Below are 144179 nucleotides of genomic sequence, written 5' to 3' on the forward strand. Positions count from 1 at the left end.
CTTTTTTGGATTGTTTGTTTGTTTGTTTTTGGAGAGAGAAGAGAGGGGCATCGCTGTGTGGTTGCCTCTCGCTCGTGCCCCCAGTTGGGGACCTGGCGTGTGGCCTGGTCGTGTGCCCTGGTCGTGTGCCCTGACTGGGAGTTGAACCAGTGACACTTGGTTCGCGGGCTGGCACTCGGTCCACTGGGCCACAACAGCCAGGGCCAGGCATCAGCCTTTAAGGAAGAGAGGGAATATGCTCTCTGCTGATCACCACCTACCAGCAGATCCGCAGGTCCCTTCCCTGTAAAAAAGAAAAAGATAAGGCCTGGGACCCTCTGTCCTGTCTCCCACTGCCTTATAGCCCTGGCCTGCCGGCGACCAACTGGGCAGAGGCACCGTGGACGGACAGTACAGACGGAAGAGGCCAGGAACACCTAGCAGATACCCCACCAGTATCCACCCCCATGACACCTACGGTGCTGGTGGCAACTTATCTAAATTAAGAAAGGAATTGAAACAATGTAAGCAAGACCTGAAGAACTTCCCCATTCCCTCAGAGCAGCCGGTTTCCCCTTAGGGAGGTCTCCATGGGCCCAGGACATATTGGATGTGTGAAATGCTCCTTCAACAAGCACTGAAGTTAGAAACTTCAAGCGCAATATGAAGCTCTTGGTAGAGGACCCCTTTGAATTGGCAGAATAATTAGATCAGTTCCCCGGACCCAGCATATACATGTGGACAGAATTAATGTCTATACTAGACATCTTCAGTGGGGAAGAGAAGGGAGTGATCAGACGGGCTGCTATGAGGATATGGGAAAGGGAACATCCTCCCGGTCAGGAAATTGTCCCGGCCTAACAAAAGTTTCCCAGTATAGACCCTGAATGGAATAACAGGCCGGAAGATAGGGCTCAGATGAGAGACCTTAGGAGCCTCGTCATCAGGGGAATCAAGGAGTCCGTTCCCCATGCACAGAATGTCTCCAAGGCATTCGAAATACAGCTCCATCAGATCCCTGCAGAAGCTCAGGGACAAAATGAGGAAGTATTCTGGTCTAAATCCAAAGAATGCTGTAGGACAGGGACTCTTAAAAGTCACCATTGTTACAGAAACTGGCTAAATATTTGTAAGAAATTGCAAAAAGTAAATGAATGGGCCAAATAAAGCAACTGAAAAACTCCTCAGGAAAGCTCAGAAAGTGTATGTTAGAAGAGAGGAGGAGAAGCAGGAACCTCAAAAAGCTGCAGAATATCTCTGCAAATCTAGGAACTTTTAGCTGCCAGATACTGAGTTTGAGTACAGTCCTTCACTGTGTGGAAAAGAACAAGGATTGGAAGCATGTTATGGTTAAATCTAAAGCAGTAAAGGGTATTTAGAAAGTTTGTGAATGCTGCAGAAGGTCTAAGAAAAGTTGTAATAATAAAAGGGAAAGTTATGGAAGCTTTAAACTTGGGAAAAGGAAACCTCAGCTGCTTGTGTTCTGTTTATGCCCTGAAAGGAAAAATTGAGGTTTCCCAGGGAAATGTTAAAACTTCACATAAAAGAAAGGGAACCAGGAAAGGTGTAAGGCATGTAAATGAAAAGGTTTGTTAGAAATTTATAAAGGTTTTGAGAAGAAATTGTATGGTTTTAGTAATAGAAGGTATAATGCATGGAAATGCAGTTTTGAAGGACAAGGATTTTCCTTCACGCCTTTATATTTTTCTCCCTACGGGAACCCTCCAGTGTTTGGCATTGTAAAGAAGTAAGAAGTGACATAAGGTTCCTTTGCATAAAACTAATAAGACCAGTTGCTAATGGTAGTTATGTCAGCCGAGGCTTTGACTGGAATGTCATGCGTGAAGGAGGCATGCCTAGGCTAATGAAAGCCCATAAGGGAAAGGCCTAGCATCTTGGTTGGTTGTGCGGTCCACGGCAACCTTTCTAGGGAAGAAACGAAGGTTGCTTCCCTGATAAATGGCTAGGAGGAAACTTAAGGCACAATGGAAAGCTTGAAGAACTTGTAAAAAACATGGGTTTTACAGGCAAGGCCAGATGGCAGGTGTGTGGCTCAGCTTCTGTGCCCAGAGGGCAGACTAAAGGTAATCCTGAAGGTTCCTTGTGTGAGTTCCAGCAAAGCAGACTTAAAAGATTTATGCTATCAATGGCTGCTTTTGTTGTATTTATGCAAATGAACAGGCTAAATTAAAACTGGACTTAATGCAGTCCCTTTAATAACAAGGAGGGTAATCTTGAGAAAAATCATGATTTGAGGAAAATCACAATGCTCAGTGGTAGACTATAAACTAGTGCAGCTGTGTCTATAAAGTTTATTTTAATTAAAAGTTTGTTTTCATTCGAAAGTTAAACTACGTCTGTGACATTATCAATAATGCTTAATTTACAGGCAAGAATATCAAATGCCTTGCAACTGGATGTCTTCCCAATAAGACAGTCTTGCAAATTTAAAGACTGGTTTGTGAATTGTGTTGTGTGAATTAACATGTGTGTGTCTTTCTGTTTTCATAGGGCATAAACCTATGATCTCATTTCCTGAGTGGTTGTCTGTACATACAAGCCTCACTTAAGAAGCCCATCTGCATTGCTGCCTCCTGAGACTCAACAGTTTGGCTGAACTAAGTGGTTGGGTTGGCGAAGTATGGGTTGGTCAATGGGCTTCATTTTAAAACTGGTCTCTTTTGCCTAAAATAACTTTAAGCAAAGAAGCTCCTCCCCCAAACTGCCAGCCTCTCCAGTGCAACCCTCTTCTAACACTTAACCAGCCACAGGCCTTAAGTCAGGAACCCCATGTGGCTACCAGAGTTTATGGCTTAGGATCGGATGTATCTGGCATAGATCCAGTAGGGTGGCTAGGTCTTCACTTAGTGACAACTCCTCCTTCCCTAGAAAATCTAACTTCTTCCAGCTAGACCTCAGAAACTCCTCAGAAAATACTCCAGAATAATCCAGCCAAGGTAAAAGTTTTTGAGGTATTAGATCTCAGACAAACCTTAGAGATAGAGACTGGGTACGGGGACGCAAATGCTTGGGTAGAATGGGTCAAATTTACCGTTAAATCCCTGAATAAAAGCAACTGTTATGCTTGTACCACAGGGAGACCCCAGGCACAGGTCGTACCATTTCCACTAGGCTGGGACTCTGACCCCTCGGGAATGGCCTGTATGCTCGCTCTCTACCAGGATGAGAATGCATGGGGAAATGAGACTTGCAGAAGCTTGTCTCTCCTCTTTCCCTCTATAAGGAGTAATGGGACTCAATCCCTCCCTTTATACTCAGTGGGGCCCATGAACTACTCTTCTTGTCTCTCTAGGTGGGAAGCGAATTCGGGTACCCCTGCGGAAGAACTCCTAACATGCACTCATACCAGAAATGCGAGCCACCTTCACAGTGGGGCCGGCAACTATATTCCCCTCCGAATCCCCAGAACAGATGTCTGGTGGCATTGTGGGCAGAGGAGTCTCTGGAAAATCCTACCTAACAGGTGGAGTGGAACCTGTGCCCTGGTTCAATTGGCTATCCCATTTACCCTAGCATTTCCAAAACCGATCCAGACTGCCCGTTAGGAAAAAAAAAAAGGTCAGTGGTGCCTGGTGAATCCTATAATCCTCATATCTATAGTGATGCCATTGAAGTCCCCAGAGGAGCTCCAGATGAGTTTAAAGCTAGAAATCAGAGAGCAGCAGGGTTTGAGTCAGTGCTCTTCTGTTCATTAGATAAACTATATTTATTATAACCAATAGAGGTTTATCAATTATACTAGGAATACTATAGAAGGAATCACTCAACAATTAGATGCCACCAGTTGAGTGGCTTGGGAGAACAGGATGGCACTGGATATGATGCTGGCAGAAAAGGGAGGTGTATGCGTAATGCTCGGGGGCAGTGTTGCACCTTTATCCCTAATAATACAGCCCCTGATGGATCTATCACCAAGGCCCTGCAGGGACTAACTACCTTAGCAAATGAGCTGGTGGAAAACTCAGGTATTGACAATCCGATAACAGGATGGTTAGAAAACTGGTTTGGCAACTGGAAAGGAATGATCTCATCAGCTCTGGTATCCCTCATAGTGGTAGCAGGTGTCCTAACAGCTTTAGGCTGCTGTATTATTCCATGCATCAGAGGTTTGGTTCAAAGGCTAATTGAGACTGCACTAACTAAACAGATGCCAGCAACTTTTCATAATCTCCTCCTCCGAGAGACCAAAGGGAATCCTAACTATGAGGAAGAAAGTCGAGAAATCCTCCTTAGATTTGAAGGGATAAATAGAATGGTTTGAGTAGTCAATTTTCCAAAAAAAGACAGGGGGGAATTGTTAGAAATAAGGACACAGTGACTCCCAAACCAGTAAAAAGTCATTAATAACAAAGGGCAAATGTAATTAGAGGGTCTCTGAGAAGGGAGCTGACAGCACTGGCATATCTACAAACCACAGAAGGGGCAATTAGATAACCGTGTTAGATTGTAACTCCGGAGTAACCAGTAATGGAGAAACGGGGAAGAAGGAGAGGGGAGGGGGAGCTAATTGCGTTAGGGCGGGGAAGCTAATCGCTCTCACTTTAGGGCAGAGAAGATAATCACTTTAGGGTGGCAATTTTAGGGTGGAAAAGATAATCACTTTAGGGTGGCAATTTCAGGGTGGGGAAGCTAAGACTGTAAAACCAGTTTCCTTTGTCTACTTGGCGCGCACATTCTCCTGGCTGTGAGGGTGCGCCCGGCTCTGCAGACTCGCAAATAAAGGCCTCGCTTTACTGCTCAAGTCCTGTGTCCCAGTTTTTATTGTGAGCGTTTCTCACACTAGTATCAATGGCTACCTGGTAAGACAGGAAGTTTAGTCACCCAGGCTCCCCTCAGGCAAGGGCAAGAAACCAGAGGTGGCAGGTGTAGGCTGTGCTGGGAGCAAATATGGGATGGGAGCACAGCTGGTGGAAGGGACCTGGGCAGGACACCAACAGCAGGTACCATACCCAGGTCCATAGGCTACATGAAGTAGCTACCAGTGAAAATGAGGTATCATGGGATTTTCTTTGGGAACACTTTCCTAATACAGAAAACTAGCTTAGAGCAATATTAGCATGAATGTAAATAATGCTAATAATTAATTTGTTATTATATAATTAAGACTATACCTAATTTCCACTATTTGTTAGGCATTTTAAAAGCAATTGATCAGGCAAAATTTGTTCCCTGGTCAATTGCTTTTTAAATAACTCATTTTCACTGGCAAATATTTCACAATAATGTTTAGCTGAATCTAGGTAAAATTCTGAAATTTCCATGAATATATAGAAATGTTTCTACTCAACTTTGTATGTGGACTTTTAAATGCATGCTGTCTGACAGATGTTTTGATAATTATTTAGCAATTGTATTTTATTTCTATTATTTTCACTGTATATCCTAATATCCCTAAATGTCTTTGGGGGAGTTTACATTAATATAAAACTAGATTAATGAGCATCTGATTTTATACAGTCTACTAGAATTGCCTGGAATACATACCTGTATGACATAACACAGGGAGAGCAATTGTATATAAAGTAAGTTTTGACCTTAAGATGATTTCAAACAAAACCTCTAGAACTTGTGTTTGCGTCTCCCTCCTGCTCCCCAAATCTGTGGAAATTTAGATAGGAATAGAAAACACTTAAATTGCATTTTTTACAAATAAAAGATTTGTGGCAATCCTGTATCCAGCAAGTCTATTGGTGCCATTTTTCCAGCAGTATTTGCTTACTTCATGTCTCTGTGTTATATTTCGGTAATTCTCTCAATTATTTCAAACTTTTCCATTATTATTATATTTGTTATCAGTCAGCAGCCATCATCATCAAGGCAAGACCCCCCACCAGCAAAAAAGATTATGATTCGCTGAAGGCTCAGATGATGGTCAGTAGTTTTTAGCAATAATGTATTTTTAAATTAAGGTATATACATTGTCTTTTTAGACCTAATGCTATCGTACACTTAATACAATATAGTATAAACATAACTTTTATATGCACTAGGAAACCAAAAACTTCGTGTGACTTGATTTTTTGTGATATTTGCTTTATTGTGGTGGTCTGGAACCAATCCTCAATATCTCTGAGGTATCGCTGTATTGGGATTGTATTTTTAAAAAGTCTTTCTGATATATATGAAATGTTAGGATGTCTTGGATTTGCTTCAAATTAAACCATGGTGAGTGGGAGAGGAATAGGTAGGGAAAATTGGTTGATTAATTCTTGAAGCTGGGTAATGTATTCATGGCAAGAACTTTCTGCAGGGCATGTAGCAATATGAATTAATGGTCTTTTTAAAAATGTGCACAAAACTTTGACTTGGGAATCGGTTTGGCTATTTATCTTGAGATAATCAGACCAGGACAGAAAGCTATATGTATAAGAATGTTCAACATAGCATTATTTTTCTAGACATTTGTCATCCACACAGCCTCTAAGAAAAACAATGTTACTTCAACAAAACAAAAGAGGAATCTAAGATAGATGAGGACATGAGATACAAACAAAACAAAACAGTGGCAGCTGAAGGGTGAAAAGAGCTCACAAGGCCACTTTCTTATTTGGGGTGCATTTCAGTGAAAAGGTTGGGAGTCACCCTGATTCCTGAATGGGGAATGAGAGAGTTCTCTCTAGGCCACCTGATCCAAATATAGCTGATACTCTTTCCTCCAGATGTAGTGCCTTAGTGAAATACCTTGATGATTCCCCAAGGATTACTCCTGTTTCCTGAATTTGGATTTTCTTCAGGCTCCCTTAGTAAGAGCTGCCATTTCTTTTGGTGTGTTTAATTTTTATTTTTAAAAAATTATTTCAACATTATAAAAAGTTGCAAGAATCATACAAAGAACTCCTGTATTTCTTCACCAAGATTCACCAACTTGTAACATTTTGCCTCATTTTCTTTATCTCTTTTTATATACACTTATTTTCTGAACCAGTTAAAATGCAGACATAACACCTTTAACTCCGAAACACTTTGGTATATATTTTCTAAGAACAAAGATATTCTCTTATATAACTACAATTATCATAACCAGATAATTACCATTGACACAATTTTATCATCTAATATGCAATCCAAATTTATATTTGGTTAAGAGTCTCCCACATGTCCTTCATAGCAAGAATTCTTTTTTTGCCTGAACCAGTATCCAATTCAGAAATGACCATTATTTTTAGTTGTCATGACTCTAGTTACCTTTAATCTGGAAGTTCTTCAGCCTTTTTTTTTTTTTTTTTTTTTTAATCTTCACCAGAGGACAAATTTTCATTGCTTTCAGAGAGGAAGGGAGAGAGAGAGAGAAACATCAATGCAAGAGAGAAGCATCTATTGGTTGCTGCCCATATGTGCCCAGACGGGGGGTCATACACACTGCACCCAGACAGAACCGGGATTGGGGAATGAACCGGCAACCTAGGCATGTACCCTGACCAGGAATCAAACCCGCACCCTTTGACTACGGGGTTGATGCTCAAACAAAGCCACACCAGCCAGGGCAGCTTTTCTTTGTTTTTTAAGACACTGACTTTTTTGAAGTTTACAGGCCAATTGTTTTGTGGAATAGTCTCCAATCTGGGGTTCTCTGCTCTTTCTTCATGATTAGAGCACAACTGTTTGCAATAACAAAATAATAGCAACAACAAATCCTGGAAATAGCTAACTGTCAAAAAATAGGGAAATGGTTAAAGAAACTATGGTACAGCCACAAAATGGACCATTATGCAACCGATAAGAATGATAGAGTATATTTACTGACTTGAAGAGAGTTCCAATTCTTACATGAAGAAAACAGGATACAATTTAGTCATATATGAGCCATTTTATATAATTTACATATATGCATAGACACCTTTGAAGAGTTTACAAAAAATATAATGGTGACCAACAGGATTACGGGAGATTAAACATTTTTATTTTTACTTATCTAGACTTTCTAATTTTGGTATTATGAGTATCAATTCTGTGAATAATAAAAATATAAAAACCTTTTAAAAGTGACAGTTTAGTTTTGTTTTTATATCCAAAGGATCCCTGTGTGGGAAAGGAAAGAGATACTGCTTTTCTGTTTTAAAAAAGGAATAAAAAGCAGTTATCTACCACAAACCAGATAATTTCACTTAAAACCACTTTATCACCCTGGCTGGTGTGGCTCAGAGGATTGAGCCCTGGCTTGTGAACCAAAGTGTCGCTGGCTCAATTCCCAGTCAGGGCACATGCCTGGGCTGCGGGCCAGGTCCCCAGTTGGGGGTGCACAAGAGGGAACCACACACTGATGTTTCTCTCCCTCTTTTTCATCCTCTCTTTCTCTCTCTCTTTTTCATCCTCCCTTTCCCTCTCTCTAAAAATAAAATCTTTAAAGAAACACTTTATCTCATTTGCTCTTTAAGAAAAACAGTGGTTTAAGAGATATTATCCTCATTTGACAAATGGGGTGGGGGCTGAGGCTAAGAGTTTTAGAGAAAGTTGCTCAGAATTACTATTTACTAGTGGCAAAACTAGGATCCAAACCCAGACCTTTCAGAGCACAAAGCCTTACTTTTCTCCATCTCACATTGCTCCCATGTGACCCTTATCCAACTGTCTGCTACCTGACTCCATTTGGAAATGGGGCTTGAAATTTCGGCTACATTTCCCCAGCTTTTGGTCTCACCATCGTACCTCTGGTGATTTTCATGGCTTTATAAATAGGCATCTACTTTATTTTTTTCTACTAAAGAATTATTTGTGTATATCTATGTATGTTAATGCATTTTGATTTCTGATGTACTTAAAGCTTTGAGTTGCATTTTTTCACAAGCAATTTGGTTAATCAACTGTTACCTCCCGATACCACTGGCCTCAACTTCCTACTTCTCCCCCTTCTCTTCTACCCATCTACCTCCCTGGTACCTACAGTTCACCCCACCCTTATATCTGAGGGTCTTTCCTTTGCCAAGGCAAGACCAAATTCTGCATAGATCCTTATTAAATCTCTGCTAGTAGGGAGGGGTTAGAGTTAGGAATAGGTCCATGTAGAGTCCCAGCTGCAGGAAGGACTTTTCAATCTTGGTCCTGTCATCTGATGTGTTACTCTTATTCTTGGGTCATTGCAAAAGCAGATTAGCAGAGGATCATGTAATAGTGCCTAGACTATTGGGGACATTAGAGTCTAGAAGGCAAGTAAAATAAGAACTGAAAAGCACCCATTGGCTTTAGCAACAGTCACTGATAAACTTTGCTGGAGGGGTTTTTATTTATTCATTTATTTTTAGAGAGGAAGGGAGGCAGAAAGAGAGGGAGAGAAACATCAATGTGTGGTTGCCCCTCACACAGCCCCATCTGGGGACCTGGCCCGCAACCCAGGCATGTGCCCTGACTGGGAATCGAACCAGTGACTCTGGTTCACAGACCGGAACTCAGTCCATTGAGCCACACCAGCCAGGATGCTGGAGGGGATTTAGAGCAGTTGAGAGAAGTAGAGGTGTAGCCGTAAGTGATTTGACATTTAAGAAAATTATGAGAGAAACAGGGTAAAGCTAGAAGAGAACACAAGAACAAGGTACAGTGTACATATCAGGGAATGGGAGAATATGAAGTCTGTTTCCTCCTTTAATCCTTACAAGTCTATGTGCAAGCATTATTTTAACCTGCACTTTAAATATGATGTAATGGAAGTGAAGAGATTCAGTAACTTAATCAAGGTTACATGGAATCTGAACCAAGGCCACCAAAATCTGGAATCCATATGTTTACATTTAAATTTTTTTTAATTCAATCTTTATTGTATTTTTCCCATTACCATTTAGTCCCCTTACACTCCCTCCTCCCATATACTTATGCGTTAATAGTTTTTAAGTACACTGGGAAGGACAAGTAAAAAGGATGGGAGATTATGTGGATAACTTGAGACTAAACATCAATGTATGTGGTGGCATCAGTCTGCACTGTTGTGGTTTCCTGTCTAGCAGGTCATCTTCCCCAGATTTAAGTGTGGGGTGAATTTTAGGCACAAGGGAGGTAAGAGGTGGAAGAGAATTAAGACAAGTGCGAAGTTGAAGCCAGTTGTGTCAAGAGGTAATGGAAGTGATTAACCATCTTATCTAAACTGAGTATTTAAAGAAAACAAGGCCAAGAACTGCCCACTAAAGAAAATGAAGGAACTAAGAGTCTGATAAACATGGGTACAATGAATCTGGGCAAAAAGTTAAAGAAAATCAAACAGTTGAATCCAAACTAGTTTATCAGTAGTAAGCAGAGAGATGATGAATCTAAAAGAATAATAGATTCTGAGGAACTCAGCAAGTAGATGTCAGGATTTAAGCAGTCCAATTGTAGCCCTATTGACTGATGGTGTCATTAACAAATAGATAAAATTCAGGTCAGGACAATTAAAAAAATTTTTTATTGTATTTTTTTCCATTACCATGTAGTTCTCTTATACCCTTGCCCCCCAGGTCAGGACAATTTAGTTTGAGACTCATGGTTGAGTATCCAGCAGTTCGAGTAAAAATGTCCAGGAGAAGAGTTTAGACTCAGTATGGAGTTTCACTGAGTAGAGAAGACTGTGAATAGGGATTGGGGCTCTCAGCAGAACACACATGTGACAGCTGTAGCAATGGATTGTAGTGACAAGTGAGAACAATCAAAGACGGCAGATGACTATCAGACTGATGGTCATTATAGTCATACATTTGTATACATCAATGCATATGGAATCATGGTTGTATAAATATGTTAACGCAGGTTTCATGTGAAACAGTAAACATTTAACTAGTAATGACTTACATACAAAAAATTAAATAAGAAAACTTAATGTATAGTCACTGATATTGGGAAACAAATTATTCTTTCCCCATTTTTTAGATACAAAAACAATTACTTCTATTTTAGATTTTTAAGGTGAATTAATAATTGCAATGAAAGTTTGGTTTCAAATGAAAAAATAAAAAAAGATGGCAAAGACTAGAACACAGTGGAATATTTATATCAGGGTAAGGAGAAGAGTCAGGAAAGGTGTGGTCTTGGAAAAAGTGGCACAGATAATGGAAATTAAGGTGAGAGTGTTTCGGGAAGGGGCATCAAAGGAAAAAAAAAAAGAATAAAGATGTGAATGCTTCATGTTTCGTGTCATTCTTTCCAGGAAGTGGCCTACAGTTGGTTGCATTTCCAAGTGTCATGGAATGGAGTGACCCCAGTTACTAAATGTTGTAAAGGCTGCCTAAATCTTCTCTCTCCTACCCTTATTCTCAAGGGAAAGAAAGTTTGTCAAGCCTTTCTCCTAAGCACCATATGTTTTCCTTAGTCCCTCTCCCTGTGCCCCAGCCCCACCCCCAGCATACTGGATAGCCTCCCTAAGCGGTGTGGGCAAATGGGATAAGTTGAAGTGCTTAAGAACAACTTCTATGGGAGGTCTGGAAAGATGTTTGTATCTTGAAGATAATGCCAAAATTCCAGCTCTCTGATCTGCGATCTTTTAAGAAATTGCTTATCTTTTGGGCTTGCTCTCTGAGAACATGAGATCAGGGTCCAAAGATTTATCGCTTCCTGGTAATACTAAATCAATACTAAATATAGAACATAAGCCTATTGGGCTTAAGGATCAGGAACATTTGAAAATAAGCCTTTGTTAAATAATCTGGCCAACCTCTGAAATGAAAATAGCAGCAGTCTCCACGACCCCTGTAGTTCGAAGTTACAAAAAGAAATTTAATGTAGTCATCCTGTTTTGTTGCTCTTCCTTAAAGACTTAATTTCATAAACACATAAAGAAAGTGAAAGGAAACACGAATAAAGGTTGACTTACTGATACGTTAAAAATTATTTTTGTAAAGTTATACATGTGACATATCTTTTACAATAAAAGTTATTTGGCTAATGTTATAAATACATAATTAGCACAAACTGTGACTTTGAGAATTAGAAAAAACTAATTTTCATGTGGCATGAATTCATCCTTGACTACATTCACTTTATCCTTTTAAGTATATTTTATTGATTATGCTGTTACAGTTGTCCCGATTTTTCCACCTTTGTCCCCCTCTGCTTGGTACCTCCCATCCCTCCAGCAATCTCACTCCTCTTAGTTCATGTCCATGGGTGATGCATATACATTCCTTGGCTTCTCCATTTCCTATACTATTTTGTACCTACCAGTTATGCTTCTTGATCCCTGCACCTTTTCCCCTTTCTCCCCCCTTCCCCCTCTCCACTGACAACCCTCCGTATGATCTTCATATCTATGGTTCTGTTCCTGTTCTACTTTGCTTAGTTTTTGTTTTTATTTAAAATTCATTTGTTGATAGTTGTGTTTGTTGTCACTTTACTGTTCATAGTTTTGATCTTTTTTCTTAAATGTGTCCCTTTAATATTTCATATAATAAGGGCTTGGTGATAATGAATTATTTTAGCTTTACCTTGCCTGAGAAGCACTTTATCTGCCGTTCCATTTTAAATGACAGCTTTGCTGGATAGAGTGATCTTGGTTGTGGGCCCTTGTTTTTCATCACTTTAAATACTTCTTGCCTGCAAAGTTTCTTTTGAGAAATCAGCTGATAGTGTTATAGGCACCCCTTTGTAGGTAACTCTCTGCTTTTCTCTTGCTGCTTTTAAGATTCTCTCTTTATCTTGAACCTTTGGCATTTTAATTCTGATGTGTCTTGGTGTGGTCCTCTTTGGGTCTAGCTTGATTGGGACTCTCTATGCTTCCTGGGCTTGTAGGTCTATTTCCTTAGCCAAATTAGGAAAGTTTTCCTTCGTTAATTTTTCAAATAATTTTTCAATTTCTTGCTCTTCCTCTTCTCCTTTGGCATCCCTGATTCAGATGTTGGCATGTTTGAAGTTGTCCCAGAGGTTCATACGCCTCTCCTTGTTTTGTTTTTCAATTCTTGTTTCTTCATTCTGTACTGGTTGACTTTATATTTCTTCCTTTTGTTCCAAATCGTTCATTTGAATCCCAGCTTCCTTCCCCTCACTATTGGTTTCATGTGTTTTTTTTTTTTTCTTCATTTCACCCAGTATAGCCTTCACTTCTTCCCTTTCCTGTTTCCTGTACTCAACCATGTCTGGCAAGTCTGTGAGGATATGTATCACCAGTGTCTTGAACTCTGCATGTATTAGGTTGGCTATCTTCTTGTCACTTAGTTCTACCATTGAAGCCTTAATCAGCTCCCTCTTTTGGGCCCTACTTCTCTATCTCCTCAACTTGACAGGCTCCTGTGTTTGCCTCTGTGTCTTAGGTAGAGCTGTCACACCTGTTACATTGTGCCTTAGGTATTCATCAGTACTGGGTGACCCATTCACCATGTTGTGGTGCTATATGTGGGAGAGGGGTCTGAGAGAGGACAATGCCGCTTGCTCAGCACTTACCCCTTTTCCAGGCACTTCTCCCACTTCCCGTATAGGACTGGCACCCTTCTAGCTGTTGCCTTGGTTGTGGTTCCCAGAGTGGATGGGTTTGTGGATGTTCTAGGACTGTAGGGTCCTTTAAACAAGTGGACTCTGCTGAGAAACCTGCAGTTTCTTCCGCCACCCCAACCCCCACTGGTTTTCACAGCCAAAAGCAATGAGGATTTATTTTCCCATGAGCTGCGCGGTCTGATCTGGTACTGTGATCGCTCCTCAGATGTCGCTCCTGGCTTTTATAATGTGTGACTGCTCTTTCCAATGGCTGGCCACAGCCACTGCCTTGCTGTCACTACTGCCACTGCCACCGCCACACTGGGCCCTTTCCGCCTCGGCTCCCCACCTCTGCCCCTCCTATCTGGATGAGTATTGCTTTTTTATATTTTGTTTGTTGGACTTCCATGCATTTGATTTTCTGGTAGTTCTGTTTGTTTCTTGTTTTGAGGTAGATGTAATCCTTCTTATGGTTGTGGAAGGAGTGAAGTGTGTCTACCTATGCCTCCATCTTGGCCAAATCTCTCTTTATTCTTTTATTTTTAAATATTTTATTTATTTATTTTTAGAGAGAGGGAAGTGAAGGAGAAAGAGAGGGAGAGAAACATCAACTGGTTGCCTTTTGCACACCCCCAACTGGGGACCTGGCCCTCAACCCAGGCATGTGTCCTGACTGGGAATCGAACCAGCAACTTTTCAGTTCATATGTGAACACTCAACTCCACTGAGCCACATCATCCAGGGCTCATTTTATTTTATTTTTTAATTTTATTTATTTTTAATATGCTTTATTGATTATGCCTGCAGAGTCTCCTTTGAGAAATCAGCTGATAGTCTAATTGGGACCCCTTTGTATGTAATTCTCTCCTCTCTTGCTGCTTTCAAGATTTTCTCTTTATCTTTAATTTTTGACATTTTGATCATAATGTGTCTTGGTGTGGTTCTCCCTGGGTCCAGTTTGTTTTGGAACTCTCTGTGTTCCCTGGACCTGTAAGTCTATTTCCTTCCCCAAGTTAGGGAAGTTCTGCTTCATTAATTTTTCACATAATTTTTCCATTTCTAGTTCTTTTTCACCTTCTGGCAACCCTATGATTTGGATGTTGGCCCGCTTATAGCTGTCCGATAAGTTTCTGAGCCTCTCCTCATTTTCCTCACTTTTTGTTTCCTCTTTCTGCACTGATTGACTGTTTGTTCCTTCCCTATGTTCTGATTTGTTGATTTGATCCCTGGTTTTCTTTCCCTCACCACCTGTTTCATATGTGTTTTCACTCATTTCAGCAGGACTAGCCTTCATTCCTTCCCTGTCTTGTTTAAGATCTGCTGTTAGGTCTGTAAGCATTTTTTTTCTCTCTCTTTTCTCCTTTTTTTCTTTTCTTTTCCTTTTTTCCTTCTTTTCTTTTTTCTTTTCTCTTTTTCTTTTTCCTTTTCTTTTTTTTCTCTTTTCTTCTTTTCATTTCTCTTCCCACCCCCCTTTTTTTTCTTATTGTCCTCTCGTGCCTTTAAGAGCCAGCCCTATACTCAGGACGGCCCTCCTAAACTGAGAGGGAGATTGCTGTGTGTCCTGCCAGACTCTCCTGTTACAAATGAGCACAGGGGAGCAGAGAAAGCACAGGCCAGGACAATGTAAGCATTTTTATAACCAAAGCTCTGAACTGTGCCTCAGAAAGATTTCCTATCTGCTGCTTTGTTGGATTAGAAATTTGCTGTCTGGTCAGCTGCGTCACTGGGATCTCTATCATGATCTGTGCCATCCTGAACAGTTTTGTGTTTACCTTTGCTTCCTGGGAGGGGCTGTCACACCTCCTATGCTATAGGGGGTGGAGCCCTTTGCACTTGTCACAACCGGGCATTTTCTGTGGGGGTGGGGGTCCAAGATGGATTTCTGCTGTTCAATCTCTGCTGACAGACCGGGAGCCTCCTCCTCCATCCCTACTCCCACCGGGCCTCACATTCCAAGGCAATGGGGGTCTGCCTTCCCTGGCTTTGGAATCGCAAGCTGATGAGTCTGGTCTGCAGCCGGGGTGCTCCCCAGGCGCTTCTTGCCTCCCCTTAAATACGGGTGTCTGTGCTTACCGCTGTCCTGCCACCATCACTGCTGCTGTCCTGCCACCATCATTGCTGCTGCCACAGACAGCACAGCTTGACCTGTCCTCCCTGGCTTCGCCCCTCCTACCTGTCCGGATGAGCACCATTTCTTTGTAACTTCATACGTTGGACTTCCATTTATTTTCTGGAACTTCTGGTTACTGCTGGTTTTGTGGTAGTTGTATTCCTTCTTAGTTGTGGAGGGAGATGGAACGTGTCAATCTAGGTCTCCATCTTGGGCAGAAGTCTCCTCTCATTTTATTCTTTATTTAGAAACTTTCATGTCCACTGGCCAGCATCATTTTATCAACAATCTATTTTCAGACATGCAGGTAATTTTTATTTGACATTCTTACATGAAAAAAAAATCATTTTCTAGCAAATGAGCTAAAACCATGAAGTGTACATCAACTCGATTTTTCTGGTTAGTCTTAGGTTTTATTCATATAATAATGAAACAATTAGTTGAAAAATGAACAGTTCAAAATATTTTCTGTTGTTTTCATGCAACTGACCAGTTGTTAGACAGAGTCATGACTTGGGAAGAACCATGTAACATGAAGAGTTCATAGGAACTCTTCAACAAAAACATTACATGACCCCTTCAAGTGTACTGAAATCAAGCCACCTATGATCTTGGACATTCAGAGCAGATCCATCTGGAAATAATGAACAGCTATGAGCAATCTGTTACCTTTCAGAAAGCAGAAGTAAGGGAAATGATTCACCATTACTACTGTTAATAATACATATGGAACAAAACCTTTTGACTTAACCTTTTCACACATGAAATATAATCTCTATTTTCTCAAAAATAATTCATATTCCACTATGACATATAGCCTATATGGTCTTTATAGCAAGATCAAAACCTTATTGAATTTTCTATAGAATGTGTACAATGTTTTTTGTTTTTTTTTAAATGCACCATACCTCTTTTCATTCAAAAGCACACCTTTGAAGTGGGGAAGCAGGGGAGCTTAATCCCTACAGATGGACTTTTAAATTGGTACAATTTTTTTGGATCAAAACTTTAAATGTACATACTCTTTACTCCTGGAACTTTAGCCTAAGAAATTATTCACCTAAGAACATGAAGATATATGTGAGACATAGAACAATTCCAGTTCATCCATACACTGTGATATCATGGAGCTGCTTAGCAGAATATAAGAAATCTACTTGTACTGACACTTTGTAGAGCTGTTCAAGTGAAAAAACAAAGTACAGGACTGTAGATACAGCATGATTCTATTTATGCTAAAAAAGTGTTTAAGTTATATATGTATATAGGCATTCAGAAGGGTACACATCAAATAATGTGGAGAAGGGGGAAATTTTCATATTTTGCTTTATTTATATCTTTGCATATTTTAATTTTGTGCAATGAACACATATTAATTTTTTATAAATTGAGGTAAAATTCACCATCTTAAAGTATATAATTTATGGGTTTTAGAATATTCATGAAATTGTATAACTATCACCACTATTTAACTCCACATGTTTTCATTATGTCAAAAAGAAACCCCATACCTGTTAACAGTCGCTTCTCATTCTCCACTCCGCAGCCCCTGGAAATGACTAATCTGCATTCTGTCATTATGGACTTGCCTATTCTGGACATTTTGTTTAAATGGAACCATACAATATGTGACTCTGCCTGGCTTCTTAGCCTAACATTTCCAAGGTTCATCCATATTGTAGCAGTAGCAGTACTTCATGTCTTTTTATGGGTATATATGAATTTTACAAATAAAAAAAAATCTATAAATAGCTCTGATTCTAAAGATACTTGCAAACAGAAAAAAACTTTACCCTTTTGTACAAATCACTTTATAAAAACTCATGGGTTCAAAATCCAGTGTCCATATTAAACTAGTTTAATTCTATTTCCACGTTCCTAACATTCCCTTGAATATCTACCCTCTCAGGTGCCATTTTAAAGTTTGCCCCTTCAAACAGTATTTTCGTTTGCACATGTCTATTTATTAGACTATTCTCATTCATAGAGCAGACCTAGTTAGCTCTTTGCCCAGCTGTATCTTCCCTGTCTCCTGGCCACTGCTTCCACCTCCAACATAAAAAGATATTTATATCCAAAGAGAGGTATAAACAAAGGTATATAATTTGGATGTTTATGGATCTCCTATATTTTGTCAAGGACGCAGGTCTGACTGACTGACTCAACTTCAAGTACACTAACCATATGAAGAACATTAACTTTCTTAGTAACTGGTATTTTATAGTTCTCATCTTCTGAATAAAAGTCAAGAATAAAAATTTTCCTTACATCCTTAATGTACAGTTCTGTCGTTACCTGAACAAGGCAAAATTATATAACATTGGTTGATAAAGCAGCACTGTGTATAAGTGAGGACTCTAATACATAAATATAACATGGACTAGGGTTTTCTCTTAGAAATATGGACCAACCATTTGCTGTACATAGATTTTCCTAGAAAATTCTACCAGGTTTATGTTTTGGAATAACCTCAGCAATTGCTGATGGCTGCAGCTGAAAAACAAAACAGAAACACCAAAAAAACAAAAACAAACAAAAGCTCCAGCTGTCAATAGTTTCAATTAGTTAAAGAAAACCACATAACTCCCTTCTCTATATTTTTATGGTGGTCATTAAAATGAAACTAAACAGCATATTTTACAAACACACCCCAAGCACTATTAGGTAACATTTACAGGAAAGGACACCATCCTATAGTTGTCGCATTAATCAGAACCTATTGCTTGATTTTTTTCCCTCTTGAGTAGGAAGTCAGGTTACAAATTATTAACATGTCAAACTCTGCCATCTAGTGAAGAAGGCTCATAAAACAAACAAGAGGTTTTAAGCAGTTCAATGAAGGATCTAAGAGTTGTGCAGTAAAAAGTTACAAACCCTTTTTGATTTCTGCTCTAGATATGGCCACCTCAATATATGAGCACTGTACTAGAAGCAAGCTGTCCATGGTAAACAGAGTAAATTTAAATCTATAAGGTGAAATACCTTTATGACAAAGATATTAATCCTACATCCTTATTACCAATCAGATTTACTGTACTGGGTGTTTTGGTTTATTTCAAGATCACTTTTAAACTAAGTTCTAGAGGATGCAATTTAGGCCACAGGTATCTGAGTCATATATTACTAAGAGAACCAAGATGTAATGCAGTTCTATTATACTTGAAAGATTGCTGTTTCTCTCCATGATAAAACCTTTTATGTCGTGAAACTTTTAAGTAAACTCAAATTCACATTTTTCTTTCTCTCATACTTGTTTAACAAGTTATTAAACAAAGTAGGCATTTCACCTTGAAATAAAGATTAAAAGGAGCACAATACTATTGCTGTTACAAATAAGCTTCATTATACCCTTTCACAAAAAGACATACATACAAACATGAAATTCATTAATGCATTTATTGAATGAATAATATATGCAATACCAATAAAAGGAAACTAATACTACAAACTACAATTTTGAAAATAAAGCCAATATAACAGGAACAAAATATACATAACATGAGAGGAATGTTTGATTTTGACCCATAATGCATTCCTTATCTTTACAATTAACCTAAATGTCTGTTAGAACAAAACTGTATACCTTGGTCTAACTTCAGCGCTTTTTTAAAAAAGCAACATTGTAGAAGAACACTTTTCTTTTGCTTTATTTAAGATTCACACATTTGTTCAAGTACATAGATTCTGATTCAACAGTAGATCTACATAGCTTGTTATTGTCTTAATATCTTGAGTAGCATGTACTCCTGAGAAAGTACTATCTGAAATTCTAAAATTGATGATTTTTGAAATAAAATGTATTTCATTTGTGGGTTTTTAATAAATTGAGATGAAAGTAAAATTCACCTCCCACCCCTCCCCCCAGGAACAAAGAGCTCTTATTAAAGTATAGAAACTCAAGTCTATCTTTCTACTCTAAAGAACATTTCTTACTAACATTTCTGGTAAGGCAATAAATGCTCCAGAATAATCTTCAATATACACTTGCAAAGATTACACTGTTTAATATCAATAACAAAAACAAAACAAAAATAGGAAAAAAGAAACAAGGAAAAAAAGAAAAGATGCTTCAAAACTTCAAGCTAAAATATGCATAAAACACAGTCATGGCAGTATTTTTTGAAATGATGTAAATGTTATATAGTTATCAAATAATTTCATGCTTATTAAAACTACAGTTAAGGACTTAAGAGATGAACAGTAAATATACTGCTGAGGTCCATTTTTCTAAATATTCATACCACAATGTAATTACTACCCAGAAGATGATGCTACTTGGGAACATAAGTACTGTACAATTTTTACATTGTAAGGCACTTTTACTCAGCATGTGACGAACATGAATAGAAAATCAAAATATTGGAGGTTTACAACCAAAGGTGATTTTTCATGTGACTTCAATTTACATTTCAATTTTTTAATGAAAGACTATTTAGCCAATCACACCACAGTGAGAAAAATAGGTAGCCAGCCACTTACCTAGCCAACCAAAAGGTAAAGTGCTATTCTGGTTGCTAGTGGCAGAGAAAGGGTTGAAGAAACCCATACAAAATCATACAGTTGATTACATAACAAACTCATCAACAGAAAGCTATAGTATTTGAAGTCTATTATGTGATTATTGACTGGCCATTATTACCCCTGGCACCTTCCATTTTTCCTAAAAACATCATTACAGTAGTTGTCCAAAATGAAGGTGCTCTATTGTTTCACGGGTAAATCAATGGCATATAAAGTAAAAATGATCTAGACACAGTGATTCAAAGATTTAAAATAACAGGTTTCAAGCTGTTGTAAGGAAATAAAGTACAGATCCTTTGGGAAAAGTCACGTAGCTTGGTAAACAAACATCTAGATCTGTCGTTGCACTTCAAGTCATGGTGAATTCTGAAAATTCATCACATACACACAAAGAAATCCAATGGCATATTTAGAGCAAGAAGAGAAAAACATACAGGGAGAGCAACCCACTACTAAAGCTAGTTTCCTTCTAAAAAAAAAGACGGTTAAAATAATCATCAAGTCCCTTGATTTAATTAAATGTATGAATACACACTTGACAAATGTGTCTTTAAGGGACTAGCAGTTAAAAAAAATGAGTCATTAAGCACAGTGTAATTTTCCATCTGTTACATTTTAAAAAATGCTTTTCCATAAGATACAAAATATCTTGATGTACAATCAAGTTAACATGATTACTTGTTTGCTAATTTGCTCTAATGTGGTAGGTGAACTAAAAATTCATATATCAGAATCCCTACCCTTAATAATGAGGTGCTATGGTAATATTAGGCAGACCACAACAGAAGGTTTTTTTTGTTTGTTTGTTTTTTGTTTTACCATAAAGAAATATATAAATGTGCTTCAGAAGATAAATGGAAGAAAACATCAGTAGCTAGAAATGCCAGTGAGAAAAATCCTTTCTAAAAAGCTGGATTCTTAGGCTTTGAGAAACAATTTTGGTGATCCATAAAACACCACTGAGCCCTACCAGAGGAAAAGCAGGACACAAAAGCCTACTTAATAGATAAGCAAAGCACTGCATGAAAACATTAAAAAAATTAAATAAAGTTTTTAAAATAGTGGTCACAAAATTAAAAATAAATACTGTTTTATGCAAAGACTTTACTCCTAGAGCACATGAGAGACCTCCTTACATATTTTGGGCCAATATATGAAGTGTTCCACACAACACGGCACTTGAGAGGAACGGGTTTCAGACATGGTGGCTAAAGTCCTTAGTGAGTGGTAATCCTTTAAATCTTAAAAAAGGTTTGATTTGCTGTTGCCAAATGTTAAACTTGAAAGGATCCAATCATTTTGCTAGAAGCTCTTCGTATAACATGGAAATAGAAGAGGTTTACTGTCAAGAGAATTTTGGCATAAGCACTAGAGCTCATAGCTTATAATCACCAGTTGCCCAAGTCCATGCTGGTCAGTGAGAACAACTTTTAACAGGAACTAAATGAAATGCTTTAGCACATTTCTTGGAAGAAATTTTTAGCATTTGCTCTCAAAGCCAAGAGAAAAATAAAGTTCTCTTCATTTCTAGCCTCCATTACTTGAGCGTGAAAAAAAAAAAAATTCACAAATTCCTATGTGTTGCAACCAGAGGCGTGTTTGCACTGTAAAGTAAAATTTGCTTATGCTTTCCCTTGAGTATGAATTCACTAAACAAACTTAGACACTCTAAACAGAACTTTGTTCAGTCCAAATGAAAAATGAAGCTTACTTCACTTCAATGTCTGCTTTAAATGTTGACACTATACACCGGGTTAATAGTGTTTCAATTGCTTCCCAGAAACTGCAAACTACAGCTACGAATTATCAACATGTCAAACTCTGCCATCTAGTGAAGAAGGCTCATAAAACAAACAAGACGTTTTTAAGCAGTTCAGTGAAGGATCTAAGAGTTGGGCAGTAAAAAGTTACAAACCCTTTTTGATTTTAGAAAACAGTGAAAAAAGAATAGTAGTTATGGATGTCTTATTCATTCCCAGTTTTCTAACTCTGTCCCATGAACCTGTTTAAAAGATGATAAAAAAATGTAAAATATGACGTTTGAGGGGAACACAATAAATATAATGTTACTGAGGAGTAAGCATATCTTACTGATTTGACATTACAACTACACTTATTGATAAAGTAGATAGCTTGTTTTTACTTTTACAAAATCAGCTAGTTTAAAAAACTATGCAAGCTTATACAATCCTCAGCATTCTAGTAACATGCTCAACTAAGCATAATAACATTTTAAAAATCATACTGCACACCATTACTTCAACATGTTTTTATCAGTGTGTATTGTATTCTGACAACAGATCCGATATAATTAACTTTCATACCTAGTTTCCATTAAGTTGCTGCTGAGTTAGTTGTTGCTGATCAATTTCTAATTTTCCCCGGCTTTTACTCTCCCGTTCCTCATCTTCTTCATCTCTCTCATCATTTCCACTATGATTTTTACAATATAGTCTACAATGATGAAAGATAAAAGTCTCAAAATGTTTTGCCACTGTTCATAAGAATATATTTATGTCTTAGCGGATGAGGTTGGTGCCCATTTAAAATATGGGTTTCCTCATTTACACTTAAAAACACTTCACAATTAGTTACAGGTCCACTTCTATCTAAAAGATAGAAAAGCACTCTGTTAATGAGATATTAAAAGTTCATCTGAAATAAAACCTTAGGTTTAGGACGAAAGTTATCACACTCACTCAAATATAAAGCAATTCCTAATTTTGCCCAATAAAATTAAAAACAAAGTTTTTAATATAAGATTATATTGAATGTCAACTGCAATTGAAAAGTATAATTTTAAAAATGTTTTAAGGCTAAAACAATAAAAACAAATTTTTAGGCCAACTTGAAAATGTCTATTTTAAGCTATATAAATGAAATCATAAAATTCTGTAATGTTTCATATACATTATTTAAAAGTACATTTCAGGAAATTTTATTATATATGTCTTATTGCTTTCTGTTCAGATTCCATGCAACGATTTATTCAAACTCCTCAAATGCCTTTTCATCATTAGTGTTCTGGTCTTCGTTAGAATAACTTAGTGATTGCCTGACAGTTTTCCAAGAACTGCATTTGGCTATGTCTCTTACTCTAGACTGGTTCCTACAAAATGTTTTCCCACAGGACACTGTTTTGAGAAGAGTTAGATTAGATACCTTATCAGTTATACCACATTCTGGAACTGAAAATACAGCCTAAGGGCTTGGTTAGCTTTAACTTTTTTTTGTTGTTATTAGTCCAGAGGCAATCCTGCATACTTTAGGAGACAAGTAATTTCACAATGCCAGATTTTAGTGATTCTCTTTGAGCACTTGGTTAAGGTGCTGACAGCCAGACTGATCAATTGTAAAGATAGGTTTTCCCCTTTAAAATAAGCAAATAATCTCTGCAGTGATACTTTGACAACATGTAGCTTGAACAACCTTTATTTGAGCATATACACCATATAATTGAAATCCATTGTCTTTAATAGAGAATTTTTTAAAATTAGGATACTTTTTAAAAGATTTTATTTATTTTTATAGAGGGGAAGGGAGGGAAAAAGAGAAGGAGAGAAACATCAACGTGTAGTTGCCTCTCACATACCCTGAACTGGGGACCTGGCCCACAACCCAGGCATATGCCCTGACTGGGGATCAAACCAGCGACCCTTTGTTTCATAGGCCGGCACTAAATCCACTGAGCCACATCAGCCAAGGCGAAATTTCTTTTTAATGAAAATAGCAATGCAGGCGATTTTGTACCAGGGTTTAGGCCACTTTAATGTATACGCACCAATAAATATTTTTATAGCTAACCATCCCCCACTGTAATCAAAGAGTGGGCTGATATGAGCTCAATTTTAGGTCAATTACAATCATGTGGCGCATACCAATGTCTAGGTCTATGACAGACCACGTATAGGAAGGTGTTCCCTTACGAGTATAATGGAGCTGAAAAATTCCTAATGCTTAGTGACAACATAGCCATCATATGAGATAATGCAACATATTCCTCACATGTTTGTGGTGATACTGGTGCTACCAGTTGCATAAAAACATAGCACATACAATTACATACAGTACATAATACTTGCTAATGATAATAATAAATGACTATGTTACTGGTTTTTGTGTTTACTATACTATACTTTTTATTGTTATTTTAGAGTGTACTCTTCCTACTTATTAAAATTTTTTAAAAGATTTTATTTATTTATTTTAGAGAGGGGGGAAGAGAGGAAGAGAGAGAAAGGGAAACATCAATGTGCAAGAGAAACATTGATCAGTTGCTTCTGCACGCTCCCAACTGGGGACCTGGCCAGCAACCCAGGTACGTGCCCTGACTGGGAATCAAATCAAACTAGTGATTTTTTGGTTTGCAGGACAATACCCAACCCACTGAGCCACAGCAGTCAGGGCTTATAAAATTTGTTTTTTTGCTGTAAAATAGTATGTTGTGTTATGCAGGTAGCAGCCTCGGACATCTCAGGTTCACAGTGTCTCTTGATTACATCATTTTCTCTTAGGCTTGTTTTAATATCATGTTGTTTTGTAGAGAAACACACTGTACAGGCTTGTAGCCTCAGAGCAATAGGAGATACCATATAGCCTATGGTATGGTAAGACTATTCCACCTAGGGTTGTGTAAGTGCACTCTCTGATGTTTGCACAAGATGAAATAGCCTAGCCACCCATTTCTCAGAATATATTCCCATCGTTAGGCAATGCATGACTGTTTCTGTACACAAGATGACAAGATAGAACAATTCTTAAAAATTGTTCAGTGGATACCGTCTTGTGGTCAGCAATCGATAAAAGATGCTGATATAGGTGTTCCATCTGCCACAAATGATCTAAAACTGAGTTTAACATTATAAACCTCTAACATGTGCATAGAATAAAAGGAAGAGGTAGGGTTGGGGGGGCAACAAAAACAAATGACTTCTGACTTAGTTTTGTTCATTACTTTTTTATTCTCAAAACATTTTCAATAATTTTCAAAGAACTGCAGAGAATTTGTACTCTTCAAACACTGCACACTGGGCATCATATCTTTTTAAAAATTATAAGTTCAAATATCAAGAGTGAGACTCCTGCCCTGGCTGGTGTGACTCAGTGGATTGAGTACCAGCTTGCAAAATGGAAGGCTGCCAGTTCAGTTCCCAGTCAGGGCACATGCCTGGGTTGTGGTCCAGGTCCCCAGTGAGGGCACACAAGAGGCAACCACACAGTGATGTTTCTCTCCCTCTCTTTCTCCCTCCCTTTCGTGCTCTCTAAAAACAAATAAATAAATAAATATTTTTAAAAATTAAAAAATAAAAAAGGAGTGAGACTCCTACTTCCCAAAAATATAAACTAAATATAATGAAGCCTCTGAACCTACTTATAGTTTATGGGAATTACGGAGGGGTAGAGAAATGAAGTGAATGGCCTCATGACAAAGCAAACAGATAAATCTAGAATGTAAGACTTTCACAGGACAACTTATTGAGGTTCTTTAACAAATAGCAGTAAAAGGCGGGATGAAGTAGAGATGGCTCTATATTAAGAGACTTGAGATATATCCATCACATGCAATGTAGAGACCTTCTATGTATTGAGATTTGAGCAAATTAAGTCTAAAAAGACATTTTCAAGACAGATGGGGAAATGTGAACTGAATATGAGATGCAAAGGACTTATTTTAAAAAGTGTAATAATGGCATAGTGATTAGATAAGGAACACCCATATTTTTCAGAGATGCATACTGAAGTATGTAGGGATAAAAGGACAAGAAATCTGGGGTTCTGTTTTAATATACCCCAGGAAGAATGTAAAATAGATGAAACAACTATGGCAATAACTTAGTACCCGCTGCGATGGGGAGTTGTTATACCATTTTATTTTTGTAACTTTTGAAATTTTTTAATAGAGTTTTATCTAAAAGAATAAGCCCTTTGTTATTAGAACAAATTTTAATCTTTTATGGGATTATTTTCCACTCAAGGACTATTTCCCATTACATGTCTTTCACAAGTCTAGACATCAAGGCCACAGGTGTTGACTGGCCAAACAAGACTGCTGCTGTCACAGCACTTACTTTTCTATGGTAGGAGACTGATATTTTTAAAATATACATTTAAGTAGCTTAAAATATAATAAAGATAATAAAACAGAATAAAAACAATCACTATATAATCTTTCCTTGCCCTTTTCATATGAATACATTCAGGATCCAGAAAGGCTGCTAAAAAAGCCACATATAGGAGGAAGCCACTTCATTCAGAAATATTCTTCCTTGCATTTCCTATTTGTCTATTCTTCTTTCTGTAAACTATTGCATGCATATGGACAATCATTTTAACTCAATGGTCTCTATGAAAAAATAATCTGGAATCTATATTATAAGCAGATTTTAGAAAAAGTTTAAATGTGAAAAAAAAATAAAAAGAACAATTCAAATCATCATGGATCCCAGTGCAAATATTTTTGTTTGGAGATGGCCACTGCAACATGGTCTGCTAATAGTTAAAAAGTAAAAATCACCACCTAAATGTCTAAGAAAGGAACCAACTAACCAATCTGATATGTCCATACAATGATTGAAAACTATGAAACCATTAAAATTGTGATGTAAAACTATCATCACAGAGAAAATGTCTTGGGGATAGTAAGTGGAAAACAGATTATAAAACAGTGTATATAATAAAATGTAGTTTTTATAAATATACTCATATATACAATCACATAAATGTCTGAAAAAAGTATTCCAAGATTTAGAGTTGTTATCTCTGGTGACAGAATTAAAGTTGACATTGTCTTTTTTCTTTATCTATATTTTCCATTTTCCCAAAATAAAAATGGATAATTATAATAAAAGTACTTTAATAAAATTAAAATTTAAATATACTAATTCTCCATGTATCTGATTTTAGATGTTTAAAACAGGACTGGTATTTTAAAATATTAATGGCTACTGTAAATAATAATGCTTTACTCATAAAAATATCCAAACACCACAGTATAAAGAATACAAAATTGGCTCTTCACCTCCATTTCTATGCAATGAAGGAGAGAGAGCAACTATTTACTGAATATACTCCTAAAAATTTTATGTGTACAAAAATGTACAAATATCTTATATACATGTACACATATGTAACTTATATTCCCCAACTGTATCATAGAAATACCTCTTCACCCCTCTACACATGGATCTAATTCATTTCTAACTGCTGCATAGTATTCCACCAAGTGCATGAACTAAAATTTATTAAGTCGCTTGATGAACATTCTGGTTTATTTTTATTTTGCTATTGTGGATAAATGGTTAACATAAACCTTTTCCCACTCTGCATGAGAATTTCACCTTTGGTTAACTCTGGCAATTTTGAAACATGAGTGTGTCGACTATTTTACTAAGCTATGTTACCCCTCAACTGGTACATTCTATCTTGACAGGGGGAATTATAAATATTCTGATAAGAAGCCACCTTTGGTCCTCTTTGTGGTATAACCTGAAAATGATCTTTGCCTATATAACATATAAGAGATGCTGGCTCTGATGAGGTACAAAGCTTTTAAGCCAGGGTGGATCTCATGCCGATTCCATACGGTTCATGTCTTATTGGACCTGAGCTATACTACAATATTGACTACTGCAAGGACTCCCACAGAAGAGGAATATTTGATGGCAAGTTGCAGTTCCTATCTTGAGTGATGCCATCTATGGTAATTTGGTCAGTCCTCATTATAGTTGCCCTAAGTGGATACAGCAATAATCATTAACAATACAATGATACTTCTTGCAGATACATCCTCGTGCTATTGTCTGCTTAGAACACCCAATGAGAATGCCTGTGTCTCTAGAACCTAGCTAACATTAAATATACATTCCATTAATCTTTACCCATCTGATAGATAAAAATTGCTAATATTTTGTTTTAATCTGCATTTCCTTCATTACTAATAAGGTTGAATAGTTTTTCACATGCTTATAACCAACCCATAGCTATTTCTTCTATTTATTGCCCGTTCATATACTTTGCCTATTTTTTAATTGGCTTGTATTTTCCTTAATGATTTGGAGTTTTCTTTATGTAGTCTAATTTTAATGCAGTCGAATAAAAATTTCGAGTTTCCTATCATACTTAGGACTTCTGTCCTTGATTACAGAAAAAAATTCTACTTTATTTCCTGCTGAGATTTTTTTATGATTAAGATTTTTAATCCATCTAGAATCTGTTTTGGGAGTAAGTCTGAGATAAGGATTCAAATTACATTATCTAAATGGAGAGCCAATTGTATAAATGTCAGATACTGAATAGTTCACCCAGTCTTCACAGATACAAATTGCTACCATAATTATTTATAAGTTGCCAACAAAGACATGGATCTGTTTCTTGTGATCTCTGTCACTATGCCAGTATCATACAGTTTTACTTACCGTATGACTGGTTTTGATATGTAATAGGAGATTTCTCCTCTCAATTACAATAAAAATTTTCTTGGTTTCTTATAATAAAGACAAGCTGACTACCACCATATCTCTTTTCTACCTCTCTCCCCATAGTATTAAACCAGATTTCATCTGGGTAGCCGTGTTCCCACTAAGAGTACATTTCCCAGCCTCCCTTGGACATGTGACTAAGTTCTGACAAATGAGATGCTGAGCAGAAGCGTGTGTGTGGAACTTACAAGAAGGCTGTTTAAGACAGATTTAGCTGGAGAAATAGCCACTTTGTCCTTGCATTTTCTTTTGCTCTTGCATCTTCCTATTTCCTATGGAAGGAGGCCCCAAAAAGGAGAGAGGTAGAAGGATGGTAATCTGGGTCCCCAATGACAATGAAAAGCTGCCTACTACATCTGAATGTGCACAGCTTTCCTCTGAATGTGCTTTAGAAGAGAAACAAACTCCTATCTTGTTCAAGTTTCTGGTTTCCTTGCTATATAAGGTAACAGTAATTACTAAAAAAAATAATACCACATTTACTCTTATAAACAAAATTGTCAAAGTCTGGATTTCATTAAAATTATGTTAAATATATACATTAATTTGGGAAGAGTAGATATCTCTCAATGTTGAGTCTTTCTATCAAGGAACGTAATATATTTTGCCTGTGTAAAATGCTAATTTTTTTAAAAAAGAGAAGTTTCACCTTTAGTATATGTGTGTGGGGTGGGAGGTAGACATTTTCTTTTACATTTCTAACTAGTTATTACTGGAATTGTTTTTTAAACATTCATCTCATATGTCTTTGCAGATAATGTTATCAATAACACCAACAGTTTTTTCCTTCACAATATTTATTACACATTTTTCTTGCTTTCCTTGTTGCACTGACTGAACCCTTCAAAAGAACATTGAAAGCAATGTTGGTAGTTGGCACTCTTATCTTGTTCTTGATCCGAATGAAAGTATATTAATATAATCGTTTGGTGGTTTTCAATTAGAGACAAACATGAGAATCACATGGAGAGTCATCAAAATACATGGTTTGGGCCTCAACCTACTGAATTTAAATCTCTGAGGGTTGGGAACAGGCAAAGAAAATTTCTAAAGAGGGCCCTATCCACTCCCAGGTGATTTGGGGGCTCAGCCCTGGTTAAGGACCATTGTCCCTTTAACACTAAAGAAACAATTTGCTATTGTTTTCTCATATACACTTTATTAAGAATCCTAACTTACTAAGAGCACTCTTTTTAGCTTACTTTAAAATTTGTGGATGCTGATGGTATCAAATGTCTTTTCACTATCCACCAGGAGGTGATAGGATTTTTCTTTATTAATTATCAATATATTGCCTAATTTTGAACAGCTTTTAAATTGTTAAAATATAGCACTGGATTTGATTTTATAATATTTTATTTAGGATTTTGGTATATATTTTTATAAAATAAGATTGGTCTATATTTTGTTTTGTTTTAAATGCTATCTTTGTCAATTTTGGTGCCACAGTTATGCAACTTTTATAGAATAAACAAAGAGATTTTCCATCTTTTGCTACATGCTGGATGGACCTCTTTAAATAACATTGAAATTATCTGTTCCTTAAAGGTCTGGTAGAACTGACTTGAAAATCATCTGTGCCATTATTATTAATTGAAGTTTTGCAAATTTTATAATATAGCATTAGCACCTCATGTAGACACCCAAATTATGAAGTGACTGCTTATGTAAACTGCTTTGTACACAAAAGAGTAGACCCTAAGTCACTGGTTCACTGCATACTGAGAATATGAGGGTAAGAAAGTACTTTACAATTTGCCCAGGCAAACCAAAAATTCAGAGATCCTTACCAACTTATTCTCCATTTGATTAAGTAAATGGAACCGTTATAAATGCACATTGATAACATTTTCTCAATGCAGCACAGTGGAAGACCCACAATAAAAGGGATAACATGTGCCCTGGCTAGTATGGCTCACTGGTATGGTTGGTATGGCTGGCACTTGCCAGCTTGAGAATCCAAAGGTCGCCAGTTTTTGATTCTTGGTCAGGGCACATGCCTGGGTTGCGGGCATGTGAGAGGCAGCGAATCAATGTTTCTTTCTCTCCCTCTCTTTCTCCCTCCCTTCCCCTCTCCCTAAAAATAAATAAAATCTTTAAAAAGGCAGTTGCGGGGGCATAACATGTAATCCTGAATCTCCAAAGTTTACTCTTTCATCATCCTTCCATGAGTATCTTTTGACTTCTATCTTCATCATAACCCTATTCTATTCTAAGCTTCCAACAATTCTGAGCTGGCCTCTCAGCAGTAGCTTCCTAACTCACCCCAACCCCAATTTGTACCTTTCTTTTTGTCCCATTCAGCTTAGAACACTTTCCCAAAACCCACACTCATCTTTGCCCTTTATATTTCATCTCAAGCACTATTTCCTTAAAGAAATTCCTAAACATCCTCCCATTATGGACAAGGTTAGGTCTTCCTTGTTATATGGCATCATAGTACTTGGTAATGGATCCTTTATAGCACTTATGTAGTCTGTAATTGTATACTTAGCTATGTGGTCACTTCATTAATATAACTCTCCCACTAGACTGTAAGCTTCATGAGGGCACAATCTATGTCTGTTCTGATAGCAACTGTATGCCTAGATACTGGTACAATGTCTGACATATAGTAAGCATAATAAATACTAGTTTAATGACTGATAACCCAGGGATATATAGTCAGAGGAAAACGCTAATGGTAGTACTCACTCTTGTATAGATTCCTTAGTATTTTATACTTCGCTAAATACCATCTAAAAATAGTGATCAAGTAAACTAATGTCATCTATAAGGCAGTTACTTACTAACAATTTCAGAAAAATGAACAATTGTTCTCTTACTTGTAAATTCCTCGTGACATATTTTCAATGTATTTAGCTTTGTCTTGTACTCCACAGTGGTAATGGTAAGTCTTAACACAGGCTTTTATTTCACATCCAATAGTAGCACCGGGCTGACTGCAAAGTGTACATTTCTGTTTAAGGGAAGAGAAAGAATAAACATAAGCAGTATTTCAAAGTTTGTGCAATCTCATCTTTTCTATTTTAGCCTTATTTCAGCCAAACATTCCAGTTTACAAAGAAAACAGCCAATTTTCTACTGAAAAAGAATGCACTGAACTTATTATATAGCAATATATTAAATTATGCAGCAATTTAAACCATACTGTGATACTTTCTAATATTAAGTTATCCCGATGTTCTATTATTTAACTGTACTAACCATTAGAAAGCTGACATCTAAACATAAGGCACTTCTTAATACTGCCAAACACAAAACGAATGATATTCTATATTTCCGTGGTTTGTTTCTTTTTCTCCCTGGAATCAGTTCCTTTCCTATTATGGAGTGAGAAGACAGGAAAGCAATTCCCCCAAGAGAGGGATTGCTACCAAATAAGCAAAACGGCACAGGGAGACTAAAGGGGCTGAAATCTTTTCAAGCCTTCTCAATCTGACCTAGATCAGCTTTGTCTCAAGAATGTTCTAAGTAAAAGGTGAATGTTGAGAAAAGGGTCTCATGATCAATTGAAGAAGTTTGGGAAATGCTAGTTTTAAAGATTTTTGCTTGATGGGAGAACTTCTCACAACCTTTTCTCTGGGAAGGTAGGTATAGTAAACAGTTCCCAGGTTTATTGAACTCCAGGTTCCCCTTTATTTTTGGAGGGCTGGTGGAGCATCTTGATGAACTAATGTCCTTCGGAGAACATTTGGGGAAATGCTAGGTTAGTGTGTATCCTAACACTCAACAATGCAGTGGTAAATAAGTTGATCAAAAGAAATGAATTGTTATCCCAGTCACCTATTTGGACCTTAGCTATATGATACAACACTGTTCTGTATGATATGATAATGACTTCCCCCCTTTTTTATGTCTATACATTCTGTTTTAAAGGAGTTTCATCTTTAAAATGCAACCAAAATATCAATAAACTGAACTGGATTTAAATGGAACAGAATATCAATAATCTTCATACCTTCAAAAGGGCAGTTACACAAAGAAATGGTCATTTCTAATGGATTCAGACAAAGATGATCAATGCCTGAACCCACTAGGTGAAAGATTGAAGGGGGATTTCACAACAGAGGTCAGACTCACCACCTGAATCCAAGGGTCAGACATCATGATTTGTCTGATGCGATAAAATTTGGATGATATACTCCCACCTGTGAAGTATTCTCACCCCCCAAAATGTTGAAACTGAATCTAATCAAGCCTTTAAATCTAATTTCACTTTAAAAGAAACTCTAGTGAATAGAGGAACAAGTTAAATGGCATCATGAAAAAGCAAACAGACAAAAACATGCGGGATAGTCTACAAGACAGTCAATCAATTTTCTTCAACAAGCCAATGGCATACAACAAAACAAAACCAGAAACAACAAAGATAGGGAGGAAGGCATGCCCTGGATCACTGAAGGTACAACAACCACATGTAATGTATGAGCCTCCTATGGGTTCTTATTCACACAAACCTACTTTGAAAAGGTAGTTTGAGACAACTGAGGAAATGCAAATACAAGCTGGGTATTAAATGACACTGAGGGCTCGTTGGTAATTTATAAAGTGTAATGACACTGTGGTTAGGTGAGAAATGTCCAAGTTTTAAGAGATACATACTGAAATACATAGAGGTGAAATGATATGAAGTCTCAGCTCTGCTTTAAAAAAACTCCAAGCAACAAGATTAAAATGCATAGATGAAACAAGTGCTGTAAATTCTTGATAACTGATGAGTCGGGATGATGGATAAACGTGTGTTACTAGTCTTTCTTATTTTGATATGTTTGAAAATTTTCTCAATAAAAATTTCAAAAGTTAAAGTCATTTGTAGAGATAATTGCTGTCTTAAAAGATTTTGCATTCCACTGACATCTTATAATATTCATAAACTGCAAAGGGGTAAGTGATCAATAAAGATGCCAATATTACTTAAAGCTATTTATTAGTAATTCAGTATGCTTAAAAACATGAGACTTAGGCACATTTTAAAGAAAACTTTAAAGCTATGATAAACATTTTAAGAAACATAACTGTGAATGCGAACTTTAAACAAGGCTCTGAAAAAAATCCTTTCCTTTTATTCAAAAAGAAGAGTGAATAACAACTCGGGGAAGTTATCGATGCTCTATTGGGGTTATGAAATTTTTCTTTAGGCAAGCTTAAATAACATTAACATTTTAAACTTAGTAAGTTGCAATACATTCATATCTTCATATTTTATTAAAAGACTCTCAAATACTCTAAAATATAAAGCTCAGTATAACTCTCTTAAGTAATGAAGTTACATAGAAAGAGGAATAAGTTTCAGTTACATCGGCATCCTTTATTATATTACAAATAATTAAATAGATACTGTGTTTTAATATATGAACTACTTTATATTAAATTTTTTGATGACTGGATAAATTTGAGAAGTGTTCTATATTAAAGCAGAAATCAGAAGAGAAACGATGCATAGCATAAATATAAAACCACAGACCATTCTTTTTCCTCGCTTAATCTCCTGAAGAACAGTTTTAATATCAAAATCTCCAAATTCTGCTCTTGATGTTGTTGTGAGCTGAACTGTGCCAGAAGAAAATAACTACAGAATAAAAAGTACAAGAACATTTAATATTTAGAATCCTTTTGAGAAAATCATTAAACATAATAACAAATGTGTTCTATTACTTCAATATCCTGAGAAAGACTTTCCTTAATAATCAAGTACCAATTCAAATATTTTCCCATGTCTGATTAAAATATAACCCAAAATAAAGAGAATGAAATAAAATTAATGTTGCCAGTGTTGAATCAAGATTAAATACTTTTTATTAAACAGTGATGATTTCAACAGTGTCATGCTGTCACCTCAAATGTTTTACATTTCCACGGTTAAAAAAACTAGTTCCAATTGGCAAATTTCATCCATAGATGCAGATCAGTATTACCTGGGGATTTCTTTCCCCCCCCAAAAAGACATGCTTGGGATCTACTCCAGCAGTACATTTTTTGGAAAAAGCTCCCCCATTAAACCTAATATGTATTACTGGTTAAGAATCTCTGGTATAAATAATATATTTTTTAAAACCTAATTATAAATGGGCTGAGTAATTCAGTACAATGTAATTCAAACAAGTTTATGTATACTATGTGCATACTATGTGGTAAGAATGTAAAAATAAGATACAATACTTTTCCTCAAGGAATTTAAGTCAATTAGGGAACAGAAGCTCATAACTGCTATACAGTGTGTGGCATACAATAAGAGACATTTAGTAGGTTATGGTGGATACCGAACATATCTTTTATGACAAGTTTATAAAGCTGAAATATTTACAGTTTTGAGTTAATTATGGGTTACCTAGAATATGGTGAGTACAATTAGGATTAATTTAAATCCTACCAAATTTTAAAGGCTTTATTTTTAAAAATCTAAAGTTTATGAAGCTTTGGGATTACAGGATATACTGTTCATAACTCTGAAACACTAATGCTGGGGAGGAAAGTACCAAACTTGGTTACTAGCTAAATGCTTCTCAAAACACTTGGGTTTAAAAGCACATAAAATGAACCATGCTTACCATACACTTATAATGTGCAGCTGCCTTCTTGGCATTAAATATATGCAGTTTTCCTCTTGCTTCATTTTCTTCCTCCCCTACATGACAAAATCCACATTTAGGCCTGGTGTCACTAGGGCTGCTTCTGTGTGGAGACCTATCTCTCTGCAAATGTAAATGAGAAAACAAGTTTTAAAAATCCATGAAAATAGGCTATTATACCAATCAAGCTTAATCAATATTTCAAATGATGAATTTTACCAATAAGCACAGTTTAAATTAAATATTCATAGTGCAACAGCAAGTAAGAATAGAATGTTTTTCTACTTACATAGGAACTACTTTCCATTTCATCTGTTCCATGGGAGGATGTGGACCTGGTATCTTCTGACAGCCCTTTAAAATTAGTCTTTCGTGGCCTTCCTTTGCGACTTTTCTTTTTACTTTTAGGTGATGAGGGCTCCAGTTCATGCTCATTAAAACTTTCTTCTAAATCAGCTGCTTAAAAATGAACAAAAGCTTTACATGGACCAACCTTAAAATGAGCATTAGTTCATGGGTCTTTAGACCGTTGGTTTCTCCTTAGAATGAAATTGCCTTCAGAAACGAGGAGAAACAGTCTGTGGTATGTTCAATATAGCAACCTAGCGTTTCTTACTAATGCAAAAAAAAAAAATCAAATAAAGTATTTTATTATAATCATTGAAAAATTATTTCCATTAAATTTGTCATCCTTTAGAAATGAGTTTTGTGATCTTGACTGTGCACATAATTCAGTAAACATTTCTAAGCTCTAATAAGTTGTTTAAGAATTAGCTCTTGTATTTTTTTTTTTACCACCAGCTTTAGAGCTTTACCTCACACTTTTGGTGAAGTCAGAACACTAACCTAGAAAATAAACTTAGAATAATCCAAAAAAACTCTATGAAAATAAAGTATATCTGCACTAATACAGCAGTCACTAGCAACATGAGGCTTTTAAAATTTTAAGTCATTTATAATTAAGTAAAATTAAACCTTCAGTTTCTCAGTTACCCTGACTACTTTTCAAGAGCTCATTCGTCACATGTGGCAAGATGTGTCTCTACTGGACATTACAGGCATAGAATGTTTCTATCACAGAAAAGTCTATTGGACAGCACTGCCCTAGACAGATAGCTCTGTAAATGATCATGAAAATCAAATGATCAAATTCAACAAGGAAGTCACCTACAAATGAACTAATTGATCAAGTAATTAAACAAGTATTAACTATAAAAGGAATTTCTAACGTAAGTGGTAGAAAATCTATGTTGCAGGTTTGCTGTACATACTTTAATGGATTAAACAAAATTTAAGTAGTAATTTTAGAACTGCATTTCCCAGCAATTTGACAATAATTTATATCGTTAATGGAAGGTGTTTCATTTGGTTATTCACTACCAATATTTTATTTATTAACAGTGTACTATATATAAGACCATGTATTTAGTGCTCAAAAAGTATAGAAAGCAAATGTTCACTTGACTAGGGCTAAACTATATAAAGTTTTTTGGCACTGCTCTAATACCTTCTTCATTTTGTTTTGTACTATAAGTTATTGGTTATAATTCTAGGGACTGATGCTTTAAATATCAACTCCAATGCTGAGCTTTCCTAATAAATACCTTGAAAGTTTTTTTAAGAAATAGAAACAGATTCATTAAGAAAAGTGTAATTTAGTTAGTACACTTAAATATATAAATTTCAGAAACTGAAAACCCTAAATTGTGTGCGAAACAGTTAATACAGCACTGGCTGGTGTGGCTCAGTGGATTGAGTGCTGGCCTGAGAACCAAAGTGTCGCAGGTTCGATTTCCAGTCAGGGCACATGCCTGGGTTGCAGGCCAGGCCCCCAATTGGAGATGTGCAAGAGACAACCACATATTGATATTTCTCTCCCCCTCTTTCTCCCTCCCTGCACCTCTTTCTAAAAATAAATAAATAAAATCTTTTTAAAAAACTAGTTAAGGAACTCCTGCCATTTGAGACAACATGGATGGAACTAAAGAGAATTATGCTTAGTGAAATAACCCAGGCAAAGAAAGAAAAATACCATATGATATCACCTAATACAGGAAACTAAAGAACAACATAAACAAATGAATAGGACAAGGAGCAGAATAGCAGTCAATAGGGGGGAGGGGAGAGGGAGAGAAGGGGGATAAGTAAGAGAAGGATTTAGTCAAAGAATGTGTATAAATGACTCATGGACATGGACAACGGGGAGGGATATGATTGTGGGAGAAAGTCTGGGCAGGGTGGGGGAAGAGAAATGGGGGAAAAATGGGACAACTGTAATTGAAAAACCAAAAAATAAAATTAAGAAAAAAATAAACCCTATCTCTTTGAGCTTAAAAAAAAAACTAGTTAATACAAACTCGTATCAATACAACTTAACATAACTATTAATAGGATTTGAGGGAGCAAACAAGGGGAAAAGATAAAAATTAAGAGGATAGTGTTTTATAGGCAATAAGAAAAACTCATGTGAATAAATCTTGTGAAGACACAATTAAAGATATATTTTAATCTTAACCTTATAGCAATTTCATATCAGAACACACTACCTATTTTACACATTCAAACTGACCATTTTAAATACACAGAATTTCATTAAAGCTGTTAGAACATTTCCCCAAAATTAAAAATTCTTAAAATGAAAAATCATAAACACATATTGTTATTTACAATGATGACAATCACTAACATTATAGTAACACTATATCATTTAACATCTACAGAGGAATTACTTAATTGATTCCATTATCAGATCAACATGATTTTCCACATGGCATATTTGCCTGTCTTAAATATGGAATCATTCAGTATGAAATTTTAGAGGACTTTGTAACAGCAATAGTAAAAAGATCACAAAAAAAATAACAGATTTAACTATATTAAACTTTCAAACTTCTGAAAGTAAAAGAAGTGATAAAATTACATGGGAACTGAAAAAATATCTGCTGTACCTATCACAAAGGATTAGTATCCCTAAGATATAAGCTCATAAGAGGAAATGAAAAGTGAGGAAAATGAGGAGAAGCTCAGAAACCTCTGGGACAACTATAAGAGAGCAAACATCCAAATTATAGGATTGCCAGAAGGTGAAGAAGGACTAGGAATTGAAAATTTATGTGAAAAAATAATGAAGCAGAACTTCCCAAACTTGGGGAAGGAAATAGACTTACAGGTCCAGGAAGCACAGAGAGTTCCAGATAAACTGGACCCAGGGAGAACCGCACCAAGATACATTATAATCAAAATGTCAAAAATTAAAGATAAAGAGAAAATCTTGAAAGCAGCAAGAGAGGAGAGAATTACATACAAAGGGGTCCCAATTAGACTATCAGCTGATTTCTCAAAGGAGACTCTGCAGGCAAGAAGGGACTGGCAAGAAATATTCAAAGTAATGAAAAGCAAAAACCTACAGCCATGATTACTCTATCCAGCGAAGCTGTCATTCAGAATAGAAGGGCAGAGAAAGTGCTTCCAGGACAAAGTAAAACTGAAGAAGTTCATCAGATCCAAACCACTGTTATATGAAATATTAAAGGGATTTGCTTAGGAGAAAGAGGATCAAAACTATGAACATTAAAATGAAAACTATATCACAACAACCAACAACAGAAGCTAGGGAATCAAAACAAAGGCAAACTAAGTAGGCAACGAGAGTGGAAAAAGAACTATAGGTATGGGGAACATATTGGGGGGAGGTCATCGGGGAGGGGGAAGGGGGGAAGGGAGGGAGATGATGCAGGAATTAAGAAGCATAGTAGGAGGGAGTGGAGTAGACAGGAAGATGTTGAGAAGAACTATATGCACAACCAATGGGCTTGGACTAAGGTGGGGGACAACTGGAGGGAGGGGGGTCACTGGGTGGAGGGGAGCAGAGGGAAAAGAAATTGGGACAACTGTAACAGCATAATCAATAAAACATATTTTTTTAAAAAACAGTGGCACAGGAACAGGCATATAAGGCCTGTCCGGAAAGTATCTACTACATAATATGAAAAATGAATTGAAGAAGATATAAGAAACATTGCATATAGGACAATGACGCCTCAGTCCCTTTAAAGTAGCCACCTTGGGACCTCACACAGTTCTCTTAATTGCCATCAGCTGCCCTGTTGTATTTTCCTGAATCTCATTGATGGTCTGAACTCTCCTTTCTTTCAAAGGTGACTTCAGTTTTGGGAAAAGCCAGAAGTCACAGGGTGCTAAATCTGGGCTATAGAAGGGATGAGTCACCTGGGTGACTTGATGTTTCACCAAAACACTGCACAAGACATAATGCATGAGCAGGGGTGTTATCATGATGAAGCTGCCAATCTACTTGCATGTGGCTGCGGCCTTCTGAATCACCCGAATAGTTTCCACAGAGGAATATTCAAGCTTATCACAAAATAGTATTCAGATTCATTGCTCTACTCACTCAGTCATTTTGAATGTGATGGCCACACAGTACACATGTCACTCAGCGGCATCTACTGCCCCCCACTGACTAGTACAGTGAAGTCATCATTGTTGGCACATGCTCATTCCAGTCCACTCTCCTTGGCTGCAAGGTTACACGGATGTTGCACAAACCATTCTTGTTATATTAACAATGGTTGGACTTTTTCTGGACAGACCTCATATATCAGCAGAAGAGAAAACAAGACTGAAAATAGATCCAGCCCTGGCTGGTGTGGCTCAGTGGGTTGAGCACCAGCCTGTGAACTGAAAGACTGCCCGTTCGATTCCTGGGCAGGGCACATGCCTGGGTTGTGGGCCAGGTCCCCAGTTGCAAGAGGTAACTGACTGATGTTTCTCTCTTTTTCTCCCTCCCTTTCCCTCTCTCTAAAGAAATAACTAAAATCTTTTAAAAAAAGAAACAGACCCATAGAAGTTACATTTGAACTAAAATCTAAATATAAACCTCATCTTTTCAAGCATTCTCTCCTTCCACTCTTATGGTCTTTTTAGACTCCAATAAGTCTTAACATATACTGAAGTAAAAGAAATTTCATAATAAAAAACAAAAAAAATAGACCCATATATACGTAAGGGGATCCACAGTGTGATAATGGTGGCATTCTCAAATGAGTAGGGGAAAGACTAATGGCAGTTGGCTACCCATTTAGAAAAAAATGAGATTTATTTCTCATACCATATGAAAAATTAGAGATGGATAAAAATAAAACCATAAAATAAACTATAAATGTAACAAAAGAAAATGAAGGAGTATATTTTTTTGTAATCTCAGGGTTGAGACACTAAGAAGGCATAAAGGGAAAGAATGAGAGATCTAACTAAACTTTTGTGTTGCATAAGCACCATAAACCAAATGAAAAGACAAATGATAAATTGGGAAATCATTTGCATTTAGTGACAGAGAATTAATATCTATATGACAGAGAGCACTACAAATCAACTTTAAAAAGACAAACTACAAGAGAATAATGTGCAAAGGATTAGGAACTGGCAATCTGCAGAAGAAATATAAATGACTAAAAACCCTGGCTGGTATGGCTCATTGGATTGAGCGTCAGCCTGCAAATCAAGTGTCGCTGGTTCGATTCCCAGTCAGGGCACATGACTAGGTTGTACCTCAGGTCCCCAGTTGGGGGCGCAAGTGAGAGGCAACCACACAGTGATGTTTCTCTCCCTCTCTTTCTCCTTTCCCCTCTCTCTAAAAACAAACAAATAAACAAACAAATTTTTTTTAACTAGCAGAAGCCCAAACTTACCAGCAATAGGAGAAATGGAAATTAAATAAGATAACCAGACAACCAAAAATTAAAGACTGATAATATCCAGCAGAGGTGTGGGGAACTGAACACTCTCATACACTGTTGGTGAGAGCATAAACTGGATATATGACAGTACTTATTCCCATTTTTAAATGCACAAACCCTTTCACCCGGCAACCTCATTTCTAAGACTCTGTCTTATAGTATTGCTTGTACATGTACATAAGCATATATGTCTAAGGAATATGAATGCAGTTTTTACATCTATTTGTGAAAAAGTAGATATAACTGATTTTTATTAATAGAGAAATCCTTAAATAAACTACGGTTCTATTTATTTTAGAGGACGTAATAGTTAAAAAGAATGAGTCCTATCTGTGTGCACTAACAGGAAAGGATGTCTGTGATATACCACAGAATTATAAAAGCAAAGTTGTCTAACATTACTATATATAAACTATGATTCCACTGTATTCTTTTAAAAGTATGCATATATATTTTTATATGTAAGATTGTACATATGTAAAAAAGTCTCTGGGAAGGTATACATCAAACTGTTATTACTAGATACTCTTAGAGAATATGATTTCAGGGTGAAGAGAGTGCTTTTTAAATGACTTTAATTTTAATAGTACTGTTTTAATTTTCTTATTTGCACATACAAGTTTATTGTTGAGTATACTTTATTACTTATGCTATTACAGTTGTCCTAAGTTTCCCCCATTGCCCCCTTCTGCCTGGCACCCCCTTCCATCCAGCAATACCCCCATTAGTTCATGTCCATGGATCATGCCTATAAGTTCTTTGGCTTCTCCATTTCCTTTAGTATTCTTAACATCTCCCAGTCTATTTTGTACCTACCAATTATGCTTCTGAGTCGCTGCACCTTTTCCACCATTCTCCCCTTCCCCCCTCCCAGCTGATAACCCTCCAAATGATCTCCATATCTATGATCCTGTTGTTTGCTTAGTTTGTTTTTGTTTTTAGATTCAGTTGTTGATAGTTCTGAGTTTGTTGTCACTTTAATGTTCATAGTTTTGATCCTCCTTTTCTTAAATAAGTCCCTTTAATATTTCATATAATAATGGCTTGATTGAGGACTTCTGGCCAAGATGGAGGCCTGGATAGATACACTGTGTCTCTCTCCAAACTAAGAAGGAATACAACTACCTTAAAACTAGAGACAACCAGAAGTTCCAGAAAATTGAGCTGCAAGGAAGTCCAACAAACAAAGATATAAAGGAGAAATACTCATCCAGACAGGTAGGAGGGGCGGAGCCGTGGCAGAGAGGACACGCTGTGGTGGCAAGCAGTGGTAGCAGCAGCAGTGGCAGGCTGTCAGAAGCGCAGTCACACATTTTAAAAAGTCGGGAGGGACACCGGGACACCTGGGAACCACTCCCAGCATCAGACCAGTCCGCACAGCTCACATTCCCAGCATGGGGGAAAAGAAAGCCTCATTGCTTCTGACTGCACAAACCAGTGGAGGTTGGGGCGGAGGCAGAAACTGCCAGTCTCTCAGTAGAGTCCACTTGTTTAAAGGGCCCCCACGGTCCTAGAACATCCACAGACCCACCCACTCTGGGAACAATAGCCAGGGCAATAGCTACAGAGGTGCCAGTCCCATACAGAAGTGGGAGAAGTGCCTGGAAAAGGGGTCAGTGCCAGGCAAGCGGCATTGTTCCCTCTCAGACCTTTTCCCCACATACAGTGCCACAACATGATGAAACAGGTTGCCCAAACTGTACAATACCTAAAGCTCTGCCCTTTAGAATGTAACAGGTGTGACAGCTCTACCTAAGGCACAGAGGCAAACAAACACAGCAGCCTGTCAAGATGAGGAGACAGAGAAGTATGGCCACAAAGAAGGAATGGATCAAGGTTCCAGTGGGAGAACTAAATAATGAACAGATAGCCAACCTCACAGCCAAGGAGATAGTCAACCTAACAGACCTAGAATTCAAAACACTGGTGATAAAGATGCTCACAGGCTTGACAGATATGCTTAAGTATGGCAAACACATAAGGGAAGAAGTGAAGGCTATGCTAAATGAAATGAAGGAAAATCTACACAAAACCAATGGTGAAGTGAAAGAAACTGGGGTTCAAATCAATGATTTGGAACATAAGGAAAATAAAACAGTCAGCCAGTACAGAATGAAGGAATAAGAATTGAAAAAACTGAGGACAGGCTTAGGAATCTCTGAGACAACTTTAAACATGCCAACATCCGAGTCATGGGGGGTGCCAGAAGTAGAAGAGGAAGAACAAGAAATTGAAAGGTTATATGAAAAAATAATGAAGGAAAACTTCCCAAATTTGGTGAAGGAAATAAACATACAAGTCCAGGCAGCACAGAGTCCCAAACAAGCTAGACCCAAGAGAACCACACCAAGTCACATCATCATTAAAATGCCAAAGCTGAAAGATAAAGAGAGAATCTTAAAAGCAGCAAGAGAAAAGCAGACAGTTACCTACAAAGGGGTGCCTATAAGACTATCAGCTGATGTCTCAAAAGAAACTTTGCAGGTAAGAAGGGACTGGCAAGAAGTATTCAAAGTGATGAAAAGCAAGGACCTACAACCAAGATTACTCTATCCAGCAAAGCTATCATTTAGAATGGAAGGGCAGATGAAGTGCTTCCTAGACAGGGTAAACCTAAAGGAGTTCATTATCACCAAGCCATTATTATATGAAGTGTCAAAGGGGCTTACTTAAGAAAAAGATCAAAATTATGAACATTAAAATGACAACTCACAACTATCAACTGAATCTAAAAAATAAAAAAATAAAAAAATTCACTAAGCAAACCAGAATGGGAAGCGAATCATAGGTATGGGGATTATCTGGAGGGTTATCAGATGGGAGGGGAAAGGGGGAGAAATGGGGAAATGGTGCAGGGAATAAGAAGCATAATTGGTTGGTACAAAATAGACTGGGATGTTAAGAAAAGTATAGGAAAGGGTGTAGCCAAAGAACTTATATGCATGATCCATGGACATGAACTAAGGGGGGAGAGTGGGATTGCTGGAGAGAAGGGGGTTATTGGGCAGAGGGGAGCCAAGGGGAAAAACTGGGAGTACTGTAACAACATAATCAATAAAATATACTTAAAAAATAATAATGTCTTGATGAAATAATAATGGCTTGATGATGATGAACTCCTTTAACTTTACCTTGTCTAGGAAGCACTTTATCTGTCCTTGCATTCTAAATGATAGCTTTGCTGGATAGAGTAATCTAGGTTGTAGGTCCTTGCTTTTCATCATTTTGAATCCTTTTTGCCAGCCCCTTCTTGCCTGCAAAGCTTCTTTTGAGAAATCAGTTGATAGTCTTATGGGAACTCCTTTGTAGGTAACTGCCTGCTTTTCTCCTGCTTCGTTTAAGATTATGATGTGGCTTGGTGTGGTTTTCTTTGGGTCTAGCTTGTTTGGGACTCTGTGCTTCCAGGACTTGTACGTCCATTTCCTTCACCAAATTTCAGAAGTTTGCTTTCACTTTTTTTAAAAATAAATTTTCATTTTCCTGCTCTTCCTCTTCTCCTGGCATCTCTATGGTTCGGATGTTGGTACTTTCAGAGATATCCCAGAGTCTTCTTATTCTCTCCTCATTTTTTTTCCATTCTTTCTTCATTCTGTTCTGGTTGAATGTTTATTTCTTTCTTATGTTCCAAGTCATTGATTTGAACCCCGGCTTCCTTCCCTTCACTGTCGGTTCCCTGTGGATTTTTTTTTTTTTTTTTTTTTTTTTTGCTAGTGTAGCTTTCATTTCTTCCCTTATGCTTGGGCTATACTCAATGAGTTCTCTGAACATCTTTATCACCAGTGTTTTGAACTCTGCATCTGGTAGGTTGGCTATCTCCATTTTGTTTAGTTCTTTTTCTAGGGTTTTGTTCTGTTTTTTATTTGGGCCATATGTTTGTCTCCTCAATTTGGAAGCCTCCTTATGTTTATTTCTGTGTATTAGGTAGAGCTGCTTTATTCCCTGTCTTAGCACACCTGCTAAGTTGTATGGGGTGGAGTTTTAGGTATTCACCAGGGTGGGGCAGCCTGCTTCACTGCTTTGTGGCTCTGTATTTGGAGGAAGGATCAGAGAGGGGTCAATGTTGCTGCCTTGCTGCTGGAGGCTTGCTTGGTTATTGCCCCATTTCTAGTCACTGCACCCCCTTCCCATATGTGACTGATGCCCTTCTACTAGCTGTTGCTCTGGTGCTGGTTCCCAGAGTGGGTGGGTTTGTGTATGTTCTAGGACCATGTGGGTCATTTAAACGGACTCTCCTGAGAGACTGGCAGTTTCTTCTGCTGCCCCAACCCCCCACTGGTTTTTACAGCCAGAAGCAGTGAGGCTTTATTTTCCCAGCTCTGGAACCCTGGGCTGCGCAGTCTGGCCTGGGGCTGGGACTGCTCGCTTCCAAGGTATCCCTCATTTTTTTAAAAGATTTTTTAACGTTCTATTTTAGACAGAGGGAAGGGAGGGAGAAAGAGAGGGAGAGAAACATCTATTGGTTGCCTCTCACACTGTCTTCAACTGGGGACCTGGCCTGCAAGCCAGGCATGTGCTCTTGCTGGGAACTGATCTGGTGACCTTTTAGTTCTCAGGCCTGTACTCAATCCCCTGAGGCAAACCAGTCAGGGATCCCTCCCAATTTTTATCCATCACACATGAATGTGGGACCACACATTCTGCTAGCCACATCTGCTGCCTCCTTACCACATCCTCTCTGCCCTGGCTCTCCATCTCTGCTCCTCCTGCCTGTCTGGATAAATATGACTTCTTTAAATTTTTGGTTTTCGGACTTCCATACAGTTTGATATTCTGGCGTATCTGGATGTTTTTGCTTTGAGGTTAGTTGTGATCCTTCTTATGGTTGCACAAGCAAAGTGTGTCTACCTATGCCTCCATCTTGACTGTAAGTCTTAATAGTACTACTTTAATTTTTTTAAACAATGGGCAATGTACTACCTTTGTAATTAAAACAATGTGTAACATCCAATGTAGTGAAAAGATGGGGTAAAATTATCCACTGTTAATGGGACTATAACCCAGCACAATCTTTCTAGAAAGAATATGACAACCTTAAAAAGATTGAACCCTTTGACCCAGTGATTTAACTTTTGGGAACGTACCTTTAAAAATCTATTGAAAATGCACATGAAAATGTAAGTACAAAGCTAGTCACAGAATCTTTGTTTAAATTTTTCATCATTACTCACTTTTAATTTTTTACTTCAAAATTGTAAAAATGTTTTAACAATATATTTTTCTTTAATGTGAAAGGTCTGCATAAAAGAAATAAACACCATCTTCTAATTCCACCTGCTCTGCACCCCCAGCTGATGCCCTCGCTTTCTTGCTTCCCTTTCTTCTTACATGCTCCTTCCCTCCCCCTCCCTCTTCAGGCAACCACTGTTAACTGCTTCTTTTCTCAATCTCAGGGATTGAAAGCCTGGTTTTGAATTGTGTATTTATCATAGACTGTGTGTCCTTGCACCTCAGACCTATCTCAGATGGTTCCTGAATTAAATGATTTAGTTCATGTAAAGTACTTAATTCAGAACAGTGTCCGGCACATAGGATGCTCTCAAGAAACGTCAGCTACTATTTTCTCTGCATGTTAAAATGTATTTTTAATATACAAACAAATGGCATTCTAGGCATACTGTTCTGTATCTTGCCCTTTTCCACTTAAAATATAATTGGAAATACTCAAAACAGAGGTACCATTTGAGTTTTTTTAAGTTTTGACTACACCAAATATGCTATGCAGTTTATAAGCTTTATCTCATTTGAGTCTCACAACAACCTCGTCCCTATCCACCATTTTTACAGATAACAAAAATAAGTTCAGAAAGGTTCAATATTTTTGTCCACGATCACAAAACAAGGGAGTGGCAGAGCTGGGACAAATATGTCAGTGAGTTACCATGTGTCTTTAAAGTGGTAATACCCACTGTCATAGAAATACACATTTTAGTTAGAAAAAGAATAGTTATATGCGCTTATGTATGCACAGAATTTCTCTAGAAGAACACACGAGAATCTAATAGTAGTGACTGCTTTTAGTAAAGGAATTTGGAAAATGAGATGCAAGGGCAAGGATGGGAGGACAGCTTACTTACAGTGTATACTCCTGTGCTACTGAATTTTTTAGAATGTTCATATACCTAGTCAAACAAATGAATATGATAAAAAATAAAGCCTTACCCTTGCATTCGTAGCTGCAAATGAAAAAAATCCAGGCTGATAAGGTAAGTGACAAAATAATGTTATCCTCCTTGTGTGCCACACCAAGCACTCCCAACCTTTATGAGCACATCCCCCAGATGTCTGCCACTTCAGAATGTGCAGGTTAATCTTCTGATTGTCCCTATGAGGCATGGGAGTAACCATTTTACCAGGAAACTAACTCGCCTCCTCTTGTATTTTAAAGTCCTATCTGTCCCATTACCAATTCATTCTCCTTCCTAATCATTTTTCCCATATCCCCCTTCCTGGTTAAAGCTACATATCCCTTCATATCCTAAATTTTCATATCAGTTAAGGGTAGAAGTAGAAAGAACCCCTGCACAGAAAGCCTGAAGACTGCAATCAACTAGGTCTTAACTTGTTATTTAACGTTCTCAAGGCAAAGCCTCTTGGTATATCAAATGGCAATAATGATCAACACCTTCCTGAAAAGGCTGCTTTAAGATAATGTTTGTGAAACATGCTTTGTAAAATATAAAATTTGGTCCAATCGTTAATTATTGCTCTTGTCATTTCTCAAGTAGACTGTAAGCTCTTTGTCCACAGGGGCTACTTTTCTAAATTCCCCAAGGTGTCCACACTCAATAAATGTTTGTTGGAATTTTTTTTAAAGTAAAAAGTGGGGAAAGGACAAACATTAAATTTAGGGTAAGAATCACCAGCTCTGCTTTGAATCCTTAGGGTTGCTACAAAAGGAAGACTGGAGGCTACTTGCCCTACCTTCTCCAGTGGAAATGTGGCATGCATTTGCTTTGCATTCTCCATGTCACTAGTAAACTCTGCATTCTGCTTTTTCAGTAAAGGTATCAGATAAATTATTTCTTTTATGCATATGCATATTACATATGCACATATAAATACATAGCATAGATCAAAAATATATTATTCTTAAGTAAGCTAAAATGAAATATGATATCTGGTATTTAATTGAAAATAATCCAGATGGAAGAAGTGGGTGACAGTTATAGATGAAACAACTGAACTAACAAAAAAAAAAAATGGAAACAGACTCATAGATGGAGAGCAGATGACAGCTAGTGGTGGAGGAGGGGAGGTTAGTGGGTAGAGGGATTGAGCAAAAAGGAAAAAGGACTCATGGACATGGATAACAGGGTGGTGATTGCTGGAGGGGTGGGTATAGGGGACTAAAGGGTAGTAGAAAAAATACAATAAAGATTAAATTTTAAAAAAAAGATTGGCTATGAAATGATGACTGCTAAAGCTGGGTGATGGGCTTTATTTCAAACACACTCTTGCATATGTTGGAAACTTCTTATAATGAAAGTTTGTGAAGTATGCTAAATCAAAGATGAGCATGAATAATGTCCAGCACAGTACTTTGCACACAGGTAGTCAATACATCTGGTGAATCAATGAAACAATATGGAGCCAGTTCTACTAAAGAGCAGAATATAAATATATTACTAAGGTTTTCCAAGTAAAATCACAAATACAATTTAAATTCTATTATCTTCCACGGAAGAGTACATGAAAAGATGAGTAGCAATAAAAGTAGGTAGTGTTTTCAAGGAGCAATAATAACGATAATGATGTATTGTAGAACATTAGTATTCACTGAGCCTGCACTAAATGCCAGGAACATTGCTCAGAATTTGACATGCATTAGTTCATTTAATCCTTATAATAATCACATGAGGTGGGTTTTTTTTAATCCCCATTTTACTTATACAGTATCTATGGCTCTAAGGCATACTAAATTACTTGCCCGAGATCATGTAACTAGTAAGTGGGAGAGTTAAGATTCATACATAAATCTGATTTCAAAGCCCATATTCAATCAGTGTATGAAACTACCTTTCCAGTACTTCATAAATCTATGCAATGCTATCAAACTTAAAAGGTTTTGAAAGACTTTGATACCCTATTAAAATGTCCCCTAAACTTCTACTTAATAAAAGTAATGAAGATTGACGGTTGTAGCATATTCTTGAGAAAATGAACAAGGGAAAGAATACTAAGGAAATATTAAAGCAGGCAAAGGCTTTGAATCTACACAAATGATAACATACTTTATATTAATATTATATTATATTAACATAATTGTGGTGACCCTTTTTCCTGAAACATAAATTGAGTTACATAATTTGACAAGCAAGCTCTAATACAAAGTTTCTGAACTGTCTTGTTAGGTCATCCACCAAATCACAGAAAATCAAGGTTGGAGACTCCAAGGTTAGGCAGAAAAGATTCCCTTACACCCAGAACACCTGGGATTTTATGGCCACTCTAATTGTGGCATTTATCACTGCAGTACCTTTTAGGTAATTTCTGGCTTATAAAAATGTGTGAAGAAAAATCCTATATGTCCTTTACCCAAGTATTAATATCTTACCACATTTGCTTTATCATTCATTCTTTCTAAATATTCATATACTTTTTTCTGAAATATTTTAGAGTAAGATGCAAATGCAATGCCCTTTATCTAAGTACTTCCAGGTATCTCCACCATATTTCAATCAGTTGGTCACATATCTGTCACTAAATTGTGTCTTCCCCCACCTCCCCCAAAATTGAAACCCCACTGTTATTTATCCATCTTGCTCTACTAACACTCCGTGCAAGAGAAGATACAGGACAAAGAAGTATCACCCAAAATAAGTGACACATTAAATATTGTGCTTAGATGCAAGCCAAGAAAATAAAGACATCATAAACCATTTCTTGCCCATTCATCCCATGCAAAACATTCTATTTCAGGTAATTTAAGAAAAATTATAAACCACAAGTTTGTCTCCTACAAGTACCTAAACTGAGCTGAGGTTAAGTTTGTGATAATGACAAATTCTACACATTATTGCTGTAAATGGCTAATAGCAGCATCTACTCTTGATGTCATTTATCTCATCAAAGATTACTTTGTGCCATATAAATTATTAAATACAAAGGCCTTAACCCCTTAAAGAAAATTATTTTAGAAGAACACTATTCATATGTCATCATAGTTCCTTGCAGGGACTCCAATGCTTAGTGATAACAAGCTATCATATTAAAGCATTTCTACAAAACAGACACTACCATCAGTTACAAGCCAGAGTTTTTTGTTATTACCAATGTTTGATATTTTTGAAATATTGCTTTAAAAATGGTAAAGAATATAGCTATTATCTAAACATGCAGGCCAACAAAGGAAAAACACATAAGGTGTAGAATTTAATTCTGCCTATTCTTATACATTCAAAATTTTTTAGATTTTATTTATTTATTTATTTTTAGAGAGAGGGGAAGGGAGGGAGAGAGGGAGAGAAACACCCATGTGTGGTTGCCTCTCGAACGACCCCAACTGGGGACCTAGCCCACAACTCAGATATGTGCCTTGACTGGGAATCGAACTGGTGACCCTTTGGTTCATAGGCTGGTGCTCAATCCACTGAGCCACATCAGCCAGGGCTATTCTTGTACATTTTTAATATATAAGTTTCTATTGAGAATAGGAAGGCACTACACCATTTTAAATGGCTCAATAACCCCATGTGACTAGTGGCTACCATACTGTAAGTTGCAAAGATAGAACATTTCCTTTACTAGAGTCGATTCTACTAGACAGCACTGTTGAATCATTAGTTCTCTATCCCTTTGTAAAAAGCCCTGTATCATTGAAGTCCTTGTCATTCAGCAAAACCACTCATTCGCAAACTTTAATGTGAATACAAACCACTTGGGATCTTGTTAAAATGGCAATTCCTACTTAGTAGGTCAGAGGTAGAGTTGGAGTTTAGGCATTTCTAACAAACTCCCAAATGATGTCAATTCTTCCGGCCCACAGGCTATGCTATCTTCTTTCCCTTCTTGTGGCTAACAATTACCAACTCCCAATCATTCTACCTCACCAATTAGACTTTGTTCAGCACATAACTCACAGCCCCTTTTATCCATTTCAACCCCTGCCACCATCCTGGGTGGTTTCAATTGTCCACATGGACAACCGAAGCAACACCTAGCTAGTGAGTTCCTTGATCTTCAATAACGTCCATCAACTACCAATCCCTATAGTCACATTTTATAATCACCTAAAACAGTTCTACCTCTGAAATAACTATATCACACTTTGGGACCACAAATGATCGCTTTTCCAAGTACTTTCATTCTCATTGTCCTTCAATTTTATAGGGACCCCCAGTATAATTCCTTTCCATTTTTCTTTTCCTGTCTTCACACCCCTTTGTCTCCTGCAAATATCTTAAGTTCCCTTACCCCTTTACTTCTTTGTTGAGCCCACTTGCCAAAATACCAATTCTGAATTAACCAACTAGCCAGGATCCTGAATTGCTAGAGGAAAGTCACACAATCGGACTGAAAGTACCACTTCATAAATTCATGGCTACCAACCTCAACTTGTCCCTCAACAGTGCAGAAAACTTACATTTCTCTAAGCAAACTTTCTTTCCCAGTCTTTACAACTATTCTTTCAAACCTGCTCTCTTCCAACCTCCAATCCTAACACCCCTCCCACATCCTCCTTCACAGAGAAATAGAATAGATAGGAACCCCCATCCTCTTCCTTATCTCCTATTACAGGGCAATTGTTCCTCTTGTGCAATGAATCCTCCTTCCTGTACCTTCAATCTCTTCTTGCATATAGGATCTTTTCTCATAACTATATATCAACTAACCACCTACTCTCAAAAAGGTCAACTAAGTGAAAGAATTCAACCTGAAAAGGCTATATATTGTACGATTCTAACTATATGACATTCTGGAAAAGTCAAAACTATGGAGGCAGTAAAGAGATTCTCTAATTTGATATTTCAAAACTCAGTTCATGTTCTGTCAAACTAACATGACCTACTGTGTTATAGAATACTTATCATTTTAAGTATTAGCAAAGTAGCTATTAAGCCACAGGTGGCAAATGATAAAGAAAATGCCACAGGTATCAATTCTTCTTTGTTGTACAGACTAGTGCAATACAATTTTCAAACAAAGACAGCCCTTAAAATACAATCCTGTAAACTTCCATCATAAATTACAATAATAAAGTAGAACACATGTTTCCTATTAGAACAATGAAATAATTGGAAGTTCTGCTTCTAACAAATGTCAAATAAATAAAATCAATTCAACAATAAATAAATTACAGGTAGATGAATATGATAAAAGTCAAAATTCAATAAATATGAACGCTGCAATACTTTTAAATTGTAAAATTATGTTTCAAGTTCTCCAATATTACTGTAAATACACTACATATATTATCAATAATACAAGAGGCTCCCATATGCTAGAAAGCATACACAGAACTCAGAACTTGACATTCAAATCAATTGTATCATAAATTTAATTGTAGTAATCCCACATGAAAAGAAAAGTCATCTTGAAAAGTATCAATTTAGCCCTGACTGGTGTAGCTCAGTGGGTTAGGCATCATCCTGCAGACTAAAGGGTCACCGGTCGGATCCCTAATTAGGGCACATGCCTGGGTTGCGGGCCAGGTCCCCATTTGGGGATGTGTGAGAGACAACCAATCAACGTTTCTCTGCCTCTCTTTCTCCCCTCCCCTCTCTCTAAAAAATAAATGAGTAAAATCTTTAAAAAGAAAGGAAAGTATCAATTTAGATCTTTCTCATCAATAAGTTTCTCAAAGCAAAATGTGGTCAAAATCATTCTACTTTATGTAGTCTGCAGTGACTTTTCTCTACCACTAGATGGTACTATCAGCTTCAGAAATCTAGAGAATAAAAGGGGAGATGTCTAAATTAATCATCCTTGCCATCCTCAAATATCCTGCCTCAGTATGCTCGTATACTTGTATTGTGAGGCCATAAGTCTGAATGTTTGGCTTGCCATATACAGCCATTACAATCTTAAAGAGAATCAAGTAAATACACTGTTAAAATCTGAAGTAATGGAAGGTGGAAAAGCCTACACTTAACCTTTCACAGTAAGTTCATCAATATAAGTCTAGGTTAACTAAGGAAGAAAACCGAAGGAAAACACTATAAAGGTTTGTCAGTTGCACTTTAGCACTTCAAAAAGAATCTGTTCTTATTATCTATCCAGTCCATTTATCTTAAAAACAAGTTTTTGCTGAACAAGTATTTTTAACCAACACTTTAAAAGTATTTGAATGAATTTGAAGTCCAAAGTGGAACCAATACTATTTTGTATTATAAAGTCAAGATCTAAGAGATCAGAAAGAGCCAAAATTTTAATACAGTAACACTGATAATTAGGTCTTTACAAAAAGAAAACTTTCTAAAACAATAGGCTTTCACCATTCTAATTCTAAACAACGCATTCTAGGATCGTTACTCTATATGAAAGAACAGAACAATCTCAGGTTAAATCTAAGCCTTTTTATATTGCTAGTAAAAGTATTAAAACGACCTGTTTGAAAAGATTTAAAACAAGTGAGAATTCAATTCGAGAACTTTCCCATACCTTTTAAAGACCAAGTACAACTTGGCTAACTATATATAAACATGATTAATGTAGTTTTGTACAAATTTTAGTGAAAACAAACTATAAAATAATTTTAGGTTTAAATTTTAAAACTGATTACTTTATGAACATGTCTGTATTTTTTTTTAAAGTACTATAATGTGAATAAAAAATTAACAGAAAGCCTGGTGACCACAAAATGTACTACTATCCCCAGTTCACATTTCTATATCAGACAGTAGGCCAATTATTAACTTTATAATCTACTAACACACATGCATTAACACAGAAATCCCTAACCATTAGCATCATTTCTTCCTAAAGATAAAGATTCTTAATTAACTCTTCACAAGAAAAAACTTAAACATTTTCTTAAAAATTCAGAACTTTTTCACTATTATATATTAGTTTATCCTAATGCTTTTCTTAATTCTTTAAAATGTATTCAATATTGAAATATATCTTATGGTAAAAATTAATATAATTCACTCAAATTTCCTCTTGAATTTGAAAATTGGCTAAATGACGTACCTTCAGAGTTATGTGCTGTTTTCTTGTGTTTCCGGCAATAAACCCTATTAAAAAATGAAGAAATGAAAGAGTGCCAAGTAAACAAATTAAACCCATTTTTGAAATTAAGAAAATGTGCAGTACCCTTCACCATCATCACAAACTGGATTCCAAAAACTTTATTATTGAAGTTCCTGTTCCATTTCTCTAAGCATTAAATTCTTTACCAAAAACACCCTTTACGATGATGATGAACTGGGAAAAAAATTCACAAAAGTATAAAGAAAGTATGACTGTTAAAAAAAACTTAAATAGAAGTTGAATAATTACATGTAAATTCCTTGTGAAGGTTTCTCTCGTATTTGAGCTTTATCATGCAATGCACAGTGGTAGTGGTACGTCCTGTGACATGTTTTCACATCACAACCAATTGTTGCTCCAGGACAATGGCACAAAGAACACATCTACAGAAAAACAATAAAATAATATTATTAGAGTGTGGTTTTGTTAAGGCAGTGATATCAGATTAGAGGCATATCACTCTCTGTCAAGGAAAACAAACTGGTTATTGAAAAGTTTTGTAACTAATGTTATTTTTCTTGTGTTCTTGCCAAGAAGTAATTCAAATAAAATTCCTCTGGGGACATTTTTTCCCATGTTAAACAATAACAACATTAATAGAATATTACTAATGTCTGTTGTTTCACTGCGATCAAGAGAAAATTTGAAATGTTGCAAATCAAGGGTGGAAGATATATGGAAGAACTTAGACCCTTTCACAATTCAGATCTTCCTAGAAATGTGTAATTGGGGAAAACACCTCATACCAGAAAACATTTTTCCTTCAGATTTCCACATAATCAATGAGAATCTTTGGGGGAAAATAACTCACATACTACTTGGAAACCTGGTAAAATCAATTTTAAGAGAGTGAAGGAAAGAGGATAAAAGAATTAGGCAGATTTTGCCCTGGCTGGTGTGGCTCTGTGGATTGAGTGCCGGCCTGTGAACCAAAGGGTCAACGGTTCGATTCCCAGTCAGGGCACATGCCTGGGTCGCAGGCCAGGTCCCCAGTAGGGGTCATGTGAGGCAACCACACATTGATGTTTCTCTCCCCTTCTCTCTAAAAATAAATAAAATCTTTAAAAATTTAAAAAATATATTTTTTAGAGAAAGGGGAAGGGGAGGGAGAAAGGGAAAGAAACATCGATGTTTGAGATATACATTGATCGATTGCTTCTCGCACACCCCTAACTGGAGACCTGGCCCACAACCCAGGCATGTGCCCTGAATGGGAATAAAACTGTTGACCTTTCAGTTCGCAGGCCGGCACTCAACCCAGTGAGCCACACCAGCCAGGGTGAATTAGGTAGATTTCTAAATACCCCAAGCTCTAAAAATATTTTGTGATGTCAAGTTGATTGTGAAAATACATGCATCTGTTTAATTTAATTTGTTACTTACCTCTTGCATTATGAATTCAGACAGATAAAAGAACAGACTCAACACATTTTAATATACCTTTCCTTATGATTTTATTGAATAATTCATAGTTTAACTAGCTCATGATCTAAATTTAGAAAAATTCTTTTAAAAAAGTAACAACAATTACATAACAATGATTGTTAGTGATTAAAATATCACAGTATATATACTGTGCTGAGTGGACTTTTTTTAAGTTAAAATATTTTATTTCTTTATTTTTACATAGCGGGGAGGGGAGGGAGAAAGAGAGGGAGAGAAACATCAATGTGTGGTTGCCTCTCACACGCCCCCAGCTGAGGACCTGGCCAACAACCCAAGCATGTGCCCTCACTGGGAATCGAACCTGTGACCCTTTGGATAGCAGGTCGGCACTCATCCACTTTTAAGGAGGCTATCTCCTAAGCCATAAATGCCATGCCAAAATAAACTCACAATAAGGTAAATCTTAAAAACTGCTCATTTGTCTTTAGATTGCTAGATACCTCATTCTAAACTGTTCTTATTACTCTTTATTAGTTTTAAGATAAAGAACATTTATCATCCTAATTTTGGATTACTTTGCCCCTAAGCAATTTTGTTGTACCAAGAAGCTAATATAAACTAATAAAATTTCTTATATTTCTTTAAGCAAGTCAAACACTCAACCTCTTATTCAAGCTATCATTCAAAAAATAGTCACATATATGGCAGAAACAGAAACATTCTCAATACTTCCAAGAAAACATGAGGGCCAGTGTCCATTAGTAATAGTAGTGAAATAGTCCACTTCCTTAAATAAATATAGAAACTTCAAAGTATTACTGTAAAAAGAAATACTATTCCAAATTACCAGGCAGGAAAGCTGTTAAATACTTTTAGGTGGCTTATAAATTCTTGAGAAGGTGGGACATTTGTACTGCAGCTTAATTATGAGGTTCTATTGTATTACTTTAGTAAATTACATTTCTAATCAAAATGCATAGACTTATTATAGAAATTTTGGAAAACACAAAAGAACACAAATTTAAAAATCACTCATACTCACCAAGCAGAGATACCCTTACAGTGCTACGATGCTTATGTGAAAATATTTTTCATGTAATTCTGTGTGTACCATTTTGCAACCTGGTTTTTAACTTATAAACTGAACATTACCCCACTTCATTAAAAACTCTACTGCAAGTAGTTAGTCTTAAAATTACATCTCAAATGTGTTTGCATTAAGTATGTTTTGAAAAAAATTATTACATTCAATTAGCAAGCAAAATAAAAGGAGAGGTACTACTAAAAATACTGTACTGGGGAAAATTCTCAACACTGGTAAACATATAGAGATGGGCACTCTCAAATGCTGCTAGAAATTGGTCCACGCTCTCTGCATAGTAACTTGCCTTAATTATTGAAGAGCTTTTAAAAAGTTTATCTCCCCTGATCAGTAATTTTAATTCTATAAATCTAGTCTGAAAAATCAGACTCAAACACTTTATATACAGTAATGTTCACTTTAGAATTATTTAGAATAGGCTGAAATGTAAAACCACTTATGGGAAACAACTGAAAAATGTTGAAATAAATTATAGTACACCCATGTGTTGAAATATGCCATAGCCATTCTTTTTAAAGAAATTTTAATGGTATGGGAAACAGATTACATGTAATGTTAAGTGAAAAATGAAGCAGGATACAAAACTATGTGAATTATGATCCCAATTATAACATATATTCTTTGAAAATAGGTGGAAGTAAATGTAGCAAAATGCTGAGTGGTTACTGTGGGATGGTTGGTTTTCTTCATAATTTCCTATGTTTTCTGATTTTTCTACAATGGACAAAAATACTTGTATATACAAAAAATTGTTTAAGAACATTGGGGATACCCTAGCAAATGCTTTTCAGTTTATTGAAAATGAGAAGGAAACCAAATCTCTAAAATATATCAAAATGTGTTTAGGCTGGTTATAAATTCTAATCTGACAAAGCATAACCAGTTAAATGCAGCAACTTACGGCAGATCCTTTTCTTTTTCTTTTTTTTTTTTAACTGAGAAAAAGATTCTCACCTTTGTCAATTTCTCTCAAGGAAGAAAAGGAGACATACCATAAAAACTGTTTCAGAGTGTGAAAACTGTTTTCAAGGTTAGAAGCAGGAATTTTTCTCAATTAGAATTCACAGGATCTTTTTTATGCAACATTCATATACAAGCAGATATACCTTCTTGTATATGAAATTCTGGCAAGGTACTAACAAAATAGCAAAAACTATCCATAATAAAACTAAATATAAAATTTAGCTCTGCCTGGCGTGGCTCAGTGGATTGAGTGCCAGCCTGTGAACCAAAGGTTCAATTCCCAGTCTGGGCATATGCCTCTGTTGGGGGCCAGGTCCCCAGTTGGGGACACGTGAGAGCCAATATGTTTCTCTCACATATTGATGTTTCTCTCCCTCCCTTCCCCTTGCTCTAAAAATAAATAAATAAATAAAAATTTAAATTTAAATCAGCTTGTGTACCCCTGAATACAAAGCAGGAACATAACTGTTATCTTTAAGTTTTACTATGCTATATTCCAACCCCTGAAATAATTTTTCCCCAAACTCCAATAGGACTTAAGAAATAGTATTCATTTTGGCACTTACCAATTCACTCCCATGTATGGTTGATTATCTTTATAAATATACAGATTCCATTCACCAATTGCTTCTAGACTAATTTTTTTGAATGAATGCCATTGTGCCTTACAAAATAATTGACTTTAAGCTTACTGTTATTGAAGATTTTATTATCCTAAGGCATATTTTTCTCATTCATGTTTATGATACATGCAGATTTAACATAAATATCCTTATGTATGTCTACAAGTATTTAAACAGTCTGATCTAGGATTTGGAAAGTTGAAATGGAGAAGAAAAATCCAATTGAAGGGGCACAAAATGAGTAGAGGCAAGAATATCTTGGAGAAAAGATTAGCTCTGCTAATAAACAAGGTCAAGAATAAGGAAGAGATAAAAAGAAAACTTAAAGAATTTTGGAAACCAAATAGGTGAACTGTTATGGAAAATAAAACAAAGGAGCCCTGGCCAGGTAGCTCAGTTGGTTAGAGTATTGTCCCAATACACCAAGATTGAGGGTTTGATCCACACTCAGGGCACATACAAGAATCAACCAATAAATGTATAAATGGGTGGAACAGATCAATGTTTCTCTATATCTCTGAAATCAATCAATACATTTTTTTAATTAAAAAAAATGAAACAAAGGACTTCTCTTGAAAAGAAGTGGAATAACAGGAAGATGGGACCCACACCACAGCAAGGCAGCAGTTGGTGGGACCTGAGTAATGTTATTTAGTGTTCCTCTTACACAGTCCCTACTGGGCCTTCAGCAGAATGACTGTCAGCTGCCCTTTAACGTCATGCTTGCACTTTACCCATGGCTCTCTAAAATGTGGCAAAATGAAAGTTAACCTGACAAGAATATGTTTTTCAAGAACAATGGTGGACCCTTTCCCCCCTGAGAAAAGGTCTGTCCCACATATCAAATATTCTATTGAGGGCTAATTTCCTGTTCCTAACATAGGTACACCAATTCTTGGTTTACCTTGCTTGTATCCTGATTTCAAGTTCTTGACTTAAATAGAGGTAAAATTTATTTGTTCATAATTTTTCTTTTACTTTTACTCTTCCATTCAGTTTGCTATTTAGGTAGACCTACTAAACCTCAATAATCAATTGCCTCTTCCAAAATGGGGAGAGTGGAATAGGCCCTATCCTATTTCAGACATTTGCATGTTATCTTTATAAGTATGGTTACAAGCTATACTATCTTTAATTTTTAAATAGAATTATATACACTTAAGGTATACATCATGATGTTTTAATATACTTATACATAGTGAAATGATTAGTATAGTCAAGCTAATTAATATATCCATTTATTTAGAGTTACCATTTTTGGTACATGTGTTGAGAGCACCAGAAATCTCTCAGAAAATTTCCAGGATAGAATGATAGTATTATTAGCTATACTCATCATTCACTATATCAGACCTCTAGAGTTATTCATCCTACATAACTGCAACTTTGTAGTCCTTAACCAACATCTCCTCTGCCCCACTACCACCCCATTCCTGGTAACCACTGTTGTTTTCTGTGAAGCTACATGAAGTTAAGTTGTGACACATAAACAGAGTCTCAAGGAGCTGACCCATGGATGAAAGAGGAACTAAGTCACACATGAGAGGAGACAATAGGAACTGAAAGGACCATGACTTAAGCTTAAGTCCCACAGGAGCCCAGAGGCTGGGACATACCTGCTCCTCAGTCAACTGAACTAGGCCAGGACTGAGATTCAGTTTGCAAAAGGAAGAAGTCTTAAGAAATAAAAGGAAAAAATACTGCTTTCTCAGTAGCTGTGGGGGAATCTCAAGGAAAGATCAACTAAGACTGCAGATAGATATAAGGTAAAACTAAAACTGGATTGACAACTTCTAGGATAGGGAAAAAGAGAAGGCTCTTGGGGAAAAGCTGAAATCCTATGGCTAGAGAGAGCAAAGGGAGAGAGGGCTTTCTAAGACTTAGCTTTGCCCAGCTTAATTGCTGTGTATTTACTATACACATCAGTAGCTGACCACAGTGTATAAAGTTCTTACAGCCAAGTAGTTATACTACTTTCAAGATACCTGGTCCAAGAAAATGGGTACACATGTTCAAAGAAGTTTCTTGAGTCGGAAGGCAAAGAAAAAATGTCAAAGTACTTGGAGTTGGGAAAAGGGTACCTGAGATATTTTCACAGAAGATGAGACAAAAAGTGAGAGCAGTTAACTTTACACTGGTGTTTGTTTTTAATAAAATCAGGACAGTGCAGCTAGGGCAATTTTTTAAAGCTGCCCCCAAAAATGCTCTTAACTCCAGGTTTATTTCTTTATTTATAGTAATAACTCAGATACCCACCACATAAAACAGTGAGCTATGCATTATCTGGTTAACTGACAACTGTCCCATGTATTTGTTTTAAAAAATTTTAAATACCATTTCACATGAGAGTGGAACATGATCTTATAACCATTTCTGGTTTATCACTTTAGTGATATAAAAAAGTCTATAAAATATAATAATTAAGTCTAAATGGAAAGCTAGAATGCAAAAGTAAAATCTGAAAACTATCAAGCCATTGAAAAGGACAAACCAGATATATTAGGACCTTAAATTTCAAGTGCTTCTAAAAAAACAGGGCCACTAAAAATTACCTGTTTTTTGACATCATTTCAGAAGTGTTTTGGAAATTGGAAGGTAATGAAATAAGCCTACCAAGTTCTTACTTAACCTAGTCTCCTGACCTCGCTCTGAATACCACATATCCCAACTCCATCCAAATTTATAAATTATCATTGATGAGGAGTATAAATTCTCTTATTGGACCTTTGGAAGTTTCTTTTTTCATCTGAAAGGTTCAGACAGACTTTTTCTGAGCTCAGATCATTAGGTTTAGGCTCTTCTCAGGAGTAGGTCTTTCAAGCTGAGTACTCTAAACTGTCATGCTGTTGCTATATTTTATCTGTGAAGAACACCAAATACACAACAATGCCTGAGTTAGTACTGAGAAACCCCTGAAAACCAGACACAGATTATTTTTATTATTGATTTGAGTTCTCTTCCATTAACATGAACAAATGAGAGATTAATTATATAATGAGATAAATGGACAGCATTCCCAATTACAAAAAAGTATTAAATGAAGGCAAAGAAAAAATATTTGAATTTTTTAAAAAATTAACTATTCAGTAACAGTCAAAGACCTAATTTTCTCCATCATTAGACCTGAAGTTTGTTTTTGGCCTTACAGCCTTTCTCATGAATCCCTCCAAAGTAAAACAAAGTTCATTTTAATATCAATGATGTAAAATATCTGCACATATTAACATTAACCTGCATGTCATAATCAGAGTTTTTTAAAAAATTACATTTATATGAATACATTCATGATTCATATACACTTAGTTACACAGATGACAATAGAGCCATCTTCTGGAAGACAACTAATCCGCTTTCCCCAAAAAATACCCCAAGGTGGAGTCCTGAAAGCCCAGTCCAGCTTACCACTTGTTTTTATAAACAGTTTATTGGAATACAGCCATGCTTTTTTTTTAAAGATATATTTTTAAAAATAATTTATTTGTTTGTTTATTTTATTTTTAGAGAGAGAAGAATGGAGAAGGAGAGGGAGGAAAACATCACTGTGTGGTTGCCTCCCACTTGCACCAACTGGGGACCTGGCGTGCAACCTAGTCATGCGCCCTGACTGGGAATCGAACCAGCGACACTTGGCTCGCAGGTCGACGATCAATCCACTGAGCCACAACAGCCAGGGCCACAGCCACGCTTTTTGTGTGTGTGTATTGTCTGTGGCTACGACTGAGACCACGTGGCTGACAAAACCTTAAATACTTTTTAAAGATTTTGTTTATGTATTTTTAGAGAGAGGGGAAGGGAAGAAGAAAGAGAGAGAGAAACATCAATGAGCAAAATGTATATACATTGATCGGTTGCCTCTCGCTTGCCCCCCAATTGGGGTCCCAGCCTGCAACCCAGGCATGCGCCCTGACTGGGAACTGAACCGGCAACCCATTGGTTCAGAGGCCAGCACTCAATCCACAGAGCCACACCAGTCAGGGTTATATGGTCCTTTACACAAAGTTTTCCAACCCTTGTCCGAAGGCAATGGTCCATGATCAAGAGTATTCATTAAAAATTACTTGGAAGCCCTGGCTGCTGTGGCTCAGCGGATTGAGTGTTGGCCTGCGAGCCAAGTGTCACTGGTTCAATTCCCAGTCAGGGCACATCACTAGGTTGCATGTCACGTCCCCAGTTGGGGGCACAAGTGAAAGGCAACCACACAGTGATGTTTCTTTCCCTTTCTCCTTTCCCCTCTCTCTAAAAATAAAATAAACAAACAAATAAATAAATTATAAAAAAAATTACTTGGGAACATTTTTCAAAAGATACCTGTCTGTAATTCTCTATCCCCCCTTTCTGACTTCCTAGCTTGTTAAGTACCACTGTTGGATGAGTAGCACTACTAGTCACCAGATATTTTCTGCTCCATTGTATGCTGTTAGCACTGCTAGCATTCTGTACACTGTGGGTGCTCCATTTTGTCCTTACTGAATGCTAAATGAGCCACACATTCTACTTTAAATAGCACTGGCATTTAATACTTAATACTTTAACCACTTCCTCCTCCTTAAAACACTTCCTTCTCCTTGAAACTCTTCCCCCTTTGACTTCTATAGCACCACTTTCTCAGTGGAGCACATTTCAAATGTAACTTTCTATGAAGCCTTCTGCCTTCTCAGGTAGATTTAATTATGGCCCTCTTTCCCAGCCCTTCTGTGGCATTCTTTAGATACCTCTAAAGCTAAATTATATTTATTCATAGTTGCACCCAAAGTATTTCCATTTGTACTTGGTACAAAGTAGATGGTCAATTAAGTATCTGATAAATGGACAGGTAGGTGAATTTCAGACTCTAGATGGAGGCCTTGACAAATATATATGTCTATGTAAACACAAAAATAACATCATACTGGATGAGTGAAAGGTGAAGAAACAAAAACCCTCCTCTTTGAGGCATACACAGTTCTCCACCATCCTGAACAAACGACCCACCTGATTTTCCCCTCGAGATTTTTCTCCTTCCCTTTCAAACTGCTGGAGCTGCAAACAACACTAAAACACTGATTAACCAAAACAGGAATTTTAGGCTATCCCACTACTCCCCTGGTCAATTTAGTTCATTAAGGTTTCCTACTATTACCCAATTGAAGCTCTTCTCTTTCAAATTCAACCAACAACTAATGAGTGTCCACTTTATTAGAATACTGCTGAACACCTGAGACATCAAGCACTGTGCTAAGTGTTTTCCATGCATTATCCCTACTTAATCCTATACTGGGCACACAGAATACAGTCTCCACTCTCCTAGAATTCACAATAGAGTGGGGAAGTGAGGCTTGCATACAATTAACAAATATAATGTATAATGTGTTAAACGCTATGGCAGAGGTGGAGACTGGGCAGGAATCAAGAACAGATACAACTGAAAGACAGCTAGCAGGTGAGTAAAATCAGTACACATGCAGCAGTACAGACAAGTAGAGGATGAGTGGGAAACTGAGAGGAGAGGGAATGAGATAAGGAATGGAAAGGTGAGTTAAGATATGACTTCTGAGCCCCAACCAGTGTGGCTGAGTTAGTTGGGCACTGTCCCGCAAAGTAAAAGGTCACTGGTTCGATTCCTACTCAGGGCACATGCCTGGGTTGCAGGTTCGGCCCCTGGCCAGGGAGCGCATACAACAGACAAATCAATCGATATTTCTATCCCTCTCTTTCTCTCTCCCTTCCCTCTCTCTAAAAATAAATAAATAAAATCTTTTTTTAAAAAGCTATGACTTCTGAAAGCAGGCTGAGGCCTCTGGATATTATTGGATATTATTGTGTATGCAGTAAGAAATTAGTAAAGGTTTTGAGTCAGACAGTGACACTAGGTTTTAAAAGGAGAGAGCAAATAATTACCAGCAGGATGTTGAAAGGATGGGAAGAAGAATGGGTATAGGATACCATTAAAAAAGAAAGTAAGACAGAGACATCCCAGAAATCAAGTGGCTGATGTGGAAAGAGAAAGTGCTGAAGGTAAAGGATTTAGAAAGTGAATCAGGTTTTAGGGCAGGGAGATACTGAATATTGGTCTAGACAGGTTGAATTTAAGATGCCTGCAGGACAACTATGTATTCCAGACAAATATGCTGCCATTATATTTCATTCTCCACAGTGACTACTGTATATATCACTTATCTCCTGAAAAATCATGCATTGCCCTTCCCCATCCCCTCCTATTCAAGCTAAAATTCCTGTTTAATGTTTAAAGATCCTGCAATCATCCTACATTACTCAATTCTAATGCACTCTCAATGACCCATTCTAGTAAAGCTAATCTGTTTCCTGTACTCATCCTTTATTTTAAACCTTACCTTCTCTCCAGGAAGCAGTCATAATTACCTAACTAGGAAAGACTCTTCACCCACAGAAGAATTTAATAAGTGTATACTATAAATTGTCATATATGCAGACTCATGGCATGCCCAATATCTACAACTTAAACTCTCAAGACCAGACATCCTTTTTCTCTGGAGTGCCAAGTACTTCATTGGTACTGGGTAAACGACAAAGACTATGTAATTGATCTTTTTATTTTCAGAGACTACAAAAATATCTTGAGGCTAACAGAGAATCATAACATTCTTATTTAGTATGTATACAGGATTTTTGCCCTAAAAAAGCTAGATAATGCTAGTAACAGAATATAATAGAAGTATGATTATATCCTAAATGGGGTACTATGTCCATCTTTATTAGAAAACTATTAAGCTCTAATCATGACATTTTTAAATGTGATTTTTGGTTAGGTAGCTTAAAAGGCAGTCTAATAATTAAGAACTCTGACTTTTCGGTTAACTTGCTCTGGATTCAAATTCTCTGAACCTCAGTTTCCTCATCTGTAAATTGAGAATGAATACCTTCCTATCTTATCATATGATTATGAGATTAAATAGGATCATGTATTTAAAGTACTATCCTAGTCGCTAACACATATTAAGTGTTCAATAAACGTTAGTTAACCCCTGGCTGGTTTGGCTCAGTGGATTGAGCGTCGGCCTGCGAGCTAAGTGTCGCTGGTTCGATCTTCCAGTCAGGGCACATCAGAGAAGGAAAACTCTGACTCCAAAAAACCTCCGCTGCCTTGCGGCATACCTCTTCAGGGGAAAGGCTAAGGGAGTAAACCCCGACAGAAAATCCGGAGCCGGAGTCCCTAAGGCGGTTTGACGTTGTAGTCAACACCGGCAACTCCTGCGGCGCACCTGAAGCCAAGCTGTATTGACTCCGTCTTTCCCTTGGACCCTTCAGCTGCGAAGAGAGGGGGGGCCTGCTGCATGGGCAACAGCAGACCCTCCATATCACCCTGCCCAGGCTCTGTAGCTTCAGCTTCACTGGAGAGGACACTCCAGCGTCATCGCAAGATGTCGATTCAACACGGGAGGAGACAGATACCGTGTCACTCCCGAGTCGGACTGCACAGCCATCCTCGGCGGTGCAGATAGACTCTTAAGAAGCTACACCATCGTCTCTCGAGACGGACGGCTGCCGACGAAACGTTAGCTATTTCTATTATTGAAAAAAGCAGGAAAATATTCAGAGGATTTCTTAATACAAATGAGTAGAATTTAGTTTGTAAAGGGGGAAAGTTTAGGAGTGACCTGAGGATAGACATGAGATATATTAAGAATTTTTCAATAAGATAAATCCGAACACTTCCTTGAATGGAAAAGGACAGATCTAGAATAAATGGCTTTAAATTAAGCAAGAGCCCTGGCTGGTGTGGCTCACTGGATTGAGAGCCAGCCTGCAAACCAAAAGCTTGTTTGTTTGATTCCCAGTCAGGGCACATGCCTGGGTTGCAGGCCAGGTCTCCAGTTGTGGGCGTGCAAGAGACAACCACACATTGATGTTTCTCTCCCTCTCTTTCTGCCCCCCTTCTCCTCTCTCTAAAGATAAATAAATAGATAAATAAATAAATCTTTAAAAAAATAAAATAAATTAAGCAAGATACTCGAGTTATACAGAAGAATAATTTCTCAACTCTGACTTGGGTTATGTAATACTGGTCCTATTTCAGATTGCTTGGGGTAGAATCACAATTTCTTGATATATTTAAGAACAAGAGAGACAAAAGTCTTAATGTTGGATGGCTTGTATGTAGTCTTGCCTAAGGATAAGGAAGGTAAACAAAATGGCCTTTTGAGCTCCTTGGTCCTTGGAGTCTGTGATATACTTGACACAGGTACCAATTAGAACAGTAACTATCGGATATAGATACTCTTCAATGATCTCACCACAAACTTCATCCAGAAAGAGTATTTCTTCAAATATACTCCTTTCAAGTGTCTCCTTAAATAAAATGAAAATAGCAATAACTCATAATTTTACTTGGAAATTTGCATTTCATGGCTAGATGTTTGGAGAATAAGAGTAATTGGTGCAGATGTGGTGTCTCCATATGGCTTTAAGAGGAACTGGAAACCATTCTGAAAAAATACATATATATGTGTGTATATGTACACACACACACACACACACACACACACATATATATATAAAATCTGTCTTAACTGCAAAAACAGTGTCTCAATTATAAAAACCTTAGTACTAAAGCAAATTTTTCCTGGTCCATGTTGGTACTATATACTTAAAAGTGACGTAAAGAGAGATGAATATGTTCATTTGAAGTGGCTTTTCCTCCTCTGATACTTGTGGCTGACATGAAAACCTTGGAAAATTGCCTATGGCAGCAAGAACATAGAAACCACACACCTGTACCCGCCCTGCTCTGCTGCAACCTCCCATCCTCTCAAGACTGACCCATCTGGCTACCTATAACTTTTTACCTCAAGCCCCAGCCTCTTCTCTCTATGCTTTTCTTTGGGGCAAGTGAGAATCTCTGGAGGCAACACCAGGTACAGACTAGAACCTGTCTTGAAAGCACCAGGGATTAGAACTCCTGTTTTTGATTATTTTCAATAGGTATTCATGACCTGCTTTTCACCTAGAAATCTAGATAAACAGGAGCCAGGGCAAACAGGCTCACAAGATAAAATGCTTTAAAAACTCAATCAGGGAAGCTGATTATCTAGTTTTTATGTAGTTTATCTACCTACCTGAAGCTCCTCACTTTTCTCTTCCTTCCTATTTGATTTGTGGCCCTTTATTACTTAGACAATTCTACATAGGAAAAAGTAAAAAAGAAAACTAAAATCTGATATTTTGGTTACTTGATAGTATTTCATATAAAAATGACATAATAGAAGGAGCAAAACTAAAGGCTAAAAGGAGATTTCAAAATTATTTCAATGTTAAACATATAGATGCTACTGTAGTCCTATCCGCTATGTAATTTATTTAAATTCTAACCTTTTGGGAGAAGGAAAAGGAGCAAAATTATATACTCAGGCTCAAGAGTTCTCTCCTTTTATCACTATTCTTCAAAACCAAATGCCCACATCCTCAATATGACTTCAAAATACCTTTCCTAAGGTAACCATTTGTCTATTTTATAGCACTTTTTAGTCACACAACACCACTGTTTAGTAAACAATGATACAGCATTATCTGTTTATCACTGGTGAAAAGACAAATAAATTAATCACTTGTCTAATGTTATATAATGTGTCAGTGGCAAAGTTATTCAAAAAACAGGCTCCATGAATTTCCACCCCAGAATGCTTTTCATTAGCCTACAATAACATTAACAAGATCTTATTATTTACAAGTCACACCTACAACGGTGGTTACTGTTTATCAAGTCCTAACTACATGCCAGATACCATGCTCAGTCTTGTATAGTCTTTCTTTAAATCCTCACAATATTCCTGTGAGGCAAGTACTGTCATTATGTCCTTTTGGCAGGTGATGAAAATATGGCATAGAGAAGTAGATAACTTGCTCAGGATCACCAAGCTAGTAAGCGACAAAGCTGGGATTCAAATCCAAATCTGTTAACTATGGTTTGCAGTCTTCACTTCTATTATTGTTTCATTCCCTAGATCAAGGGACAAGTTGTTACGTATAACTCACTACACTAGAGGGGAAAAAATCAACTCCCTACATTATACCACTAAAAATTAATCAGCCCTGGCTGGTGTGGCTCAGTGGATTGAGTGCTGGCCTGCAAACCCAAGGGTCAGTGTTAAGATTCCCAGTCAGGGCACACACCTGGGTTGCAGGCCAGGTGCCCAGTTGGTGGTGTGTGAGAGGCAACCAATCAACGTATCTCTCAAACATCAATGTTTATTTTTTTCTCACTCCCTTCCCCTCCTTCTAAAAATAAATATAAAAATTTTGAAATTAATAAAAAATCTTGTAATAGCAAAACCTGTACAAAGTACAAAGTTCTAATGCTTTCTTCACACATAATCCAAACAGATTAAGTCTCCATTGAATTTATCAGTACTGCCAGATGTATGCTTCTATCTCATGCAAAATTAGGCACTCCATTTGTTAATAATATTGTAACATTAGGGACCAAAACTGCTCCTGTTCTGACTGGAGCAGCATGTCAAGTGACAAAACTTCTAACAAGCCAGGATGTAGAAGTATTTTCTAGGCATATTCATAATGCCAAGGGAAAAATAATGGGGTGATAAGGCTTACAGTACAACCACTTTCAAGTAAATAGTATTATTTCGTTATATCTGAATTTGGTTTTAAGGATGAGGAAATAAAAACATGCTGTTCTGGTTCTCAAGTCAGCAAGCCACAGTAACATGAAATCTAAAGCCACATTTAAACAAATAAAAATCACATTAAAAATGGAGCATTCTATTGCTATCTACAGTTTTGGGGGTGGGGAAGATAAACATTTTCAGTTATAAGGTTTCATTACAACAAAAACAGTCTGACTTCTAAATTCCTATTTGTGCCAATACTGATTTTAGCATTTGAGACTATTTACCCTTAAGGCAAATCTCAAATGTTATCCTTGAGCTTCTTCATACTGTTTTCTAATACTAGAAGACTGAGTACTTTTCAAAATAGATTATTCCTGATCATCAAAATGATAGCCCACTCTTCCCATCAGATTCTTTGTGAAATGAGACTAGTCAGTGCTTAAGAACACAGATACACGTTCTGTTAAACCCATCTTTAAAATAACATAACACTTCATAGTGAAGCTACTGGAGGTACATTTACAGATGTAATTTCAATAAGGAACTCAAAGGAGAAAAATAACCAAATGAAAAAACTATTTCAATGTAAACCATAATGTATCATAAATATCAAGTGAGATGACATTACTTTTCTAATCGAGCAGCATAGTATCTTCTCAATGTGGTTACTGGTAGTGAAGACAGCTATAGGAACATTACTCTGGCATAGCTTCAGAAAAACTATAGAACTGGCCTAAAATTATCTGAAGTCATAAATGCTGTGCTATATACCTGAACCACAGTACAATACTTTGTTCAGCCACTGCTAACATTTTCATCTTGAAAGGGTACTGTCATCTTCATTTGTAATGACAACTACTTTAATGTGAAAATATACTTAAATGAAGACTTCAGATTAAGCAAATTGCTTGTTTTCTAAGTCAACCTAGCCTCCAAGAAGATTTTAATTCTTTTTGGAAAGAAAAAGATTTGAATAATAGAAATATTGATTCACTCTTTTTAAATTTTTATTTAATTGAGAGAGGGAAAGATTTGTTGTTCCACTTATTTATACATTCATTGTATGTGCCCTGACTGGGGATCGAACCCACAACCTTGGCATATAGGGATGATGCTCTAACCAATTCAGCTACCTGGCCAAGGCTGATTCACTTCTTTTCTGCATTTGCTATTTTTAATTAAATTTATTGGGGTGACACTGGTTAATAACATTATATAGTTTCAAGTGATTACTCCTGTTTTGTTGTTGTTGTTTTGTTGATTGGTAAGTAAGTTAAACCCAGCCTTGGAATTTGCTGATTTGGGGTGAAAAAAAGTTTACAATTTAAAATTACATTCAGTGAATAAGGTAATGCACTCTAAAATAAGCAATTTTGTCCTTGATGAGCTTAAAATAAATTTTATTCTCAAGAGGCAGAAATATCAACTTACCAGCTTTGTGCCTCTTTTAATTTCCTTTTGGACATCTTCAATAGAAAATCCACCAAGACTTTCATTATCAGAGTGTGATGATACCAAAGCAGATGAAAAGAGCTATAAATTACATTTAAAAAAATTAAGGTTCATATATAAAGAAATTACAGTGAAACAGTGAATAAGATGTTAAATTTAAATATTCTTGTAAAATGGCATAGTATCAGTGAAAAATCATTTCTTAAAAGTTTAACTGAGTTTTTCTTTTTTTCATTAAGATTCTTATGGTTTCAGGTATCTCAGTTGGGGTGGGTATACTTACCATGCACTTATGGTGTGCTGCCACCTTCTGGTTTTCAGATATTAGTAACTGTCCACATTCCTTGTCTCTATTTGACTTACAAAAGCCACATTTGCGCTGTCTTGTAGGACCTTTTTTCTGTTCAATTGAGCTTGACATGATTTTTAAATTACCTTTAGAATGCCACTTTATAAGCCTCAAGAAATGCTACAGAGAATAAGAAAGGCAACAAAATGGTTAATTTCATTTAAAATCAGCTTACACATAGTCATGTGAGTTGTTTAATATCTGAGTTAAGTTTTAATATGTGCACGTTAAGTGGCTTTTTAGTGTAGACAAGTCAATATTAAAACTTTAGATGCCTCCATAATTTAAAAATATGTATTTATATATAATTTAAGGAAGTGATTGAGAAAAATCAAACTGCTCCCAAATTAGGGAGTATGTGAAGTAATTAGAACTATTTCTGCATGTGTAAGTAAAAAAAAAAAGTGTGATATTAAATTAATCATCTGCTGACATAATTAATGCAAAATATTGTCCATGTTTAGCTAGGTGCCCCTTCAAGGAAACTAAGAATTATTTATCTAAGATAAAAAACTACTAAAAGAACTACACAATACCCAGAATGAACAGAATTTTATAATTGCACAACTCTTTAAAGTTTACATGTTGATAAACCAAAAAAAAAGAGAAATAAATTTACTTAACTATGACTTTGAAACACTTATTTTTAAATCTGAATTATTTTCAAGTTAAAAAAATTACATATGTGCCTTTAATCAATTAATTTTTGCCGCTTTATTCTGTTTTCAAGTAAAGAAAAAATTAGGGTTATAACACTATTCAAAAACAAACTTTAGGAACCAATTATTTATAAGAACAACTGTATTATCTGACTCATTTTACTCCAAAAGTCTTATTAGAATTACAAACTAACAGTAGTGTTCTCAATACAGTCACTTTCATACTTAAATTAGTAATATTGTATAAAGGTAGGAAAATATTTCTGAATGAGTCTTAAATTCATTCAAACTATGATTATAGGTAGGATAGCCAAACAAAAAAGGGAAGGAAAGCTCTAACATGGTTTCAGATTTAGATTATTGAGCTCAACATGGATTCTTCAGAAGTATCTAAACAAATGTGAAATCAGTTACTTGATTTACGTAGTTTTTCCAAATCAACAGAACTAAGCAGTTCAGAATCCAGGTGGCCACAAAATAAATCACAATAAATAAAATCCCAAACTTCTGTCTTACAATTTACAATTTTTTTCAATTTTTCTACACATTTTAACATTTTCATAATACTATATTGAAAAAAAGAAAAGACTCATTAACACTACATTGGAGATTTTTGAGATGCACTTGTTCACCAAGAACAGTAGCAGCTGGATGCCAGCAAGGTAGTACCTACAAACCATTCAGCACTTGGCAATATAAAAATGTAGATACTTAATCAAAATTTAAAGTGAAGCCACAAGAAACATTTCTTATCAATTTATATCTAAATTTTTCTTTCAAACAAAACTTCAAAGGTCCTGACAGTCTCTGCGCTGATGGCTTTAACAAACTTTGAATGCTATCTACAATTTTAAATATTTCAGTCTTCCAAATGGCACTGGATGATACTGTATTCATATCACTGGTTATAAACCCTGAAACTGATTGAAAACAGGCAGCAAATACTTTTAGGATTAAAGAAAAAAAGGATATAACAGAGAAACAAAAGAAACAAAAGGGGAAGTGTGTTTGCATTTGCTCAGGCAAATATGTGTTTAGTTACTTTATCAAGAATACAGCTGCCAAAAATCTTTAGAATTAACTATGCAAAACACCAAAATTCATAAATAGCACCAAAATTTGTCATTTGTGTTCTAAATTAGCTTTCTTTACTACTATGCAACAGCAGGCACTACAAAACAACTGTACCATATTCAGCATTTCTCCCGGTCATCCTTGGCCAGTTGAAAGGATGGCACATCATGCAGCTTATCTGTACAGACATCTTTAATGTGTAATTTCTATAAAATCAGCTTAAAATAAATAAAATTCCTAAAGAAGAAAATCACTTTTTATTCTTGAAATTAATTATGAAAATGGTACCCCCTGAATTTTATCCATATTGAATTATGCCTCTCAATTTATAAACAGGTAAATTGTTCATCCTAATTTTGAGAACCTGCTTTTCTAGCTATCAAAGACACCAGAATCTAAAAGAGAAAAAAAGGTACACTCTATTTTGCATTCAAAGATATTTAGTGTATTTTTCTGTAATTCATTTAAATATAATTTGTAAAGTGAACAGAAACACACAAAAGTGCACAAAACCAATTAAAAACTTTCCCCAATGTGCAATGACTAAATGGATTTTTCCACTAAAATTCAAATAATGCATCTGTGCCCATCTTGCTAATTTTTTTTGCAGCCTCCTTGTAAAACATGAAGTGGAGAACATCATGGAAACAATGAGTCCTAGCAAAACTGTCTTTATCATCAAAATACAGATTTTTATCTAATGCTGTCATATTTGTGGTCTCTAGTTAAGGAGAATAAGAGCATTCCAGGATCAATACTAAGGGGTTCATAATAATCCACGCAGCTATATGGCATTTTAATTTTAGTCTAAAAGGTTTTTCAGGGCAGGCAAAGATCAAAGTTTGATGATTTCACTCAATAATGAAACCTTTTGCACAAAAGAAACATAGCATTATAGATAATGTTATAAATCAGAAATAAAGAAAGGTAACAGCGGTGAAAAACAATTTAAATGTCTGAAAAATATAAAAGCCTGATAAATTAAGCTGAAACAATTAATGCGTTTCTGATTTTTCAAGATGCTGTGAGGCACCAAGGTAGAAATAACCTGAAACATCAAGCAGTGCATTCAAGAGCCAACTCGAAAGCTCATTCAATGCCTAGTATGTGAAAGACCATTTTCACAGAAAAACAAAACAAAACAAAACAAAAACTGCAGTTCCGGAAGATTAAACAATTCCACACGGAAGCAAGTTGAAATATACATATCAAAATACATAAATGTGATCTCCAAAGAAGCAGTATTTATGTCAGGAAAGTTACAGTGGAGAGAAATAAACGAATAAGAGATGAACCGGAAGGGCACCTGAATTTGGTTGCACGATATTACATGCTTCGCACTGCTTTTTGCGGTTATTCAAAAGGAAACTGAAGGAATTTTCCAGTTGTTTCAAACCAAAGGGTAGAGAAAGAATTTGATCTGTATGAATAAGACGTGATATTAAGTCCGTAAGCTAATGAAAAGGAAGAGCTTTTTCAATTACTAAAGGATTTTTCAACTTCCACGCAGAATATCGAAACGAACAAATTTCAAAAGAATGCCGTGCTCTTCGTCCATATAATAAAGGATAGTACACATAACGTACCGGATCCTCTCCGTTATTTATTCAATACACACTAGACTCCAAGATCTCCCTCTAATCTAGCGCTAGATCAACTCGCAAAACTATCTTCCTCTAAAGCACTTTAGCAGGTTCCTTTCGGTTGTAAAGTCAGGGTCCCCTAATTGTCCTTTTCCAATCCTCCCGAATCCAGAAAACATCATCCTACCACTTTCTTTAACCCTCCTCCCTAGGAGTTCGCCCTCTAAGTCTTCGTTTCATATCTCTTTCACCGCTACGTCCCCCGACCCCGGAGCTTTTCCTCTTTCTACAAGGCTAACACTCTTGCCATCCTAACAATTCTTCTTTCTCTTACTCTTCCGAAAGTGGGAGTCTCCTTCCTTCCCAAATACGTACCAAGCAATGGCAAAGACTAAAAATTCCCAGTAATTTTTCCTCCCTAAATGTTGCGCCCCCTCCCCCGAAGTCTAGGCTTAAGTCTAACCTCTCCCTTAGCTCCTCTAAAGCACTTTTCTCAACAGCATCTTAGCCAAGCGCCTTCAATGAGTGGCGCTTCTGGGGTCCCCGACAATAAAGCGAGACCACCAAGAGTCCCCCTTAACAACGGGCAGGGGCGGCGGCCTGGCCACCGCCATCCTCCTTGTCTTCTCCCGCCAGACACAGAATGGGGGGGGGGGGGCAGGGTACTGTGGGGACTCACCAGCGGGGCCCGGAGGCAAACGGCAGCAAAGAAGCGCCAATGAGGCGAAAGAAAAAGAAGTCGGTCTCGGTTCTCCGGCAGCGCCTAAGAGCGGGGTTCTGTCGCCGGAGGTTGTTTCCTTTCATTCGAGGAGACGGGCTCTCGGAGCGCCCTTACGTCGCCCCCCCTCTCACGCAACGACTCACAGGGCGTTAATACGCCCGAACGCGCCGCGGGTCCTGATTGGCTCCAGAAAAGGGACAGCTGAAGCCGGGGAGTCAGGGCGCCTGTGCAAATGCCGCCCCCACTTTGGATCGGGGCGACAGGCCCCGCCTCCTGCCCGCGCGTGTACCTTCTATTCTCCGGTCAGTCTCCCAGCCAAGTGTTTGCGGGCAGGATCGAACGAGACAGAAAGATTTGAAGCTATAGCTGTGGGTTGGGCGGAGAAGAAGCGGGGTTGGGACCAGAAACCGTTGGATTGGGGCGCTGGGTAACCAATTTTCAACAGTGATTTATGTTGGTAGGCCTTATCCCTTGCACTTGTTCACTGAGGCCTTTTCACATCCATTATTTCATTGTACTCTCGTGGCATCCCTTTGAGGTCCTCCGTCCTCTCATTTTACTGCCAGGAGAGACTGAGAAGCTCATAGTGGAGTCAATCGGCCTGGATTTCAATCCTTGGGCGAATAATTTTAATCTCAGTACCTTAATTTTGTTTTCTCTTTAAAATGGGGATAAAAATAGTAACTAACGGGTTTATTGTGCGGAAGAAATGACATGATGCAAGTGTGTATTGGCGCCCCTGGCATATAACAAGCCCTCTGTAAATGCTGAGATTATCATAATCAGAAAAAAGTGATTTTGTTTATAACTCACACAGGTAAAGCAGGCACCTAAACGATTCATGAAGCCAGACTGCTTGGATTTGAATCCTAGCTCTTGACTTCTGGCTCTATGACCTTGAGCACTGTGCATTACCTCTCTCTCCCTCAATTTCAACACGTCCAAATCTCCTAGTGTTGTTAGAGAAAGGAGTTAATATATGTAAATTACACAGGATAATACTTGGGCATAGAGTATACCCTATGTAAGGGTCAGCCTTTATTATTTTCTACTCGACTCACAGGATGCAAGCCCAGGAAGAAAAAAAAAAGCCCTAACAAACAAATGATAATTTAAAGATGCCCTTCAAGTAGCTACATTTCCTGTAAGGAGAGGATGGGATGGGAAGGGGTCCATTTCCATTGTTCTGATACATTCCTATTTCATTCGTTTTTTTTTCCTCCTACAATGTCAACCTTAAACTGTAACCCTCAAGAAAACAGTAATCCTGTTGATGTAAGATTATATCTCATAAAAATAGTACCTAATAAGAATGGACAAAGCAGTCATTTAGCTGCATGGGACCCTTAGCCCTTTCACCCAGGCCCTGTATCCATGAAAGGGAGTGGCTGTATATTTACTAAGACTTAGAATGTGTATTCCAAACATTTATGGTGTATTTGAAACCAGCATCATTTTCCACCAGCTTTACACACTCAAATGAGACATGATTGTGGAAGTGACAAAATATACTGCCTATGTACTGTCACTTTTTTAGATTTCCCCCAATGTATCCACATTTTGCTATTTTTATTTTTGAAATGCATTCATTTCAACAAAACTTGATTCAATAAACATCTGCAAAACTACTAATTTCCAAACACAAAAGAGACATAGATTGACTCAATTCCTGACCTTAAGCTCATGTTATGTAAAGGGAGACAGGCGAGCAAACAAATACAGTATGGCCTTGGCCAGGTAGCTCAGTTGGTTAGAGCATTGTCCCGATACACCAAGGTTGTGCATTCAATCCCCAGTCAGGGCACATATAGGAATCAATCAGTGAGGGCATAAATAAGATAAATAAGTAGAACAACAAATTTCTCTCAAATCATTTTTTTTAATTTAAAATAAACAAGTACAGTTTGATGTGATAAATGCTATATTAGAGTTGTGTGCCTGGTACAGACATCTTCTGCCTATTATGTACAAAGCACTATGCTAAGGTACAACACACACTGAATAAGACACAGCCTTTGCCCTCTCCTCTTTATAGTCTAACAAGGAAAAGACAAATCACTATTATAGGAGATGGACTGTCATAAGTGCCTTAAAAGTTCCAAAGGAAGTATGTGGACTTCAGAAAAGAAAGAGAGGAGTGACTCCTGTTAGTTTAAGTCCCCAAGTCTGGTAGCCAGTTCCAAGTAGCACACCTGATAGATGCAGCCCGTTATTTCCCTAGGGCTACAGAAGGGAGATTGTGATAACAGGCTCTTAACAATGCCTGAGGAGAGAAGAAAAATGCCTGAGGATGTAGCATAGGATCTCTTAATCTGTTACTGATCCACCAGTACACTCCCACCAACACTCCTCCAGTCTTTTCCTTCAAGCTCTAGATCCAGCTTTTTGTACCTCATTCTCAGCAAAGACCTTAACTTTCTGACTTATTTAGAGCTAAGCTATAGGAAGTCTGCCGAGGAAGTATCCATCCATGTAATGTGAAAAACAGACATTTATTGAAGAATATACAAGATACAAGAAACATCGTAGCTTTTCCTGCGGGAGCCATCGGGCTAAGAGGAGTGTGGCTTCCTCCCTCCACTCCATGGCGTGTGCTCATGCACTGATATCAGTGTACTCCAAAAAGGGAGAATCATCTGGCAAAAATGTCACTTTGCCTGCTGTGTTCAAGGCTCCCATTCGACCAGATATTGTGAACTTCGTTCACACCAACTTGAGCAAGAACAATAGACAGCCCTATGCTGTCAGTGAATTGGCAGGACATCAAACCAGTGCTGAGTCTTGGGGTACTGGCAGAACTGTGGCTCAAATTCCCAGACTTTGAGGTGGTGGAACTCATCATTCTGGCCATGGTGTTCTTGGAAATATGTGTCATGGGGGCCGCATGTTTGCACCAACCCAAACCTGGCGCCATTGGCATTACAGAGTCAACACTACACAACAGCAATACGCCATCTGCTCAGCCCTAGCTACCTCAGCCTTACCAGCACTGGTCATGTCTAAAGGTCATTGTATTGAGGAAGTTCCTGAACTTCCTTTGGTGGCTGAAGATGAAGTTGAAAGCTACCAGAAAACCAAGGAAGCTGTTTTGCTTCTTAAGAAGCTTAAGGCTTGGAATGATATCAGAAAGGTCTATGCCTCTCAGCGAATGAGAGCTGGCAAGGGCAAGATGAAAAACTGTCGTCGTATCCAGCGCTGAGGGTCCTGCATCATCTATAATGAGGACAAAGGTATCATCAAAGCCTTCAGAAACATCCTTGGAATTACTCTGCTTAATGTAAGCAAACTGAACATTTTGAAACTTGCTCCTGGTGGGCATGTGGGCCATTTCTGCATTCGGACTGAAAGTGCTTTCCGCAAGTTAGATTGATGATCTGTATGGCATTTGGCATAAAGCAGCCTCCCTCAAGAGTCGCTACAACCTTCCCATGCACAAGATGCTCAATACAAACCTTAGCAGAATCTTGAAAAGCCCAGAGAGCCGAAGAGCCCTCCAAGAACCATGCAAGAAGATTCATCGCAGAGTTCTAAAGAAGAATCTACTGAAAAGCCTGAGAATCATGTTGAAGTTAAACCCATATGCAAAGACCATGCGCCGGAACACCATTCTTTGCCAGGCCAAGAACCACAAGCTCCGGGTGGATAGAGAAGCAGTGGCACTAGAAGCCAAATCAGATGAGAAGAGGGTTCAAGGCAAGAAGCCTGTGGTAGGGAAGAAAGGAAAGAAGGTTGTTCATGTTAAGAAGCTGAAGAAGCCAAAGAAGCCTTTGGTGGGAAAAAAAGGCTGCAGCTACCAAGAAACCACAGCTTAGAAGAAGCCTGCAGAAAAGAAACACACCACAGAAGAAAAGAAGCCTGTGGCATAAACTTAAATTTGTTTGTTCCATAAAGGTCAAATCACTGTGGACTGCTAGTTTTGAATAAAAACATGTCAAAGGTAGTGCAAAACAAAAAGAAAAAAAAAAAAAGAAACATTGTACATAGCACAATGATGCCTCAATCCCCTTCAAAGTAGGCACCTTGGGACCTCACACAGTTTTCTCTAATCACCATCAACTTTCCCGTCATATTTTCCTGAATCTCATGGATGGTCTTAAATCTCTTCCCTTTCATAGGTGATTTTAGTTTTGGGAAAAGCCAGAGGTCACAGGGTTCTAAATCTGGACTGTAGGTGGCTGGGTCACCTGGGTGATTTGATGTTTTGCCAAAAACCTCTGCAGGAGACATGATGCATGAGCAGGAGTGTTGTCGTGATGAAGCTGCAAATCACCAGTTGCCCATAGCTGCGGCCTTCTGAATCATCCAAATAACTTCTGTGGAGGAATGTTCAAGCTTAACGCAAGATTTGACGCAGGTTCATTGCTCTACTTGCTCAGTCATTTTGAATGCGACAGCCACACAGTACACATGCTCACTTACCGGTGTCTACTGCCCCCACTGACTAGTACAGTGAAGTCATCACTGTTCACACATGCACATTCCAGGTTACATGGATGTTGTGCAAACCATTCTTGTTATATTAACAATGGCTGGAGTTTTGGGGGACATACCTCGTATATTGTACACCTATCTTCTTTTGCTTCCTTCAAGACTCAGAGAAATAATTGTCCTTCTGCTCTTTAAATCCGAGCTGTGGTTTCAATCACACCTTTTTTTTGCATTCTGGAAGAACTGATTTCCTACTTGTTCCCAGCAGCATTAATTGCCTGACTCTCCTTTGCCTTTAAGCACATAGGATTCCTCTACCTTCACTACCTTCTTTGCTTCCAATTGCTCTCCAATCACTCGTTCAGCAGGCACTTGCAGATATTTTCTGTATGCCAGGTATTATGCCAGACATTGGTGATTTGAAAAGGAATAAGATACATTTCCTGCCTTCAAGGAATTCTCAGGCTGAGGAAGAAAATCAGGTGTTTCTAATGAGGAAGGAACAGAATTTCAGTAAATAGGTAAAATGCTGTAATAGAATTACATACCACAAAGATTAATGAACTCTGTCCAGCAGAGGAGGAGATACATTCCTATAGAGGAAATGTTCTGAGTTGGGTCTTGCAGGACAGGCCCAGGCTGCCCAAAATCTGGATTTCATCTTCGCAGCTTTTCTCCTCCTCCACTCTTGATATCTGTTACATTGAACACTTTTGGCTATTGTTCTTAAACTTTCACCTTCCCGAGTTCATAACAAGGACTCTAAGTGCCCCTCTGGTTGTTATTTCAGTCTCTTGTAGGTTTCCCTTCTTCTCACTTTATAATCCTGGCTTTACCCTAGACTTAGTTTTTAGACCCTCTGCTGGTCTATTGTTGTTTCACCCCAGGAATTCTCAAACTGTGGAAGTGAGAATTACTTGAGAAGCTTGTTAACCATGCAGTGTTTTGCCCTCTCCCACCTCCCCCACATTCTAAAGGTCTGGGTGCAGAAATCTGCCTTCTTAAACTGCCCAGCTATTCTGAGGCGTACTGTTCAGGACCACATATTACGAAGCTGCCTTCCATTCTTTTTTGTAGAATTGATACAATCTCTTGACTACACTGAACCCTGTAGGCAACTGCTTAGTAACTGCATCTGCTCTTCTTAGATCAGCCTGTCCTTGAGCTTAAATCACTAAGTCCAGTACAAGCAAATTCATCCTCTCCAGCAACTAAAAAGTAATTCCTTTTTCCATTTTCAGTGTTTCTGTGTAAAATGCCGCTAGTATTTCTGATCCTGCTTAGAGCAAAGGCTAAATCTATGCCGTGACCTCCCTTCTGGCTGTAATCAACACCAGTGAATCATTCATTCCTTCATCAAGTGTGTGTTAGATAAAAACAAAATGGACATGGTCTATCTTGGTGTAGTGGTGGAGACAGACCTTAATCAAGTAATCACATAAACAAATGTAAAATTACACTGTAACTAGTTGAAAAACAAGTACTGTAAATGGCATTTAAATGACACTGAAGTCTGTCTGCATTTTATATATTGGGTACATTTTATATTTCTATTCTTTCTTTTTAAAGTGGATGGATTAAGCATTTTAAATGTTTTTGTGAAAAAATAAAATTCCATTTATTTGTGTGTGAGGTGCTGCATAAGAGTCAGAAGACCTGGGCTTGATGCACTAGCCTTTCACTAACTAGCAGAGTGACCTTGGACTATTAATTTGATTTCTCTGAGCCTTAGTTTACATATCAGTCAAATGAGATTAATATTACTCGCAAATTTGTCTGGGAGCACAAGAACAGATAATGGCATATGCAAGTGTTTTTGCTCCAACAACTATGAGAACAGATTTTTTTTTAATATTCCTTAACTGACATATCATTTGATAAATCTACCTGCTAATGTTGGCTCCCAGCATTTGGCCCCTATGCTTTTCTTAGTTTTTGTGGTTGTTGTTTATTTCTAACTACCACTTACTGTATTGGCGAGGTTCCATAACGTTCTTAATTCTGTCCAGCCTACTGAGCTACTCAGATACCTAACTGAGGAACCGGTGGCCTTGGGGGACTTTGTTGTTGATGTGTGTCCCTTATTTAGCAATTTGAAGCTACGTATGGAACAGAAACTGCCCAGAAAATGTACAACTGTGGCAGGGGAAATGCTTTAAGGACACGCGAACATCTCTAAAATGTTTGTGGGATGTTGAATAAACATAGAAAGTGAACTCAATACCAATGGCAATATTGGAGAAGTAATTAAACTTTGTAGTGCTGATGCTTGCAAACTAATGAGTTAACTGTCTTTGGACAAGGTGCTAAGCACCATGCTAAGTACCTTGTGTGCATTATCTTATTCAATCTTACAACAGCCCCTTGAGGCAGGGAATATTATTTGTCTGGTTTTACAAAGCAAGGGAGATTGTTGAGCAATTAAGTAATTTGCCCAAGGTCACACAGCTAGGAAGAGGAAGAACCTTGTATCTAGTGTATGTTTGTTTTGACCCCATTAGTCAAGCTCTTTATCACTATGCTAACTGACTCTCATTCATTTGTTTATGTTTTCTTATCTGCCTCCTTCAGGGCAGGGGCTTTGTTTTGTCCTGTTCACTGCTCCATACCCAGCCCATAGAACTTGATGCCTGGCCTAGAGAAGGTATTCAATAAATATTTTTAAAGGTCATGGAGAATGGGGAAGAGGAGAATGGGAGAAGAGGAATTGGAATGGAATGAAATCATCTCAGGAATTTGTTAATAATATAGCAGCTGAGTCCTACTACAGTGATTCTGGCATATATGTGAAATGGGGCCCAGCAACTATATTTTAAGTTCTCCAGGTAAGACTGTGATATACAAAAAAGTTTGAAAACCTGAAGCCATCAAGTTGAATGCAAGGAAAAAAACCTTATCACTTGAGCATTTCATCGATTACATCTGAGTGCTTGAGAGATTTCATTCTGATCAATATTATTCTTAGACATATATTTTAGTGAGGACACTTCATTATAACTGGCTTTGCCACTGGGTCCTGGGTGATCTTGAGCATCTTTGCTCCTTCTGGCTGTTGGTTAAATAACATGATCAGTCACATCTCACTGATCTCAAATGTTATAATAATAAGTCTAAAAACTAGAGGAATTATACATAGATAAGATTTGTAGGTCACTAATATTCATAATGAGACATAATCTATACTGGAAGGCAAAAACCAAATGGCCTAGGCACAACTCCTAGTTTCAGGTTAACTTCTCAGCGCCTTAATTTCCTCATCTGTAAACTAAGGATGATGGAAATACCTTTTTCAAGGGGTTGTTGTTGTAAATTAATTATTTATTTATTTTTACTTCTTGCCCCAGATTCTAAGTTCCTCATGGGCAGAAATTGTATGTTTTCTTCTTTTTATTATTTATTATAGTATAGTTAACTCACAATATAGTACCAGTTTTGGGTGTACAACACATGATTTGACATTTATTCCACTTAAGAGTAGCTATTAAATGTTTCCAGTTTTTCTGATAAGTGGGATAAAGACAGAAGGACTTTGTTTCTCTATTCAAACTGTTCTTGCTTCCTAAAATCCTTTTACAACTCTTTTGGACTAACTAAGACCTAGCAGTCTTCAAGATCCAGTTTAGGTGTCAGTCCTTAGATTCTCAGAAGCTTTACCTTACCTTTTGGCCAGATCTCTCTCATCATTTACCACCATTATATTGAAATTATATGTATTTCTATCTCTCCCAATAGACAGTGAGCTTTGGGGGAAAAGAGACCATGTCTTATTTATTTTTTATACCCCAGGCACCTAGCACAGTACCTGCCCAATAAATACTTGCTGAACTCAAAGAAATATGTCAGGGAGCCAATGGTTACTAGTGTTGGAAGACTTTTTCCTAAGATTGCTGTCTTGTACTCTGGGCCTTGGCTCCTGTACCTTTCTGTTATACTAAGAGACACGCAATGCAATTTAGCACTTAATTATATACTCTGTGATGTATATCATTCTCTAATTGCTTCATATATTAATCTACCACTTATTTCCTCTTCCCTCAGGCACTAAGAAAAGAAATGATTATAAATTGAAAAGTGGATGGTCCAGCTGTAAGCCACACCCAGTTGTCAGTCAACTCTGTTCATTGAATGCTGAGAGGATTGTGAATCTTACTATTATTCTCCAGAAGCAAATGAAGATGAAAAAGTAGCATGATTTACCATGAGTGCCTAGAGCAATACCCTCACATTAGTAGGTACTCAGTTAAAATTTGCTGAATGAATGAATGACGTAGTGTAAAAGAGTAGTGTACCTGGTTTAGCAAGAAATCAAGAACTCTGGCTCTAAAATGAAATCTTTATCTCATTTTGAAACTCAACAATAACTTTATCTTTCTGAGACATACTTTTATGTTCTGAAAAACATGATGGAATCAGACTAGATGATCTGTAAGGTCATTCCAATTTTAAAATGCAACCCTTCCTCCCAATAGTTTGAATATTTCTCAAGAGTAAGTACAGTAAATATCTCTTCCCCATAGCACCTAGCACAGTGCTGAGTTGAGTAGTCAGGAAAACCTGATAAATACTTTTAAAGTCAGAACCATGATCCTCCATAGTCACCCTAAGCCAATTTTGAAACATTTTTTAAAATCCTCACTGGAGGATGTATTTATTGATTTTAGAGAGAGAGAGCAAGGGGGGAGGGGAGAGAGAGAGAATGTGAGAGAGAAACATCGATTGGTTGCCTCCTGTATGCCCCCAATGGGGGATTGAACCTGCAGCCTAGGTATGTGCCCTGACTGGAAATCAAACCCACAACTGTTTGGTGTGTGATTTGATATCCTAATTTAGGCTCCAGTTGACAATCAAGTAATTTTATTAACACAAGTGAAAACTTGAGGGCATACAAAGTACAATTGGTCTTTTGCCTTGTTCTCTCTCTCTTCCTTGGTAATCATCCACAACCATCACTTTATTTACCACCTGCTGGGATTGATAACTCACTAATTTTTGTCTCTAATCAACATATCTCTTCTGAGTTCCAGAACCATGTATCCAATTGCCTATTTGAAGTTTCTTTTTCATTTCAAAGGCATCTCAAATTTATTATGTCTTAAACAGAACTCAGGATCTTGTCTGTATAAATCTGGTACTAGCCCACTATTTGCTGACTCACTGAATGGGACCTCTGTGACCCAGTTCCGCAGACCAGGGATCATGGAGTCATCCTTGACATCACTTTCTATTTCACTCCCCCCAATCATCTTCACTCTATCATTAATCATGGCAATTTTGCCTCCTAATTATTTCTAAAATTAATCCACTTTTCTTATCTCCACTGTATCTACCATCTCTAATCTAGAACCTCTACTAGTTTACTGGCTTGCCTTTCTGATTCAATTTTCCCCTCCTTCAATCTAGTCTCCGTACTCCTGCAAGTGTCATTAACTCATTTATTCATCAAAAATATTTATAGAGTGCCTATGATGTGCCAAACATAGAGGATACAGCAGTGAACAAAACACAAATCCCTATTTCACTGAGTTTACATTTTAGCGACAGAGAAGGAAAACTCTGATTCCAAAAAACCTCCGCTGCCTTGCGGCATACCTCTTCAAGGGAAAGGCTAAGGGAGTAAACCCCGACAGAAAATCCGGAGCCGGAGTCCCTAAGGCGGTTTGACGTTGTAGTCAACACCGGCAACTCCTGCGGCGCACCTGAAGCCAAGCTGTATTGACTCCGTCTTTCCCTTGGACCCTTCAGCTGCGAAGAGAGGGGGGGTCTGCTGCATGGGCAACAGCAGACCCTCCATATCACCCTGCCCAGGCTCTGTAGCTTCAGCTTCACTGGAGAGGACACTCCAGCGTCATCGCAAGATGTCGATTCAACACGGGAGGAGACAGATACCGTGTCACTCCCGAATCGGACTGCACAGCCATTCTCGGCGGTGCAGATAGACTCTTAAGAAGCTACACCATCGTCTCTCGAGACGGACGGCTGCCGCCGACGACGACATTTTAGTGAGAGAGATACATTAAAAATAATATGTAAAATGCATAGCATGGGAGATTTACTTCCAGCATGATGAATTAAGGAGGTTAACAAACATTCTCCCCCAGAAGCAACTGTAAAGCTGGACAAAACTGTCAAAAACAATCCTTCCAGTGCCCCAGAAAACTACTAAAGGCAAAACAGGGTGATCAGTTATCCTTATTTCCTTGGTACTGTCCCCATTTTAGCACTGGAAGTCCTGCATCTCAGGAAGTTACTTCCCAGGATTGGAAAAAACAGTTTTCAGCAATAGTTGGTCATGTTTGGGGAAAAAGTATCAAACCCATAACATGGTTCCAAAAATAAGGGCTGAACACAATGCTGTTTTTTGTGTCCAATGGATATGGCATTGATTATCTATTCATAGTCACTGTTGTTTTTAATCCTGATCACTGATGTTGACAACCATGATTTGCAGCTCACAATAATAGATCATATATTATTGCATCACTAGGTAGAGGGGGCGACATTAAGTTTGCAATTTAAGCGCATTGCTATCATAATTTGTAACATTCCATCTCTAACTTTGCCTGTGGATCAATTGTTGTGATTTGTATGAAGATAGTGCTACACTAATTTTTAACATTATGAATAATGTGACTAGGTGTTCTAAGTGTTTAAAGAAAATGAGAAGGATTACAATAATAATAGCAGCCTGACCCAGAAATCACCAAAAAAGAAAGCTAAAAGATCTTGTTATTTCAATGACGGATGGAAGGACACATATAACTGGATTAGGGAAGTAAACAACCAAAACAGAAAGAACATACTGGATGATAAACTGACATATGGAGATCGACTCTCACAAGTCCAGGATGAGCAGATAATTGCTATAAATGTGAATCAAGTTTTTGATCTTCCAAAAAGACACTAATGTTCAAATGAATTTGGTGGCTACTGATTTAGCCTAGACATATCACATGAACAAACATATATTATTGTATGATTCTTTTGAATGCCCTCTGAAAAATTCCGTTTCCTGATTCAGACTCTGCATCTGAAATGTCCTGTGGGTGAACAAAAGGGGAAATTTTGGTACAAGATGTGTTGGCCTCTAACAGTGTAGAGCTGATTCTCAGATCACACCAAGGATCATGCTTTCTTTTTTTTTTTTTTCCTTTTATTTTTTGGTTTTTCAATTACAGTTGTCCCATTTTTCCCCCATTGCTCCCCCCCACCCAACCCACCCCCTCTTCCGCAATCATATCCCTCCCCGTTGTCCATGTCCATGAGTCATTTATACACGTTCCTTGACTAGACCCTTCCCTTACTTATCCCCCTTCTCTCCCTCCCCCTTCCCCACTACTGACTACTATTCTACTCTTTCTCCTATTAAGTTCATTTGTTTGTGTTGTTCTTTAGTTTCCTGTATTAGGTGATATCATATGGTATTTTGCTTTCTTTGCCTGGCTTATTTCACTAAGCATAATTCTCTCTAGTTCCATCCATGTTGTCACAAATGGCAGGAGTTCCTTCTTTATTTCTGCTGCATAGTATTCCATTGTGTAGATGTACCACCGTTTTTTGATCCACTCATCTACAGATGGGCACTTAGCCTGTTTCCCGTACTTAGCTATTGTAAACAGGGCTGCTATGAACATAGGGGTGCATAAGTATTTTTGAGTTGGGGTTTTAGGATTTTTGGGGTATAATCCTAGCAGTGGAATCGCTGGTTCGAAAGGCAGTTCCATTTTTAGTTTTTTGAGGTAATTCCATACTGTTTTCCATAGTGGCTGCACTAGTCTGCATTCCCACCAACAGTGCAGTAGGGTTCCCGTTTCTCCACATCCTCGCCAGCACTTGTTGTTTGTTGATTTGTTGATGATGGCCATTCTGACTGGTGTAAGGTGGTATCTCATTGTGGTTTTTACTTGCATCTCTCTGATGGCCAATGATGTTGAGCATTTTTTCATGTGTCTATGGACCTCCTGTATGTCCTCTTCGGAGAAGTGTTTGTTTAGGTCCTTTGCCCATTTTTTAATTGGGTTGTTTGTTTTCTTGATGTTGAGTCGTATAAGCTCTTTATGTATTTTGGAAATCAGTCCTCTGTCTGTGATATCATTGGCAAATATGTTTTCCCATATGGTTGGTTTCCTTTTCATCTTGCTGATGTTTTCTTTTGCTGAGCAGAAACTCTTTAGTTTGATGTAGTCCCATTTGTTTATTTTTTCCTTTATTTCTCTTGTCTTAAGAGATGTATCCGTGAAGATATTGTTACGTGGGATATCTGAAATTTTCCTGCCTATGTTTTCCTCTAGGACTTTTATGGTATCATGACTTACATTTAAGTCTTTGATCCATCTTGAGTTTATTCTCGTGTGTGGTGTAAGTTGGTGGTCTAGTTTCATTTCTTTCTATGTCCCTGTCCAGTTCTCCCAGCACCATTTGTTAAAGAGGCTCTTCTCACTCCATTTTATGTTCCTTCCTCCTTTATCAAATATTAGTTGACCATAGAGGCCTGGGTTTATTTCTGGGCTCTCTATTCTGTTCCACTGATCTATATGTGTGTTCTTTTATTTTTTTGGGTGGGGGTTTACATTTTTATTTCAAAAGCTTGGATAGCTTCAATATCCAGGTCGTGGCAAAATCAGGACACGTGTAAAATACCTTACAATACATTAGATTCCCAAAAGGTACCAAAAAGTACAGTAAAATTAACACTTCCAATACAGGAAATGTATGACACAAATAATATAAAATTAAAAGGTGAAAAAAGGTGACACTGCTTTTCCTAGGATAGACCTCTTTACAACCAGAGTCCACAGGTCCAGGCTGCAGAGCAGCAGCAGGAAACAGACTCTCCTACCTGGTTCTGGATAACCCGGTAATACAATCAGCCCACAATGCCCTCTGGTCTCTGAGACATCACACGCTGCCTAAAACAACTAGAGCTCTGGAAATAGTCAACAGGAAAGTGATTTCCAGGGCGGAAATTTTAAATAAGATGCACATGGAACAAGCCATATAAAGTATGCCAAGTTAAATTTGGTACATAATTGTTTGTGTTCACTCGATACCCAAACAAAGCATGTGCGGTCAGTCGGGCACTCCTGCCGAAGCCTCAGTATGGCTTGTAGTTATTCTGATGGCCACCGCGTCGCTGGCTCTTCCCGTAATTCGTACTACCCTGGCTGTAGTCGTAGCCGGGGCCGTAGCCGTAATAGCCATAGGGCGAGTAGTCGTAGCCGCCATAGCCAGCCCCGTAGCCCTGCTGGTAGCCGTAGCCTTGGTTCCAGTAGTTGCCGCAGCCCTGATTCCAACTCTGACTCTGACCTCCTCCACTTCCACCGCCACCACCACTTCGACTCGCTTGGCTGCAGTTCCCACCGCGGCCAGAGCCTTGCTGCTGTTGATAGAGCTTTCTGGGCAGAGCCACCTTGATTTCACACTTACTTGCACCAATGGTGTGGAACTTTTTCTCTAGAGCCTTCCTCACAGGTTCCTCCTCTTTAAAGGTGATGAAAACAAAGCCCCGCCTCTTGTGTGATTTTGGATCCATTGGAAGATCAATGGCCTCGATCTCTCCAAACTCGCCGAAGTACTCTCTGATTTCCTCCTCAGTGGCTTCTGGATTCAGCCCCCCCACAAAAATTTTCTTTACGGGCTCCTTCTTCATGGCCATGGCCTTTTTGGGGTCAATGACACGACCATCCAGCCTGTGCTCCTTCTGATCTAGGACCTTCTCCACACTGGCTGCATCTTTGAAGAGAATAAACCCAAACCCTCTTGACCGGCCAGTATTGGGATCCATTTTTATTGTACAGTCAACGACCTCTCCAAATTTGGAAAAATAATCCTTCAGGTCGTTTTTGCTGGTATCCCAGCTCAGGCCACCAACGAACATTTTTCCGGCGTCGTCCTCGGTCCTGCTGGCGTTGATCTGGTCGCCCTCTGCGCTGGTCCGGTTGACGGTCGGGGGCGCCGCGCTCCCGCCTCCAACGCCTGCCGCTGCCCCGGTGCCGGGCCCGGCCGGCGACTCGCCTTCGGGGGCGGCCTCGTGCCCGTTCTCAGTGGCGCCCGTCGTCTCCATTAGCTGCTCCTCACCCGCTTCCAACATGTTAGACCAGGACGCAGCAGCTCCTTCTACCCTGTTAGGCCGCAGTCTCTCGTCCCAGTGCCCCCAATCTCAGCATTGACAGCCTCGGCCACTCTATTTCCCAGAAGGGTAAAGTCAGCTGGATTAAATCTCACTAACCAAGGCCGCCCGGCTGGAAGTGACAGAATCCGGGCGGCCGAGATTGGGCGCGTAGGGTCCTGTAGGGCCCTCAGCCCGTTCGGAGGAATTGCGAAGCAGCCCGCCCTCCCCCTTGACCTTGGGCCCCTCAAAGCCTATATGTGTGTTCTTATGCCAGTACTAGACTGTTTTGATCACAGTGGCTTTATAGTATAGTTTGATGTCTGGTATCATGATTCCTCCTGCTGTGTTCTTCTGTCTCAAGATTGCTTTTGCTATTCGGGGTCTTTTTCGGTTTCATATGAATTTTTGGAGTTTTTGTTCTAGGTCAGTGAAATATGTCATTGGTATTTTAATAGGGATTGCATTGAATCTATAAGTTGCTTTGGGTAGTATGGCCATTTTGATGATGTTCATTCTTCCCATCCAAGAACATGGTATTTGCTTCCATTTATTTGTATCTTCCTTAATTTATTTCTTCAATGTTGCGTAATTTTCAGAGTACAGGTCTTTTATCTCTTTGGTTAAGTTTATTCCTAGGTACTTTATTTTTCTTGTTTCTATAGTAAATAGTATTTTCTTTTTTGTCTCTATCTCTGATATTTTATTGTTGGTGTACAGAAATGCCTTAGATTTCTGTATATTTATTTTGTACCCTGCTATTTTGCCAAATTCACTTATTATATCGAGTAGTCTTTTAGTGGAGTTTACAGGATTTTCTAGGTATACTATCATGTCATCTGCATATAGTGATAGTTTTATTTCTTCTTTCCCAAGTTGGATGCCTTTTATTTCTTTTTCTTGTCTGATTGCTGTGGCTAGGACTTCCAACACTATGTTGAATAGAAGTGGAGAGAGTGGACAGCCTTGTCTAGTTCCTGATTTCAGGGGGAATGCTTTCAGTTTTTGTCCATTGAGTATGATGTTGGCTTCAGGCTCCTCATATATAGCCTTAATTATGTTAAGGTATGCTCCCTCTATTCCCATTTTGCTGAGTGTTTTCATCATAAATGGGTGTTGTACTTTATCAAATGCTTTTTTTGCAACTATTGATATGATCATGTGATTTTTGTCTTTCATTTTGTTTAGGTGATGTATTATATTTATTGATTTGCGAATATTAAACCATCCTTGCATCCCTGGAATGAAGCCCACTTGATTGTGGTGTATGATCTTTTTGATGTATTGCTGGATCCTGTTTGCCAATATTTTATTGAGGATTTTAGCATCGATGTTCATCAGTGATATTGGCCTGTAGTTTTCTTTCTTTGTTGTGTCTTGACCTGGTTTGGGATTAGGGTAATACTGGCTTCATAGAAAGAGTTTGGGATTTTTTCCCTCTTCTTCAATTTTTCGGAATAGTTTGAGGAGGGTAGGAGTTAGTTCTTCCCTAAATGTTTTGTAAAATTCGCCTGTGAAGCCATCCGGTCCAGGGCTTTTGTGTGCAGGGAGATTTTGGATTACTGTTTCAATTTCCTTCTTTGTTACTGGTCTGTTGAGACTTTCTGCTTCTTCTTGATTCAGTTTTGGAAGGTTATATGTTTCTAGAAATTTGTTCATTTCTTCCAGGTTGTCAAATTTCTTGCCATCCAGTTGTTCGTAGTAATTTCTTACAATTGTTTGTATTTCTGTGGTATCAGTCATGATTTCTCCTCTTCCATTTCTGATTTTGCTTATTTGGGTCTTCTCTCTTTTTTTCTTGATGAGCCTGGCTAGAGGCTTGTCGAGTTTGTTTATTTTTTCGAAGAACCAGCTCCTAATTTTGCTGATTTTTTGGATTGTTTGTTTAGTCTCTATGTCATTTAATTCTGCTCTGATCTTGATGATTTCCTTCCTTCTTTTTGCTCTAGGCTTTGTTTGTTGTTGTTGTTCTAGTTCTTGTAGCTTTAGGATTAGATTTTTTATTTGAGCTTCTTCTATCCTTTTCAGATATGCCTGTATTGCTATGAACTTCCCTCTTAGGACTGCTTTTGCTGTGTCCCATAGGTTTTGGGCTGTTGTGTGTTCATTGTCATTAGTTTCTAGAAATTTCTTGATTTCTTCTTTGATGTCATTGTTAACCCATTCATTGTTTAATAGCGTGTTTTTCATTCTCCATGAGTTTGGGTATCTTTGATTTTTTTCTCTGAGATTGATTTCTAGTTTCAATGCATTGTGGTCTGAAAAGATACTTGATATGATTTCAATTGTCTTGAATTTGTTGAGGCTTCTTTTGTGTCCTGTCATGTGGTCTATCTTTCAAAATGTCCCATGTGCATTTGAAAGAATGTATATTTTGCTTCTTTGGGGTGAAAAGTTCTATATATATCAGTTAAGTCCATTTGGTTTAGTGTGCTGTTCAGTGCCTGTATATCCTTGGTGTTTCTTTGCTTCGATGATCTGTCTATTGTTGATAATGGTGTGTTTAAGTCCCCTACTATGAGTGTGTTGTTGTTAATGTCCTTCTTGTGGTCTTCTAGTATTTGCTTTATGTATTTGGGTGCTCCTATGTTGGGTGCATATATGTTTATCAGTGTTATATCTCCTTGATGGATTGTTCCTTTAAGTATTATGAAATGTCCTTCTTTGTCTCTTTTTATTGCCCTTGCTTTGAAATCCGTTTTGTCTGATATGAGGACTGCTACCCCAGCTTTTTTTCAGGTCTGTTTGCTTGGAATATTTTTTTATATCCCTTTACTTTCAGTCTATGTAAATCTTTTGTTTTGAGGCGTGTTCCCTGTAGACAGCAAATATGTGGGTCCTGTTCTCTTATCCATTCCGTTACCCTATGTCTTTTAATTGGAGCATTTAATCCATTTATATTTTAAGGTTATTATTGACATGTATTTATTCATTTCCCTTTGTACCTCTGTTCCTCTACTCTTTTTTTCTCTTCCTTTTTCTTAGAACATTCCCTTTAGCATCTTTTGCAATGCTGGTTTTGTGGAGATGTGTTCTTTTAGTCTTCCTTTGTCTGAGAAACTCCTTATTTCAACTTCTATTTTGAATGAGAGCCTTGCTGGTTGTAGGCCTTTGTTTTTTATTGCTTGAAATATTTTTGACCATTCCCTTCTGGCTTGTAGTGTTTCCGTTGAGAAATTGGTCGATGCCTTATTGGAGCTCCCTTGTATGTTATTTGCTGTTTTTCTCTTGCTGCTTTTAGGATTCTCTCTTTGTCTTTGAATGTTGCCATTTTAACTATGATGTGCCTTGGAGTGGGTTTTTTTTTTTTTTTTTTTTTTGGTTCCTCTTTATTGGAACTCTCTGTGCTTCCTGGACTTGCATAACTTTTTCTCTCATCAGGTTGGGAAAATTTTCGGTCACTATTTCTCCTATTAGTTTTTCTATTCCTTGTTCTTCTGATCCCTCTTTAATTCCAATGACTCTGATATTGTTCTTCCTTGTGCTATCCTGTAATTCCCTTACCTCTTCTTCATACTTTTTCAATCTTTTTTCATTTTGCTGTATCGTCTGAGAATTTTTTTCTACATTATCTTCTAATTCACTAATCCGATCCTCTGCTTCGTTTAGTCTGCTATTGACTGATTCTACTATGTTTTTCAGTTGAGAGATTGCATTCTTCATTTCTTCCTGGTTCTTTTTGATAGTTTCTATGTCTTTTTTAATGCTGCTGTAGTTCCCTGCAAGTTCCCTGTAATTTTCTCGGAGCTGTTGGTAACTTCCTTGGAGGTTGTCATAGTTGTTTTTAAGGTTGTCGAGTATATTGAGCTTCTTCACCACTGTTATTTTGAATTCCGTGTCTGACATTTGGGCTATGTCTATTCCATCTACCTCTCTTTCTGGGAATTCCTCTTTTCTTTTCATTGAGAGGTTGTTTCTGCGTCTTACCATGTTGGATTCTTCTTGTTTATGTTTGTGTTTTGGGTTTGTTTGCTTTGACTTCCCACCTTCGTGGAATGAGATTCTTTATGGGAGATCTGGGGGTTTCAGTGGTGCAGTCTCTTTGATCTCCTGAGCCTGATGTTGTTGGGGTACCCTTTATGTCGTTTGTTTATGCTGTCTGGTTATATTTCAGGTGCTCTTTGTTAGGATCTTCCTTCTGGCTAGTTGATTGAGAGTCACTCTATCCACTTTGTCTTGAGTTCTTTTGTGGAGATGTCAGTTCAGCCTTTGTGTGTCCCCTTCTTTTTCTGCGTCCACAGCTGGTCTAATGTGGCAGGTCAGAGGTTCCAATTCCTTGCTGCAGCGGTGTGTGCGCAGTGACCGGCACTGCACGTTCCTTTGGCGCCCGTTGGAACTAGCTGAAGTGCCCCTGTGTGCAAGGCGCCCAAGAGCCCACCTCAGGCCTGTCGCGCCGCGCTCCGGGAGTTGGTCTCTCGCCTCCCAGTGCTGGGCCCCAGACACTGTGCACAGTGGAAGTGAGCAATTGGTGGGTGCTTCTGCGCTCGAGCGCCTGTGTGCACCCGTGCACGCCCAAGACTGCCGGGGAGCTAGCCTCAGGCCTGCTGCACCGCGTTCCGGGAGTTGGTCTCTCGCCTCTTAGGGCAGGGCCCCGGACACTTGTGCTCAGTAGAAGTGAGTGTCTGTGAGTCGCTGCTGCCCGCTGTTCCCACGCCGCAGCCACCCACCGTTCCTGCTCCCACCTGGGTGGGCACGAGCAGAGCCTGAGCAAGTGCTCTGCGTTCCAGCCTGGCACTCCGGCCTGGCACCCACTGGAGCTGGCCAGGGGCAACTGCGCACAGTCTTCTGCATGTCTAGTGGGTCCTCCCTGCACCCTTTGGGGCACTGATCTTATGTCTGTTGGGGTGTGTCCGAGGGGCACCTGGACGCGCGGCCCTGCGCACCTGGGCCAGTGAATGAAGGCACTTCCCTATGCGCGCCCGCAAGACCCAAGGGGAGTTTTGGGGAGTGGGTGAGCGCACTTCTGCGCCTGCGCTCCTCAAGAATGTCCTATCACCCCCAAACTTTCGCCCCCTCTCCGCAGTTCACAAGAGAAAAATACAAAGGAAAAATTACGTTTGCACTTGTACAACAGCACACTGTCTCCCGTCTTCCAGCGTCAATGCCACCTGGTCGAGTCCTGTCTCTGCCAGCGGGCAGAGATCTGCTTTCCTCCTGACTCCCCTCTGGGGAAGCCTGTGGTCGCCAAAATGCCTTTGTGTCCTTCCAGCTGCAGCTCAGGCAGCCACCCCTGTCAGGAATCCCGTTTCGTCCCTTTTTCTTCTTCTATCCTCACTTAACAGGTTGTTTCCAGATGGTTTTTCTCTAATCCAGCAGTGCCAAGGCTTGACTCATGCCAGTGTCCAGCTGCTCACTGAGATGTTCTTTTCTGCAATTAGTCCAAACTATAAACGGGTCTTGGGAGCCTAAGAGCGCAGTCTCCCCTCACTCCTCCGCCATCTTCCCAAAATCGGATCATGCTTTCTATAGTATATCAATTGATATGTTGAATCACAGCACCTAAAAAATGTTGCTTTTAGATACTTTGACTTGAAAAGTAGAATTTGGAATCATCCTCTTGATTTCTATGAAGATCATAATGCAACTGTAAAAAATATAAAACATTGTTGATATGTAGTCTAACTTTGCTATCTACATATTTAGCAGATAGTGCCAATGCAAATTTTGGAAGTCAGACAGCTTTAGAACTCAAAATAAAATGTCACCAGAAAAAAGCAGTCGAATTAAACATGGCTTTTGCAAATTCTTGTGAAAACTAACTTATTTGGAACCTAATTTTTCAGAATTTCAAGTTACTTCTATGCTTGAACCATTTTCCCTGACAAAAAGAGGTTTAACATGATGGCATCTGATATGTTTCGTGATGTTTAAAAATTATGGACATTTTAGATAGGGATAAGCATATGTGATGAATTTATAGATGCAAAGGACCTGATTGGTAGACACCTGATTTACCAAAAGTAGCTTGAAGATACATGACAAATGTACATTTTTGGAGAGATGGAAACTAATTCCTGCAACTCTGAAAAGCTGATGCTTTACTTAGTAAAAGCTAGGTATTCTATGTCCAATGGTTTTGTTGAGAGGATATTTTAGATCTTAGATTTAAGTTTTGATCAATTTTTGGCTAATTTCTGTACATGGTGGGAGGTAGGCTTCCAACTTTATTCTTTTGCCTCTGAATATCTATTTGTATCAGCACCATTTGTTGAAAACACCATCCTTCCCCTATTCTTGGCACTCTTTTTGAAAATCAATTGACCATAAGGGTGAGATTTTATTTGTGGACTCTCCATTGATCAGTATGTTTCTCAAGACTTACTACAAAGCTATGATAATCAAGACAGTATCACAGCTTTGTAGTAAGTGTTAAAATCAGCAAGTGTGAATCCTCAAACTTTGTTCATCTTTTGCAAGGGTTTTGGGCTATTTTAGGACCTTTGAATTTACACATAAAGTTTAGGATTACCTTGTCAAATTTGGTAACAAAGTCAGCTAGTATTTTGATAAAGGATTGTGTTGAATCTGTAGATTAATTCTGGGAGTATTGCCATCTTAACAATATTAAGTTCCCTGATATATGAACATGAGATGACTTTTAATGTTTTAGGTCTGTAACTTTTTTCAACAAAATTTTGTAGTTTTCAGTGTCCAAGTCAGCACTTATTTTGATAAATTTATTCCTACACATTTTATTCTTCTTGATGCTATTATAAATAGAATAATTTTCTTAATTTCAGTTTTGACTTGCTCATTGCTAGTATAGAGAAATAAAAGTAATTTATATATATTGGTCCTGTGTCCACAACCTTGCTGATTTCTTTTTTTTTTAATTTTATTTTTTGTTATTCAATTACAGTTGTCCCATTTTTCCCCCATTGCTCCCCCCTCCCAGCCCATCCCTTCTCCCACTATTATATCCCTCCCCGTTGTCCAAGTCCATGAGTCATTCATATACATTCCTTGACCTGACCCTTCCCTTACTTATCCCCCTTCTCTCCCTCCCCCCTCCCCCCTACTGACTACTATTCTAGTCTTTGCCTATTTAGTTCATTTGTTTGTGTTGCTCTTTAGTTTCCTGTATTAGGTGATATCATATGGTATTTTGCTTTCTTTGCCTGGCTTATTTCACTAAGCATAATTCTCTCTAGGTCCATCCATGTTGTCGCAAATGGCAGGAGTTCCTTCTTTATTTCTGCTACATAGTATTCCATTGTGTAGATGTACCACAGTTTTTTGATCCACTCATCTACAGATGGGCACTTAGGCTGTTTCCAGCACTTAGCTATTGTAAACAGGGCTGCTATGAACATAGGGCTGCAGAAGTTTTTTTGAATTAGGGTTTTAGGATTTTTCGGGTATAATCCTAGCAGTGGAATCACTGGTTCAAATGGCAGTTCCATTTTTAGTTTTTTGAGGTAATTCCATACTGTTTTCCATAGTGGCTGCACCAGTCTGCATTCCCACCAACAGTGCACAAGGACTCTGTTTTCAGAAAGAATGTATGTTTTGCTTCTTTGGGGTGAAAAGTTTTATATATATATCAGTTAAGTTCATTTGATCTAGTGTGTTGTTCAATGCCTCAATATCCTTGGTGTTTCTTTGCTTTGAAGATCTGTCTATTGTTGATAATGGGGTTTTAAAGGCCCCTATTATGAGTGTGTTGCTGTTGATATCCATCTTGTAGTCTTCTAGTATTTTCCTTATATATTTCGGTGTTCTTATGTTGGGCGCATATATGTTTACCAGGGCTATATCTTCTTGATGGATTGTTCCCTTAAGTATTAAGAAATGTCCTTCTTTTTTTCTTTTTATGGCCTTTGCTGTGAAATCTGTTTTGTCTGATATAAGTATTGCTACCCCAGCTTTTTTTTCATGTCCATTTGCTTGGAATATTTTTTCCATTCCTTCACTTTCAGTCTGTGTATACCTTTTGTTTCGAGGTGTGTCTCTTGTAGACAGCATGTATGTGGGTCATGTTTTCCTATCCATTCCGCTACCCTGTGTCTTTTGATTGGAACATTTAATCCATTTACATTTAAGGTTATTATTGACAGGTATTTATTCATTTCCTTTTGTAACTGTGTTCCTCTCCCTCTCTTCTTTTCTTCTTTTTCTTAAAGCATTCCCTTTAGCATCTCTTGCAATGCTGGTTTGGTGGAGATGTATTCTTTTAATCTTTCTTTGTCCAGGAAACTCCTCATTTCACCTTCCATTTTGAAAGAGAGCCTTACTGGGTAAAATATTCTTGGTTGTAGACCTTTGTTTTTCCTTGCTTGAAATATTTTTTGCCATTCCCTTCTGGCTTGTAGTGTTTCTGTTGAGAAATCAGTTAATAGCCTCAATGGAGCTCCCTTGTATGTTATTTGCTGTTTTTCTCTTGCTGCTTTTAAGATTCTCTCTTTGTCTTTGAATATTGCCATTTTAATTATGTTGTTCCTTGAAGTGGGTCTTTTTGGGTTCATCTTCATTGGGGCCCTCTGTGCTTCCTGGACTTACATGACTTTTTCTTTCATCAAGTTAGGAAAATTTTCTGTCATTACTTTTTCAATCATGTTTTCTATGCCATGCTCCTTTTCTCAACTTCTTGTATCCCTATGATACAAATGTTTTTTTCATTTCATGGTGTCCAGCAGTTCTCTTACACCCTCTTCATTCTTTTTAGCCTTTTTTAGTTTGTTGTATTGCCTGGGAATTTTTTTCTACATTGTCCTCCAACTCACTGATCCGATCCTCTGCTTCCTTTAGCCGGCTTTTGATTGATTCTACTGTGTTCTTCAGTTCAGAAATTGTATTCTTCATTTCTTCCTGGTTCTTATTGATAGTTTCTATGTCTTTTTTTATGCTGGTGTGGTTCTCTGTAAGTTCCTGTAGCTTCCCTGGAGTTCTTTGTACTTCTCTGGAGTTCTTTGTAATTCCCCTGGAGTTCATTGTAGTTTTCTCTGAGTTTGTCAAGTTCATTGAGCTTCCTTATGACCATTCTTTTGATTTCCATGTCTGATAGTTTGCTTACCTCTGTTTCATCTAGCTCTCTTTCTGGAGATTCCTCTTTTACTTTCATTGGGGCGTTGTTTCTGTGTCTTCCCATGTTGGATGCTTCTTGTTTGTTTTTGTTTCTTAGATTTGTCTGCTTTGATTCCCCACCTTCGTGGTATGAGATTCTGTATAGAAGACCTGGGGGATCCAGTGGTGCAATGTCTTTCATCTTCTGAGCTTAATGCTGTTGGAATGCCCTTTATGCCGTTTGTTTAAGCTGTCTGGTTGTATTTTAGTTACTCTTTGGTGGATCCTTCCCTCTAGCTAGTTCATCGAGTCACTCTGCCCATCTTGTCTTGAGTTCTTTTGTGGAGATGGTGTTAAAACATAAACACACAACCCAGGCAAGAAACCCATGCCCTCCAAAATATCCCCCACCCAGAATGACACTATCAGCAGCAAATGAGCCAGTATTAATAGAAATGTAAAGAGGTTAAAACTATGATACTATAGGAAAAACAGATAAGAGTTGTTTTAAATGAAATAAAGATATTTTTTGAGAGGAAAGATGGTAGAATAATAATAGTAGCAAGTAGGGTTAAGGCTATGTGAGACAGTAAGTAATATTTACATTGTAGGTTGAAAAAGGGAGGGAAGAATGCAGAATGAAGTGAGAAAGTGGAAGTATATAGTATTAGGTTTATATGGCCATTATATTCTGTATGTTTAATATGAGAGGGAGGATAAACAAAACAGACAAGCAAAAAAAAATATGTAGAAGAATAGGAGGGAGAGAAGGTACAAAACTGATTAAAGAAAGCTTTTCCCCAGTACGACCTTTGGGCATTGTCTTCTTTTTCTGGATCTACCCCTGGTCAAAATTCCATGGGTTTCAAATCTTTTCTGGCTGGCTGGCTGTGAGGAGCTCTAGCTTGATTCTGGGGCTGCTAGTCTCTCACTGGTGAGCCTGCTGCAGCTCTCTGCTGTAAGTCGCGCTTAGTTGAGTCCCCTCTCCTCTGGTCCTGCAGCACCCTCCAGCCCTCTTCAGGCTTGTCTAACAATGCTGTTCTGCTGGTGGGCCAGTGCACATGCCAATAGACCCTACCCAGCCTTGGGTCCTGTCTCTGCTCCTCCTCCAAAAAAGTCTCTGTGTTGTCTGCAAGCTGCAGCACTGCCTTGCGTCCCTGCCTGTACGCCTGCGTGTGCCACTGGCCTGCCTGGGGTCCCCACTGAGTCTGCAGTTCCGCCACAGCTTTCTCATATGGGCCCCTCTCCATGGCTCAGTTCTGCTTTTTTGTTTGGTGGAGCCTTGGTGTGTGCGCCCGGGGTGCAGGGTTGCCAGCCAAGGGAGTCCCCAGCTAGACTCAGTTCATACAGTTTCTCACAGTCCTGGCTGTTCACTGTCTTCCCATGTCTCCAGCTGTTTCAACCAAACCTTCTCGCTCACTCCCTCCAGGACTTTGCTGGTCGGGGCACCTATGGCAAGGGAAAGCTTCCAAGCAGATCCTGGCTGATGAACTGGTCAGCAGCTTCCCCTTTCGGGCGCGGTATGGCAGAGGCGCCGGGCTGGGAAAGCCAGTGGCTCCTCCGCTTGGAGAGGTCGGGCTGAGCTTTCTGCTTTCTTTCACACTGTTCCCACACTCCCCTCCATGTTTGCCCTATCTGAAACCCGCACTCACTCACTCCACTCTGTGTTTGTACTCCAAGACCTTCTGCAATGGGAGCAAGCAGACAACACTGCTACCTACTCCACCACCCACTTCATGCCACCATATCACATTCTTGAATGTAGAGACTTCCTTCTAAGAAAATAGCTTGTCCCCTTTTCCTACATCCTGCAGATCCTTAGCTTCGGTAGTTAAACTAGCTGCCCTGTGTCTGTTCCACAGTCCATGCCAGATCTGGGTAGAAAAGCTCTCTGTCCTTTTTATGTTGTTGTAGTTCTAAGTTCCTTGAGCATCTTTATAACCATTATTTTAAACTCTATATGTAATAAATTTCTTGCCTCCATTTCATTTAGCTCTTTTTCTGGAGATTTCTCTTGTTTTTTCCTTTGGGACATCTTTCTTTGTCTTCCCATTTTGGCTTTCTCTTTGTGTTTGTTTCTATGTCTTAGGTCGATCTGCTCTGACTCCTAGTCTTGGTAGACCCAGTGGCATAATCTCTTTGATCACCTGAGCTTGGTGCTGTAGAAATGTCCCTTGTATGGGTTCTGTGGGCCTTCCTGTTTTAATTAAGGCTTGATTGTTATTGACCCATTTATCCATGGGTTCACCCCTCAGACTGGCTGACTGTGGTGATAGCCCCGACCCTGGTGTACAAGCTGCTGTGCAGGTGCTGACCAAATGAAGTGGAATTTGCCTCATCAGGGTCTGGTACCTACTGAGATCTCCCTTTGGATATGTGATTTGTGAAGCTAATTGGAACCTGCTCTGACATTTTCCAAAGCTGGCCTCTAGGTGTGTTGTTTCTGGGGCCTCTTCGGAGAGACTGTGGTGCCAGTCAATGTCAGACACTGCCTGTGAGTGACCATGTGCAATTTGTTTGGAGGTACAAGGAGATCCACAGTTAGTGGCTGCCTCTGCTGGGATTGAGTGTGCATGGGAAGGACCAAGTTGAGCACCAAGGATGACTTTTATAAGTACCAGGCCCAGGGGCAGGTCAGCAAAAGTCCCAAGGCACCTCAAGATCCATCTCCACATGTGTTTGCCTACGAGGTGTCTTTTAGGCTCAGTCACTAAAGAGTTACTGGGAATACTCAAGTTGCATTAGGTAGTTTCTCAGTGAGTCATCAGTTAGGTGTGAATGGTGTTCAACTGTTTGATACAGGCTCAATCTTGGTGCCAGTGCAGGGTCTGAGGCCACTCAGCAAATATCCCAGGGTATACCAAGGGTAGCAGCCACCTGCTGGGTGCTCACATACTTTTATTGTGAGATGGGGTCTCAGAGAGTTGTCAGGGTGAGGCCAATGGAGTTTATCAGGCCCAAACAGACCAATATTTGGCCATGTGGAATGAAGGCTCTGCACTGTTTATTCATGGGAGGAAAGATGTCCCCCACCCCATGTACAGATTCTGCCCAGACTTTGGCAGGGTTGCGCCATCAGGAGTAGGGAGGTTGGGGCTTCTGGGGCTCAAAGGGTAGGGGTAGTGAATCTCCTGTTAGGGAGAAGCACCAATCAGGTTCATGTGCAAGTGGGGGAAATAGCCCCTGACTCAAAGCCACACAATTCAGTCACTGACACCATCAGTCTCCTCAGACCTCTACATTGTGGTTGAGGCAGCTGACTTTCAGCAGGATGCAAACTCCACAGGATGGGGTGGCAGGGAGTCTAGAGGTTGGGGCTATTGCATTCCCCCAGGCTGATGTTGTTTGGAGGGAAAAACTCCACCCAAGGAAGATGGTGTTTATGGTGTGGGAGAATTCAGCTCAGGGATTCCTGGTGACTATCCCTTCAGCTCTCTCTTTCCCCAGAGCCACAAACTCCAGTCTCTCCTCACAAAACATCAGCCTCTCCTCACACAATACCAGTTGTACCTTGCCTCTGCCAGAGTCCAGGGTGAGTGTGAGATTTTGTGCCTTGACACTTTTTTAAGAGGGCCCTTGTGTCTCTAGCAGACTCCTGCTTCTCCCCTGCCGAGTGAAATACCACTGCTTTTCACAGCCAGATGTTATACAGTTATCTCTTCCCAACTATGATTCTCTGGGTTAGAGATCCCAGCTTGGAGTTGAGGCCTCCATACCCCTCAGGGGAACCTTTGTAGTTGAGACATACCTTGGGAATCTCAGCCACCATTCGTGGGAGCGGAGCCAGCCCTTTCCATGTCTCTACCCTTCTCGCCAGTCTCAATGTGGCTTCTTCCCTAAATCCTTGGTTATAAGACTTTTCTTCAGCTAGTCTTCAGTTAGTTATTCAGGTTCATTATTCTACAATTTAGTTGTAATTCCAGTTTGGTCCTCAGAGAAGGCGAGTGTAACTTTCACATACTCCACCGTGATCTTGGATGCCGGTCCATTTTCCTTTAATTAAATTAGAAATATATTTGAGTTTTTAATTCTCATTTTAGAAAATTGATTCACATGTTTTATGTTCCTTTTTCTTGTTTTCACTTTATTTTAATTATTTTGTTGTTCTTACTGTTCAAATTTTCTCTTTTGTTGTATTAGCTTGGTTGGTTATACATTTCTTTCTTATTCTTTTAGTAGTTATCTTACAGATTACATATGCATCTTTGAGTTATTGAAGCCCAATAAAAATATTTATTTTCTGCTTTCCAAATAATGTTATAATTCTAAAGGTCTTTAAATCCATTTACACTGTCATTTTGCATTATTGTGCATTAAAAAATATAAAAGTAAGTTAATTCCAGAGATTGGTCTAGCTTTAGGTTTGGTTGAATCCAGGAGCTTAAATACAAAATGAACTTCTCTCCGTTTATCATATCTGGCTCCTTGTGTTCTAGATTCATTACATTACATTGTTATATTAAGCATTGGGATCTCATGGCTTGCAACCTGCTACTTAAGAGCCCCAGTGGAAAAAGATAGTTCCTATCACAATAATTTCAGCTTAAGTTTCAGAGCTGGTGCTTGCTGACTCTTCTGGGTCCATCTTTAGTCACATACCCCTCATTTAGTCAATCATCATAGTATTTTATTGATTAGGTCTGTCTCACATGCCTAAACCTGAGGTTAAGGATTGGGATCTATCCCATCCAACTCCATGATGTTGTCATGTGTATTAATTTTATCTGTATATTTTAAACTCTATTGAGCATTACTATCATTGTTTTGTCCAATCACATCTACAGTATTCCCTCACTTATCATGGGTATTACGTTCTAGACGCCCCCGCGATAGGTGAAAATTCATGAAGTAGGAACCTTACATTTATTTTAGTACATATCTATTTTACCCACATATTTACTTGTGCATTGCTTTTCTTTCCTTCTTGCATTTTTTAGTATGTGTCTGGGATTGTTTCCCTTCTGCCTGCCTAAAGAACTTCCTGTAGTTCAGGCTTACCGACTATAAATTCACTCCTATTTTGTGTGTCTCACATATCTCTTTGGCACCTTTATTTTTTAATGATATCTTCACTGGTTACGAACTTCTACTTTTGCAGGCACTTTCTTTCACACTCCAATAATCCCATTCCACTGTTTTGGTTTCTATTGTTTCTGTTGAGAAGTCTGCTTTTTAAAAATACAATACTTTATTTGAAAAATGTATATTAAAATTGCATGGTGGCTACACATCTTCATGCACCACCACTTTGGAACTAACACTTTTCCTTCAAAATGTGATGTTATTTATAAATGCACTCAACATTGAATATCTGTATTTTTTTAAGTGTAATATACTGTACATTGCTTTGGCATACCGTGGCAATATACTTCCATTTATAGAAATATTTGAATTTAGAAATCTATTTTTCCAAGTTCTTCAAAATGAAACTCTTTATGTATATATCTCTAAATGCACTGTTTGTAGGTGTGTGTTTGTATCATTCAGTTTTTCTTAGAAGTTTCCTTCTGACCTCAGTCTATTTGTTCAAAAGCAACATTGTCCACAGTATTATTTTCTATTTCCCACATCACACTCATCCAGCCACCAGGATTGAAACTTTGAAGTCTTCTTGGAATTTTTCCCCTTCTCCATATATATCAAGGAATAAAGGGAGCAACAACAGAATTGGGTCAGGTGACATGCTTATGTTTCAACTATTTAATTTAAAATGTTTCAGCTATTTAACTTGAAAATGGGACTACATAATAAAGCAAACGAGGTAAGACGTAAATTTTAAACCATATTTCTAATAGTCTTTTTGATCATTAGAAAAACTTTTGCCTGACTTTTTGTCATAATTGAGCAGAGGGTCTCACTCTTCCCGAAACAGAGATGTAGAAGTGCTTATACTGAGAGAATAAGAAACATCTGTTCTACCATTTTCTTTGTTTGTGTTTGCATTATTAGCATTCAACCCATGGATTCTTTGCAAAGATCTGAAACCATTTGTCCATTATATCAAAGCTGGTTTGTATAAAATTAGGTAATATGCATAAATACATTTAACCCTCCATTGATAAATTGCAAAACTAAAAATCCAAGGAATGTGGAAGAGCACCACTGGCAAGCCATTTGCTTTGTGAAACTCCCCCTCTTACCCAAGAATCCTCCTTTTATGTGGCCATCTGATACACGTATGTGTTCAGAGAATTGCTGATGTCAGTTTGCATATTAAACATTAGTGAAGCTGACTTCTAAATTTTTCTTTGGATTAAAAAACTATAGCCATGGCTGCTGTGGCTCAGTAGATTGAGTGCCAGCATGGGAATCAAGAGGTTGCTGGTTTGATTCCTAGTCAAGGGCACATGCCAGGCTTGTGGGCCAGGTCCCCCCAATTGATGTATCTCTCCACATTGATGTTTCTCTCCCTCTCTTTCTCCTTCTCTGCCCCTCTCTGTAAAAAAAATAATTTAATTAAATTTTAAAAATCTATAGGTAGAAGTTTTAGTATTTCTTACTGTATGTAATAGAGCATCTTGTACCTCCCATGGGAAGATACACCCCATTTGGGGGATCATTACTATCCACTGTGCTATAATGATGACCCATAAATAGAGGGGAGGAACCTCAACACAGACTGTCAGACAAAATAACAGTTGGGATTCCTCTTCTTCCTTCCTAGCCCAACCCTAAAGGTCTCAGCGCAGAGAACAGAGAGGAAGGAGCAAGAGGGAAGACCCAAACTGAGAACCTTTCCCTGCCCTGAGAGAAGAGAGTTTTAGATAAAATCAAAGCCTGAAACTTAGGCATTGGCATGACTGTATCTTAATTACTAAAATAAAACTATGTTGCTGATTGAAACGGGACTGGAAACTTGTGGCATTGGACCAAGATGTCATTGAGACTAGTGAAAAGAGGGAAAGGGACGTTCAACACAGTAGAATGATAACCATATTGAAAAACCAAAATCATAAAGAAATATATTTCAAACCTTCAGAGGCATCCAGTTGTGTGCAAGCACAAAAACCAGGGAATGAAGAAGCAACAGAGAAAACTGGGCCAGGCTAATAGAGGGAAGAATGGAAGTAGTATCTTTGTGGGGTATAACAGAAACTTTCCAGATGGATGGTGTGGAGAGGCTTGCTAAGAGTGATGACTGATCTCACATAGGTGACTGGTGGGGGTCACCTAACATCCCAAGGACAATTTCAAAGTCAGGGACATTTGGTTTGGATCTGGGCTCTGTCATTTCTACTCTAAGGATGTTTAACCTCCTTAAACCTGTTTCCCCAACTGTGAAATGGGAGTAATCATAGTACTGGTTTTATAAGTTTGCTATTAGGGTAAATAAAGGTAAACAGGCACATTGTAAGTGCTCCAATAAATGGTAGTTATGACCATCATTCTCTTTATCATTAGATGGTTGCAGTTACTTATGCTTCTGTTAAAAGTGAAACATTGGTAAACTTTTTACTTCCTCTGCTGAAACTGTTTCATCTTAAAAGAAGATATTAGCTGCCTTTCACAGAATTCCTATATCATAATGGGTACTGTGCTGAAAGCATTTCTCATATAATTGCCACACTAACCCCAGAAGATGGGTATGGTTTGCGTTTTATAAATGAGAAACATCAGAGAGTTAAAGAGGTGAACCAACTTGCCCAAGGTTACAGTTTGTTAGAGTCAGAACCCTGCCATTTCCACCATACCATACTGCCTCCCACTGAGTGTGGACCACATTTTGGAGAACCCATTAATAACCAAAATGTCAATAATACTGAAAGTTATTGGTTTGATAGTTGGAACTGAACAAAAATGTATTCTTGATTTTAGGGGAGTAGATTTCAAAATTTTTAGGGTTCTTGTGAAGAAGTAATTTTTAAGACTTATTTTGCTTTTTTGAAGATAATTTGTCTTTTTCCTCTGGTTACTTTTAAAACTTTGACTTTTATCTTCAGTAATTTTACTAGGACACATCTAAGTGTTTTTGTGTGTGTTTTTCTGTTCATGTGTGTGTATTTAGTCTGTTCACAGAATTTCTTGGATTTGCTTATTAACATCTTTACCCAGTTTTGGAAAACGCTCATCCATAATCTTTTCAACTATTACTTCTGTCAGATTTGTTCTTTTTTTAAAGTATATTTTATTGATTATGTTGTTACAGTAGTTTCAATAGTTTCCCCTTTGCTCCCCTCTGCCCAGTACCCTCCTTTCTTCCAGCAATTCCATCCCCCCCTTAGTTCATGTCCATGGGTTGTGCATATAAGTTCTTTGGCTTCAACCTTTCCTATATTTTTTCCAAAAATTAATAAAATTCAGGAAGCCGTGAATTCCTAGCTTTTTGGATTGAGCGTCGGCCTGCGAGCTAAGTGTTGCTGGTTCGATCTTCCAGTCAGGGCACATCAGAGAAGGAAAACTCTGACTCCAAAAAACCTCCGCTGCCTTGCGGCATACCTCTTCAGGGGAAAGGCTAAGGGAGTAAACCCCGACAGAAAATCCGGAGCCGGAGTCCCTAAGGCGGTTTGACGTTGTAGTCAACACCGGCAACTCCTGCGGCGCACCTGAAGCCAAGCTGTATTGACTCTGTCTTTCCCCTTGGATCCTTCAGCTGCGAAGAGACGGGGGGTCTGCTGCATGGGCAACAGCTGGCCCTCCATATCACCCTGCCCAGGCTTTGTAGCTTCACTGGAGAGGACACTCCAGCGTCATCGCAAGATGTCGACTCAACACGGGAGGAGACAGATACCGGTTATAAGCTCATCCGATTGGCGAAGGAAACGAGCACCAGAGGTCTCCTCTGACGGTGGGAGAGGTCATCGCACCTCACTGGACAGCTACCGCCCGCCTCAAGCTGGGCAGCCCCCAGCCAATTAGGTGCCGTCTCGCCATGGCTCGCCTGCCCCACTGGGTGCGTGGGGATCAGAGAGGCGTCTCTCAAAAAGTGGGCCACAAAACACTCGCATCAGGCAATTCCAAGCAAAAAACAAGAAAGAAGCCTCCAGCTCTTCGCCTCGCTAGCTGGAACATCAGGACCATGTGTCCCGGACTTACTGCAGACCTTCTGTGGATCAATGATGCCAGGAAAATCGCCGTCATCGACAGGGAACTAGCACGACTAAACATCGACATTGCGGCTCTACAGGAGACCCGGTTGGCTGACAATGGAACCAACTACACCTTCTACTGGCAAGGGAAGTCTCCGGACCAACCAAGACAGCACGGTGTTGGGTTCGCTGTGAAGAACACGCTTGTTAACTCCATAGAGCCACCCACAGGAGGCACAGAGAGATTACTTACCCTCCGATTGTCAACAACTTTCGGCCCAGTCAGCATTCTTAGCGCGTATGCCCCAACTCTCTGCGCCACCACTGAAGAGAAAGAACAGTTCTACCATGCACTGGACGAAGCGTTATCCAAGATCCCCAGAAGTAGCGCTCTTTATCTCCTTGGAGACTTCAACGCAAGAGTAGGAGCCGACCACATGGCCTGGCCCACCTGCCTCGGAAACTTTGGGAGAGGAAAGATCAATGAGAATGGTCAGCGACTGCTTGAGCTTTTGTGTCACCACGGCCTGTGCGTGACAAACACATTCTTCAAGTGCAAAGAGATCCACCAGGTGTCATGGAGGCACCCCCGCTCCCGCCACTGGCACCAGCTTGACCTCGTCATCACCAGAAGAACGGATATTGGCAGCACCCTCCTCACCCGCAGCTACCACAGTGCAGACTGTGACACGGACCATGCCCTCGTGGTAAGCATGGTGCGCATAATGCCGAAGAGGTTGCACCACTCCAAGATGAAGGGTCGCCCACGCATCAACACCAGTTGTGCCAGCAACCCAGTTAAGACCCAGCAATTCATCAACAGGATGGAAGATGCACTCGGTGAGGGAATGGCGGCAGATGACATTATCGAATCCAATTGGCCACGTCTCCGCGACGCCATATACAACTCTGCCATTATTGCTTACGGGAAGAAAGAGCGGAAGAATGCTGACTGGTACGAGGCTCACTGGGAAGAAATGGAACCCGTGATCGAGGCTAAGAGGAAGGCACTACTGGCCTACAAGGCCACGCCCACTCCCAGTACACTTCAAGCTCTACGGGCTGCCAGGAACAAAGCCCAGAAGACCGCCCGCCACTGTGCCAACACCTATTGGCTAAACCTGTGCAGAAGCATCCAGGAAGCCGCCGATACAGGCAACGCACGAGGAATGTATGAGGGTATCAAGAAGGCAACAGGCCCAATCCCCTCCAAGATCGCCCCCCTTAAGTCCAAGACAGGTGAGGTCATCACTGACCAGGAACAGCAAATGCGGCGGTGGACCGAGCACTACCTCGAGCTGTATGCGACGAGGAACACCGTAACAGACACTGCTCTTAACGCCATCCCAGACCTACCAGTCATGGAGGAGCTAGACACCCCACCTACTGCGGCAGAGCTCGGCAAAGCCATCGACCGCCTCGCTTGCGGGAAAGCACCAGGAAGCGACGGAATCCCTCCAGAAATCCTAAAGAGCGGGAAACCAGTCCTGCTACAGCCGCTCCACCATCTACTCTGTCTCTGCTGGAAGGAGGGTTACATCCCCCAGGATATGAGAGACGCCAACATTATCACCATGTACAAGAACAAAGGAGACCGCAGCGACTGCAACAACTACCGGGGCATCTCTCTCCTCAGCGTCGTCGGCAAAGTATTCGCCCGGGTCGCTCTTGCCCGCCTGCAGACCCTTGCTTCCCGCGTCTACCCAGAGTCCCAGTGTGGCTTCAGAGCTGGCCGATCAACAGTGGACATGATCTTCTCCCTACGCCAGCTGCAGGAGAAGTGTCGCGAGCAGCATAAACCACTCTACCTCGCCTTTATCGACCTCACGAAGGCATTTGATCTGGTCAGTTGAAGCGGACTCTTCAGCTTGCTACGGAAGATTGGCTGTCCACCACATCTGCTTGCTGTGGTCATGTCCTTTCATGACAACATGCACAGCACGGTGTCCTACAACGGCGCAACCTCTGAGGCCTTCCCAGTCAGCAGCGGAGTAAAGCAGGGCTGCGTCCTCGCGCCTACGCTGTTCGGAATCTTCTTCTCCATGCTCTTCCAATACGCCTTTAAGGACTGCAGCGAGGGTGTCTTCATTCACACCAGATTCGATGGCAAGCTCTACAACCTGGCCCGTCTACGAGCCAAGACCAAAGTCAAAGAGGTGCTCATCCGTGAGATGCTCTTCGCCGACGACGCAGCCTTGACATCACACTGCGAAGAGGGACTCCAGCAGTTAGTCACTTGCCTTTCCCACGCATGCAAGGAGTTCGGACTAGCCATCAGCCTGACGAAGACGAACGTTATGGCTCAAGGCACGGGGACTCCCCCATGCATCACCATCGACGGATACACCCTGGAGGTTGTCAACGATTTCACTTACCTCGGGTCCACCATCTCGAGCTCTCTGTCAGTCGACTTGGAGGTCAGTCGGAGAATCGCCAGGGCAGCCACATTTATGGCCAAACTGAACCGGCGAGCGTGGAACAATTCCAGCCTCACTGAGAAAACCAGACTGCGCATCTACCAAGCCTGCGTACTCAGCACTCTCCTCTATGGCAGCGAGACGTGGACCACCTACGCAAGGCACGAAAGGAAACTCAACAGCTTCCACATGAGGTGCCTGCGACGCGTCCTGCATGTCGCCTGGCAGGATAAGGTCCCCAACACCAAGGTGCTGAAGCGAGCCAACATGAGCAGTTTGTTTGCAGTTCTTAGTGAGAGATGCCTCAGGTGGCTCGGCCATGTCAAAAGAATGGATGCAGGCCGTATTCCCAAAGACCTCCTCTACGGCGAGCTAGCAGAAGGCCAGAGGATGACAGGGCGCCCAAAACTGCGGTTCAATGACATCTGCAAAAAGGACATGACACAATGCTCCATCAATCTCAACACATGGGAAGTTCAAGCAGACGACCGCCTAGCCTGGAGGCTCACGGTCAGGCAAGGTACGTCACGCGCAGAGGCTGCGCGCAACGAGGAGGCGGTCCAGAAAAGATCGAGGCGGAAGCAGCGTCAACAGCAGCAACAACAGCCATCTGCCTTCACCTGTAACAAGTGCGGCAGGGATTGTCACTCCCGAGTCGGACTGCACAGCCATTCTCGGCGGTGCAGATAGACTCTCAGGAAGCTACGCCATCGTCTCTCGAGACGGACGGCTGCCGACGACGACGACGACGGTTCTTAGTCCCTGTACCAATTCCTCATTTCTCACCTTCCCCCATCCCAGCTGATAACCCTCCAAATGATCCCAAAACCTATGATTCTGTTCCTATTCTGGTTTGCTTAGTTGGATATTTTTTTTATTTTTTTAGATTCAATTGTTGATAGTTGTGAGTTTGTTGTCATTCTAGTGTTCATAGTTTTGATCTTTTTCTTAAGTAAGTCCTTTTGACATTTCATATAATAATGACTTGGTAATGATGAACTCCTTTAGCTTCACCTTGTATGGGAAGCACTTTATCTGCCCTTCCATTCCAAATGATAACTTGCTGGATAGAGTAATCTTGGTTGTAGGTTGTTTTCCATCATATTGAATACTGCTTTCCAGTCCCTTCCTGCCTGCAAGGTGTCCTCTGAGAAATCAGCTGATAGTCCTATAGGCAGCCCCCTGTAAGCAACTCTCCACCTCACTCTGCTGCCCCCAGGACTCTCTCTTTATCTTTCACCTTTGGCATCTCAATCATGATGCGTCCTGGTGTGGTCCCCTCTGGGTCCAGCTCGCCCAGGACCCTCCATGCTTCCCAGACCTGTATGTCCATCTCCTTTGCAAAATTTGGGAAGTTTTCCTCATTTTTTTTCAATTCTTGCTTCCTCATTCTGCACTGGTTGACTGTTTTTTTCTTCCTTATGTTCCAAATCATTGATTTGAACCCCGGTTTCCTTCCCTTCACCATTGGTTTTGCGTGGATTTTCCTTTATTTCACTTAGTATAGCCTTCAATTCTTCTCTTATGCATCTGCCATACTCAAGCATATCTGTCAAGCCTGTGAGCATCTTTATCACCAGTGTTTGGAATTCTGCGTCTGTTAGAATGTCCATCTCCTCATCTGTGAGGTTGGCTATCTCCTCGTCGCTTAGTTCTCCCACGGGAACCTTGATCTGTTCCCCTCTTGGGCCACACTTTTCTGTTTCTTCGTCTTCACAGGCTCCTGTGTTTGTTTGCCTCTGCATCCCAGGTAGAGCTGTCACACCTGTTATGTTGTAAAGGGCAGAGCCTTAGGGATTTGTCAGTACAGGTTGACCTGTTTCACCACGTTGTGGCGCTGTATGTGGGGGAAGGGTCTGAGAGGGAACAATGCCACCTGCCCAGCATTCACTCCTTTTCCAGGCACCTCTCCCATTTCTGCACTGGACTGGTGCCCCTCTAGCTGCTGCTCTGGCCGTCGTTCCCAGAGTGGTTGGGTCGGTGGATGTTCTAGGACCGTGGGAGCCCTTTAAACAAGTGGACTCTGCTGTGACCGGCAGCTTCTGCCTCCACCCCAACCCCCACTGGTCTGCACAGTCAGAAGCAATGAGGCTTTATTTTCCCCGGTGCTGGGACCGTGAGCTGTGAGGTCCGGTGAGGAGCTGGGAGAGCTCCCCAGGTGTCCCTCCTGACTTTTTAAAACATATGACTCCGTTTTCTGCCAACCTGCCAGTGCCACCGCTGCTGCTGCCACCACATCACGTCCTCTCCGCCCCAGTTCCGCCCCTCCTACCTATTTGGATGAGTATTTCTTCTTATATTTTTGTTTGCTGGACTTCCATGCAGTTTGATTTTCTGGAACTTCTGGTTGTTTCTAGTTTTGAGGTAGTTTTATTCCTTCTTAGTTGTGGAGGGAGAGGCAGCGTGTCTGTCTATGCCTTCATCTTGGCCAGAAGTCCGATTTGTTCTTTCGTCTCCCTCTGGTACTTAAATTACATGTATATTAGACATTTACCATGTGTCCCACATGTTTGTATGTTCCTTTCTCTCTACTTAAAAAATTATTTCTTTCTCTCTGTACCACCAGGTTTAGGTGTTATTTAATTGTCTAATAATCCACTGATCCTGTCTATTAATTCATTGATCCTGTCTTTTAGCAAGTCTATTTTGTTGTTAAAAACATATTTAATTCTGAATTTCAAATACCAGTTTTCAGTTCTAAAATTTCCATTTGATTCGTTTTCCAACTTTACTGAGATATAATTGACATAAAATATTTTGTAGGTTTATACAATGTGATGATTTTATATATATATATATATATATATATATATATATATATATATATAAATGTTTGCCATAACAAAGTTAGTTAACACATCCATCACCTTGCATAATTACCAGTTGTTATTGTTGGAGTTATGGTGAGAAAATTTATGATTTAGTCTTATAGCACATTATAGTATTGTTAACTATCGTTACTATAGTGTACATTAGATCCCTGGAACTTATTCATCTCATAACTGAAAATTTGTACTTTCACCAACATCTATTATGTCCTCGCCTCCCTAAACCCATGGTAACCATCTATCTGCTCTGTTTCTATGACTTTGAGATATTTAGATTCCACATGTAAGTGAGATCTACAGCATTTGTCTTTCTCCATCTGACTTATTTTACTTAGCATAATGCCCTCAAGGTCCATCCATGTTGTGGCAAATTGAATGATTTTCTTTTTTATGGCTGAATAAGAAATAGTCCGTTGTGTACATAAACAACATTTTATTTAGCCACCCATCCATTAACACTTAGGATGTTTCGATGTCTTGGCTACTGTGAATAATGCTGCAATGAACATTGAAGTGCAGATATTTTTTAGTGGCATTGATTTTATTACTTGCTAGTATACTCAGAAGGGGGATTTCTGGATCATTTGGCAGTTCCATTTTTAATTTTTTGAGAAACCTCCATACTGTTTTTCACAGTGGTTGCAGCAATGATGCAGAATCTGACCACAGGTGTCCTCATGGCTTTGAGGGCCAGTGTTGGGAGCAGGCCAGAGGAATGCAGGTGCACAACTGGAGTGATTAGCCTTGAGTTCAAGTCAGCTGCAGGGGTCGAAGTTGGAGTCCTGCACTCACGTGCGGCAGAGGCCAGGGTGCCTGCTGGGATCTTGGGCTCTAGTAAGGGGTTAGAGGGAACAGAGGGGGACTCAGGGGGCTTGCACCTGCAAACACAAAAACCTGTGGGCGAAAAGCCATGAAAACTTCAGGGAGTCCTTGGTTGCTGTGTTGGCTATTCATTTTCAGTGGTGAAACTAACTGGGTTTCTCTGCAGAGAAGGTCACAGGGAACCTCTATTGTTTCTGCTGTGTGGCTGATACTGGTAGCTCCTTCCCTTTTATCTTGTTCTCAGCTGTCTCTATACACCTCAGCTTTGCTGGTCTCTGGGTGGGGCAAAACCAAAGTAGGTCCTTCACGCAGTGCCCCAAAAGGCTGGGGCAGCTGGTCATTTACCCTGATGTCCCTTTCTTGCTGAGAAGAACTCTTTGTAGATGAGGAGTCCCTTTTGGCACTGAACAGGATGGGATAATGGGGGCAAAGTGAAAATTTTCTTCCTTCCCTTTTTGTGTAATTATTGTTAGGTTTTTTTGTTCCATTTTGTGACTGAAGTTTCTTAAATGGACTTCTGAGCTCTCCCAGAACTGTTTTGGTTTGTGGATAGCTAATTGTTGATCTATGTGGGTGGATGGAGCCTGGGTTTTCCTACTTCACCATATTAGTGACTTGATTCCTCCATTCTTTATTATAAATTCAAAGTCTATGGTGAAATTCTCCATCTTATCATCGATTTTCTCCAACACATTAATCAATATTATTTTAAAGTCCTTGTCTGTTAATTCAAATTTGTGGTCCTCTGCGGGTCTGTTTCTACAGTCTTCTTTTTTTTTTTTTTTTTTTTTTTTGCCATGAGCTCACCCAGTAATTTTTAGTTAAATGTTGGACATTGTATATTAAAAATTGTAAAGGAGCTGAGTCTTGCTGATTTTTCCCCCCCTCAGAAAGTATTTGTCCTTTTCTCCACTAGGCAGATATAATGGGTGATCAATAATTTTAACTATCAGAAGCTGAGCTGATTAAGATTGCTTTGCAATTTGGTAAAGCTTAGACTGCTTTGTTTCCCCCTTGTTGCTAGAGCAAGAACCCTCTAGTGCCTGCAACGTTTACTTGGGCCCTCATCCTGGAAAGTCCTTAATACTAATCTTTGCCTTTGTAGAACCAGGAAACTCCTGTATTTTAACAGGTTTTTCTCTTAAGTTTTTAACTTCCCACTTCACTGGTCTTTATATTTCCATTCTTTGTTCTGCCACCCAATTTATTCTCCACCCTGCTTCCAGATTGATTATAAAATAAATAAATATTTATGTCATCATGCAATTCCCCTTCTTGAAATCAATCAAATCCTTCCTATAGTCTTTAGGATAAAGACCAACCACCTTAACATAATTTACAAAGTTATTCATGATTGTGACAGATTATTTTTCCACGTCCAGAAAAGGTATTCCTCTGATTTCATCCTATAGTCCAGCCATACCACACTATTTATACCATCTGAAATAATCCAGCTCTCTTTTTATTTTTTAAATATTTTATTTATTTATTTCTAGAGAAAGGGGAAGGGAGGGAGAAAGAAAGGGAGAGAAACACCAATCAGTTGTCTCTCTAACACGCCCCAACTGGGGACTGAACCTACAACCCAGACATGTGCCCTGACCAGGAATCAAACCGAAAACCTTTCGTTTTGTGGGATGATGCCCAACTAACTGAGCCACACTGGTCAGGACTCCAGTTCTCTTTTTCTTCCTGGCCTTGAAATATGCTGGCCTCTCTGCAGTGAATCCCTTTTCCTGTCCTTTTTACCAGGCCTACTACTCAACCTTTAGAGTTTAGTTGGTATGTTATTTCCTAGAAGATTCCCATGACCCTGCCTTCCACCCCTTTGCTTGCCACACTGTGCGTCCTTAATTGGGTTAAGGTTACATTTCTTGTCTCTGAGTTTTCACCTTTATTACAGTAGCACTTTTCACATTGCAATATAAATGCCTTCTCAACTACTTTTCTCATTAGACTATAAACTCCATAAAGACAAGAACTATGTCTATCATGTTTACCACCATCCTCTCAATACTTAACCCATATGGTACTCAGTTAATGTTTACTGGTTTAATAAATGAATGAACAAATGAAAACAGGAATGGAAGTACATATATGAAAGGAAAAACATATAAGAGAGTGTTACAGATAAATATGAATAATGACAAGGAGTTCTAAATTTTCTAAGATTTTCAATAAATGCTGAAAACAGAAAAAATTACTCTTAGGGAATTTATATTCAGAAAAGAAGGAGGAGGAAGAATAAGAAAGTTAGATACCTGGTGCTTAGGGCTGATGATTCAATTAGTTGGATGACAAGATACAGGAATAACTCTTCAGCTCTTATTGTGCTTCTTTCTTCTTGGACTAAGGAATTGTTGGAGAAAAAAGATGTTCTCCAGGAGTGGAAGTATGCAAAAGAGCCTGGAGGAATAAAGGTGGACATTAGAACTACACAATATTGTGATGAATTCTGGCTCTGATATTTACTGCTGTGTGGCCTTGGTTAGGTCACATAAATAATTCTCAGAGCTTCGGTTTTTCCCATATGTAAAATAAAGATATATGTAATGTTCAAGGTAAAGATTTGGATAATAAATATTATGTGTGTGTTGTTTAATATACTCTAGATTTTCCCCCAGAAGAGGAGAAGGGAGATCCTTTTTTAAAAACATAATATTAATACAATGATTAGTTCTAGCAAGGATTATTAAAGTAAAATGTTTTTAAATATTTGGATAAAGAAATGACCCACTGGAATGTATGTTTATATATATATCTATGTAGATATATAGACATAAAACTAACTTTACTTCTTTGATAAGGTAATATAGGCAGGTTGGATTAGGTTATCAAGCTGGTTCATTATAAAATGTAGAAAAAGGGCCTCATAACTTAAGCAAGTCTTTTGACAAGGGCTCCTTGACAAGTGGAGAATTAGGGGATGATTTTTAAAAAAATTATTGTGGCAGAATGTACCGGGATGTGATTTAAAATTAGAAGTATATATATATATTTCTTATATATAGATGCTAATGAATGTTATCAAGAATTCTGGCACCAGAAAAAGTGTATATGCTGATATGGCAAAACACATACTTATTTGCAAGGAAATTGATTTCCAGCTGGCCAACAAAAATCTTAGTGGATTTTGTTTGCAAGATTTTTTTTTCATAGTAATTATTTTCTTACCAAAAAAATAATTCATTTTCAACAGGCTGCTCAGGGAAAGGTTAAACAAAGGACACATACCATGGTAGGTGGCAAAAGCACTCTACAGTTCATGAACTAAATTGATACCTCTTATAATCTATTTTTGAATATCTACTGAGAATTCTATTGGCATGCAGTGAGTAACAAAATCATAGCTTATAAAAACAAGTCAAAGTACACTAGAACCATTTTCCTCTGTTTTCTTTGAGGTTTGTGCTACAAATATGTAATATCATCTGATATACTTGTGTAACACCTCAGTATTTACAAAAGTATGTTCACATCCCTTCTCAATTGATACTCATAACAATCCTATGAATAGACAATATTATCCAGATCTTACAGATGAGGAAAGTGATATTTAAAGCATTTAAGTGATTTGCCCAAGGTATTACAATGAGAAAAGGCAGTTAGTTCCAGGACTCAAACACAAGATGGCTGACTCTGGGCCATTTACTGCCATCCTTTAACTCCTGAAGCAGACATTTAACCTAGTAGTGACAATCTATTGCTCTATTAGTAACAAAACCATTCTGATTTAAAGTAAAAAAATTGCTTACCTTGAATTCCTCTTCAATGGAAAGAGTTATAGCAAGTATTATAATTCTAAAATATTTTGACATTTTAGTTATGACTTCCCAGAATGGGTATCAATATGTAACATGAGAACAGAAAAGTTATATGACTGTCTGATCTGGGTACCTGAATTAGGCATTAAGTCCTACTTATTTTCTTACATATAGAAGAAGCAATACATCATAAATATATGACTATGTCAATCAATTATAATAATTGCATGCAATAACAATAACATCAAGTCGATATTGAACATCTGCAGTATGCTGGGCACACTATGTACATTTCCTCATGGAATCCTCTGTGAGCTATGTAAGTATGTATCCCTCTGAGTGATATAACTATCATTCAAATTTTACAGATCAGGTATCCCAGGTTCAGAGAGGTTAAATAATTACACTGAGACCACACAGCTAATAAATGGAAAATCTGGGATTTAAGCACAAACTATCTGATATCAAAACTCATTCTATTAACCAAAATGCTATACTGTTTCTAAAAAAATGGGTATGGAACCATACAAGGTTTTCAAAATGAAAGGAGTTTTTAAAAGTTTAAGAAAAGAATAAAAGCAGGAGCACTTAGTCAAATTGCTGGTTATATGAAAACAACTTTCTGGAAACCATTTCCTAATCAACACAGTATCTCTCTCTCCCTCTCCCTCTCTCTTTCTCTCCATATAAAAATACTTCTAGTTAAATCAAATCTATGTATGTATGTATATAATGTGTGCATAGAGATATCTATATACATATGCACTTAATACTTTTTTAGTCCACATACCAGTTGTTTTTCCTTTATTTTGGAGAAATTGTGACTGCATACTGATACTCCAATTCTAATCCAAAACTACAAGGTATTTTCTGCTTTCACCCATTTTATAATTTTATCTCTCTACTCCCAGTGAGAAGCCTGGTTTCCAACAACATTAATTCATTAACTTCAGTATATACAAAATAGTTTCAGAAATCCTGCACTCACTACTATATAAAACAAACCTATTTAAAAGGATTGAAGATTTGTATACAGTTCTTTTTATCCCTAATCTGAGGATATATAGATCAACTGCTGTGTTCAAAAGTGACTTGGATAAGTTATTTTCAATGTGGTTATGTTATTCATTTGAAATGCAGTTGGGTTCATCTGTTTCTATTTGTTTCAGTTTTAGGTTTCTCCCCCAATCCTGTTGCTTCAATCTTATCTTTGAAAATGTAGCACATTGGCAGGATTTCAGAAGTCAAAACTGCAAAAATGTATTTTCAGAGAAGTGTGACTTCCTCTCCTATCTTTTCCAACATGTTCCCTCCTCCCTGAAAAAGAATCTTAGTACAATGATTGTAGCCTTCCAAAATTCAACCCTACCTGATAAAAACTTATTCTTTAGTATTTAATGAGGGGGTGTAATTAGAAAAAAAAGTCTGAAAAGTCTTCTTATGGGGAGGCAATTTAAAAGCGGTTCAGAAACACTGCAGTAATCTGTCCTCTAGCTTTATAATTTTGTCATTTTGAAAATATTAAATACATTGAATCATATGGTATATAACCTTTTGAGACTGGCTTTTTTTTCATTTAACATAATGTCCTTGAGATTTATCCAAGTTGTGTATATGAAAAGCTCTTATGTTGATATTGCTGAGTAGTGTTCTACTGAAGGTCTCCTGGGTTCTTTCCAGTTTTTAGAGATTCTATACAGATTCTCATACAAGTTTTTGTGTGAACAGAAATTTTCATTTGTCTGGGATAACTTCCAGGAGTACAGTTGCTGGGTTACATGGTAAGTGTATGTTTAACTTGGTGAGAAACTGATAAACTATTTCCCAAAATGTCCATACCATTTTAGATTCACACCAGCAATATATGAGAGATCCAGTTTCTTCACATCCTTACCAGCACTTTCTATCATTAGTATTTTTCATTGTAGTCATTCTGATACATGTGTAATATCTCATTGAGATTTCAATTTGTATTTCTCTAATGGCTAATAATGTTGATCATCATTTCATACACTTATTTGTAGTTTTTAGACACCGATTTTCTACATGTGTTGTTAGAATTATACCTAAATTATACCAATTTAATGGTTGGAAATGGTACTGTATTTAAAATTTTTGTTTCCAATAGCTCATTGTTTGTCTTGTGCTGGTGACCTTTGACCTTGCTGGATTCACTTGTTTCTTCTCAGTACTTTCTGTGAGGTTTTATACTTAGACAATATGACATCTGCAAATATAAACAGTTTTGTTTCCTCTTTTCTAATCTGTATGTCTTTTATTTCTTTTTTTAAAATCCTCACCCAAGGACATGCTTACTGATTTTAGAGAGGGGGGAGGGAGGCAGGGAAGGAGGGAGGAAGCAGAGAGAAAGAGAGAGAGAGAGAGAGAGAGAGAGAGAGAGAGAGAGAGAAACATCAGTGCAAGAAGGAAACATTGTAGGTTGCCTTCTCCTACGCACCCTGACAGGGACCAAATCCGCAATGTAGGCATGTGCCCTGACCGGGAATCAAACTCGTGACCTTTAGGTTTATAGGACGACACTTCAACCAGCTGAGGCATGCCATCTAAGGCTTTTATATCCCTTTCTTGCTTTTTTGTATTGTCTAGGACTTCCTGTACTATGGTGAATAGGTGTGGTGAGAGTGGACATCCTTCCTTTATTCTTGTTTATTGGGGAAAACCATTTAGTATTTCACCATTAAGTATGATGTTACCTGTAAGGTTTCTGTTTGTTTTTTTGTTTGTTTTTGTAGATGATCTTTATCTAGTTGAGGAAGTTCCCCTCTGTTCTTAGTTTGGTGAGAGTTTTTATCATGAGAGTTATGGACTGAATGTCTGTGTCCCTCCAAAATTCATATGTTGAGGCCCTAATCCCCAATTTGATGGTATTTGCAAGTGGAGTCTTTGGGAGGTCGTTGGAGTTAGATTAAGTGATGAGAATGGGACTTTCATGATGGGATTAACACCCTTACAAAAGAGAAAGACACATGAGATCTCTCTCTCCACCATGTAAGGATACAGAAAAAAGGCAGCCATTTGCAATGAGGAAAAAGTTACTTACCACAAACTTAATTAGCCAGCACCTTTGTCTTCAACCACCTAGCCTCCTGAGCTGTAAGAAATAAATTTCTGTTTTTTAAGTTTAATGGTATTTTGTTATAGCCGCCTGAGCTAAAACAATAAGTTTCAAATTTGTCAAATGCTTTTTCTGAATCAGTTGATATGGATGATGTATTTATTTTTCTTTTGCTTGTTGTTGATATAACTTTTGGGGTTCAAGGTGGAGCCACCCCTGCCAGGGTTGCCACATCAGCAAATCAAAACTGACTTAGATAACTTTCATGTCCTTGTAAATGCTGCACTTGACCAGAAACGCAGTATATCCAATCAGCCAACTCCCAGGTGACTTCTGTACTATTTCTAGGGATTAGGCAACCCTGAGAGGGGCAGTCCCTCCAAGTGTCAGCAAGGCCCCAGATGTCAAAGCATCAAAAAGACATGGTTATTACAGGTATTTATATAAGAATAACCAAATAGACTGATGGGAGAAAACAGAGAATCCAGAAACAGACCTGTAAATATTCAGCCACCTGATATTTGACAAATGAGCTATTTTAACTGAGTTGGGGGGATTATCTTTTCCATAAATAGTACCTTATTTAGGACCCATATGAAAAAATATAAATTTGAACCCTTACTTCACACACAACATACAAATACGTATTCCAGATTGATTGTAGATCTAAATTGTAACATGTAAAATGATAAATCTTCTAGAAGGCAAAATAGGAAACTGTCTTCATTAATGTGCAGTAGGCAAAGTTTTCTTAAACAGGACATAAAAATTAATAACAAAAAATATTAATAAATTTGTCTTCATTAAAATTTTTAAAAATCTGTATACCAAAAGACACCATTTAAAAAGTGGAAAGGCAAATCATAAAAAGACAATATTAGAAATACATTTATCTGACAAAAGACTCCTAGTATGACTATACAAAGAATTCCTACATATCAATGAGATAAAGGAAGACAGTTTATTTTTTATTTTTTAATTACAGTTTGCATTCAATATTATTTTGTATTAGATACAAGTGTACAGTATAGCAGTTAGAGGCAGTTCATTTTTAATAAATAAAACACTTGAACAGATAGTTCAAAAAATGGAATCTACAGATTGCCGATTACAACATGCAAAGGTACTTAACATATTCATTCTCAAATTAAAATCAAAATGTGGCAATGTAACAAGTCTATCAGAAAATCTTCAATTTAAAAGCCTGCTAATAGCAACTGTTGGCAAGTATGTGGAGTAACTCTTATTTATATTCTACTTATTGTCATAAAAATGGGTACAACCACTTCAGAAAACGATTTAGCAGTATCTACCAAGCTTAACATGTGTATCTTTTGACATAGCAATACCAGTCCTAAATACTCATATATATTCAAGAGAAGTAAGAACATATATCCACCAAAAGACAGCTACAAGAATTATCAATCAGCATTATTCAGAACAGTTCCAGAGGGGATCTGGTCAAGATGGCAGCATAGGCAGACACAGCTCACTGCTTCGCACAACCACACCAAAATTACGACTAAAACATAGAGGAACCATCAGCTAAAACCATCATAAATCGAGTTGAATGGAAGTCTGACAACTATGGAATTAAAGAAACCACATTCATCCAGATTTGTAGGAGGGGTGCAGATGCAGAACGGGTTGGTCTCTCACCCACATGTGGTAGATAAAAATTCGGGAGGGATATTTCAGGAGTAAGGAGTCCCAGCCCCACACTAGGCCCACAGCCCAGGGTTCCAGTGTGAGGAATATGAGGCCCCACAACTTCTGGCTGCAAAAACCAGCAGAGATTGAGTTGGTGGAGGAAACTGCTGGAGCCCCAAACAGTTCCTCTCAAAGAATCCACACACGGACTCACCTACTCACACTCACTCCCTCTGAGCTCCAGCACCAGGGTAGCAGCTTGAAAAGCATCAGCGGGTATACAGAGAGAAACTGAAGTATCTGGCATCAAGGCAATCAGCAGCTCTTGTCTCTTTTCGAAACCCTCCCCACAAAGAGCCAGAAAGCTGGTGCCATATCTGAGACTCTATCAACCTGGCTAACTCTGTTTGACTTGCCTTGGAGATCCTCAGAGACTCAGTCCACCCAATTTATGGGCCCGCCCAAGCTGCTTTTCCATATGAATGGCTGGTCTTGGTTCATGCTTCACAACTTCCTAAATCCTATTAAGCAAGCAACAGCTGGCCTCAGTGAGCTGGAAGCCCAGCACTAGCAGCAGGCAGCTTAGATTCACACCTTGGATTTGGCTGGGAATCTTCAAACCCAGCACAAGTAGCAGCCACCTCAGATTGCTTTATAGCTCAGGCAGAGTGCCCTGGGCAAAACACAAGTCGGGGCTGACCTTGGCTTGCACCATCCAGGAAACCCCAGAGCCCAGCACACCCAGTGGACAGCTAAAGACCATGCAGGAGCATCACCACCCTGCCCCTGCACAGCTGATCCTCCACAGCGGTGGTCAGTGGTCAAAGTCCATCCTTGCAGCTGACTGGCCTGGGTAAATTCATCCCATTGAACTGCCAACAGCAACCAAAGCTCAACTACAAGAGGAAGGTGTGCTCAGCCCAAATGAAGGGCTCACCTCAAGTACCCAGCTTGGGTGATAGGGGAGACTGTGCCACTGGACCCTACAGGCCACCTACTACATTAGGCCATATTACCAAGACACAGAGTCAAAGCAGCTCTACCTAGTACTTAGATTTACACACAGGGAAACTGCCAAATTGAGGAGGCAAAGACATATGGCCCAAATGAAAGAACAGAACAAAATCACAGAAAAAGAACTAAACATAATGAAGACAGCCAACCTATCAGATGCAGAGTTCAAAATACTGGTGATCAGGATGTTTCAAGAAATGATTGAGTATGGCCACAAAATAAAGGAAGAAGTGAGGGTTATATAAAGTGAAATAAGTATACACACACACACACACACACACACACACAGGGAACCAACAGTGATGGGAAGGAAGCTGGGAGGAAGAGCAAGAAATTGAAAATTTATTTGAAAAATAATGAACAAACGTCCCTAAGTTGGCAAAGGAAATAGACATACAAGTCCAGAAAGCACAGAGAGTCCCAAACAAGTTGGACCCAAAGAAGACCACACCAAGACACACCATAATTAAAATGCCAAAAGTTAAAGATAAAGAGAGAATATTAAAAGCAGCAAGACAAAAGCAGAGAGTTACCTATAAAGAAGTTTCCATAGGACTATCAGCTGATTTCTCAAAAGAAACTTTGCAGGTAAGAAGGGACTGGCAAGTAGTATTCTGTGTAATGAAAAGCAAGAACCTACAACCAAGGTTACTCTATCCAGTAAAGAATCATTTAGAATGGAAGGCCAGATTAGTTGCTTCCCAGACAAGATAAAGCTAAAGGAGTTCATTATCACCAAGCCCTTATTATATCATATGTTAAAGGGACTTATTTAAGAAAAAGAGAAGATCAAAACTATGAACATTAAAATGATAAACTCACAACTATCAAAAACTGAATCTAAAAAACACAAGTAATCTAAGCAAACAACCAGAACAGGAACAGAATCATAGGTATGGGGATCATTTGGAGGGTTATCAGCTGGGAGAAGGAAGGGGGAGAAAAGGCAAAATGGTACAGGGATCAAGGAGCATAATTGGTAGGAACAAAATAGACAGGGAGATGTTAAAAATAGTATAGGAAAGGGAGAAACCAAAGAACTTACACACACAACCAATGGTCACAAACTAAGAGGGGTGGGAATTGCTGGAGGGAAGGGGGTACAAGCTGGGGAGTGCAAAGGAAACAAATTGGAACAACTATAGTAGCATAATCAATAAAATACAGTTAAAAATTAAAATATTAAAAACTAAAGAAAAAAAGGAACAGCTCTAACCTGGAAATCACCCAAATGTCCATCAACTATAAAATATATAAGTATATTGTAGTGTTTTTATACAAAAAATATGTGTATATATATTGATATTTTTTCAATTATGCTGCAAGTAATATTGGATCTGTTTCACAGATATAATGTTGAAAAAATGAAGGCCCACATAAAGGAGTGTACTCTCTGGTCCACTTATATAAGCAGGCAAAGTAATCAATAATAATAGAAGTCAGAATCATAATTATTGAAAGTCAGTTATTGACTACAAGTAGGCATGAGGCAGGCTTCTGGGATGTTGGTCATGTTCTTTATTTTCATTTCTATAATGATTACATAGGTATGTTCACTTTATGAAAATTCACTGAGCTGTGCATGTAATATTCGTATACTTTATATAGTATGTAGGTTTTATTTCAAAAGAAAATTTGCAAAGAAGTTGCTTTTGAAAATTCTACTAAAGATCAGTGGAATCAAAGACAGAACAGGGAGAGAAAGGAAATCAAATTTTATTATTTTCTATGATTTGGATTAGTATAAAAATACATTTTCCTAGAAAAACTACACAGATATAGTTTTAGGTGGGATATGTTTCCTTTCCGTCTTTATAGGTGGAGTTGAGAGTTGATCATAGTCACAGGAAAGATAGTAAAAGTAAGTAAAATGTTTATTCTAAAGATCAAATTACATAATTTCCCTCCTATCCAATTCACTTCTTTCTGACTATAGCACCAAAAGCCCGTGATTTTCAAAAATGAATCAGGTAGTGTGCTATGGTTAAAAGAACATGGGCCCTGGAGACAGACAGAACCAGTTTGTTTGTTTTTTTTTAATATTTTATTATTTAATTTTAGAGAGAGGGGAAAGGAGGGAGAAAGAGAGGAAAAGAAACAGCAATGTGAGAGAGAAACATCAATCAGCTGCCTCTTGCACACGCCCTAACCAGACTGAACCCGAAATCCAGGCACGTGTCCTGACTGGGAATCGAACCTGCAAACTTTTGCCTTGTGGGTCGATGCCCACCCAACTGAGTCACACTGGTCAGGGCTAGACAGAACCAGTTTTGAATCCCCACTCTGCCATTAACTTGCTGTGTGATCCTGCACAAGTATTGTATTCTCTCTCTTTTTTAATCCTCAACCAAGGACATGCTTATTGATTTTAGAGAGAAGGGGAAGGGAGGGAGAGAGGGAAGGAAAGAAACATCAAGTGGTTGCCTCTCATATGTGCCCCAACTGGGAACTGCAACCTAGGCATGTGCCCTAACTGGGAATTGAACCCTTAACCTTTCAGTTTACAGGACAATGCTTCACCCAACTGAGCCACACCGGCCAAAGCCAGTACTTGCTTCATTAAAATGATTAAAATCAGACTAATAATACATACCTCAAAGCTGTATATCAAGTGCCTAGCCCTTAGTAAATGGTAGCCATTATTATTTTTATCATTACTGTTAGGTGTAGTGGCTTCACTAGTTGTAAGTATGGGGATAACTGTTCTATAGAGACAGGGGGAGGAAAGGTGTTGGGAGTGTGTCCACCATCTCCTAATCCCTTCCTTTCTTGAGTAATTCCTATGTTGATAGTTGTATGCCAGCCAGCATGGAAATGATGTGACCCCAATGCTCAGAACCCACTTCTGGTAGAAACAAGACATACACACAAAAAAGGCCTGAAGGGAAGTGGTCCTAGAAGTGAATTAGGCCTGAAAGATAAAGTTCAGTTACTGTATATCCAAGCTTGCTAGTGGTGGAGGTCTGGGACAAAATCATACTGTGTAGTAAATTATAAAAATCCATGCACAGTTCCAAATTCAGGTGAGAAACTTAGACATGAGGACAACTCTGCAGTAAGGAAAGAATTTGAACTTGCCATAAAGACTGTTTGGTTAGTTCAGTAATTCCATGAGTAACCACCAGGAACAGGCACTGATGTCCAAGTGGGAGTGGTGTTCAAATTAGAGTTTACAGACTTTTCAATATACTCTCAAAGAAAGGAAGAAAAATAGGGTGGGCAAATTGTCTAAGAAACAGAGTAGGACAAAATAGTTGGGGCAAGGGCCCCGGTGGGCTGAGCACTATCACTGACAAGCAAGCAATCAAAGCAACTTCCAAAAGCTTAACACAGGTCCTGACCTTATTTATTGACTGCTGCAGTTGCTAAAGCTCTTCGACCTCTAATTATTTCATCTCTCATAATGAACCTGTTCCTTCTATCAATTTATAAGGAGATGTATGCTGTATTTCCTGTGTCCATCCACAAGGGGCAACAGAGTGCAGTAAGTTTTAGCTTATCCTCAACAAACTCAGTCTTGAGGATTCATTCTTTAATAAGAGACTACATTCCATGTCAGTATGAAGACTTCATTCAGCAACTGAAGTTAAGGGAGGTCCAATGTTTGGAGAAGGAAGTAAAGAGAATGAGCACAGGAAGATGTCTTCTCTCATGACTTAACCCTCATTCTTGCCTGTCTTTTTTTTTTTTGGACTCCTAAGTACCATATTCTTGGTTGAGAACAAATATAATCTATGTACGTAATAGATTGTCTATTATAATCTATTGCAATTGTCTCTCTTGTTTCCTGGCACCTGACTTCTCATTTAAATTATGGTGAGCCTAATTTCTTAGTGGCTGAATCACAATATGAAGCATTTATTTGTAATTTTGTACTTTCCATGAAGAATAAACAAGAAAAGCACATCATTCATTCATTTATTCAGTACACATTTGTTCAGAATCTACTATTGCAGAATTCTCTCAGATGACAAGATTACAATGTGGAGTAATTGTTATTTAATTGGACAGAAGCCCAGCAGCATTAAAAATGAACAAGTAAAGGAAGAACTTTTCACTAGCAAACTGGCTGACAAAATCATTATACACAAACCTAAGTATTTATAGTCTCCCATTTGAGTGTAAAAACAAATGCCATAATCACAAACCTATGGGATTTAAGTTACAAATCAGAGCATATCACTTCATGAAACAATATTAATCCTCTTCCATAAACCAACAACGTGTGTGAGATTCAGCTTCTCATTAAAGACATGATCAGCTCAGTGGCATGTCTGTAGTTCTGCTGAAGAGGAAAACTTTTTAGAACAAGCTATACATATAACTTTTGGATAAAACATGGAACAGAAAACACCATTGTCCTTTTAACAGAAATTGTTGGGGAGAGCAAGACATACTGCACACATTTCTGGAGAAGTTACTAGAGTAACTACTAAAAGAGTGTTATTAAAATTTGTCCCGCAGGGTCCTAGAGCACAGCCATTTTCAATTAGATATTGGCTTTATCAGGATCCTACTCCTTCCCTTCGTATTGAAAATAATTGGGACCTTAGGAGGATCTGTGACAACATCAGCAATTTCATTTGCTTGGTAGTGGTCTGTCTTTCCTTTCCTTCTTTTCTTCCTCTTTTTTTTCAAGATACAATTCACATGCCACATACCATTTTAAAGTGTAAAATTTAGTGCTTTTTAATACATTTACAAGGTCACACAACCATGACCTCTAATTCACTTTCTGTCTCTATGGATTTGTCTATCCTGGGCATTGAAATGAGTGCAATTATCAATATGTATGTGGCTTTTGTGTATGGCTTCCTTGACTTAATATCATGTTTTTCAAGGTTTATCTCTTTAGGGACGATTAACACTACATTGTATAAATAGACCACATTTTGTTCATTATTTTATCTAAATAGACACTTGCATTGTTTTCACATTTTGGCTATTACGTATAATGTTGCTGTAAACATTCATATACAAGTTGTGAGAATGTATAGTTTCATTTCTCTTGGGTGTATACTTAGAAGTGGAATATCTAGGTCATATGATAACTATGTTTAAAGTTTTGAGAAATTATTAAACTGTGTTTTCCAAATCAGCCACACAATTTTGCATTACACCAGCGTGTATGAAGGTTCAATTTGCTTCATATTCTCACAAACATTTGTTAGCCCTTTTTTTTTCTGTAGCCATCTTAGTGGGTGTAAAGTGGCATCTCATGATGGTGTCTTTTAAAAAAGTATTTTATTGATTATGCTATTACAGATGTCCAAATATTCCCCCTTTGACCCCTTCCACCCAGCACACCCCATTCCCCCTGGCAATTCCCCCTCAGAGCATGTCCATGGGTCGTGCATATAAGTTCTTTGGCTTCACCCTTTCCTATATTGTTCTTAACATCCCCCTGTCTATTCTGTACCTTCCATTTTGTACTTCTGTATCCCTGAACATTTTACCTCATTCTCCCCTCTCCCCTTCCCAGCTGTTATTCCTCCAAATGATCTCCATATCTATGATTCTGTTTCTGTTCTGCTTGTTTGCTTAGTTTTTTAAATTCAATTGTTTATAATTGTGAATTTATTGCCATTTTAATGTTCATAGTTTTGATCTTCTCTTTTTCTGAAATAAGTCCCTTTAGGATTTCACATAATAATGATGTGGTGATGATGAACTCCTTTAGCTTTACCTTGTCTGGGAAGCACTTTATCTGCCCTTCCATTCTAAATGATAGCTTTCCTGGATAGAGTAATCTTGGTTGTAGGTCCTTGCTTTTTACCACCTTGAATACTTCTTGCCAGTCCCTTCTTGCCTGCAAGTTTCTTCTGAGAAATCAGCTGATAGTCTCATAGGCACCCCTTTGTAGGTAACTGTCTGCTTTTCTCTTGCTGCTTTTAAGATTCTCTCTTTATTTTTCACCTTTTTTTAAAGTATATTTTATTGGTTATGTTGTTACAGTAGTCCCAATTTTTTCCCTTTGCTCTCCTCTGCCCAGTACCCCCCTTTCCCTTCAAAAATCCCACCCCACTTAGTTCGTGTCCATGGGTCATGCATATAAGTTTTTCAGCTTCACCCTTTCCTATGTTTTTCTTAAATTCCCCCTGTCTATTTTGTACCAGAAAATTATGCTTCTTCATCCCTGAACCATTTCCTCATTTCTCCCCCATTTCCCATCCCAGCTGATAACCCCCCAAAATGATCCCCATACCCATGATTCTGTTCCTATTCTGGTTTGCTTAGTTGGATTTTGTTTTTATTTTTTAGATTCAGCTGTTGATAGTTGTGAGTTTGTTGTCATTTTAATGTTCATAGTTTTGATCTTTTTTCTTAAATAAGTCCCTTTAACATTTCATATAATAATGGCTTGGTGATGATGAACTCCTTTAGCTTTACCTTATCTGGGAAGCACTTTAACTGCCCTTCCATTCTAAATGATAGCTTTGCTGGATAGAGTAATCTTGGTTGTAGGTCCTTGTTTTTCATACTTTGAATACTTCTTGCCAGTCCCTTCTTGCCTGCAAAGTTTCTTTTGAGAAATCAACTGATATCTTATTGGCACCCCTTTGTAGGTAACTCTCTGCTTTCGTCTTGCTGCTTTTAATATTCTCTCCTTATCTTTCACCTTTGACATTTCAATTATGGTTTATCTTGATGTGCTCCTTTTTGGGTCTAGCTTGTTTGGGACTGTCTGTGCTTCCAGAACTTGTATGTCTATTTCCTTCATCAAATTTGGAAAGTTTTCCTTCATTATTTTTCCACATAAGCTTTCAATTTCTTGCTCTTCCACTTCTTCTGGCACCCCTATGATTCGAATGTTTGCATGTTTAAAGTTGTCCCAGTGGTTCCCAAGCCTCTCTTCCTTTTTTTGCAATTCTCATTTTCTCATTCTGTACTGGTTGACAATTTATTTCTTCCTTATGTTCCAAATCATTGATTTGAACCCCAGTTTCCTTCTCTTCACCATTGGTTTTGTGTGGATTTTCCTTCGTTTCATTTAGCATAGCCTTCACTTCTTCCCTTATGTGTTTGTCATACTTAGGCATATTGGTCAAGCCTATGAGCATCTTTATCACCAGTGTTTGGAACTCCGTGTCTGTTAGGTTGGCTATCTCCTTGTCACTTAGTTCTTCCTCTTGATTGGTTCCTTTTTGGGGGCCATATTTCTCTGTCTCCTCATCTTGACAGGCTCCTATGTTTGTTTGTCCCTGTGTCTTAGGTAGAGTTGTCACACCTGTTATGTTTAAAGGGTGGAGCCTTAGCTATTCGTCAGCATGGGTGACCCGTTTCACCACATTATGGTGCTGTATGTGGGGGAGGGATCTGAGAGGGAACAATGCTGCTTGCTGAGCACTTACCCATTTTCTAGGCACTTCTCCCATGTATGGAAAACACGTAAGGGAAGAAGTGAAGGCTATGCTAAATGAAACAAAGGAAAATCCACACAAAACCAATGGTTAAGAGAAGGAAACCGGGGTTGAAATCAATGCTTTGGAACATAAGGAAGAAATAAACAGTCAACCAGTACAGAATGAGGAAACAAGAACTGAAAAAATTGAGGAGAGGCTTGGGAACCTCTGGGACAACTTTGAATACCCCAACATCTGAATAATAGGGGTGCCAGAGGGGGAAGAGGAAGATCAAGAAATTGAAAGCTTAAATGAAAAAATAATGAAGAAAAACTTCCCAAATTTGGCAAAGGAAATGGACGTACAAGTTCAGGAAGCACAGAGAGTCCCAAGCAAGCTAGACCCAAGGAGGACCACACCAAGACACATCATAATTGAAATCCAAAGGTTCAAGATAAAGAGAGAATCTTAAGAGCAATAAGAGAAAAGTGGAGAGTTACCTACAAAGGGGTGCCAATAAGATATCAGTTGATTTCTCAAAAGAAACTTTGCAGGCAAGAAGGGACTGGCAAGAAGTATTCAAAGTGATGAAAAATAAGAACCTACAACCAAGATTATTGTATTCAGCAAAGTTATCATGTAGAATGGATGGACAGATAAAGTGCTTCCCAAACAAGGTAAAGCTAAAGGAGTTCATCATCATCAAGCCATTATTGTATGAAATTTCAAAGGGACTTACTTAATAAAAATGTCAAAATTATGAACATTGAAATGAAACAAACTCACAACTATCAATAATTGAATCTAAAAAATAAAAACAATATCCAACTTAGCAAAACAGAATAGGAACAAAAGCATAAGTATGGTGATCATTTGGAGGGTTGTCAGCTGGGAGGGGGAAGGGGAGAAACGGGGAAATGATGCAGGGATTAAGAAACATAATCAGTTGGTACAAAACAGACAGGTGGAAGTTAAGAATAATATAGGAAAGGGTGAAGCCAAAGACTTATATGCACAACCCATGGACATAAATTAAGTGGGGTGGGATTGCTGGAGTGAAGTGGGGTGCTTGGGAGAGAGGAGTAAAGGAGAAAAATTGGGACTACTGTAACAACATAATCAATAAAATATACTTAAAGACAAATCAAAAACAAACTAAGCAAACAACCAACATAGGAACAGAATCATAGGTATGGAGATCATCTGGAGGGTTATCAGCTGGGAGGGGAAAGAGGAAAAAATGGGGAAATGGTGCAGTGATTAAAAAGTGTAATTGGTTGGTAAAAATAGACAGGGGAGAGTTAAGAATAATACAGGAAAGGATGAAGCCAAAGAACTTATATGTACAACCTGTGGATATGAAACAAGGGGATGGTGGGATTTCTGGAGGGAAGGGAAGTATTGGGTGGAGAGGAGCTAAGGGAAAAAAATTAGGACTACTGTAACAATCAATGAAATATACTTAAAATATATGTATACTATAAAAATAAATTTTAAAATGTGGACATCCTTGAAACTTTAAAAACCCTGATAATGCATGGTTTATATTTTTGTTACATTTAAGCTCTAGCACAATGAATGAAATAAACTTTCATTATAAAATAAACTTTCATTATATATGTCTACCAAGAAAAGGAAATGTGAATGGATAATGTTTTAAATGGACAAATCAGGAAACAGTAATATGCATGTAATATTATTTGGAAATATCACAGTAAATACAGTTAAGATTAATTTACATATTTTGAAAGTGGTTACCTTTTGAAAAAGAAGGCAGTCCCCAAAATTTCATATGTAATTTAAAAAACCCAACAAACAAAAGAAGCTTTATTTTGAATGAAGATTTTAAACCTTTGTATAAATTCACTAATATAGTCCCCTTGGTTCTTCTGACTGCTCTTGCTTTCAAAAAATAATTTTGAGTATTTTGCTAAAAGTATATTATACTTAGTTTCTATTTCTCCTCCTAATTTCAAAAGGTATGCAACTTTTCAGATATATATTATCAGTCTTTTGAAATGTGTTTACTTAGAAATGCAAGGGCGGCACCTTTCCCATGGATCTCAAAACTACTCTTGAAATGGTTTATAGGAGAAATCTTAGAATGTGCTCATGTTAAAAGACATCTGGTTAACTTCTGCCTAGGAATTCCTTCCTCCCCTTATCTCTTCCTGAAAGCAATTTTTAAAAATTACATGGCCTGTGTAATATCCCCCCAAATTTCAGGTCTGTGGTCTTATTTTCCAAACTTTCCATGTCACTTAAAAACTGAAAACAATACAATTGTCATCAGTAAGGGCATTGTTAAATAAATTATAGTGCAACTACCCAATGGGCTATTTTGTAGCTATTAAAAAATAAGGAAGTTCTCTATGTACTAATATGAAAAGATATGTTGTTAAATATTAAGAAGCAATACGAAAGACAGTGTTTAGAGTATGATACCTTCATGGAACAGAGGAAGAGAGAAAATACATTTCATAAACACTGGAAAATACAGACAAAAATGGGGTAAAAGGGGAGAAGGAATGAGACTTTTCAATGTATATCTTTTTGTACTTCTGATTTTTGAACCATGTATTGGCTTATTAAATAATGTATTATTAAATTATTAAATAAAATAGGAAAAAGGACAAGAAACTGATTACTCCTGGAGGAGTAGAAAGAAATGATGTGTGTGCTATTTAGCAATAAGTGGGTAACCCCCAGAAGAATTAAAAAGAGTAATGGTTAAAAATGTTTACTTCTAGGACGTATGTCTGAAAATAGAGAAAAGTGGTGCATAGGACTATTGGATACCATTAGAAGCCTGTACTCTTTCATATGTTTAACCTTATACTCGTGTTGCTTTGATAAAAATTAATACAGAACATCCTCACCCATAAAAAAGAAAGCAGAAGAATGGAAGCTATATTATTGATAAAGATAAAATATCTACCATTCACAAAAAGGAACTGTGTTCACTCTGTGAGCTTTCTTAGTCCAAAATCATTATTCCTGGGTTAAGATGATGTCTATTGGCTAAAGCAATCAAGACTCAGGCTCCTCAACAGGAAAAGCAATGTCTGGTTGTGATAAAGATACAATTAATTTTAAAGAGATATATGCACCAGGAATCATTCCATATAATTTCATATAGATTAACCTTATTTTTTTAAACTGCTACATAGATTTCATGGCATGGCAATATTGTAATTAAACTATTTCCCTTTTGATGGACATTTCTGTTGTTTCCAGCATTTTAGTGTTACAAACAATGCTACAGTAAATACCCATGCACATCACAAATCATTTAGCCCATGTGCAAGAATGGATTCCTAGAAATGGATTTGGTGGGTCAAAGGGCACATTCAATTTTCTAGATTTTCCACAATAAATATGCATTACTTTGTAATCAGAAAAATATAAACTTAAAAAGTTAAATGTTGGGTTGAGGTCTTGTTTTTCTAGTATTGTGTTATGTACACTACAATTTTTAAACTTTCGGATTCCGTGCAAGTCAAGGGAACAGGGCCTGGACTGAAAAAGATTGTGGTGACTTGTCATAACTGGTTCATTGTAAACTGTAGTCACTGCTGCCTCAGACACACACACGTTTGGGAAGAACCTGCTTTAGTAGAAAGCATTTCACTTTGTTTTACTAGAATTTTAAAGCATTTTCTAAACCTATAGCTTTAAAATGAAATAAAATTAAAAATGGAGCAATACTTTGCTATGATTATAAAATTTTGTGTGTTTTTTTAACACTGAATGAGATTTGGTAAAAGTCTTATTTTATCAGCTGGATTCTAATTACTAAAAGACCTAAAGACCCAAATTATAATACGCCCAGTATGAACTCTAAGGATGATGGTATCATTAAAATTACTTGCTTTTAGGTAGTATAGAAAATGTAACATAAAAAAAATTCATTTTACCTAAGAGCCAAGAATTTTACCGGAATTACCAGGATAATTAGCACCTTGTAGGACATTTATAGGTCCTTGTAGGTCCTGTCCAAGACAAGCATGGAGACATTTGGTCCACACCAAAAGATCCTTGAAATTTGATCCTGGTCAAAATACCCATGGAGACATTTGGCTCATAGTTAATGTAAATTCTGCTCCTCTGCAAATTTCCAACCTTGACCCATCTACGTAACCCCATGTGCCAGAGTGTTATTATTATGGGAGCACATGAGAGTTTAGAATTGGGGTAGGAGGGTTAGTTTCCAAGTTGGGGTAAAGATAGGAAGAGAATGGAAGAAGCCAGTTGTTGTCTAATTTAGTCAGTTTCTTCATATTCCTGTTTAAAACACTATCTTCAGCAAGAAACCTAAGCATGTCTTTTTAAGTCCAATGCAGGAAAGAAAGTAGGCTAATCAGGCAGCAGCACAAGAAGTTAAAGAGGTTGGCAATCTAGACTGAAGCACAAAGAAAGTTTTAAAAATGTTAAAGTACAAGTTCCTTTGACTGTCTTGCTAAAATAACATCAGAAATAAAACTAGTGAGATATAAGTAGTGTACTCAATTTTTCATCATTTTTCAAATTGATTAAAGAACGTTTGACCTAATTAAACACAAAGACAATGTATAAATTAAATAGTAATAGCCAGTTTGTAATTATTCAAAATTTGAATATATGTCTTTGTTTAATTGCTATTTTCAATTGTCTAATTCTATTTTTGATTAGGTTAATAATTTGTTTTTGTTCCCTAAGTAGACACCAATAATGATGGGATATATGAGTAATAGGGATGCAAGTGTTAGATTAAATTAGATGGTGAATAAATCCATGAAGTAAAAAAAAAAAAATTACATGCTGAGAATTAAAAATCAATTTTCTATTAAACACACTGACCCAGCAATTCCACTCCTAGAGAAATGAAAACACATGTCTCATATAAGCTTGAACATGAATGTTCATATCAGAATTATTCATAATAGCCAAATAAGTGGAGACTATCTAAATGGCCATCAACAGATGAATGGATGAACAGAAGTGGTATATCAATACAGTGGGAGTATTATTCAGCCATAAAAATGAATAAAGTACTGATACCTACTGCAAAGTGGATGAATCTTGAAAACATTAGGCTAAGTGGAAGAAAACAGATACAAAAGGCCACATACTGTGTTTCCATTTATCTGTAATATCCAGAATAGGCAAATCCATAGAAACAGAAGGCAGATTGGTGGTTGCCAGGGGCTAAGAAGGAGGGGAAATGAGAAGCAACTACTTAATGGGTACAAGCTTTCCTTTTGGGTTGATGAAAATTTTCTCAAATTAGATATTGGTGACCGGTTACACAAGACTGTGGATACAATAAAAACCATTGAGTTGTACGCATTAAATGGGTGAATTGTATTGTATGTGAATTGTATCTCAATAAAACTGTTACCATAAAAGAAAGAAGCAATTAGGACAGATCAGGGAAAGAAAGCTGTTCATATATGACTGTATCTCCTTGAAAGACCTAACAGGACTTCCCTGCAGACAGGCAGATCTAATGGTGAGCCTGTGGACACAATTAAAGTCCCTTAGGCTTCTAATCTCAGACACTTGGCTGTTTGTAAGACCCACAGTTATGGTTTGCCAAGCACCTGAGTGACTCCAGTAGTTTCAGCCTGTCACAGGCTTAGAGAAACATTTGAGCTAGAGGAAGCAGGGTATTTGGTCTACAAGACAATCAGCTGGATCTCCAGCTACCTAAACCCATGGGTGAATGAAGTAAGCTATCCAGCTAGAAACACTGCCTCTGGGAGCTGGGGAAATGGAAGAGGTCAAATAAGGATGGTCCCACGTGGAAAAACAAACAGCAAAACAGAAAGGCAGATGGGAAACAATCCCCTACCTGGGATGCACACAGGATAAAAAAGGAGATTGTTAATAGGCAAGTCAGATACAGGAGATCAATAAATGCCAACTACAAAATTATTTTTAAAAAAGGAAAAAATATACACGAACACTTTATTCTACCTTAAACCTATACACTTGCTCACCAATCTAACGATTTAAGGCCAAGGCTTTTTTCCCACAAGTGTGAGTATGCTGATAGGCTTTTTCCCTTATCATTCTTGTTTACACAGCACATTTATACTTCATCTGATTTCCAGTTTCTGTTTATTTAAAATGGTTAAAGAACTTAGAGACATGGGCAAAGAAACATGGGAACAGAATATTTCTAAGTTTTCATATTTTTCCTGTCTTTACAGATATCTCAACCACAACTAAATTGACTGATGTTTTAGTAACTTGACTCTTTTAATAATAATTTTATAAGCGTTAAACTTAATTATAAAAACACGTTTTACATAGCCATATCTGTTCAATTTATATAATATTTAGTTATAAAATAATGTAATTACAATACTCGGTGTTATCAAGTTTGGGGACTGCTATGGTCTAAACATGCCCCCCCCAAATTCTGCGTTGAAATACTAACCCCAAAGGTGATGATATTAGGAGGTGGGGGTGAGTCCTTTGGGAGGTGATTGGGACATGAGGGCAGAGCCCTCATGAATGGGATTAGTGCCTCTATAAAAGTGGCTCCCAAGAACCCCTTCAGCCATTTCATCATGTGAGGACACAGTGAGAAGTTGGCAGTCTGCAATTTAGAAGAGGGCCTTCATCAGGATGTGACCACATTGGCACTTTTATCCTGGACTTCCACCCTCCAAAAGTATGAGAAATAAATTTGTTGTGTATAAACCACATAATCTGATTTTTTGTTATAGCAGCCCAAATGGGCTAAGACAGGTACAAACTCAACCCACCCAAATGGGTTGAGGCATACTCATTCTCAGGGCTGGCCTGAGGGAGGTTTTCCACCCTCCCACATGCAGTCATCTTGGGTATTAATGGGCATAGACACAAAGAGACTGAAAGGCATCTGTTAGTTCTTCTGATCAGATTAGTGGAGGTTGACCGAGAGACTTTTTGTAGTACCCAGTTTATCTATTGGCCACTCCCAATCTTAGTAGAGCCCTGCTCTTGAGTGTTTGAGCAGAGCACTGAAGGCTGTTTTGAATCTTGATCTTTCAACCAACCTCAAGCATCACAGGTGTGACACATTGGCTTTTAGATGCTCCCAATGATCCCCATCTCCTGGCATTCACATCTAGTGTAGTCATCTCCCCTCATGTGTGGGAGATCTGTGACTTGCTTCTAACCAGTAGAATGTAGCAGGCATTATAGGATGTCACTTCCATGATTGCATTAGATAATATTGTGCCTTCTATCTTGCTAGCAGACTCTCTCTTTTGCCTCCTTAGTTCACATGCTTTTATGAAGCAAGCAGCAATGTTAGGAGGGTCTATGTGATAAGTAAATGAGGTGAGCTTCTGGACAACAACCAGCAAGAAACTGAGGGCCCAGTCCAGCAGACCACAAAAACAGTCCTGACAGCAACCACAAGATCCTAGAAGTGGATCCTTCCCCAGCTGAGTCTCAATTGAGACCCCAGCACCAGCCAACACTTTGATTTCAGCCTTGTGAGAGACTGAAACAAAGGATCCAGATAAACCATGCCTTGACTCCTGAAATAGAAATAATAAATATGTGTGTTGTTTTAAGCTGCTTTTAAAAATGTAGGACTAAATACCAATACTGCCTTGTTGAGAATATTGTTTTTATCTCTCTCTCAAGAGGACTGATATTGTTATACACACCGGTAGACTAAACAAACAAGACATGGCAAATACTTATTTCAAGTTTATAGATAAACTGAAGTATTTATAGATGAAATCATATGCTGTCCAGGATTTGCTTTATAATTGTCCATAGGAGATTGGGCGAAGAAGAATTTAGGGAATATTGATGAAAGAAGTTGGTCATGTGCTGATAATTATTGAAGCTGAGAGATGCATACATGGGGGTTCATAATATTATTCTGTCCACTTTTACATATGATTAAAATTTTCCATAATAAAATCAAAATAATTTCTACAATGTGACACTGTTCTACAAAGGTAACAATAATTAAACCAAAATAACTAGGACTTCAGAAGCTATTAAATTCTATGTATAAATACAGCAGAATAATGGAAATATTGTAATTCAAATTAGGTGGAATGGATATTTTTGTACTTGACTTGAGATGTAAAATTTTTTCAAATACTATTTATATATGCAAGTCATGACATTGTTAATTATTCGGTTTTGGGAGGAGGGGTCCAAGACTGCAGATTTTAAAAAGTATTTTGGTTATTTAAACTCTATTCCATCAGTCAAAAATATATTGACTACAACATAGCTTTTCTTCTATATATATGTATATACATATATATACACATATATGTTCCCTGGCTGGTTTGGCTCAGTGGATTGAGCGTCGGCCTGCGAGCTAAGTGTCGCTGGTTCGATCTTCCAGTCAGGGCACATCAGAGAAGGAAAACTCTGACTCCAAAAAACCTCCGCTGCCTTGCGGCATACCTCTTCAGGGGAAAGGCTAAGGGAGTAAACCCCGACAGAAAATCCGGAGCCGGAGTCCCTAAGGCGGTTTGACGTTGTAGTCAACACCGGCAACTCCTGCGGCGCACCTGAAGCCAAGCTGTATTGACTCCGTCTTTCCCTTGGACCCTTCAGCTGCGAAGAGAGGGGGGGTCTGCTGCATGGGCAACAGCAGACCCTCCATATCACCCTGCCCAGGCTCTGTAGCTTCAGCTTCACTGGAGAGGACACTCCAGCGTCATCGCAAGATGTCGACTCAACACGGGAGGAGACAGATACCGTGTCACTCCCGAGTCGGACTGCACAGCCATTCTCGGCGGTGCAGATAGACTCTTAAGAAGCTACACCATCGTCTCTCGAGACGGACGGCTGCCGACGACGACGACACATATATGACTTTTCTACTTTAATTTTCTATACAAATTAACTGCCAATTAATATGGTCATTGATGGCAGAGAGAGAGAGGAAGAGAGAGAGAGAGAGAAGCATATATAAAACTGAAAATTATACTATAAGAAAGTAAACAGTTTCTATAGAATCTTATATCAGATTTGCGGGAAGCCTAGGATGAAAATAAAGTAGCTCAGTTCTTCTCTCAGTACCAGCATATTTAATAGAATGGAGACAAATGAGGACTTACAGTCAACAAAAAAACACTTTCTTTTTTAACTGCTTTAAAAAAAATACTTCATTTAGTCACTCAATCATTCAAAAAATATTATTGAATATCTGTACTGTGATAATCAAGTAGCTTATTATTTGGTAGGGAACAAAGAAGAAATTACTTAAACTCCAGCCTTCAGAGATAAAGTGACACTTACAAGCAAGGCCTTTTAGAAACAGGACTTTTTACTGTGGCTTAAAATTACCTTGCAAGCAGGGAATGATCAGCAGAAAAAAATATTAATGGAAATGAAGACATGCGCACAGTCCTTTAGAAAACTTCTTGTGCATATGGTCACATTTGATCCTCATAGTAGAACAAGAAGCATTGTGTACCTAAAGAAGAGCTTACTTGAATGAAACTGATAGTACAGTCATCAGGTAAATCTTGATAACAATCTGTGCCTGTTAAAAAGAAGCAAATGATGTTGTCTCAGACTGTGCAGGCCTCATCTGATGGGAAATTCTCAGCCCACTGGAAAAGGCATATTCAAACTAAAGTATTTCCTAACTGGCTGGTCTACTAATACAGCTATATTATGAAAATCAAATATTTTGGATTTATTACTTAATACAATTTTCCAGATAATTACTCATTTCTGATAATAGTTTATTTTCTCCTCTAAAAGTAGGAACAATCATTCCTGTTCTTTCACGCATTGAACAAATATTTATTGGATGCCAAGTCCTGTATTAAGCACTATTGGATATCCAAATGTAAGTCAAACAAGTGTTTTTACAGGAATGGATATTAAACACCACAACATAAAAAAAATGCAAAGACTTTATCTAATGGATTGTTTTAATTTAGGTGGCTGAAAGAACTGGAAGTAGGACAAAGAAAAGAAAAAACTATGAATCCCAATTAATGTGGACCTTTCCTACAATAAAAGCTCACATTTATAAAATACCTTACAGTTTACAAAATGCTGTGATGTGCACATTAGTTCATTTAAGCTTCTTCTAGCTACCCCATGAATGAAGTATCTCCATTCATGTACAGAAACGTAGAGTACTTTGTCCAGTGTTACATAGCAAAGAGTGAGTCAGGACTCAGACCCTCATCCTCTAACTCTGTAGTAGACACAGAGAAGTCCACCATAACTCCATCTTCAAGAAAGGACATGCTGCCCAGTTGTGGGGAGTTTGGTCAGCAAACAGCCTCCAGCTGTCAGCTCCTTCCACGGCTGTAGAAAGTCAGCTTGCTACCAGGTCACACCTTTCCTAGGACAGCCTGCATCTGGTCACTGAGAAGCAGGGATATAAAAGCATAGCCATTTTGGCTTGATACAGGGGAATTTGATTAGTATTATTTGCTTCACAGTTCCTTACTGGGTTGCGAAAGGCTTTGTTGGACCTGCTTAGCAGTTCAACTTCTCCCTCTGCCCAATATTGTTTCTTTTCCTTTCCTTTCACAAATGTTTATCCTTCATAAATATCTTGCACCCCGAACTCCAACTCTACGTCTGCTTCTAGAGAACCAAATCTGTAATATTTGGGACTGGGAGTGGTCTGAGAAAACAGCCAATAAGATGAGCTTTGGGGACTGGATCATTCACCATTCTGTGGCTATAAGAACCTCCTCACTAGTAGTAGGTGGAATACAGCTAGCTTCTGACACCAGTTGGCAGCCAAATTATTAAAACTTTCACCAGAGCCCTGGCCAGGTAGGTCAGTTGGTTAGAGTGTCATCTCAATACATCACTTTGTGGATTTGAACCCCAATCAGGGTACATACAAAAGTCAACTAATGAACCCTGACCAGGTGGCTTAGTTGGTTGGAGTATTATCCCATAAACCAAAAGTTGTGGTTTCGATTCCTAATCAGAGCACATAGCTAGGTTGCCAGTTCAATCCCTGGTCAGAGTGGGTATGAGAGGCAACTGATCATTGAATCTCTCTATATCAATGCTCCTCTCTCTCTCTCCTTTCCTTTCTCTCTACAAGCAATAAACATATCTCGGGAGAGGATTTACAAAAATCAACCAATAAATGCATAAATAGGTGAAATAATAAACCAGTAGGCTCTCTCTCTCTCTCTAAAATTAATAAATAAAAAATATTTAAAAATCTTTGACCAGAGATTCATTGGAAACTTACTAGTTAGTGTGATATATAAGGCATTTGAAATGTAGAGAAGAGAAAATTACAGACCAATATTCCCAATGAACATAGATGCAAAAATCCTCAATAAAGTACTGGCAAACCAAATTCAATAACACTTTAAAAGGATCATAATTCATGATCAAGTGGTATTTGTCCCTGGATGCAAGGATGGTTCAACATATACAAATCAATAAATGTGACCCACTGTATTAACAAATGAAGGATAAAAATCATGTGACCATCCCAATAAGTGCAGAAAAAGAATTTGACAAAATTCAACCTTTTTGTAATAAAAACTTATAACAAATTATGTATAAAAGGAATATACCTCAACATATTAAAGACCCTGTATAATGAGTCCATAGTTAACATCATGTGCAATGGTGAAAAGCTGAAAGCTTTTCCTTTAAGATCAGAAACAACATGAGTGTACCCACGCTTACCACTTCTATTCAATATAGAACTGGAAGTCCTAACCAGAGTGATTAGGCAAGAAATAGAAATAAAAGGCATTCAAATCAATAAGGAGGAAGTTAAGTTGTCTCTGTTTGCAGATGCCATGATCTTATATATAGAAAACCATAAAGACTCCGCCAAAAAGAAAAAAAAAACTGTTAGAATTAATAAATGAATTCAAGGAGCACCTAAATACATAAAGAAAATCTTTGTGGACTTTAAGGAAGAGATCAACACCAATGCAGTCATAGTAGGGAATTTTAACATCCAAGTGTCATTAACGGATAGATCTTCCAGACAAAAAAATCAACATGGAAACAGTAACCTTAAATGACACAGTAGATTGCAGCACAAAGAAGCTGAAAGAAGTAGCTGGCTTATACCAGCAGGAGAAAGAGGAATACAGGTGAAGTTGGGTTGGGTGCTTTCAAGGTGGAGAGAGATACATTCAGTAATAAGTTATTCAGTTTATTGAGTGCTTTCCTGAGGGATAGGATTTAACACTTTGATAAAGGATCATGGGAAAGGGTTCTACTAGGATGGTTCCTAGAAGGAAAATGTGATAGCTATGCTGACTGGAGTTGAAATGTCAGAATTGCTTCAGCAAATAGTTGAGGATGAGATTAGAAGGCTCAAGGAAGTGAATGGGCATGCTGGAATGGATATCACCATGTATAGCCACAAACCCCACCAGAAGACTGTATTCATGACGGGAAGATGCAGAGGGCACACTAGTTAACAAGGCCATGAGGAATACACTGGTAGGAGAGACACCAGCATCACTCAAAAGTTCAACATTGACCTCCTCTGCAGTCCAGGGCTGACAGTAGAAAAAGCTATTATAAACATACCTCACTGGTAGCAGTGTAGATGATAAGACCCAAAACAATAGAGGTCAAGTGGTGGTACTTACTTGCCAGAAGATGAAAGCTTGAAATCATTATAAGAAAAAGTTTATGTGGCAGCCATGGGTTCTGACCCACAAAGTTATGGAGACGGTTAGCATAACATGGCGCCCCCTAGAGGCAAAATTTATGGGCGACTGAAATGAGTACTACTCATCTTGTAATAGAAAAAATCTGGGAGTCTGAAGGCGGTCATTTCAATAAATATTATGATCTGCTGTCCAGTTCCCAGACCTTAGCCAGTTTTTAAACCCAGAATTCGCTGATAGAAGAGGTGGCTGGTCCCTTAAAGAAAGGATCCTGCAATTGCATAAGTAAGTATACACTGTAGTGATTCCTCTTTTTCCTTCTGCAAAGGACCTCTGGCCATTTATTTGTGTAACTGTGCATTGGAGAAGGGGTACACACAGACATTTTGAGAACTACTTAATACAGATTCTGAGTTGACATAGATACATGTTGACCCAAAGCATCATCATGAGAATGGGAACACATGAGGACTGGAAAATTTAATGGACTCCTGGCCAAGATCCAGCTTACATGAGATTCACTGGATACAAGAACTCTGATGTCATCACCCACACAATTGAGTGGTTGACACAACCACTGCTTTGTTTTTGGCCCATGAGATAAGAGCTATCACATTAAGGAAGGTTAAGTGGAAGCCTCTGATACTAAACCAGTACCACCACTACCACCTCCCCTGGCCAAGATAGTATATCATCACATGGGGGCAGGGGTGGAGATTAGTGCCACTCTTAAGGATCTGAAGGATGCAGGGTAGTAATTCTTATCATATCTCCACTTAATTTACCAGTCTTGTGCTAGATGGGAGATGGCTATAGACTATCACAACCAATTAGTAGCTCCAATCACAGCTGCTGTGCTAGATGCGGTATCTTTGTGGGAGCAGATTAATATAACCTCAAGTACATTTCTATGACAATTGATTTGGCAAATACTCTATTTTCTGTCCCAATCAGAAAAGAGAAGCAGAAAGAGCTGGCATTTCAATAGAATAGGAAATAGTATAAATTTACAGTGTTGTCCCAAGGCTATATTAGCTCCCTTACCCTCTGTCATAATTTAGTCTGAAGAGGCCAGAGTTATGTGGACATCCTGTAGAACATCATATAAGCTTATTACATTGATGACATTTTATTGATCAGATCAGAAGAGCAAGAGGTAGCGAGTGTGCCACCTCTTGGTAAGACACATACACTCCAGATCATGGGAGATAAACACCCACAAAGATTCAAAGCTTACCAGATCCATAAATTTTTAGAGGTCCAGTGGTCAGGAGTATACTAGGACATTTCCTTTAAATTAAAAGACAGCTTTTTGCACATTGCATCTCTTGTTACAATGAAAGAATCATAATACCCAGTGGGCTTCTTTGGGTACTAGAGGCAGCATATATGCCACACTTAGGGACTCTACTCCATCTCTTATACCAGGTCACAAGGAAGGTTGCCAGTTATGATTGGGTCCCAGTGAAGCAAAGGGCTCTGCAACAGGTTCAGGCTGTCATGCAAGCTGATATGCCACCTGGCCCATACAACATGACAGATCATATTATTATAAGTTGGAAGTGTCAATGGTGGGAAAAGATGCAGTTTGGAATCTGTGGCAAAACCCTGTGGCAGAATCACAATGCA

General features: G+C 38.4%; 2 protein-coding genes, 1 non-coding gene and 1 pseudogene across 5 annotated transcripts; 1 reads left to right on the top strand and 3 right to left on the bottom strand.

The window, feature by feature from the left end:
* Positions 1-14844: 14844 nt before the first annotated feature.
* On the bottom strand, positions 14845-14984 carry LOC149990686 (small Cajal body-specific RNA 11). The gene has a single exon (XR_016508822.1).
* A 5814-nt stretch (positions 14985-20798) lies between these two features.
* On the bottom strand, positions 20799-74596 carry PHF6 (PHD finger protein 6). 3 transcript variants are annotated; one of them, XM_090264267.1, is made up of 11 exons: positions 74443-74596; positions 70382-70567; positions 70078-70179; positions 54239-54372; positions 53930-53973; positions 35332-35498; positions 35022-35165; positions 33938-34042; positions 31296-31429; positions 22318-22447; positions 20799-21995 (listed from the first exon to the last, which is right to left on the bottom strand). In XM_090264267.1, the coding sequence occupies exons 2-10, from the start codon at positions 70517-70519 to the stop codon at positions 22318-22320; spliced, it is 1098 nt and encodes a 365-aa protein (XP_090120393.1). In that variant the 5' UTR covers positions 70520-70567; positions 74443-74596; the 3' UTR covers positions 20799-21995. The 3 variants fall into 3 exon arrangements, with proteins under 3 accessions (XP_090120393.1, XP_090120392.1, XP_090120391.1); XM_090264266.1 differs by having other exon boundaries at positions 20799-21304; positions 35332-35501; XM_090264265.1 differs by having other exon boundaries at positions 35332-35501.
* Positions 74597-77033: 2437 nt separating this feature from the next.
* On the top strand, positions 77034-78350 carry LOC149990688 (large ribosomal subunit protein uL4 pseudogene; annotated as a pseudogene).
* Positions 78351-87908: 9558 nt separating this feature from the next.
* LOC149990689 (heterogeneous nuclear ribonucleoprotein A/B-like) lies at positions 87909-89009 on the bottom strand. The gene has a single exon (XM_090264344.1). The coding sequence runs from the start codon at positions 88997-88999 to the stop codon at positions 88004-88006; it is 996 nt and encodes a 331-aa protein (XP_090120470.1). The 5' UTR covers positions 89000-89009; the 3' UTR covers positions 87909-88003.
* Positions 89010-144179: the final 55170 nt, after the last annotated feature.

This window comes from Furipterus horrens, unplaced genomic scaffold (assembly GCF_987537825.1).
Source record: "Furipterus horrens unplaced genomic scaffold, mFurHor1.1.pri manual_scaffold_17, whole genome shotgun sequence".
In the NCBI taxonomy this organism is placed as follows: Eukaryota; Metazoa; Chordata; class Mammalia; order Chiroptera; family Furipteridae; genus Furipterus; species Furipterus horrens.

Excerpts from the sequence above, each read along its gene's own strand:
- PHF6 (XM_090264266.1), bottom strand. The coding sequence starts at position 70,519 with ATGTCAAGCTCAATTGAACAGAAAAAAGGTCCTACAAGACAGCGCAAA. Across the intron at positions 70,180-70,381 it reads CAGCACACCATAAGTGCATG|CTCTTTTCATCTGCTTTGGT; the intron begins GTAAGTATACCC and ends TGTAATTTATAG. Across the intron at positions 35,166-35,331 it reads AAATGGAAAGTAGTTCCTAT|AGAGATAGGTCTCCACACAG; the intron begins GTAAGTAGAAAA and ends TTACATTTGCAG.
- LOC149990689 (XM_090264344.1), bottom strand. The coding sequence starts at position 88,999 with ATGTTGGAAGCGGGTGAGGAGCAGCTAATGGAGACGACGGGCGCCACT.